Source organism: Sebastes umbrosus, chromosome 17 (genome assembly GCF_015220745.1).
Source record: "Sebastes umbrosus isolate fSebUmb1 chromosome 17, fSebUmb1.pri, whole genome shotgun sequence".
Lineage (NCBI taxonomy): Eukaryota > Metazoa > Chordata > Actinopteri > Perciformes > Sebastidae > Sebastes > Sebastes umbrosus.
In genome coordinates this window covers 8,566,099-8,673,178 of record NC_051285.1, presented here as the reverse complement: position 1 = coordinate 8,673,178, position 107,080 = coordinate 8,566,099, and the positions used below count along the sequence as shown (strand labels likewise).

Sequence of the window (107,080 nt, the reverse complement as noted above, 5' to 3'; positions counted from 1 at the left end):
CTGGAAGCAGAAAGTGAAACCGATTTTGCAGCTGTGAACTCGGCTTTCTTGGCCAATACAGCACGCGCTGAGAAATGTATTGTTTCAATCAACTACAGCACTGATTGTACATCCGCATAAAAGGTGGTGAATTTTCCCTTTAACTTCTCCAGGTAGTTGTGAACAGCAACCCTGAGGCCATTCAAGGATAAGTAAGAAGAAAGTAAGAATTCACTGTGCATGTACGAACATGTTTTTACTTGAATTAAAGAAGCTTTAAATGGTTTTGAAATGACACAACAACTCATTTGGTGTAACAATTTTAAAAGCCTAAATACACAATTTAAAAAAAAAAAATAAATGAACATAGTTCTTCCTCCTGGAAAATTCAACAATGTCAGGCTTGTTTCATGTGACAGTAACTGACGGTCTCTGTTCATACATGTAGAGAGCCGTAAGCACAATCCCTGCAACTGTACATGACATGGAAGCATGATGGATGACTGGAGGGTTCAAAACTGGCTAATCCAGTCCAGTTGTCTCTGTGGACTTTTACAGTGAAAGTGTTACATCAAGTATAATTTATTATAGTTTATATACAGTGCATATGGTCATATGGCAAATGTCCCTGCTGTTGGACTAATAAAGGATTATCTTATCTTATTTTAAAATCACTGTATTCGGAGATGCACACTGGACAAGAAGGGGATAAAAAATGTTTTCCGAGAAGTAACTAACAAATGTAGTGCAGTGAAAAGTACAATATTTACCTCTGAGATGTAGAGGATTGGAAATATAAAGTTGCATACAATGGAAATACTCTAGTAAAGTACAAGTGCTGGGTAGTTTAATCTATAATAATACATCATTTATTGGTTGATTATATTTTGTATTAATAATCTGAATCTGTAAAGTAACTAAAGTTGTAAAATCAATGTAGTGGAGTAAAAAGTACAATATTTCCCTCTGAGATGTAGTGGAGTAGAAGTAGAAAGTATCAGAACATGGAAATACTCAAGTGAAGTACAAGTACCTCAAAATTGTACTTGAGTAAATGTACTTCGTTACTTTCCACCACTAAGTACATGTTATACTCTTGTTTTTTTCTAAGCATTCTTTACTGCTCCTGTTGGAATAAAATAATTGTTGATTATTTAACTGAAAAGAAGTAATATGTTTTTGATACCTTCACCTTTTTTTTGCATTAAATCATACCTGGATGTTTGTTGAAATCGATTGGATGTGGCACAGCCCTACCTAGAAAAATGTCCAGCAGCCGCCACTGACAATGACCTCAAATTTGAGTAAATGTAGCCTACTTTGTGACCACAGTAAAAAAAACACACAAACTGTCAAACAGCATAAGTCTTATTACATAATCAACCACACAGTCTAAATAAGGCCCTTTAATGTTGAGCCACATGTTGGATGTCACTGAACACAAGACACATACACACACAACAGAAATGGACTCAACACAGACACACACTTAAAAACTCCATAGTCTGTTATGATAAAATTATAAAGCTTCAAAAAAAAAAAAAAAAAAAAAGCTGAAAGTCTGAAAGGAAAACTGGACTGAGGAGCGTGAGCGCACACGTGCAGCTCCAGTGTGGACACGTGTGTACGGTGTATAGGAACAGAGAAGATGAGGTTTAGGTGCTTTTTAACTCTTTTATTTAAGGTTTAAGAAACAGAGCAACATTAAATACACCAGTGAGGGACAACCAAAATGTCAACTCATCACCACGACGTGTATAAACATGCAGGAGCAGTAGAAAACCGTGTGTTTGGGACAGATATTTAATGAGGTAACTGAGGTGATTTGTGGACACGTTCAGAGGGCGTCATCAAGGGGCTCCGCGCTGCGTTCAGGTCTATCGGAAAAATGTAATTCATCGCAGAAATACATCCTGGCAACTAGTTGTAGATCAACTCTGTCACGTCTTTAATGTGTGATTTGAGTGGATTACAGCTTTTCTTTTGTCTTTGTTTCAATGGTGATTCTTTTCTATCACTGTAACCCATGACCCATTAGTTACACATTAATTGTTGGTTTTCTAAAACCTGTTTGTTACATTTAAAGTTACATCAGTCCCAGTGGTTTAAGAATTCAGATCCTTTACTTAAATAAAGGTTGTAAAACCACATTGTAAAAGTACCTCATTAAAAGTAAAAGTCCTGAATTAAAAATATACTTTAAGTATCAAATGTTAAGTTACTCAGAGTTGACACTGAGAATAGTTTATTGTTATATAACTTAATCATTGGGTTATTATTGCTGATGCATTGACAAGCAACATTTTAATGTTGAAGCTGGAGGTTGTTTTATTTATTTAACAGTTGTGTAATTTCAGAACAATACATCATATATTTTCTTATTTAAAAAACTATCTTAATCTAAGTTATGTTGTAACTAAAGCTGTTAAATAAATGTAGTATATATATAATAATAATGCAATTTGGCGATATTGTAATCACATTTTAAGACAAATTCGATACCCATCTTGTCAAATATATTATGAGGGAAAAGATAAAAGTGCCACTTTGTGACAGATATGTGCAATAACATATGATGCTCACTCTGTGCAATAATTATATGAGGCTATGCAATAATTATATAATTATCTGATGGACACTTTGTGCAATAATCTGGCAAAACTATCATCTCATTAATATACATATTGTATATTTATATTGTATTATCTTTTATATTTTTTATATTTATATTGCACTATCTTTTTTTATTGTATTATCTTTTCATTAGCACCTATGGGATTGTCACAATCTAATTTCGTTGTACTACACAATGACAATAAAGGGCTTGAATCTTGAACCTTGACTTGGGAGGGAGGTTTTTATTACATTATACATTATATTATATATGTATATATATATATATATATATGTATATATATACATATATATATATATATATGCTTCCTCGTCGTAAAAACCTAATTTCCCAAGTCACAAAGTGGCACTTTTTGTCTTTTCCCCCTCATAATATATTTGACAAGATAGATGGTATCAAATTTGTCTTAAAATGTGATAACAATATCACCAAATTGCATTATATATATATATATATATATATATATATATATATGTGGGAGGAAAAGACAAAAATGCCACTTTGTTTTGTGGACCTGGGGAATGAGGTTTTTACGACGAGAAAGCACAGCACTAGAAAGCAGCATTTCGACGTTGACCGTAAAGCGCGCTCCCGCCGGCGTCTTTTACGTGGCTACTCCTCCTCCTCCCTATACGTGCTCGTACCCCTGCGTCGCGTGGTGTGGATCATCCATATTGCTGCTAGTGGTGGTGGAGATAAGGGTTGTAATCCTTTAACGACACGTTTTCTTTATATTTTTACACATGTTTTAAACCGTCTCGGACTCGCTGAAGATCTTTAGCAGACAGAGGAGCGGCAGAGGAGCGGAATAACTTCACATTTCCTTTGATATATTGAAGGCGAAACCAGGGCCAGGAGGGTAATCCTGAGGGGGGAAGAAAGACGGCGGTGTGGAGAAATGGCCACTCAGGTGGAGGCTCTGCTGCCTGGCAACCCGCTGCAGAAGGCGGAGGAGCAGCACGGTAAAGTGATCCGCGGTGAGCCGGTGGAGGAGGAGGGCGACGGCGGGGCCAAGCAGCGGCAGACGGAGATGGGTGTAGCCGAGGAAGGGAGCAGCAGCTCAGGCAGCAGCCCCACCACCACCGGGCAGGGTGGAGGAGGAGTGACCGAGGAGCAGACCTCCAAAGCGGCTACAGAAGCAGCAGCAGCCGAGGAGGAGAGCAAAGAAGGAGGTTGTCATGACAGCGAGGACGGTGTTAAAGGCAGAAAGGAGTTTACTGAAGCTCCACCGCCCAAGGTGAACCCGTGGACTAGGAAGATGAATAATGCGGTGGTGACCGTGGTCAGCGTGAATGGACAAGCATCACACCACGGTGCGTAAAGCCTCTCCCTATATACATGTTGGTTATTATGCTGGCTGTCAGTGTCTGTGCGTGCACACAAGAAGTTGTGACAGATAGTGTTTTATTGAAACTACTAAAAAAAAAAAGAGCAAAAGAGAGTTGCATAAACAAGTCTGTGGTTGCTTCCCCTGCAAAAGCTTTGGATATATTTGGAGTTTAAAGCCCCCTCCTCCTCCTCCCTAGTGGAAAGGCTATTCCTGGACCTATTGGTGGCTTTTAAGGGATCACACCCTTTAAAAAAAACTTAAAATGCACCATTTATAACATGCAAACTCACTTGCAAACTTTTATTTAAAATTAAATTATGTTGTTTAAGCTTCTCTTTAATCATATTAAGGCTATTCCTGGCTTTTAAGGGATCACACCCTTTAAAAAAAACTTAAAATGCACCATTTATAATATGCAAACTCACTTGCAAACTTTTATTTAAAATTAAATTATGTTGTTTAAGCTTCTCTTCAATCATATTATGGCTATTCCTGGCTTTTAAGGGATCACACCCTTTAAAAAAAACTTAAAATGCACCATTTATAATATGCAAACTCACTTGCAAACTTTTATTTAAAATTAAATTATGTTGTTTAAGCTTCTCTTCAGTCATATTAAGGCTATTCCTGGCTTTTAAGGGATCACACCCTTTAAAAAAAACTTAAAATGCACCATTTATAATATGCAAACTCACTTGCAAACTTTTATTTAAAATTAAATGATGTTGTTTAAGCTTCTCTTTAATCATATTATGGCTATTCCTGGCTTTTAAGGGATCACACCCTTTAAAAAAAACTTAAAATGCACCATTTATAATATGCAAACTCACTTGCAAACTTTTATTTAAAATTAAATGATGTTGTTTAAGCTTCTCTTTAATCATATTATGGCTATTCCTGGCTTTTAAGGGATCACACCCTTTAAAAAAAACTTAAAATGCACCATTTCTAATATGCAAACTCACTTGCAAACTTTTATTTAAAATTAAATTATGTTGTTTAAGCTTCTCTTCAATCATATTATGGCTATTCCTGGCTTTTAAGGGATCACACCCTTTTAAAAAAAAACTTAAAATGCACCATTTATAACATGCAAACTCACTTGCAAACTTTTATTTAAAATTAAATTATGTTGTTTAAGCTTCTCTTCAAGCATATTAAGGCTATTCCTGGCTTTTAAGGGATCACACCCTTTAAAAAAAACTTAAAATGCACCATTTATAATATGCAAACTCACTTGCAAACTTTTATTTAAAATTAAATTATGTTGTTTAAGCTTCTCTTCAATCATATTAAGGCTATTCCTGGCTTTTAAGGGATCACACCCTTTAAAAAAAACTTAAAATGCACCATTTATAATATGCAAACTCACTTGCAAACTTTTATTTTAAATTAAATTATGTTGTTTAAGCTTCTCTTCAATCATATTATGGCTATTCCTGGCTTTTAAGGGATCACACCCTTTAAAAAAAAGTTTTCATTTATAATATTTACTTGCAACATGCCAGGATAATGTTGCACCCCTTTTAAGTAAGCTTTTAATATTTAAGTAAGCTTTTAATATTTACTTGCCACATGCCAGGATAATGTTGCACCCCTTTAATCACATGTAAACTTTTATTTAAAATGAAATTATGTTGTCTTCCCCTCCTCTTAGTGGAAGGCTATTCCTGGACCCATGGGTGGCTTTTAAGGGATCACATCCTCTAAAATAAAAAAAAAGTTAAAATGCACCATTTATAATATGCAAACTCACTTGCACACATCACATGCAAACTTTTATTTAAAATTAAATTAATCAGATGAAGGCTATTCCTGGACCCATGGGTGGCTTTTAAGGGACCTTAAAAAAAAGTTAAAATGCACCATTTATAATATGCTAACTCACTTGCTACATGCCATGATAATGTTGCACCTCTTTAATCAAGTCAAGTCAAATTTATTTCTATAGCACATTTAAAACAACATGAGCTGACCAACGTGCTTTACAGACATAGGCAGAATAAAAACAGGTCAACAGAGCAGACAACAAAATCTCACACATCCACAGACAGAGACCAAGGTAAAGTCCATGAGTAAAAGACTGTTATAATGAGCATTATAAAAGGCCAATTAGTAATCACAATTCAGGTACATTCAAAAGCCACTTTTATTTCAAATGAAATGATGTTGTTTAAGCTTCCCTTTAATCATATCAATGTTATTCCTGGACCCATGGGTGGCTTTTTAAGGGATCAAACCCTTTTAAAAAAAAAAAGTTTTCATTTATAATATTTACTTGCCACATGCCAGGATAATGTTGCACCCCTTTAATCACATGCAAACTTTTATTTAAAATGACATTATGTTGTCTTCCCCTCCTCCTAGTGGAAGGCTATTCCTGGACCCATGGGTGGCTTTTAAGGGATCACACCCTTTTAAAGGAAAAAAAAGTTAAAATGCACCATTTATAATGTGCAAATTCACTTAACACATGCCAGGATAATGTGGCACCCCTTTAATCACATGCAAACTTGTATTTAAAATGACATTATTGTGTCTGTGCTTCTCTTTTAATCATATTTTGAGAAGTTTAAGGTGTAATTCTACATGTTGTGTCATCACATCAGACAAAACTGTATGCAAGTATTGGTGCATTTTGTGTTTTTGGGAGGGAGATCATGTTAAATTTCAGCTTGACTTTCAACTACTTTCAGCTCAGATGTGCTCATGTTTAGCCACCAGCTTCACCTCTGTGTGTGTCTCATCTGCTGCAACCCTTTAGCTGACACACTCCCTCCTCTGTGTCTGCCAAATATTTAAACTTCACTACTTGTCTACGCGTTTGTTTAGAGGCAGGATGTCGACACACATTAATAATAAGGCATCCGCCCTTCCATGTCTCGCATTGCATCAATTAGAAAGAAAAGCCTTTAGCTTAGCAAGCTAACAATAGCAACACACTTCGGCCTAGTGCGACAGTCAAAGCCCTTCCTCTCTCTGGATGTTTCCTTATCCTTAGCTACTGTGCATTTCCCAGACATCTTGTGTAAAACATGCCAGCTATTTAAGCTCTTCTAAAGCACGATTTTCGTTAGCGACATGTAACATCTGCTCGTTTAATCGCTTAAAAGAAGGAGCAGGCTTGTTGTGAGACGTCACGTGTTCACTCCACGTGTTCACCAGGAGAAAGGCATGGCTGCTAGCTAGCTAGCTGTGCTACTTGTAAGGAGCTGTAGCCGTGCTAAACGTGGAGACAACACGTCGTGTGTGAGGCAGTCTGGCTGTTTTGTGGTGTTTAACCCGGTTGTCATGTCGTGTATTTAGTTGTCAGTGCAAAACCTGGCTCCTGCCTGCTTGTCTTGTCCTCCCATGCTAGCTATTAGCTGTTAGCATGGGAGCTATCTTGCAGGCTTGGTGTGTGAACATGGCTTCTGCAGAGATAGGTAGATAGATACTGTATGGGAAACTGGATAGATACTGTATAGATAGATACTGTATAGATAGATAGATACTGTATAGATAGATACTGGATTGATAGATAGATACTGTATAGATGGATACTGGATTGATAGATAGATACTGTATAGATAGATACTGGATTGATAGATAGATACTGTATAGATAGATACTGTATAGATGGATACTGGATTGATAGATAGATACTGTATAGATAGATACTGTATAGATGGATACTGGATTGATAGATAGATACTGTATAGATAGATACTGGATAGATGGATAGATACTGTATGTATAGATAGATAGATAGATACAGTGTATGTGATACAAGACTATTAAAAAGTGCAGAAGAGACTGTTAAAAAATGAGTATAGTGCAGATATATTATACAGAGAAATACATATATAATATATTATACAAAGAAAGACAAATACCAATGTACAAAACGAAACAAAAACAACACAAGGGGATAAAAGCCGGTTGAATAATTTGTGTGTGTGATAGATAGATAGATAGATAGATAGATTGATTGATAGATAGTAACTTTATCGATCCCGAGGGAAATTCAAGTTTCCAGCATCACAGTTCCATAGTGCAAAACATGTTAGTAAAGAAGTTAGTAGTGCAAAGTACAAAAAAATATACCAGATATAATATACAAGGAGATGAAGAAAACTGTTAAAGCTGAATGTAGTGCAGGGTAACGGCTGTGATACACGACTATTAAAAAAGTGAATATGGTGCAGAAGAGACTGTTAAAAATGAGTATAGTGCATTATTATCCGTCCTGCAGACCGTCCTCCTTTGTCCCTCACTAGTCCGAGCTAAAAAAAATATATATATATGTTTTTTGACATATCAAATGTGCATTTACTCACATTAAAGGCTGATTGACAAAATGAAATCCACACTAAGTGTTTTTCGCTGATTCATACTTCCTCCCTCTGCTCTGTAGCAAAGCAACGTGGTTTTCTTGCCTCTCTCAGCCATGTGTGTGTGCTCTTTTTCCTGGACAGTGTCCGCATTTGCAGGTGTGCACAGTCATGATGCTGTAGCCTGTCAGCAATTTGTGTTGTCTTTTTTTTTTTGTGTGCCAGCTGGTTTGTTTTTGTATGCCTGTTGTGTGCAGCTAATGTAGACTTTAAGGGATGATATAGCCATGCAGTTAGTTCCCCCCCCTCTTTATGTTGCATTGAAAGACCCAAGCATGCTTGCACAACCTTGAGACCTCAAAAATAGGGAGGATTTTGAAATGGAAGTGCGTTTCAGAGACTTTGTGTCCTGCATTCTGATGAGGGCAATGAGGGTTGACAAGTATGGACCAAAGGTTGGTTAGATGGTAATTGAAAGTTGGATTGTTGATTTTTAGAGCAGCAGTTTGACCCCGTTATACAAAGTCATGTCTATTTAGGAGTTGTTGTCACAGGTTGTGTGTTTATGATTTGTTAGCGGTTGAATCAAAGAGTGAATTTCCCCTCTGACATGAGGTAAAACTACATTATATCACATGGGAAAAAACATGTGTCTGTATCGTGAGTTTGATCTTTTGGTGTTGGTGTAGCCTGAAATATAACAAAAGTTAAGTTATTTTCTAGAAATGGTGTCAAGTTTGTCCTAGAACCAATCATTGTTGGTTGAAATAATGGTTCACTAACCAAAAAAGTAAGAAGTTGAGTCTTTTCAACAGGTAGACGGCCCTCTAATCAGCCATGTGTACTCAGTGTGTCCTTGAACAAGACCCTGAACTCCTGTCCTGGATAAGAACACCAGCTGAAAGGCTGGAAACGTATTTCCACGGCCCAGGCAGCTCGTTTTAGGATCACAGTGGGAGTGATCCTAAATGGATTTGGACTCCGAATAAGCAGCACAGTTTCACAATCGCATCAGACATGCTACTACTGACTGGGTTTACTGTTAATTGTTAGTGAAATGATCATTGTAGCCAAAAGGTTACAGTGGCAAGAATGTCACCAGCTTGCTTTTTATTGTCACTTCAGAGTTGGCTTTATATTCTGGAATTTGATAACTGAACTTTCACCTTTTTCAACTTTCCCCAGAGAGAAATTGGTCTTTTGAAACCTGGACAAACAATAAATAAAATACATAAAACATACAGTATTATACGTAAGACACAGTCTAGAACCCACATAAATTCACACGAGTAAATTAAGCGACAGAAATATCATAAAAAATGTAGTACATCAAGCCATCACCTTCTGACCCAGTTATCAATGGTTAAAACATCAATAGCATCACCAACCACAACTTGTTATATGGAAAACTGATCACTCTTTGATGGCATGAGGGATAAATATAATTTTTCACCCTGTTAGAGCTGGCCTTTGATACACAAATTCTCCATACAGAGGTCAGAGAGGACATTATTATGAGAAATTATTTCAGCCTTAGATGAATGATCCTATAGGCCACTAAAACTATGTGATGCAGCCTGATCTTGTAAGAGGTCAAAGTTGTTTTGTTTTAAGCTTCGGAGGGCAGACTCACCAATGTTTGGGTGCTTGAGATATTAGTAGTAAACATCACTGTGACTGTCTCGTCTCCAGGGTGTGTGGCTGCATTCATACTGGCATCAGAAACCACAACAAATTTCCCCAGGACGGACTGAAAAAGTACTGACCACAAGCTTAAAGGTTCCCTGATGAGTTTAGGTTGTATTCAGGGTCACTCACCAAAATGCAAGGAGTGTCTCCTTGAGGCCTATTTGAATGCATTTCCCTCCTTCATAAAACTAGGGCTGCTTCTAACGATTACTTTCATTGTTGATTAATGTGTTGATTATTTTCCCGATTAATCGATTAGTTGTTTGGTCTATAAAATGTCAGACGGTGAAAAATATTTCCCAAAGCCCAAGATGACGTCCTCAAATGTCTTGTTTTGTCCACAACTCAAAGATATTCAGTTTACTGTCATAGAGTCGTAAAGAAACCACAAAATATACACATTTAAGAAGCAGGTATCAGAGAAATTCAACTTTTTTTTTTCTTAAAAAATGACTCAATCCGATTTAATCGATTTTAAAAATAGTTGACGATTAATTTAATAGTTGACAACGAATTGATTAACTGTGCAGCTCTACATAGAACATTTGCAAAGCGGATTTAAGAAGGGAATGTGTTGTTTACATCGAGGGGCGGCACAGTGGTGCAGTGATTAGCATTGTTGCTTCACAGCAAGAGGATCGTGGGTTTAAACCCGGCTTGGGGCCCTTTCTGTGTGGAGTTTGCATGTTCTCCCTGTGTTGATCTTTTCTCCGGGTTCTCCGGCTTCCTCCCACAGCCCAAAGACATGCAGGTTAGGTTAATTGATGACTCTGAATTGCCCGTAGGTGTGAATGTGAGCGTAAATGGTTGTCTGTCTCTATGTGTCAGCCCTGCTATAGTCAGGCGACCTGTCCAGGGTGTACCCCGCCTCGCCCAATGTAAGCTGGGATCGGCTCCAGCCTGCTGCAACCCTGAATAGGATAAGCTGTTACAGATAATGGATAGATGGATGGATGGGTTGTTTACATTCAAGTCTGCTTGGTAGCGGTCTTCTTCCTCTCTGCCTATGTTGGTGCATTACTTAGTTTTGTTGTGCATTACCACTATCAAATGTTGAACAGAGGAATAGAGTGAAACGGGCAGCAGAAATGTGCATTAAGTCATTTCTTCTATGAGGAATGAGGTGAGGTTTTAGCTTCCGGTTGTGAGTTTAGTCCAGCCAGTTTGTGAAAGTGGGTAAGCCAGTCCTCTCATTCTGGAAATATTAATTGTTTATATCCTTTTTTTATATAATGCAAGAGGAGGGATACTGGTTGGCTGCAGTGACGTAGGTTAATGGTTGTGTGATTGAAAAGCTGTAGAATTTAAAGCTTGGTTGGATTGCTGTTGTTAGCCCTGCTTACATCTCTAGCTGCCACAATTTACCCTTACAACACTGTCCACACTACTTCCTGTCCCGCCTGCCTTTCGCGAGATCACATGACTAAATTTCAGCAGGTCTGACTGCAGTGTTACTGGAGCAGCTCGGACTGTAGCGTTGAAGCCGGTCTGACATTTACATTTCTGGCATTTAGCTGAATGACTTCTCACTTTGTGATTTGTCATGTGACGCTGTTTGTGCTGCAGTGAAGATAATCTACAGTATGTTGCTTTGTGTGTTTTCCTAAACATTGGAATTAGTTACAGAGATGTGGAGCAGTTCGAACAAAAACCGACACAGGAAGGCAGACGGGCAAACGTTAATGAATTCATCACGCTGACCTGATGCAGTCAGGGGCCGTTATTCTTCTGACTGTCTCTCTTGTGCGTTTAAGTGAAACTAAACGGGGTTCAGCACAACTTTTCAGTGTATTTTAAAGATGTTTGGTTCAGAATTTGAATTAATCTCCAAGAAAAGTAGGCCCAGTTTCTCCGAACAGTTAAATTCATCAGTGTACTTTGGCACCCAGAGGGAGTTACTGGTGATTAGTGATAAATGCTAGCAGTGCTGCTGTCGCCCGCCTTGTTCTGATCAGTCACCACGGAACAAGAGTACCAGTGTCTTTTTATAAGCAGGCCCTATTAAACATTATGTTTCATTCATTCAGTTAGTCGACATGGTGAAATGTCCAGGCTGCAGAGAAAAACGATGCAAACATTGGTTTCAGATGATTTTCGCAGCAGTTTTGGTGGTAACATAATCCAATTTGCAAATGAGGACATGGTGGGCAAAACATGGTCCAATCAATCAAACCGCCCAGTGCACAAAATGAACTGCAACCACTTTGGTTAAAGGAATACTTTACCCACAAAATGATCATTTGTATATCAATTAGTCACCCTGTGTTACCTTGAATTCTTGAAGAAAACGTCTTGAATGCCTCCACGGTGTACGGAGAATCAAAAAACGGAGAAAAGTCTTGATGAATTGAAGTCAATGGCGGCCTTGTTTAACAACCATAAAACTATATCAAACGTATCCAGTAGTAAATCCATTTACTAAAACCTTACTATTTAAAATACTTCCCCATAAACAGCCTCACAATTGTTCAGGCGCGTTACTTGTCTGAAGTGTTTTAAATAGTAAGGTTTTAGCGAAGATGCATGTGTTTGGGAAGCACTGAACTTGGGACTGGATAAATGAGACTTGGACTAACTGCACAAGTTGTGTGAAAGTTTCTAAACCGATATTTTGACATAGATTCACTGCTGTTAAACGTGGCCCCCATTGACTTCAATTCATCAAGACTTTTCTCAGTTTTTTGCTTATTCGTTCGCCGTGGAGGTATGTGAGAAAAAACAAGTTTTCTTCAAGAATTCAAGGTAACACGGTGTGAGTAATTGATAAACAAATGGTAATTTTGTTGGTGAAGTACTCCTTTTAAGCAAGTTAGCTTCCCATCCTTGTGGTATCTCTTTGCTGCTAACTGACCGTTGAGCTGCATTCAGTCAGAAAATAGCCCCACAACCCCCCAAAAAGCGAGTTGTGTTGCTACAGGTGCTGGTGAGAAGATTTGAACCAGGAAGGCAAGTTTGAAGGCTTCACAGATGCCAAGACATTGTACAGTTTTACACTCCAGGAACTGGAGAGTTATACTTGTCCATCCGTCTCAACGCCTGCAATGTAAACAGTAGTATGAGCTCGAGGATTTTTTAGAGGCAGGATCAACTTGTTTTGCCAGGTGACCGTGCATTTTGTTTTCCTTTAGAGTCATCAGACATGGCGTCCCGCTGCATCAAATTAGTGTTTTTAATGTTCTATTTGTGAGACGTACAGTGAATTCTGTACTGCTTTTATAAATGTGTCATTTGAAAAAGGGCTGCATGATAAATAGATCATCATAATGTTATCGGGCAGTGATTGCAAAATGTGCTATCGTTGTGGGGACTGAAATTTGTTAATCTAAAACTGGCCTAACCCACATCTAGAACACCCAACCCAAGATCCAGAGCTACACTGTATTTCTGCTTTATTTCATTCATTACTGAGCATTGGCTTTCCCTCTTACCTCTACTAACTATATGTCGACACGCATGGATTCAGACTATTGGCACAGCCAGAGAGAGAAACAGAGAGAAATGTCTTGTTAAATTACAGTTTTTAAAAAAAGACCATATGGGAGCCCATGTGCAAATGTTCTGCCAAAGTAAATGCATGTTTTCTTCATTTGAGTTATTGCTCTTGGATGCCATCACCTGCTCCAAGCCCCACGGTGACAGTGTGAGTACTCGGGCACCGTATTATTACTGTAAAGGGATTGCTGAATGAAATATTTATTTTGCAGATGTATCCTTCCTTCAGCACACAGGCTTCCAGCTTGTTGATGTTTGTATGTCTTTTACTGTTTGGTGAATGAGTGCATGAGGTGTTTCCTTTATGCAGCACTCGAGGGGCTCTACATCCGCCGCAGTGTGTAATATAGCTCATGTAAGCAGTGCGGATGACACATGAACACACCAAGCACAGATCTTCATCGTCTTGAGAACCTAACCATCCTTAAAAGGTTCTTGCATTTACATTAAAATGACAGCCCTGCCTGTTATGGATGCTTGTGGCCGATATTAGTACAATTTATTGTCTTTTTTAAATAAACTCATGACTTAAACCTTATAAATTGGGATTCTTTAAATTTGCCGCCGGACAGCTTTTCCTTTCCGTCCATTTAACAGGGAAACAAGGTAAAATAATACTTTAACACATGCTCTTTGGTGGATTATGTGTTAGCCGAATTACAGGAGATGCTTGGACAGATTCAGAAAAGATGGTTAATCTAAATTTAATGGAACATTTGATCGGTAATTAGAGCCGCGCTGTTGTTTTCCTTGTTTTTTTAAAGGAGTTCTGCTGATGCAGACACCAGCTCAGAGCGAGACTGTACAGCCGACGAGCGGTTCATGACCTGCTTACATCTTCTTTTCAACTTCACTTGTTGACTCCGTCCTTCTGGTTATAACTACAGTTTATTTTTTGACCACTTGCTCCCGCGGGATCACAATCCTAATGTCGTCCTCTAAAGCAGAGCGCTGCAAACATACTCGGCCCCGCGGTCGCACATCAACGCAACTCACGACTTGTATTAAGACCTTATTTAAAGTCTATCTTCTTTTCACTGTTGTGAAGAATGCTGGCCGACAGGTAACGCTGTCCTGTAGCTGAGGTGTGATCCCCGCTGATCAGTGAGACAGGACTGACTGGCAGGTCTGGTAAATGAATAAATGTAAATGTAGGTGAGGCTCGGTGCATTAGCATACCCTTTAGCATAATGCAGGAACCGTTATTAACACATGCAAATGTGCAGCCCTCTCTGTTGGAAACTGTGGGTTGAAAGAGGCTGTTGAATGAAACCCTCCACACGTTGTATAACATGACTTTTGGCTAGTTTACAAATAAAAACAGCTTTTGTCTAAACTAAAAAAGAACAGCATCAGGCAGGGAGTTGTGATTTTTTTTTTTTTTATTATATATGATTTAAGCAACACTTTGCTTTAACCTCATTTATTCAGCATATATAAGCATGATATTAACATTTAATAATTGGTTTATAACACACTGTAATGTAGCACTGCTCAGATATACAGTAGGGTTATTTTAAAGTGTTATTAATGTCAATAATTACAACTTCTGTGAAGACATTTATATTATTAACTTTAGCTTTTACTATATTGTCATAAATTATCTGTCTATCCTCCCCTCATGGGTGTCCACAGAAGGAGTTACAGTTGTTGAAACTACATTATAGTGTGTTATAAATCATATTAAATGTTTATATGCTGCTTATAAATGTTAAATGGGGGGGCGGTTGAAGTAAAGTGTTACCATGATTTCCTCCACTCTGTGGTTATGGCTTTCCCGCGAGCTCTAAATTAAGTTGTGAATTTGAAGGACTCTGAAGTGTGTGTCACGTTTCGAAGCTGCTTTTCATTCCTGCAGCAGTCACTTCTACTCTGGGGGGGTTGCTGTTTTAAAATTAGCATGGACGCCTCACTTGTCTTACACGTCTGTCCCCTGCTCTGTGAATCCTGTCCCTCTTTGTTGTGGCCGTAAAGAAGGTGACCCCCACCTTCGGTCATCGGACACCTCTGGGCTGTTTGTAGCCACATTTTACGACCCGTCAAAGGTCATGAACCTCGGAGGAGTGCTGACGCGTGTAAAGTGTAAAGTGGGACTACTGTTGCAGGAGAGACTGATTCTGAATGTGTGTTCACTGTGTTGATGTGAGCTCATCTGATTGGACAGGATGTTGTGTCTTCATTACTTGACCAATACTGCATGTGATTATCATAAAGTGCGCATGTCTGTAAAGGGGAGACTCGTGGGTACCCATAGAACCCATTTTCATTCATATATCTTGAGGACAGAGGTCAAGGGACCCCTTTGAAAGGCATATGATGCCAGTATTTTCACTCTAGCTTTAAAACCGAGCCAGCCACAACCTAAAACTCACAAGTTGCGTTAATGTGTTAAAGAAATTAGTGATGTTAAAATTAATTTGCGTTATTATCGCATTAACTTTAACAGCCTGAAAATCCACACATTACAGATTTACTTTGAAAATGTACTTAAATCATGAAGGAGATATGAAGCTGTAGACTGTCAGAGCCTCAGAGTGGAAATGCTAAGAGAGGTATCAGCCTGGTGTCTGCTCCACTCGCTCTACTCCACCTCTCCCTCTTCACCTCACACACCCACTCAGCTGTCGGCTGCTTCAGATGAGCTCTTGTCTTAATTTGTCCAAGTCGTGCTGCTTTATCTGTCTCAGGGTTGTGTCTGGACGCGATGATAGTGGCACATCCCTCTGGGCTCGGGCTCAGGGTGGGGACTGTTTGCATCGAGGATGTGTGCAGTTAGTGGTGTGACTGAAAGCTCCTGCTGCCAAACGCCTCAAGTCATGAGTCCGGTGGGAGTGAAGTTTAAAACATTCATGAAAATGTGTATTACTGAGCAGGTGGGCCATGAAGAGAGACGTGTGTCTAGAACTCCAAACTAAACTATTTGGGGTGTTTGCCCACTGTGACTCGGGGTCGGTTGGTTTAACCCTTTAAAGACAGCCCACGGGAAATTGTTGTTTGCTTGATCCTGTTTAAATCGATCTAAAATAAAAACAATAATAGCTTGAGCATTCATTCTTTTTGCAGCAGGACGAGACTGGCAACATAAAATACATCACGGTCTGTGGTGGGAGTTTATGCGTTCACTCCAAACCAGTTGTTTCTGCCTTGATGTTTGTTAATCAGTGTGAACAGACAAAAAGCTGCAGTGTCACCTTTTGACCTTTGTTCTTAAGGACGGGGTAAAGCTGGCTGTCATTGCGCTGTGCTGCTTGAAGCGTGAACACATGTGTCTCTCCACTGGAGCATCACTGCAGTCGAAGTCTGCGTCAACCTGCACTGTTGTGGTCCAGCCTGGTGGCCGAAGCCAACGCGTGACGGTCTTCTGTCCCAAGTCAAGCGGCATCTTGTGCAAAGCTGCAGGGCTGCGACTACAGAGAAAACTGTTGTTGTTTTTAACTGAATCTCTCTTGTTTGGACTTCAGTTTCACTCCTGTACTCTCAGATATCAGATTTATTTTACTTTCTACCGGCAGAAGTCTTTTATTGTGAAGAAGCTACTAGGAATGTAGTGTATTTTTGGCACATGGGAGACGTTTGCCTTCAGGGCTTTCTGCCAGAAAGGTTTTATTTCAACCCAAACCCATGATCTTTTCCTAAATCTAACCTAGTAGCTTTGTTGCCTAAACCTCAGGAGACTTCTGACAGAAAGCCCTGAAGGCAAACTTCTCCCAAGTGTGTATTTTTGACAGTTAGCAGAACTTTGTTAGCGGTGCTCCTCTTCAATAACAGTTGGTCTGCACAACAAGATATAGACATTCAGCGCTATTCTGTCAGTGTTGGATGAGAAGCTGAAGTTGACGGATTGATGGTATGGTTTGTGAGAGCGATTTTGGCTTCCAACAATTATGAAAACAAGATAATTGACATAAAACTATTATTGTGCCGCATTCTGTTTCGCAATGACGCTCTTTTTTTGTCTTGTGTTATAAATCCAGCGCAACTCTTTCCTCTACAGCAGTGGGCTTTCAGGAACGGCCGCTCGGTGTGGGACGATCCCCTTGTGGGGTCTCTCCTGGCGCTGGCTGGCCCTCGTCGGCGTATTTGATCCTTATGTTACATGTCCTCAGAGGTGTTTTTTATCGTGAGGGATCGCCTCGTTTCCCAGCGTTGGATGCTTGATGGGCTGCCACTAGACGCAAGGTACCTGATTGGACGAACGCTGGAAAGCATTCGTCCAATCAGGAAAGCTCCCAGCTTTCAAACTAGAACCAACATGACGGCTCGTTTGGAAACTTTCTTCTGTTATGTCACGAAATTAGTTCACCAAAATTTGTTTCTGAATACGCGAGAAATAAGCCATGCCATTGCTAAGTCGCGCATGTGATGGTCCATTTCCCGAATCGCGCCGCCATGCTACCAGAATGCATTACATGGCTGCTTACAGAGACAATGAATGGGAAGCGTGGAAAGGACAGATCATTATGGACTTGTACCATTAGTGCTGCACCACGACCAGCTCTATGTCAGTTTGGAAAGGCGTGACTGTCAACTGAGGCGGTCTGTCCTAAATGCAGCGATGTCGCCAACCCACCTGACCCATCTTGAAACACGGACCCCGTCTTGTTTATCATGCTTTCTGGGTGTGACTTTTTTTTTTTTTGCTGTGTCATCATCATTCATATCTATACAACCATTGGGTTTGATTGTTTACTAAGGCACAAGTAGAGTTCTTCATAGCCTCTTAATTTTGCTCTCAAGGTGCACCAGATTGAAGCACAAAATGTTCTTTCTAAATACGTGATGTTACTTAATCGCGATCTCAGTATTTACCCAAATAATCGTGATTAGGATTTTTGCCATAATCGAGCAGCCCTACCCTCCAACTTTGTCATCGAGGCTAACAACGTTTTTGTTACCTCCGCTGTGCTGTCCTTGTAAATTGTAATCTCAACTATTAAGACATGTTTTACAAATTTACATATTGAGGAAAACAGCTCTTTTTTTCAAGCTGGTATGTCAGTTTTGGTCAGTAGTTAAGATCTCAAGTTGTCATAATGTTTTAGCTCCCATCAAGACAAGAAGTCAAAACTCACAGCAACACACTGCAGCTAAAATGTGTTTGAAACATCCCAGAATAGATTTTAGGATTCATCCAGGAATTCGGATGCAAAGCTTAACAGTCTGAGTTCAGCATCAAGGTCTGTGCCGTGATAAGGTTTGATGTCGTCGCTCTCTTGTTTCATGACCTGGGTTGTGTGGGATGTTACTGCGACTCCCGGCACTCTGCTGTCTGAGCTTTCTACTCTGCAAGCGATGATGTCACCACACTTATCATGTGACGCCGCAGAGAGTCTTTGACGTGTGTGTGAGGCACGCAGGCGGTCCACCGGCGTCCGCTCTGACTGTCGTTTCCTCCATATTTGGTTCTTGCAGAGAGGCTTCCCTCCTGTCGTCACTCTGCTCTGCTGTGAGACCACAAGACTAGTAGATAGTAGATGATGCTGATTAAGTTTCACTCTGATTAAACTTTAGATGTTGAGTGTGAGAAATTACCATTGTAAGGGGATTATCACACCTCCAGTTCCTGTTTCCCTGTAATCAGCACTTACAAAATAAGACGTCTGTGTGCATCTTGAATCGAGCGTTTGCACAAGCCCTGCCTTTGTTTCTCATTTCCTTCATTCAGAGAGAAATGTGTTCTAAAATAAGTGTTTTCTCTGTTAGACTGTGGCTTCTGTGAATGTTTTGTTGAGTATCGTCCTGTGGGGAAGATGTCAGAGTGCTGCTTTTCCCCCTTTAACTCGCCCCAACAACTGGGGAATCCCAAAAACTCACCTCAAATAAGTAAATCTTAAAAATACAATATGACCTCAGAATGACGATACAATACATGTGGGAGTTGAACAAACCCACTCGCCATAGCAAATAAAAAGTCCCAGCATCTGGCTGGGGACTATTTCCCCACACTACCACTGTGTTTATCTAAGACTGCAGAGCCGACGTGGCACAAGGTTTATTTATAGGCTTCACCAGCGATACCCTGTGGGCTTTGGAGCAGGTATCGTCACTGTCGTGTGCTGCAGCGACCCATGGGAATTTGTCTTTGGACTCCACCTGAGGTGTGTGTGCTCCATAGTGCTGTTTTCTGAGAAAAACAGAGCGGTACTGTGTCTGTTTTGGAGAGGTGAAATTGGAGATAACGGTAAATGGAAAGGATATTTGACGGAGAGTACGTTTTTGTATGACCCCTGCAGTGACTTTTTTTAATCTAAATTAAAAGGAAGGTTTTTAATGAGCAGAATGATCTCATATATAGAGCCTACAAAATCAGTATTTTGGAGACAGAGGGAGAGGTAATGGTTAATGTGAACTGGCGGGGGTCGGTGGCGGCTAATGTTAATGTTCGCCTCTGGCAGTCATGCTGCAATATTGGCTCTCTGAGTTCTGTGAAGAAAGACGTAGGGATTAAACACAGGAGAGAGAGAGAGAGAGAGAGAGAGAGAAGACTGAGGCTACATCCACACTAATAAGTTTTCGTTTTAAAACTAAAACCATTCATGTACACTGGGCATGCGTGTGGTCAGCAACGCTTGTAACCCGTTATCCATCTTGTGGTCGAGGCTGATGTCCTTTGTTTTCTTCTGGAAAAGGTTCAGGTGATGGGATGTGACCAATCAGGGAAGGACACGTCATGAGTTATAAGAACCAATAAAGAAGCGAACGTGAATGTCTGCGTCATCATTTTCAAAGGTCTCCGTTTCTGTCCGTCCAGACTAAAACACAACCCCGGAGTTTTAAAACTAAGCAGCCTTTTCAAACGTCTCCCTTGTAAGAGCTTGAAAACGCCAGAGTAGTGTAGACGCTAGGCATAAACGTAACAAAAGTTCTGCGTTTCAGGTGGATGTCGCCTGAGTTGTAAGACGAAAGGATGATCTGACAGGAGTGAGGGTGACTATGGAGTTGAGAATAAGAGGAGTCACTACCTACTGTGTGTTGGGTAAACTGACGATTAGAGAAAAGCAGGTAAAGGATGACTGCATTGTTTACTCTGTCAGCATTCTTGTCACTACATCAATGTGATGGTGATTTTACATTTTTAACTCCCATCTTATCTCATCATTGCTTGTTTGGTGAAGCAAATACAACAAAACTTACCGTTACATATAAATTACTTCAACATATTGTACCCATCATAAACAGAATCACGCTCCGGACATGTTGAAAGTGAGTTTACTACATCCCAAATACATTGACTATCGTCCCGAGACGATGTCACGCCGTCTACAGTGCTGTGGAAAAAAACAGTACCATCACGTTTTCAGAATTTTGGCATTGACTTCGTACCGAAGTATCGGTACTCGTGACATCCCTAGTTTTGTTTTTAGCTGCACTGATGTGGCTGTGTTGTTGGTGTGTTTGTACTCTGCTGTTGTGTCTGTGTGTCAGGTCATATTTCAGGTACAGCTGATCCACCTTAGTCCTGCCATTATTTTAGAATTTCAAAGGAGTGATACAGTTACAGGTCAAACAAGGTAGTCACAGTTATTAGTGTGTGAGGGGGGAGAGTTTAGTTTAGCGCTGTATTATACTGGATAAAAGAGAATCATGCTTTGTCTCTGACTCTGATTATTATGTTTTAGGGATACGGTTTATAATAACAAATATTTTGTCTTTGTTTTCTACTTGTCCTACTGAGGGTTTCTCAATGCTTTTGTTATGGATGACATAGCAGGGACTTTCTGGTACGTTTGTTTAGCCTTAACAGCTTCACCATATAGTTTTAACATTTCAGGTGGTTGTATGCAGTCATGGCGTTACCGTGCAGAGTTGCAAATATGGAAATACTTTATTTGTTTCCATATAAGCACAGTGTTTTGTCGGAAGGATTAATGTATTTCCTCCTCCATTCTGACTCATTTTGTTCTGCTTAGCATTTGGTCTCCCTGCTAATGCAAATACAGCAAAATCATCAGCACTCCCGTTGTTCCCTCCTCCTCTCCATATGACCTCGCAACTTTTTTTTAATCCTTCGGATGCTATTTAGCCATATGTCTCTGTAGCACACACACTTGACCTGTCCTTGAGTTTGAGAGAATATAACACTTATCAGCGCTCTTGTACAGTTGAGCATACAACGCTTCGATAACACCCAGTCCTCACTCCTCAGACTGAACAGTCAGACTGTTCTCAAGGTGGGTTCACGCCTGTAGTGCGGTTTGGGGAAAATAATTCCACAAACTAAAGATCAGCAGCAAAAATTTGGGGACTAAAAGTTTCATTTGGTGCATTTATTGTGGTGTGAGAGCTGAAGAATTCTGAAGATCAAACTGATAACTGATTAAAAAGAAGGTTTGGTTTGAAAAAGTCATTGGCGCGCTGAGGACAGTACGTCCCGGTTGACAGTCGTGCCGGGAGCAGGAGGCTTTGTTCCTCCCCACACGGAGCGAGGGCACAGCGAGCACTAATCTGCAAGGTCCTGGCGAGGGGTGCCGTGAAGTGTCACCTTCACCCCGGGCCTTTCCAAGCGGACCTAGAGCCGGTAGTGGCACACCACTAATACGTCCTGCGAGGGCCAGCCAGCCCCGAGGAGAGTTCCCACAAGGGGATCCTCCCAAACCGAGCAGCTGTCCCTAACCCACCAAGCGGGGCAAAAGTGCACTGCTGGAAAGGAAAGGGGTGTGTTGGATTTATTATTAATGACACAGAAAGAAAAGGCACACCCACAAAGCATAGTAAATGAGACGGGGTCTGTGTTTCAAGATGTCCAAGTGGGTTGCTGACATCACCGCACTGAGGACAGACCGCCTCACAGCAAGCACTAAGTGACGAGGTCCGGGCGTGGGGGTGCTGTAAAGCGCCACCTGCACCATGGGCCTTTCCAAGCTGACCTACAGCCGACCGCGGTGCACCACCGCGGAGAAAATGCACCCCGCCCAGTGGGGCAAAAGTGCACCCCTGTAAAGGAAAGGGGTGCGCTGGATTTATAACACAAGACAAAACGAGAGCATCTTTGCAAAACGGAATATGGCACAGTAATCGTTTTATGTTGATTATCTGGTTTTCATAATCTTTGGAAGCCAAAACATTTTTAATTGAAATTTGATTAATTTCACAGCCTAGCAGGAACTACTGTGTCCCAGGAACCAAATCTGGAACTAGATTCCTGTGTTTAAAATGAAGGCAAGTTCCTTTTGCTTATACAATTGTATTTATTAACATCTATAATAGCCTGTTATACCAGCACTCTGAAGCAGGACATCCTGTGAACTACTGAAAATGTGTGAAGTGTAGAAAATCTCCAACCAAAAAAGGCAAAGTGAAGTAAATCATTGCCTGAGGGAGGCTCTCCTCTGACCTTACACTATCATCTGATCTCATCTGATATGCCCTGAACACTGAGCAGCCCTGTGAGTGATGCGTGCGCGCCCTCGGTGGGGGAATCGCAGTGCACGGCTCAGCTGATCAGCAGAATGTGACGAAGCTCGACAAAACCTGCTGTTTATTATTGAACAACCACCATTTGTCCACTTGTTGCAGCGGTTGACGGGCTACCAAATTCAATTAAGAATCCCCCTGAGTCACTAACGATGCATGGCTAGTGGCTGGCGGTGTTCTGTGTTAGCTTCCCAGAAGTGCTTTCAAAGGATCTGCAGCCAATTTGATTCAATGAACCTACCAAAGACTTTACTTTACTGAGAATAACAATAGTAGAAATACAAAAAGTGAAGGGAACTCTTTTGAAGTTAGTATATAGAAATTATTTAGAAACAGTATTTGCTTCCTGACCGTTGCTCTGTAGCTGTTTGAGATCCTGCCAAAGTCCTCTGTCAGGATGACGAGGCAGAAAGACTGGATAAAACCTGAGTGTTTCATCAGTTGTCCCACTTCCTGTGATAGACTTTCCAAAAAAACAGGCTCCAGATCAGAGGAAATCAGTACAGTGAGACGCTTTGCTGCAAAGATCTGATTGGCCCACACCGTAAATTTGCCACCCAATATGTGTTTGTGTTAAACATGCACTGTCATGCTCTGTAAGCTGCAGCAGTGTGACATCTGAAACTTTCAGACTACTGTTGTTCACACTTTCTGCTCAAACTAAGCAGATAAATACTTGAGGAATTTGTGCTGATTCCTCGACTTAATTTAGCAACAGTGTTGTCGCACAGGTCAAAGTTTCTACGTTAGGCTGCTGAGAGGACTAGCAGTTTGTGTTGTTTTGTGAAATGTGTGTCTACATGACCCAGATATGGCTGAATACTTACACTGATGTTGTAAACTCCCTGTAAAGAGGGTAATAAGATGCTGAACAGATGCCTGATCAGCTTTTGCCTGTAATGCTCGGTTAGTGGAAGTTGAAGAATATTTGAGACGTTATTGGACATTTACCTCGGCCAAGGAGGATTGTTTTCCTGTTTGTTTTCGCCAAGAATAATTTTATTCTGGTGTGACAGAGTGTTTTAGGTCAGCTAAGGAACAAATGAGGTATTTCTTAACTTTCCTAGACAGGTGATTATTAAATATAAATGTGATTTTCTCATAAGCTACGACATTTATTTGGATAAAGAAAGCTGGCATGTGTATCCCATGATTCTCCATTATTGTGTGTATTTTGATCATAGACTGTATATAAGAATTGGACGTAGTCGCCATGACGTCACCCATTGGTTTGTGGACTGCCGTTTTGAAGCCTCGAGTTTGGAATTTTGGCCCTCGCCATCTTGGTTTTCGGCCTACCTTGAGGTCAATCTCAAGGTAGCCACGCCCTAAAGCATCCCCTGCTTTATAGTCTATTTGACTCTAAATGGGACCATAATTTACTAAATGAACATCATGCTGTATTGAAGAAGACTTGAAACTAGCGATTGAGACCATAAACTCATGTTTACAATGTTTACTGAGGTAATAAATCAAGTGAGAAGTAGGCTCATTTTCTCATAGACTTCTTTATCCGACTTCTTTCTGCAACCAGAGTTGTCGCCCCCTGCTGGCTCTTAGAAAGAAGTTTAAGGCACTTCTGCATTGGCTTCACTTTTCAGACCCCGGAGGTTGCCCACTGATTTCGATGCACATGCAGGAATGAAAATTAAAATAACACATTTAGCTGATAAATTGAATTAGTAACTGATAAATGTAGCTGTCATCTACCCAGGTGGGTTTCTGACTGATGAAATAATCACATGAACAGGTGATAAGGTAGAGAAACGTCTAAATTTGATTGAGGTTGGAAGGTCAGCTAATGCATGAGGGTTACTGCTTGTAAAACTCCAGGAAGACATTAATGCTCGAGACTTGATCCACCATTAGAAAACTTTAAATAGGATCCTGATTCTGGGTTGACGTAGCCTGAGAAAGTCTTGCATTTAATGATTTTAGGCTGAATGGTAGGTTTACGTGACGTCATCAGCCCTGATTAGAATAAGCAGCAGACTATTGAAGCAACATTCTGCTGCTGAGTTAACCACAGCTCCAGCTCATAAGAAGCTTTTATTTAACTAGAAAATGTCGGCAGGTTAAGAAGCTAAGCTGCCAGCTTCACAAAGCAAACATTTCAGTGTTGAACTAGTTCACACAGCCTCTTTTATAAATATATTTTACAGATCAAATAAAAAGGGCACAGTACCAGGAACCAAGACAGCTGCTTCTGCAAAAGATAACGGGACAAGACGTGCAAAACTGCGTCATTACACTAAAACCCTTAAGCATTTTTATTTTTGCTCCTGTCACACTTTGCTCACTGTGGCCTCGTTTTCCACTGCAATATATAAGTCCTGCAATTCTATGGAACCAGCACAATCATGGCTGTCTTTTGTGTAGTATAACACAGTTACAATGCCATAAATCATAAAAAAAATAAAGAAATAAAGCAAGTTGAATTTCTTTGATAATTTATTTTGCAGAAATTGGAAAAAAATGAATCTAAATATACATTTTTCGAAGTGCCCACACATGTTACCAATATTGGGAAAGAAATGGGGGCTCCACATGCTATACATATTAAGCTATTTACATCTTTACAACCTCTCCTCTTTGTTCTGTGTAAACAGCGTGCAGTTTAGTAGAAGTTTTGTATCACATGACTGTGGGTCTCAGCAGAGTCATTCATGGCTTCACAGTTGCGTCGAGAAGCGCAGAATTTAATGTTCTTTACAGTTTCTGGTGAGTGCAAACGGTTTATTTTTTGTGAAATTTTAAATACAACTTGCTTGATGAAATATTCACTTCATATTTTAAGATTAGGTTTGGTTGTTTTTCCTTATGGAAGCATTCATCACACATAATTCGTTCAAGGGCTGCCGGGAATTTGAAAATCCGATGATAATTTCAGTTTTTACAGTTTCTTGATATAACAAGTAGTATAATGATCGCGATTTTATTTTATTTATTCATTTATTTTTAAAGAAAACATGCCTTTCAAACACTGTTTTGGGGCTCAAATGGTTCATTGTTGAAATTAAAAACCCTTTCCAGGAATCCACAGACTTGAACTTCTGATCTTTCGTCACCGGACAGAGAGCTGCGTCATAAATTTGAAGGCTGACTTTGTGGACATTGTGAAGCCTAAATCTGCACCCACTGCTTGTTAATGATCATGTATGTACTTATTTAAATACAGGCTACGTTGTAAATATTTATCTGTTGCTATCCGCCTTTGAATCTTAGCTGTGATTTAGTTTTTCACACAATAGTCTTGTTTCCTTTCTCATACTCAGAATCTGTTTGAGCAGCATCTGGGGGGAAAAAATAGACTTTACATCAAGTTCAATTTTACAGTGTGTTTAGTAGTTGTTCTTTGCTACCTAATTATAGTCACAGATAGCAAAATAAGCTGTGGAAAGCACTTGCAGTTGTGTTAAATGATCATCACACTGTATTATTTAAATAGGTCAAAAATATTTTTGTAATAATAAGGGACACCTCGGTCTATTGTGGGCTCACGTTGCATGATTGGTGTTGGATTTGATCTCCTCTCTTTGATTTTTTCCTGGCACTTTATACTGTGTGATGTGTGATTTCTAGCTTCCTAGAAATCGTGTTTCAGAAAAATCTTTCTGCCGTCAAAGCTGCCGTTGAAAATCCGCGTAGGACACATGACTGCGGCACAGTTAAACGAAAGGAAGCAAAGGTCAGAACTGTAGTGTCGGGAAGCTTCTAGTTAAAACAACTCTGACTCAAAACTAAATAAACAGTTCTAGTTTAAAGTTCAGAAGTTATGTAAGGGGATGTCAATAAAAGACACACTCACATTTCTCAGATGCCAAAGGACAATTAGAAACACAACATTCAGTGAAAGGTTTGGTATCAAGAACTGTCTCTGAGCTAATCTAAATTTAAAGGGGAAGCTTTTTGTGTCTCCAGAGGAAGCTGTGTGAATGGGATAAACTGCCTCACATGATGTCACTTAAGTCAGCGTTGGTTGTGGCTGAGGACTGCAAAGTCTGATACTGAAAATAATCAGGGGGTGTGGCGTTAGAAAGAAGTGAGTTTATCAGACCTCTCCTCATCTCTGCTGCAGATTAGCGGCTCGAGGCTACATTAGATGCTACCAGCATGACACATCTGAATCTCAGACCTGAACTGTCAGTGGCAGAGCTGCATTTTGGGTAATGTAGGCGCCAATGTTTGTCAAGGAAGAAGAAGGTGTGGAACGCTTAGGCCCTGATCAGACAGAGCGCGTTTTGCTGTTTGCTTTGTCTTTTTATTTTATGTGTTGCGAGGCAACCACCAAATAGAGTGGGTAAATGCGAGGTGCTCGGCAACGCAAAAGCAGCGCCCAAAACGCTTCGCTCTCATTGAAAACAATTACAAAAAGACGTCCCAGGCTACTAAACCGCTCTCTGTCTGATCAAAGCCTTCATCTTCTTCGTCTGTGTTGCTGGTTACTTGTGTGCATAGTCTTTACAATATGGTGGATCAGAGTCGGTGCTGAAAAGTGTGGCTAAACCTTACAAGAGACCGGAGATGTAAATACTTTCATGCAGGGAGGTTACATTATGTAATAATTCAGTGTTCCTGTTGTACTCAAAATGCCCCAGAATCGGCTTACGTCAATCTGTCCAGCTTGAGTGAAAACAAATGTACAACAGCCAACATTCAGACGGGAGAATATAAGATATTTAACATATCATTTTTGTTGCTTTTCATACTCAAATAATGTGACAACAATCCAAGCTGAGATTCAAGAAGAACCAGAGTTGATGAGCAGATTTAATACAATCTAAACCCTGTTGTTGGGTGCAGCTCTCTCTCTCTCTTTTGTTGCAGTTCAGGACACAGCTTTGTGTCTTGTTAAGTTTAGATTGATTACTCTGTGCATGGAGAACATTTCTATGTAGTGACTGTACCCGCTACCTTTTAGAGCCTTGTTTTCTTGTGCTTCTGTACAGTGTTTCTCTCGGCCTAACAGACCTCTCTCAGTGTGGTTGTGCAGTCATGCTCTCTGCAAACGTGACCGACTGGAAGGATTGTATGACTTTAAGTGAGGCCAACATACAGTATAGGTGCTGTGCTTGCACTAATCTCCTTCACTGGCCCCCAAACTCTTTTCAAAACATTTCTGACTTCACTTATGTGTTGAGCTAATATTATGCTGGTTTGGCTTCCTTCAGAGATTCAGAGTAATTGTCAAAGCCAGTCGAGACTTTCAGGTTCTCCAGTCAGTTTCTACTGTCCAGCGATCACAGCGGCGTCTTTTAGCCCGACCTTTTGTTATTCATGATCCTCATCTCTCTGTGTTTAGTCTCAGGAATGTGAAGGAATTGTTGAACCCCAACATAAGCTGATGAGGAAACTCTCACATGTGAACACACTGCAGTCAAAGTCCGCTCCAGATATAAATAAAGTTCTCTGTGTGTTGTGCAAACACAAAAGCACACAATAGAGACACAGTTATAATATGGACTCTGCATTTCATTGCAACTCATGCAAATAGAATAATCGTTTCTCCAGTTGGTTGAATTTTTAGTTAGTGGTTGTAGCTTTTCTCATTTTAATTCTTCGTGAGTCAGGATGTTTTTGTGTTAAAAATGTAATATTGAGTAGATTTAAGTTTGTAAGAGATTGTTATTTATCGTTCCATAGGTTTGGTTTATTTTCTAGCCTTAGATGTTCCTGTTTTGCTGCATAAACTTCAAATCTCTAATCTTATGTGGCTCTCATGAATACATAAACTCATGTCTGTAATGAACCCTGGTACGCTGCTGCTCTTGGTGTTGTTGGTGATAGTTAGTAACTCGCCAAAGGATTTTATTCCCGTCTCTCTCTCACTTGCTTTCTGGCGTTGTCCCTCGACATGATCGTCCTTAAGGAGCTTACTGAGATTTTCTCTGTGGCGTAAACGGCTCGGCCTGTGAGGCGCTTTCACTCCCTCGTTTGTCAGAGTGTGGTGAAACTGCAGCCAAACGCAGCAAGAGGCAAGATCTCAGACTTGAGAAGACGGATCAGCACAATGAAGTGAGCTTAGCTGGTCTGTTGGTATGTTTTTATGAAGATTCATGACCAGGTACGACCAGGGCGGGTCAATTATTGATTCTTTTCATGATGAAAGCTATATTTTTAGGAATCTTTATTTGATCCCACTCGGGTTTAGGGATAACTAATTGTCGCTTACCCACATACCAAGATTAATCTTGTAAAAATGTAATGTTATGTGGAACTGATTGAGTTACCAAACAGTATTCAACAAGTGTGTATGCTTGTGAAACAAATGCAGGTGTACCTAAAGCAGTAAATGTCCTCCTATTTGATGCGGTCTTAAGTTTTCATGAGTTTCATGGATGGTTGTCTTGTATTTAAACGTTGCTGTATTGTTGTTTGTGTGTGTTTGGTGCCCTGATTTTGTTAATTCTACATATGGGCACAATGATATTATTGATAGTTACGTGTTGTCATTGATTTGGATTTTGTTTTATTGGGATCAGCTGCTTTTTATTTTCAAGTTTTATTTGGCCGGAGAAGATTAGAAAATGCTACGTTGAAAGCTAACAGGGATCCAATTAAATAAACAATAAGATAAACGACAAACTAGATACAAAAGTTAAGTACCAGGCCAAATTGTACACGAACATATCAATGCAAACTGGAAAAACAATTTCAGCTTATTGGATCATTTTAGTGCTGAACTGATCAGTTGATTAATGAACAAATTCTTTAATCGTTTGTCATGTTTAAAGGATAACATTTGCTGTTTCCAGCTTCTGAAATGTTTTTCTCTCGTAGTTTCATATCATTGTAAATTGAATATCTTTGTGGTTTGGATTGTTGGTCAGACATACCAATTAATTTATAGATGTCACATTGGGCTCTGGGAACATTGGCTTGCACTGGGCTTTTTACACTATTTTGTGACATTTATAGACTAAATAATTAGTCGATAAATCGCTCTAAATCATTCTTTAATGGAATTGCATTATAAAGTACTTCCATGAATGCATTTCTTTCATCCACCAGACTGATTTCTTTCTCTTGATGACTGTCGGTTTCTTCTGTTTGGCGCCACTGATGTGTCTCTGCACATTTCCTTCATGAGTTTCCCAGTTTTCCCAGTCTGTGATGCTGCTGGTTGACATGCTCTTATGTAGTATCACAGTGGTTTTGCACATTCTGTGTTTTGTTTAGTTGAAATGAGCTTCTGTTGTTGTTGATCTACCTGGTTATAATAAAGATGGTACTGGTGTCTGTTGGTTGCTGCTGTTTTAGTTCAGTTGATCTGAAAATGATGCCACAGCTGCATGTTGAGCAAAGGAGATCAGGGGAAACAGCCAAAGAAAGGCAGATGATTTATTGAGTGTATCCGCCACAGATAGATAAGAGAAGTAGTGGAAAAGTTAATAAAAGACGAATTAAACTGAGACAAGCAAGTCAGTACATATGGGATAGACCGGAAAACATACTCTTTGTGTTTGATCTTCCTTTTTTAAGACAAAATTCCAACTAAGTGTTCCTGCTTTCCTCTCCGTTCGTTGCTGTTGCCAGCTACTTTTTAGACGATCTTTGTTCATGAACGCAGAGCCGGTTGTAATGTCGACCATCTTGATGTGTTTCCACAGAGTCTACCGGCCCCGCCAAGGTGGTGAGAGCAGGGAACCCGCCCAAACCCAGACGTGGAGGAAAGGTAAAGTTCTGTGTGTGTCTGTCTGTACGCCTGTGTGAGAAAATATTGGTGGATATAAAAAATAATGACATTATACTGTATCTATATTCAATAATGCTCCATTGAAGTAGGTCTGTCAAAGTTAACATGATAATAACGCATTAACGCAACTTGCGATTTTTCGGTTTTAGCGGGCTCACTTTAATGCTAGAGTGACTGATGCTGTGATACTGGCATCATATGAAACTAGAAAACCTAAGGAATCCATTGGTGCCAACCATGTTATACTAGCTTGTCGGGAAGGAGGTTAAATAACGCTCCAAACTTGCACTAAATTTTGCCGAGGAAAAACTGTCATGGCCTTTTTCAAATTATTTTTTGGAGAATATTAATTAGAAATGAAAATGCAGAATACGGTTTTTTTTTTCTTCTGAAAAACGTGCAGAGGAGGTTAGAGTAGCTTCCTTTGCTCTGGTTGGTGCCTGCAGGGTTTCCTCCAAGGCAGCGTAATGCCGCATTCATATCAGGTGGGATGGATGTTCAAGAGGGGAAAGACTCACATGTCTGACTCATGTCATCAAGGCGGTTGCATGATTACAGAGTTGGTTTAAAACACTGTGTAATGACAATATAAGACCATACCCTTTAGATGTATTTATTTATGTAATTCAGTTCTGGGCCAATTCAAACAGAGTGTCTTTAGTTCAGAGCTTCTTCAGCACTCAGTGGAGGTATGTGCAGTCAGTCACAGTGCTGGTATTTGTCTGTCATGCCTCAAGCTGTGTGTAAACCTTCCTTCACACTTCCTGGAATGCAAATGTGAGTTCCTGGTGAGCCAATGATGAACTCTCCCCAAAGCATTTCATTCATAACTTCCTACCTGTTGATTGCAGTCACTCTGCTGTTGTACTCCAGGGTTGTTAACCACACCCGCATCACAAACCTTTATGACACCAAGCGTTGAGTGCAGTGATGCAGCAACAAAAGACAGAAATTGACAAATTAAAGGCAACATATGGCTAAAGATTAAAGAAAGATTTCTGCACATGATTTTACACCTGAGACATGAGTAAACCTGCTCCGTTGTTTGTGTACATATGTAAAGAAAATTGAGTCGTGTTTTTTCCTTCTATGTCATGGAGAGGTTTTCACCAGGTGTCATGCAGATATTTGAGTTTGTTGATATACTCAACTCAACTTTATTTATATAACACAACAAACATGCAGCCCAAAGTGCTTCACAGTGCAAGATTAAAACAAAAACAAACATAAAATAATCATAAATAGAATTTTGCAGAACTAAAAATAACAATAAAATGTTAAAATACATAAAGGTCAGTTGAATAGGCAGAAGAGATAAAAATAATATGAAAACCAATGATCAAGACTTGACTTAATAAATAAGGCACCTTAAGTAAAAGCCAGGCTGAAAAGATATGTTCAAAGATTTCTTTAAAAATGTCCACAGAGGTGGGTCTAATGGGATGTTTGTTTTGGTGAAAATGTGCAAAACCAATGACAATGTGAACGTGCAGCCGTGTAACAGACTTTCCTCAGAAGATAATCTTTTGTTTGCACTCATGTAAATGTCTTTACTTCTGTCTGTTGTAGTAGTCGAGTGCAGTAAAGCTGTAAAATCCTCATTTGACCCTGTAATATCCACACTGAAGGTGTGATCTTAGAGTCATCGATTGCCTGCTCTAACATCTCAGTTCACCAGATACCTGTGACACTAACTCGGCTTTGTTTTGTTTTTTTAATGTGTTGCTCAGGTTGGAGATTTCGCCGACGCCAACAGCTGGCCGACTCCTGGAGAGATCGCGACTAAAGACATGCAGGTGGGTGTTGTTGTTTGTTTGAGGAGTGTTGAATCACAGGTGGGTAGATGTACAGTGTAGAGGACACACTGATGAGATGAGGGGTGATGTCTGTTAGGGACTCGGACCACTGAACCATTTAATACTTGCTGTATCTTTTGTTAGATGGCGGAGAAGACGGCTGCCGTGTCTCGAGCTCCTTTTTATATTCTCATTTTTACTTGCGCATTTTTCTGGTATACATATTTGTTTGAGCAGTGTTAAAGGAGCCTGAGATCGAAGAAGTTTGTTGGTATTTTATTTTGTGTGCATGTGATAATAAGCGTTGGGCGTTGGCATTTGAAAAAAACCCCAGAAAAGAACGCAAAGGGACCTGCTTTTTTTATAATGACAGCAAACAGGAAGGGCAGAAAGGAATTTGTCTCCGTTACCTGGTTGTTAAGAGATACAGGTGAACAGAAAGCTTTAAAAAACTAATTCAACATGAGTGATAATGTGTTTATAAAAAGAGAATCTCAGTAGTTTCAAGTCCCAAATTATAATATTCACCAACCAATCAGAAGGAGCAGCTCAGCTTGTCCTGTCACACTTTGCTGTAGTGGATGTGTGTAGTTTTCTACAATAGGTATTTTAGTGGTTGTGGCTGTAATTACACAGCAGCTAAACAGCACGTCCAGACAGAGCAGTCTGCTTCGGCTGGCCCGACTCTGTGTCCTCAGGACTGCATGCTTATTTTTTTTTAAGTTAGTCTAAGCTCACCACCATGGCAAGACCTCTTGGACACTTGGGAGGCAAAACAAAGACGGCTGACCTCAAAGCAGGGATCAGGCAAAATGGTCCAACTCTGAAATCTTTTTATGGAAATTGTAAAAAAGATGATCAGAAATTTTGAGGAAGAATTCAGAAATTTAGAAAAATCCAGTAGGGTTGCACAATTAATCAACATTTTATTGATGTCACATTATGGCCTACTGCAATTTTCAAAAAAGCAGTATTTGTTAAATCGCAATATTTGTTTAAAGTGAAATGTGTGTCAAAATACCATTTTTAAATTACATGCAGAGATGTCTTGGCCTACACATCGTATTCTATAGACTTAAGAAAACATCTTTGTTTGGTACAGATCCCTGCAAAAATCACACCATCATAACTTTTATGTTTTTCAATGAAAATGAGAATTTATGTAAAAATTCCCTCTAATATCACAAATCATATCGCAATCGCAATATCAGTCAAAATAATCACAATTAGATGTTGATTAGACAGCCCTAGACCAGAGGGATTATAACATAAAATATCTGTTATATGGAAAAAATTGAAAAATCTTCGTCTGCTGTCTCTCTTGCTTTAGGTATATTTATTATTTACGACATTTCAGGTATATTGAGGTATACCATCAGGTATATTCCATATATACATAGATGCTGGGTATTTCATCCAATCAGAAGACCAGAAAATGTTGAATGAAACGCCTTGAGCAAATGCACGCACACACACTGGCACTGGGAATTAGGTATACATTTGTTTTGCCAAACATTCCTTGTCTCGGCTTCTCATTTGTGAGGATTTGTGGCTTTTCTGTCTCTCCTTTGATAATTAATTGAACATCTTTAGGTTTTTTTGTTGGTTGAACAATCAAGACATTTGAAGATGTCATCTTGGGCTTGTAATGTGGCATTTTTTCACTTTTATTTTGGACATTTTTCTAGACCAAACGAGTAGTCGATTAATAACAGATTAATCCATAAAGAAAACAATTAATTGCAGACTGTTGGTTCCTCGTTGTACATGGCCTTTCCAACTTCCAGACCCAGGAAAAAAGTGAGAAATCAAAAGAAATGGTTTCAGCCGATACCTGTCGCTACATACAGAGATCTAGACCTGCTCAGCTGAAGTGTCCATAGCCCCCTTCACCACACATCCAGCATACCGACCCCCTTCACCTTTATACTTATTCTCTCGTCACCTACAGCTGTTGGTCCGACAGGGGATGCGTCTAATTTGTGTCGCCTTACAGTAGCAGCAGCAGTCGCTCACCCCGCCGAGCCCTTTTCTATTTCGGATCTCTGGGCGATAGTGTGTCAGCGGGAGATCGACCCCGCTAACCTCCCCTATTTTAGGCAGCCAGGTCTGAGTGAACATGAGGGCGAGCTGCACGTCCCCGAGCAGTAAAATGTGGGTCACATCATCAGAGCCAGGAATAACCGGCGTCTCCGGTGGCAGGAATCGTAGGTGGGGATGGGGGGATGGAGCTTTTAGACGGTGAAGGCCTGGGAAGGGATGTCCTTTTAGGGATCCCCCTTCAATAAACCACCCCTGGATGAGTGCTGCTATTCTTAGGGGCGCCGCAGTTCACTGTCCACCACGCAACATTTAAAGCTGTAAATCAGTCGCTGAATGCCTCTGATTGTCGAAGCTGGGAAATAGACACTGAAATTAGATAAAGGAGTGGTTCTTGATTGCAGGGTTGTGCTTTAGAGTTTAGAGGTACTGTGGTAAAACTTCTACATTGATTTTGTAACTGTTAAATCACTACCACCCATAAGTAAGAGCCCCTCTTCCCTGCAATCCTCAGGGAAGAACGTCACTTAAGAACACATGGCTGTGTTCAGCCCACAGTCTGTGGCTTCAGCTTTTGTGTGTTGTCATCATCTCATTTTGTCTGTTTTGTGTCCAGAGTGAAAAGACCGTCAGTGAAGTGTTGGTTTCTAGTGTTGGTTGGTGGTTTATACTGCAGTACTGTTCAGGAGTCTTTTTATTTCTGGTGGTGAAAGTGTCGTGTGGTGAAAGAAGAATGAATCTGCATCCCTCTGATCGCAGCATTACTTTCGACATCTCCTCAGCCGTTACACCACATGTCTCTACTGAATCAGAAAACACACTCACACCTGAGCTTTAAACACTGTCGTCTAATCTAATGGCTCATTGCCGTCATTTCACACCTCTCTGTCCTCACTAAAAATAACCGGCTCTTATTCCCATCTGTGCAGAACCCAAAGCAAACAAAAAAAAAAAAAAAAAAGTCTGTCTTCATGTAATGACACAACATTAGCCATTTAGCCACTGAGATGATGATATGGGATGTACTTTATAAAACCCAGAGGGAGCTTAGTGGACTGTAGACGCAGCAGATGCTTCTCATTATCCACAGCTTGTGCAGCATCCATTTGGCATTTTCATTGTGTTTGATGGCAACAGGAAGAAGCGTATTGCCCTTATGTTGTTGGAGCAGAGCGCCACAACACAGAAGAGCTTTTAAAGAGGCAATTATTACGTTGCTTTTTTTATTCCCCCCATAACGTCAGGGGCTTGGAAGGACTGTTAGTTCACTTTAGGGCCTGAAAAAGTCCCCAAACATTGAAGGTTTAAGACTCTCCAATTAGCAGTGGAGCTTTGTCCTACAAGCAAGCTTAGTGTTTTTACATACAGTATGAGTGTGAGTGTTTGTGTGTGTGTGTGTCTGTACATCATGGTCCACCTCATTGTCTTCTCTAAACTCCTCTTCCCTCCCTCTGTTCAGATCGAGGCAGTGACACGGACCGTGTCCTGCCCCCCGACTGTCAGGCAGGTCAGAGACTCGTGGAGATGCACTGTAAGTTCAACCTGCAGCCTGTGAAACCTGCAGCCTGCCTACCTACCAAACAAACTAAAAATTCAACACCACACAAAGAAAGAAACAATCAAACAATGTCATAAAGCCTGCTTAAAGTCAAACTGAAATTTGGATTTCATCAGACTGTCACTTTACAACAGTCAATGGGTTTACAACCCTTCATGGGTTTAGATGATGATGAAGATGGGACGAAGCAACAGGTAACACTGTTGACCCCCTAGCTGGTTAATTGTCTGTTGGCTTGTTGGAATTGAAGTGATATAAAGAGATATTTTAGTTCCCACTCACACAGATATTACACCAATCAAATAACTGATATAGTACTGATATTGTCAGTTGGTACCAAGACTTCACCACCAGAGAATATCAATATATAGGGGGTGATGTCACTGCAGGAAAAATAAGTACAATTTAAATTTCTTATTTTTAGTTATTACATTTTTGGCCAAATAAGTGCACATAGGTCAAAACTTTTTTTTTCAAAACTAAAATATTAATTTCAGTTTGACTTTAAGTTACTGCAGGTTTTGATATGCTGGTTCGGTGTCTGTCAGCATTTCCATAATCCCCTCTTGGCTGATGGTTAATCTAGATTTGGGATCATTTCACCATTTGATACAATGCTTAAAGCTCCAACTATGTCTAAACCTCAGTCTAAACCTTCATCTACATTTAACATTTTTTGGGCTTTGTGCCTTTTTAAAGAACAATAGCATTCTCCTGCTACTCTAAAGCCCCTCTCAGACTCGCACCGTATCACGTAAATGTGATGGCAATATTACACCAGTTTGATAAAGGAGGAAATGCTTCGAATGCACCCATTTTTAAATTGTAGAAGAAATTCTTCTCATGTCAAATCAGTGTGTAAAAATGATCCTTTGCTCTCACAGCGTGGGACAGAAAATGTTCAAACAAACCAAGACATCCTTGTACAACAACAACAATAAAACCAGCACTTCCTCCATTTATTTTTGTTTTGAACGTCCAGCACTTAAAATACAGCATGGGATCAATTAGGAATTAGATTAGTCATTAGTCAGACATTATAAATAGGCTGCAAGATTCACTACCTAGCAAATGATGAAACGGGTGTGTCGAAGTATGTATCACGCAAGCGCTGAGGCTCTTTCTGTATCTGTCATATCATGCTTGAATAACGCCATAACAAACATTTACATATACTTATGTTTTAATGACAGAAAGGCATCACTTTAACAGAAAAAAGAAAAGTCTGAAAAGGTCTTAACACAATACACACATTTTAAATAAACAGTTTTGGGAATAATACAAATAAAGTGCCTGCATTAAACAACATAAAATGTGATTGTCGGTTCCGCAGACAGTTTTAAAAGTAGCTTGGGTGGATCCTCTTTCGCATCTTAAGTGGAAAGTATTAAAGAGCATTAAAGTAAAAGCCCTAACATGTCATTACACACACAATTAACCCTGGAAGCAACCCAAAGTAAAGAGGGCAAGGATCAGAGGCCTGTGTTAAGTACAATTCCTTCGCGTTCCTTTCGACTTTCTAAATGAATTTCTCCACCAGTCGAATCGCAATCATTTTAACACTGGTTCATTTCATAAAGGTGATCATTTCCACAACAGACTTGCTCATGCCTCCGTTGCTGTTTGCTGTTTGGTGAAACTCACTGTTAACAATGTTAAGAACTACTCTGCATGCTTGCAGTGGGTCTTTGAGTTCAGTGTGATTAGATTAGTTTGCGATATGATACCTTGAAGGCTAAGCATGTCACGGTGTGTATGTGGACTGAATGGTTTGGGGCTTTAAATGTGTCGAAACCTCTCGTTAGTTACTTACTCGACTTGAGACAAACGCTTTGCATGGCTCCTATGCCAACCCCTCAGGAGTGTCAAACTTTGCAGATATGTGTGTGTGTGTGTGTGTGTGTGCTGCTGATAGCTGAGCTGCCGTAGCTGTTTGATTTGAATAAACTCCGATACTGGCTCTGTGAGAAAAAGATAACCAGCAAAAGGCAATTCATGTATGGTGAACTACCCTGTGTCCGTTACTGTGTTACTGGTGGACAGTGGTTGAACTCGTGTTGCTCTGCTGCAGTCGACCATTACGATGAGACCGAACTAAAGACGAGATACAGAAACCTCTAAACCACAATGCAAAGTCTGCTTTGTCCCGGTCACTTTTATTGTGGCCCGAATGGATAAAATGCTTCTGTCAAACTGTTTGATTTGAATATAAAACTTTCCATTCTGAATGAAAAACGTATTTATGTACTAATGCCACTTTATTCCACAAGCTAGATTGTTGGGTATGGTGTACTAAATTGTTATTTTTTTTCCAAATCTAACCTTTGGATTTATGTATTCATGTTACATTTGGTGTTATGAGTGTCTCTCGTGTATTAGTAGAATATATAAATGAATGTGGTTATATTTTCCAGTGTTATATATGCTCTGATTATGATATTTCCAAAGAAACATCCGGGCATTTTCAGCAGTCGACTGTTCACTAAGCCATCCCCCTCCCTCCCCTAGTTACTGTTGCTATGCAGATTTACCACTCAAAATTACTGGTAATTTTTTAAACAATCTGCCTTTGATTTTCACAGACGTAGACACGACAGCTTCTCATCTCTAGTTGGCTGAAATCAGCCCCGACTCCTAAAAATGACGTTCCCATACAACTTACTGCATTCATAATTACGTTTGGAAGGAAACGCATTTTGTCGCGAATTACAGCGGAAAGGGTTGGCGGGTGGGTCCAACAAACACTGAAATTACTGAAATACCAATCAGCAACGGTCATCCTTGCAAACTCCACCCCAAAAGTTCCTGTACCTTCAGAAAGTGATACCCCCCCCCCCACCAGAACTTAATGTAGACCCTGGTCACTGTGGTCGGAACCATGGATGTATAAAGAGAACGGGATACAGCGTTGGAGGCGGGGCCCCGTCCATTCCTATGATAGTTGCTCAGTGGCGCTTGAAGCCTAAATGGCTCGACTTCCGACTGGAAAAGTACCCGGATCTTGGGCGCATGGAGCATGCGCAGTAGCGTCCGCTCGGTCACATGATTCGGTCACGGGGTCCCAACATCACGCCGTCGTCACGGCATGAACGGAGGAAGGGAAATAACTCTAGATTCGGCTATTAGTGCGTTTTACAACTTTAAAACCTAATGATTTAAATAAGGGCTATTAGAGATTTCATACTGGGAAGTTGCTGAGTTACAGACGTCTCTTTCCAAATGTAAGTCTATGGGAAAAAGTATTTTTGGGCCCAATGGCATCATGTGACGGACACGGAAGCTGCAGTACCACCGTTTGGCCAATGCGAAAGTTGGGATCAACGACCGGCTCTCTTCCTGGGGGCTTGGTCGAAACGCAACAAGTTCCTCAAAATGTGTGGAGGGTAGGGGAGAGTTCCTGCGGTTGAAAAGGGGCTATATAGTGCCTGCTAGTTACGTTGCTAAGATAGGATTGGGCAGTCACTGTTCGGGGGAGGGGCTAAGCGAGCAGTCTATTGTCTTGACTGTAATCTTGTGCATGTTTAACCAACAAAATATTTGGTTTTGAGCTCAGATTACATTTTGCCAAATCAGAAAATAACAATGTGAATATGTGGGCATGTGACATTGTATTTGTGGCTCCAATTTCAGCCAATTTCATGTCCTGTAAAAATGTGATACCACAAAATCCTCTATAACTCTTATCTTGTTTGAATAGGTCTTCAGTCTCCTTTGATGGACCAAACAGTTTCTGCAGCTCTTTTCTAAATGTCTGAACCTGTTTTCCTCTCTAGGCTCCCAAGAAGACGACGATCGTCAAGAAGGAGTCGAAGGAGTCGAAGGAGAAGAGGGAGAGCAACGAGGAGAGCAAGGAGAACCTGAAGGCCAAGTCGGACGACTCCGGAGAGGAGAAGAACGGCGACGACGACTCCCAGAAGAACGGACCTAAGAAAAAAGGTGAATATGTTGGCACGCTTACAAAGCAAATCGATGAATACTAAACAGTAGCACGTGCTAATGTTAGCATCCAAACAGGCTTGCGTGTCTCACATTAAACTTCAACATGTTAACATCGATCGATAGCTACCATGTTAACTCACATTCAACTTAAAATACAGCAACATGGGACTGTAATGGGAGTGCAAAATATGCCGAGTTAAGATGTTTTCATGACAGTTAAACGTTTCCTTATTGTGATAATCCAAATATGTCCGTTTTAAAATGCAAGGAGTTTGCACTTGAAGTTGAATACAGCTTCCTTTTTTTAAATGTGAGCCTACAGCAGATGTCTGAGTGGAAGTTTGTGATGACTGGTTGCAGTTTTGGCAACAATAAACGGTTTAAACTCCACCAGGCAGCCAGACAGCGAGTGTTTTCTGACTCTCGCACAACATGATTACCCTCAATGTACCCAGAAAGTGTTTTGTTGTAGCGGGACTTCCTGTCTCTCTCTGGTTGCCATCAGCCTTTCTTATTTTCTGAAACAATACTAACATACAAAAGGTGATTATGTGTTTTCTGAAAGGGTCTATAAGCGCATACCCACTATATATTTTAATATCAAGTTTAAGTTCCATTTAAAACAATGAAACCAAATCTTGCATCGCGTGGAGACGCATCAGTCAGACTTTAAGTGCAGACATGCTGTAGAGGTGATGAGAAATTCATGTCTCTTCTCTGACTAAACATCAATGAAGAGAATTTTCACAACTCTGATCTCAGCATCGAAGCAAATAAACACAACAAAAATCCCTTAAACAAGGCAGATTAAGCCACATTTAAACTCTGAATTGGTTGCCGCAGACAAATTTTAGTATTGGCGGTGTTGGGCTGTCCTTTAATGTTCACTTTGAGAGAGTCAGAGCTCGATTAAACGCACAAACAATCAATAAATGTGGCTGTTGGTCCAATATTTTGGTCGGTCATCTTTCTGTTTCACAAACTGGTTTCCCACATTGCTGCTGTCAAGAGATCTGTTGCTGTATAAAGTGTAGTGAGCTCGTTCTGATAATATTCTAACTGTATTTCTCATGATGTGGCCACAGTGTAATCTGCAGGTCCATACTCTTCTTCTTTTCTCCTTTATTCTCTCCCTCCTACCCTACCTCCTTCTCCTTCCCTTACCTCCTCAGTCAGCAGATAGACACAGGGCCACGTCACTTAAAACTGGCCGTCATTTCCTCTCTCCCGTTGCTTTATCTGTCACACACTCACCCACACATCCACACAAACCCCCCTAGAGCCAGATGTTGCTTTAAACAGCAGACCACTGATGCGCCCTGCTGGCCAGTGGAGGTACTGCAGCAGCCTTTATGCTGTTTCACCAGTAAAGGAATCAGCAGTAATGATCAGTTTGTCATCATGAAAGTTATGAGAAGCAGCTAATGACGTATAAAGTATACAGAGGTGCTGTTGTATCCCAAACATCCTGTTAAACTGGTGGAACTGGAATCTACTAGTTGCTGTATCCTGAAGGCAAACTGTGTTTCTTTCCATTTTCAAAAGTAGTGATGATTATAAAGGTTTGACATATTTATTTTCACGATTTAATCCAACAGTTGGCATTTGATTTCTACTTGTGAGATTGTCCTATTGACTGTTTCAAAGGGGTCCCTTGACCTCTGACCTCAAGATATGTGAATGAAAATGGGTTCTATGGGTACCCACGAGTCTCCCCTTTACAGACATTCCCACTTTATGATAATCACATGCAGTTTGGGGCAAGTCATAGTCAAGTCAGCACACTGACACACTGACAGCTGTTGTTGCCTGTTGGGCTGCAGTTTACCATGTTATGATTTGAGCATATTTTTTATGTTAAATGCAGTACCTGTGAGGGTTTCTGGACGATATTTTTCATTGTTTTGAGTTGTTAAATGATTTCTAGTAATAGATATATACATTCATTTGCATAAAGCAAGCATATTTGTCCACTCCCAAGCTGATAAGAGTATTAAATACTTGACAAATCTCTCTTTAAGATACATTTTGAACAGATAAAAAAATGTGATTCATTTGCAATTAATCGTGATTAACTACGGACAATCATGCAATTAATTACTATTAAATATTTTAATCGATTGACAGCCCTATAAAAAACATTTAATGAAAATATTATGGTGATTCTTGCAGACACCTCTCAGAATTAAAAGAGGAATTAAGGCCAAAATGTTTTCTAACTGCGTCGCCTCTTCCTGTCGTTACAAACAGGAAACAAGCAGAAATGGGTTCCCCTGATGATCGAGGTGAAGTCCGAGGGTCCCAGGGAGCGCTCGGCCTCCAGGAACAACAGCAGACAGAACGAAAACCCGCGTCTGCCTCCCAACGCCAGGAACGACCTCAGAGGTCAGTCTGCTTAGGTTACTCGCTGCAGGTGACAGGCAGTGAATGTTGGTGCAAACAAGAGTTACAGAAAAGTATCTGAAAATGAATTTGAAGTGACACGAAGAAATCTCACCCAGCTGGTTTAACATGAAGCTTTAAATGCCAGGAGTTATCAGTTTCAGTTTGACATGTAACAGCAGATTTTACTTTGTACTGGATTTGCATGTATCTGTAGCTGCGGATCTATCAGCCGACATTACTGCTTTTAGCTGGTTGAGACGGTGTGCATGACTCAGCAGCAGGATGTGGAGAGATCTGTGTGTGCTCCTGCTAATCTGCTACTTCTGCTTTGATAGCTCAGCTATTTAAATGTACAGTATAAATAACTTGGTTTCTTATATTCACCGAGGAAATGAAATGTGTTAGCGGCAGCTAAGAGGACATTTGATCTGTTGGTATGCATAAGATTTCAAGTTAAACGTATCTTTCATCTGATTAAAAACGGTAATAATCCTGCAGCCAATTCTGCAAACTCCATTTGATATTAGTTTTGTTCTACTAGTCCAGTATGTTTGTGCGCTGACGGGAAGGTTGTTGGTTTCCCCGCAGACTGGCACAGTCAAAAGTACGAGCGGGAGTGGCGTGACGACCACGACGAGGTGTCCAGCGTGAAGAGTGAAGGAGCGCCGTTCCGCGGAGGGTTCAGAGGTCGCGGACGTGGGAGAGGAAGAGGCCGGGGACGAGGCAGAGGTGGCAGAGGTATGTGTTTTTTTTTTAAATGAATGTAAATCACTAAAAATTCTCTTTTGTTGTTTAGAAGATTTATCAGTCAGTCTTAACCTGCAGACATGCTGTAGAAGTGATGAGCACTTCATGTCTCTTCTCTGACTAAACATCAATGAAGAGAAATTTCACAACTCTGATCTCAGCATCGAAGCAAACCAATCACATCGCAGTTAAACACTGACATTCCACTTCCTTAAATAGCCACAGCGGGGTCGGTTTAGTAGTTGAACACACCACACGTTATTGTTTTGGTTTCAAAGTCGGATAGTTGGGCAGTAACAGTTTCCTGTGTTTACAGACAGGCTGTTTCCTTTTTAATGATAGAAGAGGTGTAGAAACAACAGCTTGTGGTTTTAGGAGAGTTATGTTGTGTAACTACTGTACAGCACTAGATTAACCCTCTGAACTCTGCAATAGAAAATGGTCCGCCAGATCCTACAGTGGTATTTTTGCTTATTGTGATGTCATTTCTTGGAGTATCTTCATATGCTTCATATCCCTCAAATCTGTACAACCTAAACTAAGATGTTATCTAAGTCAACAAATTATAATAATTGATAAAAGTATTGAAATTGTGGCAGAAATGAAAAAAATAACCAAATCGGACATGTGTTTTCATCAAATTTTTAATAAATAGACACAAATATAATTTTCCTAAACAACTCTGAATTTAGAAACATAAACAAAATATTTCTCAACACAACTAACATTATTTGAACTTTGTATATTTTTTAGTTTTTGACATATTTTCATTTTTATGAGCAGACTGCAAAGGTGTTGACAGTTTCATCATGTTAATCCTTAGCTTTCCGCTGCAAAAAGAATGAATGCTGTAGCATATTTTACATAGATTTAAACAGGATCATGCAAACATGGATCTCCTGCGACCATTACGGGGTCAATACTTGGGCGCCACCGTGCCTTTCACCACGTTTTGTACTGCACAAAACTTAACGTAACGTATTGATGTCATCACAAGCGTACAACGTAATAACGCGAAAGACCGAAGCCTTAGCTTTCCATTGCAAAAAGAGTGAATGCTCGGGGTTTATTTCACAACAATGACCGGCTCGCTGCACATTATCCCTCACATATTTGGAAGAGTCAGGCTTGCTGTTTCCTCCCTGCTTTCAGTCTTAATGATCACCTAAGCTCATCAAATGTTGACTTTGGCTTTATATTTAGCGTACCGACATGAGTGGTGTCAATTTTCTCATCTCCCAAAATTTGAAACCACTCCTTTTACATATTCTCCGTCCTCTTCTTGCTATAAGGCAGAAAAGCCCAACAAAATCGAGCATGTTAGGACAAAATAGTGTCCTGCCCATCTTAACAGAGTTTTGGCTGTGTTTGGGCTGACTCTGCTCTCTAACTGGGTGGGTGTGGTGACCCTACACCGGCCCCACTGAGGCTACAGTGAAAAGTGCAATAACAAGCAGCGAGTGTTGGAATGAGGAAAAGGCCTGTTAGATCCAGCAGGAGAAGCAGGTTTCCCCGAAGGCCTGTTGTTTTTGGCAGGATTCTCCTCGTCTCTCCTCCGTTGTTCACTCTCTTTTCATACACATTGTCTTTACTGTCCCTCCTCCTCTCCCTCTCTCTGTTTGCCTCCTCCTTCCTCACTCCCGTCCCCAGGCTGAAGTAGAGAAAGCGCTGCTACCTTTTTAAATTTTATAAGAGGGAAGAAAAGAGAGAGAAAACAAAGATTGAAACCTCAGGGGAAGTCCAGATTTACATCCCTGCTGTCTCCTTGAGGACACGTTGTTGACTTTCAGCAGCACTAAAGAAACGGTCAGATTCAATGCTGAGAAGATGAACTTTGTCTTTGTGTATTTACTCGACTCTCGCATGTGTGTGTGATCCCACGAACTCGAGTACACTCACACATTTGTCAGTGACTACATTCACATTCAACTTTTTCTTCATGACATTTTTCAGATATTTTTAATGTTTTTCTATTAATGTCTAAAATAGACTGGAACCACAAACTTCATACAGGAGCCCAATTTCATGTGCTGTCTTTTGTGCTTTTTCAAATACAACTTGAATCTATATTTTATGATACTTTATATATATATTCTGCTCCATACTAAAAGAGCAATTTGATTGCAGTTTCGGTTTGATTCGGTCTCTCGCTCCTGAAGTCTGACGCTTAGGCCTGTCATGATAGCAAATTTTGTTAGATGATATATTGTACTGGAAATAATTGCGATAAACAATATGTCTACAGTCATTTTATACTGTTTTATATACTATATACTATAGTCATTTTAAGTCCATTTTATGTCACTGATATAATGATAATAAAATAGCATAATAGTGCAAGTACACCTTTTCAAAGAGCAATGAACATTTTCATTTGTAAGAATATTCCGACATTGGAATTTTTTTTTTTTTTTTTAAATATCTTAAATAAATAAAACATAAAATAAAACCACGCAACCAATACAATAAATAAATTCTCGGCTCCGTTTAAAAAAAAAAAATGCACTATGTCCAAGACTTTATTCTGGCATCATGTTGGCCAAAGTGTCGATGACATTCTTATGTAAACAAACGAGCATTTAAACACAACGGGCAATATCGGGGTCAGCGATTTATTTTCATTGTTATGAAAGGTGAATATTGCAGGTTTGAATTCGAGGACTTGATCTAAATCTCTGACCGTTTCCTTCCTGTCAAGGTCACTATGACTACCACTACGGCTACAAGTCCTACGATGCGAAAGACGGACCCGGCGCCCAGAAGTTTGGCAACACGGTGACCTACTACTACGACAACATGAGCAGCAACGACCTTTACTCCGTCGACCAGGACCTGCTGAAGGACTACATCAAGAGGCAGATGTAAGTTTAGCTTCTTCTCTCACAGGAACGAGACAAAGACGGCGCTAAAACCCAGAACACGCTCACAAATACAAGTTGCTGTTTTTCCAAGTCTTTGGCTTCAGTGCAGGTTTGTAGTCAGACTCAACCTGCAGACGTGCTGTAGAGGTGATGAGATCTTCATGTCTCTTCTCTGACTAAACATCAATGAAGACGACTTTCATAACTCTGATCTCAGCATTGAAACAAAAAAAGCAGAGCAATTCCTCTGTCACACACTCCGATGCCTAACCCGAACAGTCAAAGTCTGGCAGATGAAGACACTTCACTGTGTGTTGAGACGGTAGTTTTCTTGGCCCCTAACTGAAGGAGTATAACAGTTTCCTTGTGTGCACTCAGTGCCCCCTTCAGTTTAAATCTGCATTAAGTTACTCAGAGACTTTGAAATCCTGTCTGATATTCTGGTTTGGATTAGTGGTTCCTTGGAAGGTATTTGGTTCCATGTGGCATAAATACAATGCCTGCATCCAGTGTTTTTTACACTTGTTTCCCTTACTTGTCTTACTTTTCTTTGCGTCTTAGTCCCTCCCATGTTAGACGCAGGAAAAAGACAAAAGTAAAAGATGTGAGGAAACGGCAACAAACAGCTGATTTGTTTCCCTGTTTCTCCGCCCTCTTTAGTGAGTACTACTTCAGCCTGGACAACCTGGAGCGAGACTTCTTCCTGCGGAGGAAGATGGACCAGGAGGGCTTCCTGCCCATCGGACTCATCGCAAGTTTCCACAGGGTGCAGGCCCTCACCACCGACGTCAACCTCATCCTGGAAGTAAGTTTATCATCTCAAGTTATCTTTCTCCAACTTCACTGGTTACTTTTAATGTGGGCACCAGAGTCAAAACTGGGTTTAAACAGCGTCAGAAAAACTGTTTTCTACGCAAAGTTAATTGAATTAAAGGTTTGGTGGAAAATGATGAGACACTAAAAATAAAAAAAAGTAAAACACTAAAAATTCTCTTTCGTTGTTTAGAAGATTTATCAGTCAGTCTTAACCTGCAGACGTGCTGTAGAAGTGATGAGCACTTCATGTCTCTTCTCTGACTAAACATCAATGAAGAGAAATTTCACAACTCTGATCTCAGCATTGAAGCAAACCAATCACATCGCAGTTAGAAACAGAAATTCCACTTCCTTAAATAGCCACAGCGTGGTTGGTTTAGTAGTTGAACACACCACACGTTATTGTTTTGGTGAGAATTTTGACTTTAATTTGTTAAAAAAAAAAATTTGATTATCAAAATAGTTGGCGATTAATGTAATAGTTGTTAACTAATGGATTAATCATTGCAGCTCTAGTGAAGACTTGTACTACATAAATATATCACTTCATGTCCTTCATGCAGAGAAGGTACTTTATTTCTGTTATGGCACAGACTAACTGACCCATCGTCTCTCCTGTCAGGCTTTGAAGGACAGTAAGGAAGTGGAAATTATCGACATGAAGATCCGTCGGAAGGTGGATCCGGAGCAGTGGCCTCTGCCGGGTCTGGCCATGCTCAACCAACCACACACCGATTTCTCCCAGCTCATCAACTGCCCCGAGTTTGTCCCGAGGCAGATGCCAGAGGAGCCCCGAGGTGAACAGTCTAATCTGCTGTTAATGAAACTATGAAAATGAATCAAGTGTACTTTTTCTTGATTCTACTGTAGCGATCTGCCTTTTTTTGTTTAAGATTACTGTTAAAATCAAGTCAAAATTATATTTTTTTGCAGCCTGACATTTGCAAAATAAGTCTCTGCTTCAAGTGATCATATAAAACGTTCTGTGTCTGCTGCAGGCTCTCCCAAGGCCTCCACGCCGGTGAAGCAACACAGCAAGACTGAACTAGACATCTCCAACCTCAAGACGATGCCCAAGGGCCTCTCGGCCAGCCTCCCCGACCTGGACTCCGAGTGCTGGATCGAGGTCAAGAAGAGGCCCAGGCCCTCTCCGGCCCGACCCAAGGTCAGCGCAGAGAAGGTGAAATTCAGAGCCACTCACTCACCCATATATATATCAGATTACATTTTCCATTCAGTGGTTTTACATGGAACATGTGGTCACTTGCCAGAAGAAACATGTTACTGTAAAGTCAGATAAAAGTGCCTATAAACCCCTTAAATAAAATCTTAATTAAGTTAACGTTGAATTCTAAAAAATAATTTATTTCTGCGGAAACAAAATAGTTTTTTTTTTTAATTCCCCTTCCGCAACTTTTTTCATGATAAAACATGTCAAGAAGTTGTTGACAGTTAGTGCTGAAACAGCTATTAATAATAAAAAGTTCATTTTAATTTTTAATAAAATTAAAAACTGAATAGACTCACATAATTTTGGACAAAATAAGCAATTGGAATACTTCACTTTTGGCTCCGGAAAAAATGTGATGGATGTTTTTCACCATTTTCTGACATGACTAGACAATAAATTGAAAAAAAACATTTATTAATTGATAATGAAAATAATCTTCCAACAATACACATTTATGCTGGCAAGTAGCCTTCAGTCATTGTTAATGTAGAGCCAATTAATTTAATCTCGCAGCCACATGCACCACTCTGTTTTTTAAATGTCATTCAACACATCGGTGCTTTTTTGTTTTTTTGTTTTTTTTTAGTTCGTAATTATTTTTTTTAAAAGAAAACTACTGTCCTCATCTTATACTTAACTTGTCATGTCTGTATCATTCCTCCATCCATTTTCACTTCTTTTCCTACCCGCTATCTCCTTCTCCTCCTCCTCCTCCTCCTCCTCCTCCTCCTCCTGTGTGGTCGGTGTTGGTTGACTGATGCAGGCCCCCTCGTTGCAGCAGCAGAAGGAAAAGGACGACCCGGTTCGCTCCCCGGTGCCTCAGCCTGGCTCCTCGCCCTCTCCTGCTACCACAGGAACTAAGGTGAGGAAGAAAATATGTTTAAAATACGTCTTAATTATTATTCATGTAAGGGATAATGTACAGCGAGACGGTCATTGTTATGAAATAAACCCCAACAGGGTGATGCAACAATCACCCGCTAGCTGTACATTATCCCGCTTATTACATGGCTACTTACTTAAGAAATCAATCATTTCACACAAAAACGGTCCGACATCATAACTGCGCCCATAGCAACGGTCTGCTATAAAGAAATAACAGACCTTAGATAGCAACAATTGACCAATCACAATCGAGTATTCAACTAAGCCATGTAATAACTAAGAATAACTTTCTTTTTAGAGCTGCAAAAAGTGAACACATAATCAGCCAACACCTTCTAATAATGTCTGTTTCTATCTCTGATCAGGAGGGAGTGGAGCAGGACGAGCCGGAGGAGCTCGACTTCATGTTCGACGAGGAGATGGAGCAGATAGACGGACGGCGCAACACCTTCACCGACTGGTCGGACGAGGAGACGGATGGCGAGATCGACGACCACGACGTCAACAAGATCTTGATCGTGACGCAGACGCCGCCATACCTGAGGAAGCACCCGGGAGGCGACCGCACGGGACACCACACGTCGCGCTCCAAGCTGACCAGCGAGCTGGTCAAGGTGATCAACGACGGGCTCTTCTACTACGAGGCGGACCTGTGGGACGACACGTACGAGCCCGAATACGCCACCATCAAGGTGAGGTTGTTTTTCATGGTTGATCCATGAATTATTCTTTACAGTCAAGGTGAGGGTGTTCGATTCTACCGTTACTGCTGAGTGTGCAGACTCAACCAGAATATCTGCGAGTGTCCGTGGAGAGTTTTGGGGATCACATGATCCACCTGGAAACATATCAGCACAGTGAAACAACACAACCTGTAGTGATACATAACTCAAGTCAGGCTCTTCTGACAGCTTCCACATTACCTTATTGTCAGATTGGAGGTGTTTCTGCCCAAGACCAGACGATGAGTAGATTCAGAGCGGTTTCTGGATTTAGAAACCCGACACAGAACAGAAAGTTTTTTTGTTTTGTTTTTGTTGTCATCGCGGCCCATTGTAGCATTGTTAAAGTCATTGTGGGACCTTCACGTGCTCGCCAGCACGCGTCCAGCTGCGTGTGGAACAGAGGACGCTTGTTTATAAATAAACCCCACACACGAGGCCTCGGCCTGAGGGGTCGAACCGACGGGCTGCAGGGGGTGAGACAAAGATGGAGCCTCAAAGATCGGAGGATACTTGGTGGAATGAAGAGGCGAGTGTGAGAAAAAGCGAACGTTCGGGAACTGGTACATGAGACTAGTTGTGTCTTTATAGCGAGATTTTAAACTGAGCTGCTGTCGTAGGAGGAGCAGTAACAGTTTGTTGTTAGGAGCTCGTGGAAAATTCAGGGTTTTGCGTGTTGATGTAACTCAGCTGGTTGGTTTTACTCGTGTCAGAACAGTAAGAGACGTCGACATGAAGGTGAAAAGATTGTTTTTGGCAGCAATGTTTTGCTGCTGCATCTCATTCTCCAGATTACTACAGATGAGGTCTGTTGATGATCCACGTCTTAACATTTTCCTCAGTGTTTCAGGCTATTTTTAAATGTACTTTTAATGTATATATTTTGGTTAAGATCTTGAGTTTCTGTACGGTGTGTGAGTTTTATTGAGAGATTTGCTTGGTCAATGAATTTCTGTTAAATGAGTCTTTACGTTGTGTGTACTGGGCTTTCGTTTTTGGCACATTTAATTGTGTATCGGTAGCTAAACCCTTCTCATCCCTCCTTGCGAAAGTATTTTTCATCATTTAGCCAAAATAAACTGGCAATCCACACATGTTGTAGGAAGAAGAGGAAGAGGTTGTCGTCATATTAACGCCTGTTTTTTCTTTCCAATTTACAGCAAGAAGTGGAGAACTTCAAGAAGGTCCACCTGATCAGCCGCGAAGAGTTTGACTGCCTGACCCCTGAACCCCCCGTCGACCCCAACCAGGCAGTCCCTCCAGGCCCCCCCAAACCCCAGCAGAGTAAGGACACATAAAACTCTAAAAATTATTGAAATGACAAGTTTTCTGAGAGAAATCATAATCGTTTAATGACTTTCAAGAGTTTTATTCCAGGATTGCTGTGATTAAAAGTGAAGCACACTGAGTTACTCTCATGTAAAGTGTGAAGAGCTCTGTTGTTTGTGCCGCTCCTCAACAAACCTTTTCCCTCGCGCCTTCAGTCCCCACAGACGCTTTGGCGAACAAACTCTTCGGTGCCCCCGAGCCTTCCTCAATAGCTCGCTCGCTCCCGACTACCGTGCCTGACTCGCCTAACTACCGCAGTGCCCGGACGCCCCGCACGCCTCGCACACCTCACCGGAAGGACCAGACCATGACGCCGCGCTTCTACCCCGTGGTGAAGGAAAGTCGACCTGTAGATGCCAAGGTAAGATGGCCGGCCGCCGTATGAAGGTTTTTATTTTATTTTAGTGGTACCAATACCTGGTTTTATGTTTTAGGGGATAAAAAAAAACACACAGGTGAAATATTTGTAGTCTAAACATGTTAATTATCTTCGTCCTTTCAGACGCCCAGGAAGAGGAAGACCCGACACAGCTCCAACCCCCCCATGGAGTGTCACGTCGGCTGGGTGATGGACTCCAGAGAGCATCGCTCTCGTACCGCCTCCGTCAGGTGAGACTCGCTGCTCTGTAATCTTCCTGTCTTATATTCGGGCCAAGACGGAAATTAGTTTCTCGGTATACTGTTTTTCTTTTGACAACTCCTCCGACAATTGCTCTCATTTTAATCAGTGATGAAAGGGTTTTTATTCATTCTAACTGCCATTAAATGGATCTTGAAAAGTCATAAATATGATAATTAATTTAAGTTAATTGAATAAACCCTTTAATCATTAATGTGTAGGAGCAGATTGAGGAGCAAATGCAACATTTAGGGCTTAACTTTGGTCTTTAACTGATGAAATGTGATCCTTTAAAGTGGTGCTTTTGTGTGATTCTTTGCGGAGAAACTCAGTTTTACTGATCTGTCAATTAAATCATCGATTAGTCAACAAAATCATGAGTCTTAGTCGACTAAGAATGTCTTTGGGTGAGAACAGCCCTATTTAAAGTTACCTTCATCATGCAAGAGCTTCTTTTCTTTTCTAAATGTGAAGTAAAACAGCAGAAGATGACCTCAGATTCAGGACTAACTTCACTGAAGTAGTTTTTAATATTTGATGTGGGTTGTGCTCCCTCTCTGTTCTCCATCTCCTCCTCCTCCACTTTCCTCCCTCTTAGCTCTAACGCCAGCCCATCGGAGGGCACCCCCGCCCTGGGTAACATCGGCTGCACGCCTCAGTCCCTCCCCAAGTTCCAGCACCCATCACACGAGCTGCTCAAGGAGAACGGCTTCACGCAACACGTTTACCACAAGTACCGCCGGCGCTGCCTAAATGGTACACACACACGTTTTCTTCTTCTACTTTATCATTTATTCTTCCTTCAAATATCAGTAATATATATCCTGTTGATGGCGATGTCATACTGGATGTCTTGATTTTTGTTCTTCTCTAAACCTGTCCACTTTTATCTCTCTCTCCTCTCGACCAATCACAGAGCGAAAGCGGCTGGGAATCGGCCAATCACAGGAGATGAACACACTCTTCCGCTTCTGGTCGTTTTTCCTGCGGGATCATTTCAACAGGAAGATGTACGAGGAGTTCAGACAGCTGGTGGTCGAGGACGGGAAAGAAGGATACAGGTAAGAGCCTCGACCACTGATGGATGGAGAAGGAGGATTTTGTATTTAGTTGTGTGGTTGTGGAGGAGTTAACAAAACAAGATATGACCTTCTGTCTTAAAATCAGTATTTACAGAGAGCTTTAGATGGACCAGACGGACTAAATTCAACTTGTGTGTATGTTGCAGGTACGGTTTGGAGTGCCTGTTCAGGTACTACAGCTACGGTCTAGAGAGGAAGTTCAGGCCAGACATCTTTAAGGACTTCCAGGAGGAGACTATGAAAGACTACGAAGCTGGTGAGAAATCGTTGACAAAGAAAAGCACCCAGTGTGCACAGATCAGAGGAGACTAAATGATTCAAACACATATACCTATGCAAGTTTTCCTCTTTTTATAGAAAAAGGTTCACTTTCAGACTTTGTCTCTCCTTGTCCTCAGGCCAGCTTTATGGACTGGAGAAGTTCTGGGCCTTCCTTAAATACTCCAAAGCCAAGACCTTGGAGATCGACCCCAAGCTGCAGGAGTATCTGAGCAAGTTTAAACGTCTGGAAGATTTCAGAATTGACGTGAGTAGAGTTTTTCTTTGTGGTTTGTAAAGACTGGTTGGCAAGAATCTGCAACCCTGAAAAGATGACTTCACCTTCCAACTTCACAAAATACGAACTAACCCTTGCGGTTATTTCCAAACTTAGCACATCTAACTTTGACTCAGCTAGTGCTAGCGTTCACATCGTCATAACCTTATTGATTAGTTTACTTTGGTAACCTACCACACTGCTTTTTGCTAACGGCTGAGTCGGCGTTTCTATTTGAAAAACCTGGGAAAAAAACACAGATGGCGTTGACTTATTTAGTGCATGCAATCACACCGATAGTGTTTTTGTTTTCAAAAAGTTGTTATCCATCTAATCTCCACCCTGGTTATTTCCGGTTCCAGCCGCCTATGGAGGAAGGGGGCCGCAGAAGACACTCATCCAGCGGAGACGGTCGCCGCCGGCACCCCTCTCTGCCCTCCAGCCGGCCCCACAGCCAGGCCAGCTCCGGCCCCAGCCCCGCCCCCACCGCCCAGGGCCCCGCAGCCAAGGATGATGCCAAACCCAGCAGCCTGAAAGCCCCCGTCGCCGACCCCGCACCAGATGCCAAGACACTGAAGTAACTCCACAAACTCGCCGGCCCACATGGATCAACTCGACCACGTCTGCAAGTCGCTGGTTCTCTCTGCGCCACAGGAGGGGGGGGAGGGGGCGTCCAGTTCTTCATTCAAGCATGAGAATATTTTTTTCCCCCCTACAACGACTTTTGATTGAGAAATACGGAAGACATATAATTAATACGGCTACGGTTTATTAATTACGTTTTTGAGAAAAAAATACTTTTTTTGTCTTGAGGCAAGGAATGGATAATGTGTCAAACACTTTTTTTTCTTTTTACAAATCATTGCCAATCCACACGGTGGATGGTTCAGTGGTGATTTACAACCCTGGAAATTTTCCTTTTATTTTTATTTAATTTTTTTTACATTTTCATGTTGACCCCCCTCTCCGTCGCTGGGACCCCTCTTTGATCGTCACTGTCCTGCTTGGCTGAGAGATATTTGATTCCTCCCCCCCAGATCTCAGATTTATGATTATTATTTCTTCGGCATGTGGTGAGATTGGAGACTTGGAAATAGTTTTGAACAAGGCTGAGCATCTGAAAGCCCCGCTAGCGGCCACGCCGGAGGTCGTGCTGCTCCTGACATCCAACCGGACCAAAGCGGTTTGAACCGAGCGACTGACATTTTCCATCCGCAGAGCCCAACAGTGGCTGAAAAAAAAATTAATATTTGATTTACTTTATGGCTGAACATTGAGGGGGGAAAATATTAACGAACCAAATGATGAAAAGAGAGGAAAAAAAAGACTTGTATCAATCCCTCAGTATGGACACGATCATTGAAAGTTGCCTTATTTTAATGGTTTTACTGCTTCTAACTTGTGCCCGCCACCTTATTGTCGATTGTACAGCATTGGAATCACCCATATACCCGATCACCGTGTCCAGCAGAAGCCACTGCTGTGTCTGCCAAACTGTTTCACCATCCCGCCCCCCCACCCCTCACTCCGCCACCCTTTCTGAGCTGTCTTCCAAGTGTCATTCGGTCTGTTACAAGTCCTGTAATTCTTCCCTGTGTTTGCAAGTTGTGGCTTTTTGTGCTGAAACAAACCTGGTGGAAGTTTGTCGCCTTTCCCCTCCCCCATAAAAAAAAAAACAAAAACACTTCAGTGGGGTGGAGCGTTGGGATGATCTTCCTGACTTTCTCTCGCCCCCCTGCGCCTCCCCGTCAGACGAGCTGCATCCATCCGTTCATCCATCCGTTTGACATCCATCCATCAGTCGACCATCAGTGACGATACAGGACTGGAATCATCAATCTGGATTACTTGAAGAAGCGATGGTTATGAGGAGGGCCGTCGTGCTCTGTCGCAGGTGCTCTGGGTGGAGACGCTCATGAGGCTCAAGACAATTTGGCCTCCGACTTCACTGTTAAAGCTGAAGCTCGCTCAGCCCGATTGGGCCTCGGGCGCTCGCCACCTCTTCCTGTTCCACACTCGGATACACACACACACACACACATCAGTTACAGGCATGAACACTGACAGGTGTAGTCGCACACAGGTACAGATGTAGCAGTGTGAGCAAGTTGAATACAAAACACAAACACACCCACACACACACACACAAACACACAGCTTGATGTCTTGCCTCGCTGTGGACAAAAATTCAAGACTGGACTCTGTTCTGTCGTCACGCTTCCTACAGTCAACCGCGTGGATAATTAAATCTTTATCCGACTCGAGTACTGATGATATCAAATGGGAGAGTGATTCTTTTCTTCCTCCACTAATGTAAATGTGAATTTGACAGATGAAGAGAAATGATTACAGCTCCCTGCTACTTGTTTTATTGTTTATAGAACAGATTATATATTTGCCTTACATGTGTACGTACTCTTTAACTTTTTTTTTTTTTTTCTTTTTTTTTTTTTTTTTTTTAAATGGTCTCATGATTATCATTTAATGCTTTTTAATTTCAATTTGCAGTGTTTCTAGCGTTGTTGTTGTTGTTATGATGGAGGTGGGCTTCGTGTCAGGCTGTTTAAAAACATCTGTGGATTTCAGAAACGGGAACATAGTTAACAACACAAAAGGGAAAGTTGACATCAGGGCGTCAATTGGTATTCAGTGCAACAATGAAATCTGTAAGCGTATAGTGTTTCACGTTGAAATCAGTTAATTTGCTCCTTTTTTTCTTCTAGTAAAGATGTTTTTGCCAAGATGACAGAGCAGAATTTCCAACAACAAACCGTTAATATGACTCAGACGAATTATTAAATCTTCAGCCCCCTTGGTTTTCTACAAACATTACGTCTGCTAAGTCTACAAACGCATAGAAATGATTTGATTTGGGGGTTCAAATTGAAGGCGTTCACAGAATTCTGGAAAAAAAAGTCTTAATACACATATGGATATCCAGATGCGTAGTGAAATTACCCACTTTCTGTTGACACACTGCAATATTTGTTGCAAAACTTTTGCTCCCGAGCGATTTACTGTCAAACAGCCCTGTCACATGAGTAAAAAAAGTTCAAATGCATTTGAGGAATTAAGAGTTTGGAAAAAGCCTGACAATGTTTTAGATCAAACTGTATTGGACATCTGTCTCTTTTTTTTCTTTTCTTTTTTTTTAAAAGTCTTTTTGCGTAATTATCATTCAGCCTTGTTGGTTGATGTTTCGGCAGAGTGGAGGTTCCTGTCAGTGTTTCAGTTTCTTCCTCTAAATCCACAATTGTTGGAAACATGAAAATGCAAAGCTGTACTTGCTTTTCTTTTTTTTTTCTTTTTTTTTAATGTTTCGTTGCGTTACCTTATCAGGGAGATTTGGATCCATTTCAGAGGCTTACAGTTGATGCATCAAAGTGTTTACTGGAGGTTTAAAAAGACAGAAAAAATAAGAGCTACAAAATATTCAGAAAAGAAGAAACTCGTTTCCCAAAACCAGCGAAGCCTTTGAATGGGTGAGCTGGTGTGTGGCTGCAGACACGACAGTCAGCCACTAGAGGGGGGACCTTCTTCCTGGGACAGTTACATGATCCCTCCCTCTAATGTGATCAGCACCTGTCACCGGACATTTGGGGGTTTCAGGTGTTTTGGGAGTTTTCAGCCTTCTCTATCAGCATAGAACTGCTGCTAGCTGTCCAGACTAACTCTAGGGAGCGCTGCACCCTCTGCTCGTCAGTTTTACACGGACATGGGCCAGCGGGCCGGACACTGGAGAGATGAGTGTTGGACGTGGGAAGGGAGGAGAAAGGAAAGAGAGAAAGAGCCCAACTGGGGTTTGTGATGTCGCTCAGAGGAATATGGCTGGTTATGATGTCTGGAGACTGAAAAAAAAAAAAGGACAAAATTCCATAAAGCCATATGAATAAGAAATAACTGTATATGAACCATTAAAATAGTTCATTACATTACTATATCCTAGGCTTGTCATGAGGAAAAAAAGATGAAAAGGAAAAAAGGAACAAAAAAATATATAAAATGGAAAAATGTAAAATACTTGAATGAGATCTTGTATTATAACATTTAATATTCATAATATCTGCTTTGTAGGCTGATGTGATTCGCTATTAGTGTTATTTGTAATTTGTAGTAATTATGCTTTTCCTTAATAAAGAAAAAAAACACAAAACGGACAAAAAAACCTCAAACACTGGCTTCCGAGAGATTATTTCTGTCGTGTGTGAGAGAGTGAGTGAATGAACTTTACAAAGAGCCAGATCTCTAGTTTCTTTAGCTTCATGTCAACATGTATGTAGCAGTTTCAATAGATTGAGTTTTTGTTTTGAAGGGGTTGATTTTTGTTTTTGTTTTGTGTCCTGTCACCATAGCAACGTGGAGGGAAAAAAAATTAATTATGTATGTCTGTTCTTTAAAATGTTTTAATATCAAACAGTTCAGTAAAACATTGTAGTCATAGAATATTATGCAATAAGAATATAAATGTCTCAAAAAATGTCATAAAAAGTAATAGTATTATATATCCAAAAAATGCCACAATTATATTATTATATTTTTAATGACATTTTTACGGGACACTATACTATGACTTTTTATGTTTTTGTTTTTTTTCTCGACATACTATACTATGACATTTTTTCTACTATTACTACTTTCTCCTTCTTGGGTGTGTCGGGGATCTTGTCGTTCACAGGGGGTGAGACTGGTGAGCAGCTTGTGGCGTTCATACTGCTTGGTGTGCCTGAATGTGGTGTTGGAGCCGTGGAGCCGATCCAGCACGCCGAAGACCCCGAAATACTGGTTGTACCTTGACCCAGGAATGACGTGTGAGTAAAACTGATACAACTATCTAAGAACAAGAATCTATTTCTTCTGTCTTTTTTAATGTTATCATTTTATTGATTTCCTTGTGAGATACAATAGAATGATTATAGCTTTTTTAAAAAAAACATACTATACTATGACTTTTGTTTTACTTTCCTTCGACATAGTATACTAACTCTTACTTCGACGTACTATACTGTGGCTTTTTTACTTTTTTTCGACATGCTATACTAAGTCTTTCTTCAAGATACTAAATTATGACTTATTTTACTTTTTTTCAACATGCTATATTATGACTTTTTAAAAAAAATATTTGACATACTATAATATGACTTTTTCGACATACTATACTGTAACTTTCTTTCAATACAATATAATATGACATTTTTTTACATGCTATATTATCGGTTTTTTTCGACATACTATGACTTTTTTACTTTTTTTTTTTTTTTTACATATATACTTACTCTTTCTTAGACATACTATATACTATGACTTTTTTTTTTTTACTTTTTTTGACATACTATGTATAGTGTAAAAAAAAGTTTTTGTATAGTATGTTGAAAATAAGGCTATTATAGTATGTCGAAAAAAAAGTCATAGTATGTTGAAAAAAAGTCATAGTATAGTATGTCAAAATATTTGAAAAAAAAATTCATAGTATAGTACGTTGAAAAAAGTCATAGTATAGTATGTTGAAAAAAAGTCATAGTCGAGAAAAGTCATAGTCGAGAAAAGTCATAGTATAGTATGTCTGAAAAAAAGACATGGTATAGTATGTCGAAAAAAAAGTTATAGTTTAGTAAGTTGAAAAAAAGTCATAGAATAGTATGTTGAAAAAAAATAAAAAATAGTCATAGTATAGTACGTCAAAAAAGTCATAATATAGTATGTCAAAACAAATCATACGGGGACGCATTCTAATGCCAGCCATGGATAAAGAACACCTGATTTAGCGATGTTAAGTAGGTAAAAGAAGGCGATCTTGAATGTGCTGATCAAAAGAAAGAGTTGAATCGAATGTAACACCAAGATTTTAACTGTCGAACTTCGAGATATCACAGTTATCTAAAGATACTGTTACTTGCTCAAACTGATGTCTATGTCGAGCAGGGCCAATGACGTGCATCTCAGTTTTATCTGAATTTAGGAGCAAGAAATTACTTGACATTCATTTTGTGATGCCGCTAAGAATAATATGGCTGGTTATGATGTCTGGAGACTGAAAAAAAAGAAAATTCCATAAAGCCTTAATAAGAAATAACTATATATGAACCATTAAAATAGTTCATTACATTACTATATCCTAGACTTGCCATGAGGAAAAGACCAAGAAGAAAAAAAAGAAGTTACGCACGTGTCTTCTTTAAAATGTTTTAATATTAAACAGTCCAGTAATATTAACATTGTATCAATCATGGTAGGAGATCTTTTTCAACATTCACGTCTTATTATACAACAATTACTGAGGCCTCATGTAAAACATAAAGACATTTTACATTCAAGGTTTTGACACCGCGGAATTGAAAAGTGCAAATGTATCTTCTGTCTGAGCATCAAGTGAACGCAACAGAAGAGTCGGGACTGCTGAGCTGGAAGTGCTGTTGCTAAACATTAATACAAAATGTGTTTATAAGAATTAATACATGACTTAAGAGTAATGTGCATGTGTTTATAATAGACTCTACTGACGTTAAAGCGAAGATTCAAGAAGAAAAGTAAGAATATGTCATTAGTTTAACCAGGTAAGGATGATAAGAGCGAAATTGAATCGCTGTCAGCAAACAACCCTAAAACACAAGGTTTTATGGGTAGTGACAGCTGGTCGCTCATATTTGAAAAGCTGAGAAAATCAACATTGACTGAAGGTAACCTGGCCGAGGGCTGAACATGGCTCCTTCCCCTGAGAAGGGAGGTTATGGCAGAGTGCAGCAAAGTGAAAAGATTTGTTTTCACGCTTATCAACCACCAAATTCTTACACCTACCTTATCAAGGATCTGCATATCTAATAAAGTGCAACATTTCTGCTTGGAAAAATTAAATATGAGGTTTGTGGCCGCAGACTTTCACTGTCTGAAACTGATCAACAGGTTTTCAGGATTAAAATAATTCAAATCTAATAGTCATTTATGATTGGGAGCCTTATGTCCCCATATCACGATCCCAAACTTGTAGCAAGGCCTGAGGTTAAAGGTCAGATGGGTCACAGGCCATCAATGACCCTTCTTGGGTGTGTCGGGGATGCTCTCATTCATAGGGGTGAGACCGGTGAGCAGAGTGTGGCGTTCATATTGCTTGGTCTGCCTAAATTTGGTGTCGGTGCCGTGGAGCCGATCCAGCACGCCGAAGACCCCGAAACACTGGGTGAACCTGGAACCACATAAGACGTGTGAGGACAACTGATACGATTATATAAGAGCAAGAATCTAACTCACAAGGAAAAAGATAAAATTATAACATTTTAAAAAATATATATATCAGAAAAAGGTCATAGTATAGTATGTCATAAAAAATATTACAAAACGTCATAGCATAGTATGTCATTAAAATATCGTAAAAAAAAAACAGTCAGTGTAGTATGTCATAAAAATGTCACAAAAAATGTCATCGTTTAGTATGTCATAACAAATATCCTAAAAAAAGTCATAGTATAGTATGTAAAAAAAAAAAAATGTCATAAAAAATATCATAAAAAGTCATAGTATATGTCAAATAATATCATAAAAAAGTCATACTACATAGTATGTCATACAAATATAAAAACAAATCATAGTATAGTAGGACAAAAAAGATAGTATAGTATGTCATAAAAAAGTCATAGTATAGTATGTCATAAGAAATATTATTTAAAAAAATGTCATAAAAAATCGAATTAGTTCATCCTGGAATCCAAATCTAAGTTTGTGCTGAATAGGAAGAACTTCCTTCCAGGCGTTCCTGAGATATCACGTTCACGAGAATGAACCGGACGTATGGACAACCCGAAAAAAATCATTAAATCCTATTAAAAAGTACTGTACTGGGAAGAGTGGACCAGTGGAATCACCTGAGGTGGTGGAAGTCGTGGAACTCGGGTGAGGGCAGGAAGGGGAGGTGGTATCCACAGTGGGAGATGGTGGTGCTGATCAGAGCCAGGCAGTACCACATGCAGGTGGTGGCCAGGTGGGAGCCCAGGATCACCGGCCCGAGCGCCACCGGCAGCATGTTGGAGATCTAACGGCAATGAGGAAGAAACAAACTGGCTTTAATGGCCGAGGAAAATCAGCAGCAAAAGATCTATTGTACTCAAATCTTAAAAATGTGAAGAGCGTGACTGAGAAAGACATAGAAAAATAAAATGAAACGCAGGGAGGGGATCATTCACCATATGCTCCAGAGGATGAGCGTAGATGCAGACGACGCCAATGGGAGCGGTCCACTCATGGTGCTGTTTGTGGAAACGCTTGTAGAGGCTGGGCTGGTGGAACAGCCTGAGAGAAAAGAAGATGGGGATAAAAATCCAGTTATCTCCTGATACATTTTTAACAACAAGACTAAAAGTATAGCAGTGGTGGGAGAAGTACTCAGATATTTTATTAAAATAAAAGTAGCAATACTACAGTGTAGAAATACTCCGTTACAAGTAAAAGTCATGCATTCAAAAGTAAAAATACAAAAGGATTAACATAATATACTTAATCATTATGTAGAAAGACCCATTTCAGAATAATATTTTATATTATTGGATTATAATTATGGATTTATTCATGTTTACACCACTTTAACTTTGCTGCTGGTAAAGGTGGAGCTAATCTGAATTTGTTTATATACTGCTGGGTAGCTTGGGAACAAATCAAGTCTTATCTTAACGTATAATAAATAATACATCATAATTTATTTGTTGATTAGAGTTTGTGTTATTAATCAGAATCGGCAAAGTAACTAAAGGTACAAAATAAATGTGGAGTAAAAGGTACAATATTTCCCTCTGAAATGTAGTGGAGCAGAAGTGTACTAAGGGTAACTACTGTTTGTTAATAAGCCAAATTATTGGGAAAATAGAAACTATGCAACTAGGTGAAAGGTCATTACTTTCATTATTTATTATTTTCTGGCCCTGGTAAAAAAAAAAAAAAAAAAGTTTTAGCAATACAGTAAAATATGGGCTTTTGTTTTCTTTATATTCTCATCCTTCACTCTTACCACTAGGTGGCAGTAAAGTGTAAACGTCAGTGTACCAATGACAACTGTCTTTGTATAGGCCTTTTTTAAGACATTTTGACATGTGACAGTATAAAAAGCAGAGGTGTAAAATATTACAATTAATGATCCAAACCTGTGTGAATAGTAAAAAATAACTTCCTCCATGATGGAGAAGGCAGCCAGCTCCATCAGGGCCCACTGGAAAGTGGGCAGCTCAGGGCCACAGGGGTCCCCTCTCGAGGTCATCAGGTAGTAAGCCACCACCACCATGGGCCCCGAGATGAACATATGGTTGAACATGATAGTCTTCAGCACGTGGCGAAGCTTAACTGGATCCACCTGGAGGACGAGGAGGGAGTCAGAGAGCGGAAACTGGATATAATGCTGCAGCTGTCATTGTGAATTGTCAGCTAAAATGGCCATCTGACGTTCAAATAACTGAATGTAAGATACATAGATAGATTGCTTGATAAAAGCAGCACATCCTGGTTTTGTTTATGACTAACAGGGCTCGAGTTCAGACGGTTATTATCAGTCATAGAGCTTCAATATCTTGGCTCAGAGTAATGGACATTATAAAGTAAACAGGACACACATGACGACTCAGCAGATTGTCACAGATTAGCTCATCGTAGGTGATGTAAGGTTTTATGGCATCATCAGTTTATTACTATTGATTATGACAAAATCTTATGAACGTTTGTCCCCCCATTAAGGTGGTAAATCCTGTATTCATGAATTATGGGGGTATAATCAACCGGAAATTGACTGATAGATATGTTTATTCCATCAAGCTTCCTGTGCACTGTGTCCCTCGTTATAATCTTTGAAAGGTAATCAATAATCTGATTACACTTTGAGAGTAACCTTCCAGCCCTGGTTATCAGTAATGTTAGTCTTTATCTCCCCAGTGTCAATCCACATCTGTTAATCAAACACAGTGAGAGGACTTTGGTCAAACAGACAGGTGGACACATCACATCAGCAACACTGAGGGCAGTGCATTTACATACATGTAAGACAATATCAGCATTTTCATTCAATAAAATAGTTTTCATTTCAAAATCTATCACATGATAATCTGTCACACATAAATATATATATATATATATATATATATATATACATATACTGTATATACACTGTATATTACATATTTGGGCCCAGAAGTAACACAGGAAATAAATTAATAAATATATGAATCAATAAACATAAATGAAGAAATGTATAAATTAATAAATCAATGTGGAAATAAATGTAGGAATAAAATATAACAATATCAATACAACTGAAAATAAATAAGGAAATACACATATAAATAAATCAATAAATACAGAAAAATATAATATTCTTTATTTATTTATTGCACATTCATTCATGTATTTTTTTTCCAATTGGGGCAAAATTTAGATCTATTCATTTATTTTAAATTTATTCCATGTCACTTTTATATATCGGGATAATTATTGTGATGTCAGCGATGAGACTATTGCTGTATTTTGCAATAATGTCTACACGCTTGTTCTCTATTAAATTACCATTAAACAAAAAGATTTATCCACAAAAAATGTTTAACGACTGATAAAGCTTCTCTCAATGTTGGTATCTCAGTGATATCAAATATAAAATTCCTAGTAGTAATAACAATAGTAAAGGTACTACTGGTGGTATTGATAGTGAAACTGGAGGAGATACTGTAACAGATTCAATAAGGAACATACCGGGTTATTCTTGTCCACCTGGATGCGGTAGCGAGTGATGAAGGAGGGTTTACCAGTGGTGTCCACCAACAGCAGCAGACCATTCGTCACCCCGAATGCCAGAGTGGGAACCAACATCGTACCTGTTGAGAAGAACAAAGCTGCTGTCAGAGAGGGACGACATGGCAACCACTGACCTGGGCCTGAATAATTCAGCGAAATGAAAAAAAAAAAAAAGAGTTAACAATTTGATGATAAATGTTGATATTTTTTCAGCATTCAGCATTTTATGGAAACCGTTTCAAATATTCTGTATCAATATGTATTGATACTTCCATATTTTTGACAACACTTTAAGATCAGGGATTTTGTTTTTCAGCAATCTAAGGTAATTAACGTTATCACAGATATGAAGCTGGACTGCACCTTGTGATGTGACTTTTATTGCACTGTATGAATGCACTTTATTGATTTATATTAATACATATTACATAATCCCTTCAGAACAACACCCTACCTGTTACACTGGAAACACTATCTGCCCTATCTTGTAATGCAAATTGTTTTGGGCTGAGAGTACATGACGTTCTAACACAGATAATATCTGATATCCCGATGTGCAAAACAGCTGGACAGTTAATGACACAACATGATGGCTGCACCATAAGTGTGACTAAGTCGAGCCCAGAGGTCATGACTTGATATGCTTAACTGAACAACTGCCCTCAATGCTATGCAAACGTGGTATTTCCTCTGTGGCTGACACCAAATAAGGTTCTCTTTTGTGCAGCCTCATAATTCTGAGAACAAAGCCCTGTTTGTGTCTCAGGGGAGATGAAGTCAAGTGTGAAATCCAATTTAAAGCTACATTAGTACATATTTCAAAGTACTGTACTGTGAAAAATCTAAAATGAAAGGAGTGGTTAGAGAGTTATATAGATCCATTTATATGTCCAAGTGTTGTGTGTAGTAATGTCCAGTACAAAGTATGTACTGATACAAAGCAGGTCATTCATTCTGTTATCATGTAGTAAACAGATAGTGTTTGATTTGGCCTCACAAAGACCTGTCTGTCTGCTGGTTGCAACATGTACCTCTACGGAACACAAACAAAACTAACCCGTTGTTATTTCTTACCTAAGTAGAACAAAGTAGTATGATGACCCTCAAATGACACGTGCAGATAGGTCCACAAGTTCTGCCAGAAATCTCCTGAAGCTCCCCAGAATCTCTGAAGATGCCTGGAGGAGGAAACAACAACAACAAAAAAGATCATTTTCTAACACGGTTAAAACTGTTTTTTATTCTTCCGTACACTTTTTTTTCCTGGAGAACACATCTCACACTTTTTGCCACCAACATTTACATATACACTGGTGCACCAGCCTCCAAATTGCAGGACTCTCAGGCTTTGAGACCTGATTTCCAATAAGTTTGTGATGGCTCAGAACCACCTAGCAACCCATAATCTCAGAGCCCATTGGCTATCGGTCTAATGATGGATAAGCCTCCGGGGGAAAGGGACTACAGTATATTTCTGGGGTTCCGGTGTAGCCAGCGAATATCTGGGCCAAGACTTCCTCTTCCGTGCGCCGCTCATTGTTTACAGTCCTATTAGCCACTTGAGATGCGAGACTGGAGTTGGAGTTGAGAAACTGTTTCACAAGTAGACAGTTTAGAAGCTAATTTTAACCCAATAACAAGCGAAATCATCGCCAGACGACAGCCAGTGGGTTCCCAGATGGCATTTCGGCCAATGCATTCCACCTCTTTTGCTCTCCACATAGACTGTTTCCCTGCATTCAATCAAAGCCTGCTCAAACATGATTGGTCAATACTGCTCGGTCTACAAATGGAAATCAGAACGCTTCTGATGCCAAAATCTTGTCCCTGTTACATAGGCAACTCATTTCCTAAAATATTTATATGATCAACACCATACCTGACCTGATTAGACTGAGTATAATTTGAACCCTGTCCAGTCCTGCTCTGCACTGTTCAGATGCCGCCCATCCAGTTCTCTTCTCTTCTGTTTCTGTTCCCTTATTTTATTGTGCATTGATGTAATGACCCGTGTGTGACCTTGCCTCTCCTCAGGTTCATTCCAGGACAAGCTTTTGGGTTGTTGCAACCTGTAAAGAAATCCTACCATGTCAGTGAGTTGCCGAAAGCAGCCAAGAATAAGATTCCAGATCCGATGACAACCGCAGCTTTCTTCACAGAGTCCCACAGTCCTCCAGGGCTGTCCTGGGCAGAGAAAAAAAGGCAACAACAGTGTATGTATGAACATCTCTGTTACTCTGATGATACTGTGCAATCTCATGATGTTGACCTAAATCAGCGTTTCCCACAGAAACATCTTATGGTGCAGAAATGTCTCTAAAACAACAGTGAGGATCAGCAGCACTGTGGCTTTTTAGGTCTATTCAGATGTAGGTGAAAAGCTGATCTACACAGACAAACAAGACTTAATGAACCTCTGAGACCCGTGATCCCGACTGACTTTACTGTCTTTCAGAGGCTGTAGGAGGTTCAGTTTTGGGACTAGAGTAAAGCTACAGATATCATAAGAAACTAGAAAACCTAAGGAATCCATTGCTGCATGTCATGCTACGAGGAAAAACAGGCATGGTCATTTTCAAAGGGGTTCCTTGACCTCTGACCTCAAGATATGTGAATGAAAATGGGTTCTATGGGTACCCACGAGTCTCCCCTTTACAGACATGCCCACTTTATAATAATCACATGCAGTTTGGGGCAAGTCATAGTCAAGTCAGCCGACTGACACACTGACAGCTGTTGTTGCCTGTTGGGCTGCAGTTTGCCATGTTATGATTTGAGCATATTTTGTCTGCTAAGTGCAGTACCTGTGAGGGTTTCTGGACAATATTTGCACAAAGCAAGCATATTTGTCCACTCCCATGTTGATGAGAGTATTAAATACTTGACAAATCTCCCTTCAATTTACGTTTTGAACAAATAATGTTCGATTCATTTTCGATTAATCTCGATTAATTATTTTAATCAATTGACCGCCCTAATTTAAACTGATTTATTTTTTTTCCCGCAATTTTGACAATCGTTGAATTTAAGTTTAATCTTCTGCTGCAGAAGCTCCAGATACAAGTATTTATTTTATCTTGACTACTAAATGTCAAATGTGTCCAACAAATGCACAGTGCATTTAGTAAAAGCTCAATCTGAGCCAGCCACACTGAGAGAAAACTGGATCAGGTCACTCAGCAGGAATTAAGTCTGGGGGATTGATGTCACATTTACCAGACCTTCTGAAATGCCAGCTTTTACCCCGACTGCCCTTTGCCCAGCCATGGCAACAGAGGGAACAATGTTACACAACTCTGATGCATCCTTGTGTATCTATCCTTATGAGGACATTTAATGTGCTACATGTATTACCTCCAAATCTCTACGAAATGAAGTTTGCAAAAACTCCCAAAAGGACACACAAACATATCGTAAATATTTCCCAGTATACTGCACTCTCTCATTCTACAGTCACTGGTCGAAGCACTCCTTAACATTTCACATGGTCCATTATTAGCCATCCTCTCTTTGTTCTCTCCATAAATTAGCAGGGGAAGGGAAAAAAGCAGCTTGTCAGGTCAAACCTGTCCCAAAGAATAACAAGGCAAACGTCACGGAGTCACGGAGTCACGGTTGAGACAAAAGCAGGCGGGTGGAAAAAAGCGTTTTAGATGCAAAGCACGTGTTGCAAAGTGTGTTACAGAAAGGCAACAGAGAAAGAAATGATACAGGTAAATATACAGAGAAATCAGACTTTATCAAAAGAGAAAAAGGTTTTATTTAAAGGCACAATTTCTAATTGGGATTCAGATTGTAGGACAGATAAGAAATTTTTAAGAATGTGTAAACAAACATTACTTCAGATTTATACCTCTATCTAACAAGAGTGAAGGACTGAAATATCAGTGCAGGTAATAGGTCCACTTTTATGAGTCCTATCAGAGAATTAGACTAAATCGATTAAAATATTTAATTGCGATTAATCGCAAATTAATTTTGCATTTCTCAAGTATTTAATACTCATCAACTTATCAACATGGGAGTGAGCAAATATGATTGCTTTATGCAAATATATGTATATATCTATTATTGGAAATCAATTAACTACACAAAACAATGACAAATGACAAGCCCAACAGGCAACAACAGCTGTCAGCGTGTCAGTGTGCTGACTTGACTATGACTTGCCCCAAACGGCATGTGATTATCATAAAGTGGGCATGTCTGTAAAGGGGAGACTCGTAAGTACCCATAAAACCCATTTTCATTCACATATCTTGAGGTCAGAGGTCAGTGAACCCCTTTGAAAATGGCCATGCCAGTTTTTCCTCTATAAAATTTAGCGTAAGTTTGGATCGTTATCTAACCTCCTTCCCAAGAAGCTAGTATGACATAGTTGGTAACAATGGATTCATTGGGGTTCATATGATGACAGTATCTTCACTCTATAACACCCTGTCACCCTCTAAGAGAGGTGTGCCCGTGTTGACTGTGACTCATCGCATTGTGTTGCTGCTGATCTACCTGCTTTTGATCATCTATCTCAGTGGTTCTCAACCTTTTCCGTGTCAAGGACCTCTAAATTAGTACACATTACGTCACGGACCCCCATCCGATAAGATTTAGTTTCAGAGAGCTCCATCTGAAAAGATTTCGGTTGTTAGACATGATGAAGACCATAATTCTGTAGTTGTCAACTACAGTTGAGGAGATAACTGTGGAGGAAGTCAAACCATCTATGATCACAACAGTCTATCTTATGACTCACATTGGGCTCACTTATAGTGAATTAAATAGTGAAAATAAACTAATTCGCCATATTTCTATGGACCCCCTGGAACTCCCTAAAGGACCCCTGGAGGTACCTGGACCCTTCATTGAGAACCACTGATCTGATCTGTACCAGTCAATTATGGTAATAGCAGATTAGAGGTTGTAAAGGTGTTGTGTTCTTACCTGTCTGCATGTTGTGGCAGCTCCCCTCATGTCTGTAAACACAATAATAAATACACTGTTTATCTTTATTTTCCAGGTATTATAACAGATTAGAGCATATATTAAAGGGAGTAACCACATCATCTATTGTTACTAATAAAAAATAGAATTGAATCTCAGCAAAACATATTTAAATTACACTAAAATGGATGATTTTGGAGGCAAATGGGATTTGTGTGCTGTCCCAAAATGACTGATGTCCAAAGATTACAGATTAAATGTTCTGCTGTTTATTTGGAAAGGAAGGTGGCCTAATCCCGGCGGGTCTACAAAAATAATAGTGAGTTTAAATGAAACTGTTTTTTTTATTTTCCTTTTTTGATGAAGATCAAGTTTTTGTTTTTTAGTTTTAGAAAATAACTTTTTCTTTCTAACCTTCTACAGTGTGACAAAACTCACAGTGTTTGTTTTTCATTAAGAAGGAATTCATATTTAATAAATTACATAACTCTCACACATGGCTTCATATACTGAACCTCCACTGATTAAGGCTATTCTAACACAAAAATGTGAATTAATTAAACAGTTTAAACATCTCGGACTGTTTTTTTTATTTTTCCACAGTACAATAATCATCAGAGTGCTGTGAAGCCCGGTGCAAAATTTACAGCTAGAGGATTATAAATAATCCTATTATAATCCGTCCCTCTCACAGTGAGCACTTTTTCCAGTCAAATTCTTGGGGATAACGACCTGCCCTACATCCACTCTGTCTCTCTGATGGTAGTTGAGCAAGAAATAGAAAGTTTAGGGAACGAAAAGAAAAAACATCCTCAGGATGTTTCAGAAGAAAAGCTCCCCTCCACTGAAAAACATGTTTTGTATGTTATGTTATGTCACTGAGCTTCACTGTGTAGAATGATGTATGTGCAGAGTTTGACGGTAGAAGACGAAGAAGATGATTTTGTGACATGACAACTAGTTTTGAAGCCATATAATAGAATAGTTATTTTTTGAAGCAGGAAACATTTGCATATTCATACATTTTCCATATTCTAAAATAAAATTTACTTGTTAATTTAACTTTTTTTTGGAGAAAAAACACATTTGGCACAAATTATTCAAAGCAGAGTATTTGCATGTCTAAAAATATAGGGGATCTTTAAGTGAAACATCTATAGGAACATTACAGTTGGTGCTTAAACATTATTGGCTAGTTAATTAACAGAAATTATATTGATTTTGATTATAATTATTTTTCATTTTTTTAATTACCAAGCTGCAGCTTCAGAAATGCAAAGAATATGCGGATTGTTTACTGTAGAAATAAATACACTGCTTTTTACTATATTTATTATTGGCTGCTAATTAGACTAAATAAGAGAAAACTAAGATCGCAGTTTGGGCTTGAACTGAACATCAAGTTTTTTTGTTGTTTTTTTATACTTTATTTTTTCCCTTTTTTCCGAGGTTGTTTTCATATATGCAATTTACAATTCTCAATTGCAATAGTTTATAAACCAATTTAATTTAAGTAGTTGAGCTTAGAGACAAACTCACTAAAGTACACTAGAGAAAACAACTTCAACATTCAAAATTGAAATAAAATTAAGAAAAGAAAAAATAATAATAATAATACAAATAAAAAGAAAGAATAGAAAAAAGAACATTAAGTATTTTGTATTAACTAAATTTATATTAAAAAAAAATAATAAAAAAACAGACATAGTCTTGGCAAAATAATCCATCAGAACAATGATTGCATGAAGCCAAATTTATGCCACACATCAGAGTATTATAGTAAAACTAATAGAGAACTTATACTTCATTGAAAGAAGCACTTTACATGCATATTATGAACCGTGCTGTCTTAACACTGCTTTGTTTTGACCATACAGACAGCTGTAAATATAGCTTTATAGATATTTTTAATCAATATCCTCCTCACAAACACTAACCATACACTTCCACGCAACACACACACTCTCACACACACACACGTGTCTTTTTTTATATATTTACTGTATTGTTATTGTTGTTATTATATATATCTTGTCCTAATTGTTTGTTATCACTATTATGTAGTCATATTATTTCTTTATATTAATCTTGTCTCTATAGGTGGAGGCTTCAGATAAGCCCAGTGTTTTTTTTTGCAACTTCCTGCACTTTATATCATTCATTTATTTTTTGGTTATGTTGTATAGTCTTAAATTGTGCTAAATAAATACATAAATAAAGCAACTACAGCTTTAAACGTGACAAAAACCGACTGCACAGACTTGTTACTGGTCAAATAAATAAAGAAAGCACCGACTCACCGCTGACTCTTGTCTCCACCGTCATGTCTCTTCTCTCTCTTTCTCTTTCTCCCTCTCTGTCGGTGCTGCACGCTGTCAAAACAACCGTGTATTTACTACAGCGCACTACTTCTGATTGGCTGGTTCTTGGTCAGCTGACTGGAGCTCTACCAGGAAGTAGCTGCTGTAGTTGTTTGGTTCCTAATGTGAGGGATGTGAAGCCATTAGTCCACATGTAACCAGGTGAAGGTTGAAACTCAGCAGGGAGGCTGTTATATAGCCAAGTATGCTCAGGGGGAAAAAAACACATTTGAGTAATAAGTGAGAGTAGAAAACAGAAGAACACACTCCGTTGCAGTTATTATTAGATTAATAACATGATATCAAGCGTTTATTCTTAGAAAAGAAATCTTTAAAGAATTAGCCTCACACACTTGAATAGGCTACTCTATCAAAAAGTAAGCACAACTACAAGCCAAGTATACCTTTCTGTAGGCCTATAAGGCTTAAGTATACTTTTCTGAAGTATATCTCGATCAAAAGATTAAGTACAAGTAAGCCTACAAGTCGAGTATACTTAGACTTTTCTGTATACTTGTCAGTATAAGCCAAGTATACTTCTTTTCTGTATACTTGTCAGTATAAGCCAAGTATACTTCTTTTCTGTATACTTGTCAGTATAAGCCAGGTATAGTTAGACTTTTCTATATACTTGTCAGTATAAGCCAAGTATACTTCTTTTCTGTATACTTGTCAGTATAAGCCAGGTATACTTAGACTTTTCTGTACACTTGTCAGTATACATAGACTTTTCTGTATACTTGTCAGTATAAGCCAAGTATACTTTCTTTCTGTATACTTGTCAGTATAAGCCAAGTATACTTAGACTTTTCTGTATACTTGTCAGTATAAGCCAAGTATACTTTCTTTCTGTATACTTGTCAGTATAAGCCAAGTATACTTAGACTTTTCTATATACTTGTCAGTATAAGCCAAGTATACTTTCTTTCTGTATACTTGTCAGTATAAGCCAAGTATACTTAGACTTTTCTGTATACTTGTCAGTATTAGCCAAGTATACTTTTCTGTATACTTATTTGTATAAACCAGGATTAATACACATTTGGCTCTCTAATGAGTATTTACAGCAGCAGATTGATACATGTGGGATTGACTCAAAATAATGTAGAGTGCCGATGTTCATGGTGATGAAGGAACATGTCACCCAGTGTGGCTCATTGAGGTGTTTTTAATAGTTTTTGGACAACAATGGAGCTTTATGGTACAGAAGCATTAGATATATCATTTAGTAGTTGTTAACAGAATCAATTCATTGTTGGCTTTTGGTGTTTTCATGGGAATCGTTGACAATAAAGAGAATATCTTCAGCCGCTTATCTTTTAAAGCTACTTCAGGAGAAATTAATGGGACTAAATAACCACTAGGTAAGTAACAAAAGAGCGCATGTTATCTGGAAGCAATGCTTCATGTGTTGAGCTTCCTCATGCTCTTTGTAAATGAAGTCAACTCAACCAATGAGATCTCTGTCTCCCCAGAGCAGCTCTTCCTGCAAGACATGTTTGAGCATATCTCCAACGTGCTGTTTGATAATGTTTACAGTACGCTCTACTGTACGACCTCTGCAGCTTTACACAATGAGAATATCGATGACTACAGACTGCACACATGCACACACACACTCTGTCCTTGGCCTTCCCCTCATCAATATCTTCTGCAGCTATCACTTAACCCTCTCTGACCCAGATAACCTCCAGGCCTGTCTGATGCTGCAACATGTGGCTCCGCTATCGCCCATTATTACTGTACAGGGGGCCAGTCCATCATAAACATTGTGTAAAATGAGTACGACTTTGAACACTGGTGTGTGGATCGGACCTGGAGATTATTATTGTGTTATTTAATATTTTTTATTCTGTATGATACTTCTTTTAATGTATTTGTTTTGATGTCCTTTGTGTCGCTGCTGTCTTGTTTTAACTCTTGAATGCCAAATCTCCCGTCTGCACAACAAATTTACCCTTACTAATTCAGAAACCTTTAATAAATGCAGAGAGAGAATTGAAGTATTTCTTTCTTCTCTCAGGACCTTTTCTTATCCACATAAAGACTTGATGGAGAATTTATATGCTAAAGTCCTTCTTTATTGACTGAAACTCATGGTGTCAAAACAGTCTCATGAGTATTCACAAACAAATGTGAAGTTATGTAACTTGTGAAACACAATGCACAAATAAATGCAGAGTAATTTGTTTCTGTAAATCTATTTTTGCATCTGTAAACCTGTATCTGTGCCGGTGCCTCTAATTTAAAACTCATATCATCATTTATTTTAAAATATATTTCTTTTGAAAAATCTAAGTTGATGTAAAAATGATGATATGTGAGTTGTAAATTAGAGGCATAGATTTACAGATACAATCACCCTGCATTTATTTGTGCATTGTGTTTTGCAAGTTACATAACATGACATTTGTTTGTGAATACTTATGATTCATGCTGCACAAACGAAATGGAGTCTGCTTGAGCAAATTTGCATCAAGGTACCTTTGGGTAGTTGTTTTATATTGTGAAAGACAGGATGTGTTAAGTCATACCAGCTAAATATCACATTCATGTTGTACCTTTTAGTTTATCTTTATTGAGACATAACTCTGTGATAGTTTTTGCAGTCGAAACAGATTTTTTTTTACTGCATGTTATCAGGGTCATTCACTTTTAAATCTATTCCAGTATCATCCAGGAGGGCATGCCAGAATTTCTAACTCTGATAACTCACTCTGTGTGAGCAAGAGTTGTGAAATATAGGCTATACCACAGTCATACCACAGGCTATACCACCAAACTGAATGCAAGTCATAAGACTTGCCTGCTGACCATTCTGCATGATTGTTGTTTATCATGTGCTGTAATGACATGAACTGAATTTTATTTATTTTAAATAAGTTTACTGCACAGTTTTATATCCATATATCCTTTTTTTGTACTAGTTTTATTTATTAAATTATGTTTGTTCTTTATAAATATGTTTTTTTCTGTTAAATTGTTTATGAGTATGAGAGATGACAGCAAACTAGGGATTTATGTTGTATAATGCAACTCTTTTTTCTGTGTTGGTATGTATTGTAAAAAACAAATTCAGTATATATCTCAAATGGAGGTCAAATAGTGTCACTTTGCTTTTACATATTCAGTAAAGCTGATGAAATAGCAGGTGTATAATTAGTTTAACATTTATTTTCTCTAAAGCTTTATAGAAAAACTACTTTAGTTTGAATTCTCTTTTATTCTGCACTAAATGATACAAAATTCATAAATTGCAGCCAATCATTGGTGTCATCAATAACTCACTTGCACCATCCGCAGCCAGGTTACTGCTGCATGATAGAAATAGATGTCCTTTATTGTCATTGCACAAAGTATGGAATTAAGAAGCAATCCTGATGATGTATACACTTATATCAAACTGTACTAAAAATAAAACAAGAGTACAAATATATACTATAATATGTATTTGTTGTGACCTATAAAACAGTAAGATATTGCCTGTCTGGATATTGTACATTTGCAGAGTTGTTGACTCTACAAGTAATAAATAAATATGGGAATAAATATGTAAAAAGGAATAAACGAAGGAGCAGTTGGAATGTAAACATCTGTGCAGTTTACAATATGATACAAAGGTGTTAATGCACTGCTCAGGTCTGACCTCTGGTGTGCAGCTGTTGTTACTGCATCAGTGTGCTGCAGGGTTTTGGCACACATCTGTCACTCGCCCTTCACAGACACACTGAGTGCTGTAAAGCCTGGACTGTGTTTGGATTTAGATATATCAAGACCCATTTTGTAATATGGATGCTTGTTTGTGGAGTTTCAGGACTGAAGTGCATTCACATTTGTGTTCAGTTGTGTTTTTTTTTTTTTTTTTATGTACTTCACATTCAAATAAAAGTAGGCTATGTAGGTAATCTATTTGTTTGTTGTTGATAACTTTTTCACTGACGACATTTTAACATGTCACATGTGTAAATAATAAAACGACGGCTGACTAGCTGCACTAGCTGCTGGTTCTTGTATTGTGCATGTTGGCTCACTGTCACGGCTTTACTGGGACCCTTGAATAGAACAGAGACATTGCTAATATTATAAGTAACACCTGTGCTTTTCCAAGCATCCCTCTTGTGACTCCTGGCAAACAGAGGAGTCAGCAGAGCATGTAATACGTCAGCGCCAAAAATACTAAAAGGGGCAACTCAGAATGTACTGATTTAAAGAAATGAGTTTGAGAATGTATTTAATCTTGGGTTAATGTATTTTATTACATGAGATAAACTGAGAATCTACTTTTTTAATTACTAAACTTATTATACTCTGATTTTCTCCACAGTGACTAAACTATCCTGCAACACTGTGCTAAACCCTGCTCTATGCATCACATGTATCATGGGCGTGTGTGCTGGTCACCTGAGCACCATTTGGTGACGCAAGTGACAAGAGTTTATTTACTTAACAGGCAAGATCATAAACAGCCCATGTATGTCGACAAGTGTACCCTCTCAATGCTGATCGGACTTGTTTTGGCTTCTATAACAATCAATAAAGTAGGATTCAAAGGTTACCTGTTTCATGATAGGAGCTGCACAGATTTTCCTGGAGCCGTCATGTTTTGTAACACACTTTTTTATTTATCTCATTGTTTTTCTTGGCTTTTTATTTTCTCTCCCACATAGCCCATTACGTTTCTATTATAAACTACAGCTGTGTTGTGTGTTGTGACGGGCAAATTGTAGCAGGTATCGAAAGGACCGTCCTCTACTTAAGCCTCAGACCTTTGACCACTGCTGCACATGTCTCATTTATCTCCTGTTCATATAATTTATTTGTTATATTAAGGCTAAAGTCCACAATGGTTTTATGAATGCATCATTCTTGTATCAAACTGAGGAGAAAACAAACGTCAAATTTGTTTTAACACCACTAATTTCTGTAACGCATTAATGCAACTTGCGATTTTTAGGTTGTAGCGGGCTCAGTTTTAAAGCTAGAGTGAAGATACTGGTATCACATGAAAGCTAAGGAATCCATTGGTACCAACCATTTCATACTAGCTTGTCGGGAAGGAGGATAAATAACGCTCCGAACTAACACTAAATTATGGCGAGGAAAAACTGGCATGGCCATATTCAAAAGGGTCCCTTGACCTCTGACCTCAAGATATGTGAATGAAAATGGGTTATATGGGTACCCACAAGTCTCCCCTTTACAGACTGGACAATATTTGTCATTGTTTTGTGTTGTTAATTGATTTCCAATAATAAATATATACATACATTTGAATAAAGCAGGCATATTTGCCCACTTCCATGTTGATAAGAGTATTAAATACTTGACAAATCTCCCTTTAAGGTACATTTTCAAGAGGTAAAAAAAAATATGCGGTTAATTTGTGATTAACTTTGGACAATCATGCGCTTAAAAACAATTACATATTTTAATCAAGCTAATTTTAATATATTGAACTATTGAAGGGGAAGGTTATTTTGTAGTCAAGATGTGTTTATAGGCATGTACAGAAAAATGTGTGTTATAGATTGAGGAATTCATCATGTGTAGACCTACATAAGAAAGTATTATGTCCACCATGACTTAGTAGTCACATTATATCATTTATTTCTGTTTTAATCATTTAGGTTTACACCACATTTCCTCCTTCTTCCCTCCCCTTCTCTTCCCCTTTTTTCACCTGTCTACTGATGATGTAATTTCCTTGTTTTGGACCAATGGGCTTGCACATTGATGGAGAACCACCTTCCCACTCTACTGATTAGTGTAACACAACACAGGTGTGTAAGCTACTGCTGAATGCTGGCTGACACTGATGAACACCTTTGCAACACGGTCATTTTAAACAATTATTGCCATGTAAAATAAAGGCAATTTAAGTTTGTACAAACCCTATGGTGTGCCTTGGATTAATTGTAAAGGAGACTTTGCATTTTGTAAATTTTTGAGATCATATTCCACCTATCCAATGAGCCCTTCACAAGAATGAATAAGCTCCTGAAGGATCCAAAGAGCACCTGTATGTGATTACCACAAAGACCCACCAGCACCAGCAACTATTGGATGTATTTTCATCAAATTTGGTGGCCTACAGACATTCATGACCCCCATCTGGATAAACTGACTTTGGCACCATCATCAGGTAAAATTTTAATTTGTGCAATAATTAGATTTTTGCCAAAATACCTGCAAAACTAATGATATTCCCATCAGTGTGCTTAGTGCTAATTAACAAATGTTGACATGCTGAGCTAAGATGATGAACATAGGTAACATTAGGCCTATAGCATTAGCATTGTGAACATAAATTAGCATGCTGATGTTAGCATTTAGCTCTACTAAGCACCACTGTGCTGCATGTCTGAAGACTCTGATCCTAATCTGACCTTTGTGTTTATTCACCCCCAAACAACCAATGTTAGTAAATATGCTGTTATTAAGTTAGCTGTAAGTCAACTGGCAAGTTGCTAGTTAGCTTACAGCTAAAGTTGCTAGTTGGCTTAGAGCTACAGTTGCTAACTAGCAAGTTGCTAACTAGCAAGTTGCTAGTTGGCTTAGAGCTACAGTTGCTAACTAGCAAGTTGCTAACTAGCAAGTTGCTAGTTGGCTTAGAGCTACAGTTGCTAACTAGCAAGTTGCTAACTAGCAAGTTGCTAGTTGGCTTAGAGCTACAGTTGCTAACTAGCAAGTTGCTAGTTGGCTTAGAGCTACAGTTGCTAACTAGCAAGTTGCTAACTAGCAAGTTGCTAGTTGGCTTACAGCTACAGTTGCTAACTAGCAAGTTGCTAGTTGGCTTAGAGCTACAGTTGCTAACTAGCAAGTTGCTAGTTGGCTTACAGCTACAGTTGCTAACTAGCAAGTTGCTAGTTGGCTTAGAGCTACAGTTGCTAACTAGCAAGTTGCTAACTAGCAAGTTGCTAGTTGGCTTAGAGCTACAGTTGCTAACTAGCAAGTTGCTAACTAGCAAGTTGCTAGTTGGCTTAGAGCTACAGTTGCTAACTAGCAAGTTGCTAACTAGCAAGTTGCTAGTTGGCTTAGAGCTACAGTTGCTAACTAGCAAGTTGCTAGTTGGCTTAGAGCTACAGTTGCTAACTAGCAAGTTGCTAACTAGCAAGTTGCTAGTTGGCTTACAGCTACAGTTGCTAACTAGCAAGTTGCTAGTTGGCTTAGAGCTACAGTTGCTAACTAGCAAGTTGCTAGTTGGCTTACAGCTACAGTTGCTAACTAGCAAGTTGCTAGTTGGCTTAGAGCTACAGTTGCTAACTAGCAAGTTGCTAACTAGCAAGTTGCTAGTTGGCTTACAGCTACAGTTGCTAACTAGCAAGTTGCTAGTTGGCTTAGAGCTACAGTTGCAACTGTACTAACTAGTTATTCTTATTTGGCACATTGTTGCCCTGATATTGTTTTATTGACTTCTTTTATTTACATTATAAGAAAAAAACATTCTTGTAAATGTAGTTGAGGGTTAATAAAGGTTAATCAAACATGGGGGTCTGTGCATGGTGGTGGCTGTTGGGGGGGTGTATTTGTTCAAGGTGCCCAGATTTAGCGCCACACCTGGTCTAAAGAGTTTGACGTTGCCCGGCAGTAAAAATACGCTTTTTATATAATACGACTGTCTGTAAGCTTAAATGTGAGTGTTAGCATCGATCTGCTCGGGAAACGGTCATCATTTTCAGATTAAACCACGTGTTTTCCTGTATCAGTAAAGGTGTAAAGGGTTAAAGATCATCTCGGCAGCAGATTCAGCAGGTTTTAGCTCTCCAGCTCTCTCTCCAGTAGTGGCAGCTAGGCAGCGCTGTGGATTGTGGGAGTCGAGGAGGAGGACACTGCCCAGGCTTGTTACCCGGAGAGACATTTTTTTTTCTTCTTCTCCTCCCCGCTCCGCTGTGTGTTTTGTAAGTAAATCCACCGTCGTGTACGCTTGTTGTCGGTCTCTGTTAACGTTAACGTTGCCTATTATGTGTTTTTGTACTGGCATGGAGGCCGAGAGAGAGCTGGAGCTGACAGGCAGGCAGGGAGGGGAGAGGAGGAGCCGGGCAGCTGCAGCCGCTCTCCTCGGTGGTTATTTCCACTCCAAAGCTCGCTGACCTGAACAGGAAAATGTCCTCTGACAGCTCAGATTTTAATGTTTAATGTAGTGGCTCACTCTGTGCATAAAATAAGACATCCGTCGGGCTTGTTGACATGCGGAAATCGTCTGTCAGTTGCCAGCAAACAATCAGTTGTGACACGGTTAAACCACCTCCACCTCCACCTCCACCTGTCCGGACTAGTGCTGCAGATGTTTATGATCTGCTATCTCTGCTTGTTCAATAACGTTATTGGATGGTTAATTATTAGAGTTGTGTTTAATGATATGATGTGTGATGTGTTGAAAACCTTGCATTACAAGCAGGTTTAGCCTGGCCTTTTTTTTTAGTGGAGCTAATTAATTATCAGTATCAGCTAATTGGTGTCTGCATCTGGTACAATAAGAAATATTTCCACCACAATCAACAATTTTTTTTTTTTTTTACATAAAATTATCCACCAGATTTACTTGAAATAGTTTTTATTGGACTTAAAATATGCATATTTGCATGTATTAACTGGCCATTCCCCAAGATGTCAGGGTGCTAATGGCATGTTATTAATACAATATCCACAGGCAGCAGCATAGCTCTTATGAGATAATCCATGTCTACATGTTATTTGCAAACTGACAATAAAGTTGTATCGTATATAGAGCTAATTCATTATCAGTATCAGCTAATTGGTGTCTGCATCTGCTACAATAAGACATATTTCCACCACAATTGTTTGTTTTTTTTACATGAAATTGGGATTTACTTGAAATAGTTTTTTATTGGACTTAAAATCATATGCATATTTGCATTTATTAACTGGCCATTCCCCAAGATGTCAGGGTGCTAATGACATGTTATGAATACAATATCCACTGGCAGCAGCATAGGTCTTAAGCATAATGTTTATTATTGTAGTAGTAGCTGATGTTTTGGGATGTAAAACCTATTCAGGATTGTATTGATTTGTTTATTTATCAAAGGTGGTGTCAAACCTTCATAAACTAAAGGTTAAAGAAAACAGCGTATTGGTAACTTATTCAGGAATTGCATTTAGCCTGGCCTTTTTAGTGGAGCCAATTAATCATCTGTATCAGCTAATTGGTGTCTGCATCTGGTACAATAAGACATATTTCAATGTCTTAATGCAATATTAATACAATCCATTTTGTTGTTAAATAATAATTAATGTGCTGCTAAGGAGATGTAAACTCAAACTGAGCTGTCTATGGATGCAAAATGAATTTCAATGCAAACTGACAATAAAGTTGTATCGTATGATATATAGAGCTAATTAATTATCAGTATCAGACAGCTAATTGGTGTCTGCATCTGGTACAATAAGAAATATTTCCACCACAATCTGTTTTTTTTTTGTTTTTTTTACATGAAATTATCCACAGGATTTACTTTAAATAGTTTTTATTCAAGTTAAAATCATATTTGCATTTATTAACTTGCCATTCCCAAGATGTCAGGGTGCTAATGGCATGTTATTAATACAATATCCTCTGGCAGCAGCATAGCTCTTATGAGATAATCCATGTCTACAGCTGGTGTGACATTTAAGCTGCTTTTTTAGCCTGAGGGGGGATCTAAACAAAACACACAAAAATCCTTTCTTGGCTAATCAATATAAAATACTAAAATCTGATGAAATACATTTTGAAACTGACATGCTTAGAGGGTGATTAATGGACTTGTGATGAAGGGTTTAGCCCTGAAAGCATAATGTTTATTATTGTAGTTGAAGTCTTGGTTTTGGGATGTAAAACCTGTTCAGAATTGTATTGATTTGTTTATTTATCAAAGGTGGTGTCAAACATTCATAAACTAAAGGTTAAAGAAAACAGCGTATTGGTAACTTACTCAGGAATTGCATTTAGTTTGTTGCAAAAGTATAAAGAAAACAATCCATTAATGTCTGAAAACTCCCATGCCATATCACATGAGCGTATGCTCTTAGTTTAAGTTAGTCTTTGACATTGAATTATGAATGAGTCTTCTTGGTATTTGCATAACCGATGGGTGTTTATGGGATGCATTGTCAAATTTGCTAAAATATGTCTAATTTTTTTTACTATGTGTAAAAAAATATTTATTGATAGATACGTGCTAATCATGTATATTACATTACTGTAATTATTTCATGTAATATGCTGACACTTTTCAAGCATCTGGAGGGTTTTTAGGCAAAAACTCCTGTGTAAATAAATAAATAAATAAACAAACAAAACAAAAAAGTCATACTGACAAGTCTTGTGCAAGTCTTCAGCTTTCCAGTAAGGGGAGTATTTCCTGTGTTGCAGCGTGAGTTTGCGATTTTTAACCAGTAAGATGAGTGTATTTTTTCACATTTGGCAGTGACATATTTAAGATAGAAGTCACACTACTCAGTACTATATTATTGCTTATTTATTTACTTACCATAAAGTTGAATCAGTCGTATGTAGATTTGTTAATGGATCTTGGTTGTTGTGTCCCTGCAGAGCCCAACACCGGTAGCGGTCTCAGCACCATGTCCAGCCGAGGAGCAAAGAAGAAGTCGACCAAGACGTCCCGGTCCACCAAGGCCGGGGTGATCTTCCCCGTAGGTCGCATGCTGCGCTACATCAAGAGGGGCCTGCCCAAATACCGCATCGGGGTGGGAGCGCCCGTCTACCTGGCTGCTGTCCTCGAGTATCTTACTGGTGAGATTTATTCTTTGGTGAAGGAATAAGATATAAAAAAAATGCATATTTCAATACAGACAACAACTTATGTACTTATTACAGATGATTTTTAGGCAGTAAACTCCAACAACTGATGTGCAGTCTTGTACTGTTGGCTGCTTAGCAACTTTTTCCTTAGCAAGGCTCTATGACAGTGGATGTTAATGGATCTAAATCATTAGTTACTTTATATCTGTAGGCGTTAAAAGAAATCCAAATTTAAAATAATAAAAACTGTAAAAATATATATTTTTTTTAACATGTAAGGGCAGTTTAAGTTTTGACACATATAATATTTTCAAAATCTTTATATTCAGTGACATCTACTCAGAAATCAGAAAGTAATGCAACAAAGACAACTGCTATAAATTAGAAACTTTCAGCTTCAACTTAGAGATACGATGGTTTGTGATGAAGAAGCACTTAAAAGCTGTACATATATCCAGAGGCCACTTGTGCTCTACAATGTTTATTAATGATATTTTTTTTTCACCCATGTAGCTGAGATCTTGGAGTTGGCAGGTAATGCAGCCAGAGACAACAAGAAGGGTCGCGTCACACCACGACACATCCTGCTGGCCATCGCCAACGATGAGGAGTTGAACCAGGTCAGCTGCTGCACGCATCTGAAAAAAACATTTTAGACACATTTATGTAAACATGATAGTATGTTTATTTAAAAGTTTCTAATCTGACACTTGAAGGACAACACCACTGATGTTTTCATTCTGTAAAAAAACTTTTTTCAATGCAAGTTTTTAGATTGACTTCTTACCTTCCGGGCAGTGTGGGACTATGTGAACTTTTTTTTTTTTAACTTTGCCCTCCTATCTCAGTTGCTAAAAGGTGTGACCATCGCAGCAGGTGGAGTCTTGCCCAACATCCATCCAGAGCTGTTAGCTAAGAAGAGAGGAATAAGGGGAAAACTGGAGACACCCGTCTCACCCGCCCCCGAGAAGAAACCCAAGCCGGTCAAGAAAACGACGGGCAAGAAAATGCGTGGTAAAAAGGGCGGCGCAAAGGCTAAGGTATTCCTTCATGTGAATAGGCTGGTGATTGTGGTCGAATGTGTGATAAGTGTTTGTTTGTCTGCTTGAGAGCACCAGAAATATTTTATTGAACCTATTTAACCATGTAGGGCCTGTGTCCACATATTGTTTTTTTCTGAGCACCAGCGTCTTTTTCCATTGCATCCAATGAGGAGAAAGTGTTTGCAGCTACATGCGGTTGCGTCGAGTAAAGGTGCTGCACCCAGTGTCTTTTTTCTGAGCCCTCCGCCTTTTTTGTGCAGCCACTCCGAGTGCTTCTAGTTGAAAACCTCTGAACCTTTCAGAAAAACGCCGGTGACGTCACTGTAGAAACTCGAGGTGAAGCTTGTTTTGGCCGCGTCTGTCTATCCTGAGCTTTATATGTCAGACAGACACGATCATAACAAAGACCGAAAAGCCCATTGGTGGGTGCAGATCGGCCGGGCGTACACTGAATTTTGCTGGTGAGTGTTGTGCTTTTATTGCCGTACGTGTCGTCTCCGTCAGATCGTCCTCCTTCCTTGCTGTACGGCTATCAGATTGAGCGGTGACAAGCTCATCCATACAAAGTATGTCAAACAAATAGATAGTAGCCCAAAAAGATTATAAAAAGCAAAGGGGCGATGCTAGTCTATCATACAACGGTGGTTAGAGTGGTGATATGTTGTCAAGATATTGTTGTCATAGAAACATTGAAAAAGCACTTTGAGCACTTCTTTGATGAAACGGTGGGATGAAGTGCTCCTTTTCTTTTTTTAATATTCTGCCAGAAAAAGACGCTATATGGACACAGGCTCATAACATGCAGATTTTGTAAAACAAACATTTGTTAACTACTTTACCCAATGTCCTGAGCAGGAACTCCAAAAGGGCTGCTTTATTTTAATTTACCTACACCGATCAGCCATAACATTAGGACAGCATGGGCACCCTGACCGGTCTGCGGCTACGCAGCCCCATACGCAACAAACTGCGATGCACTGTGTGTTCTGACACCTTTCTATCGGAACCAGCATCAACTTTTTCAGCAATTTGAGCTACAGTAGCTCTTCTATTGGATCTGACAACACGGGCCAGCCTTCGCTTCCCACGTGCATCAATGAGTCTTGGGTCTGACCCTGTCGCCGGTTCACCGGTTTTCCTTCCTTGGACCACTTTTGGTAGGTCCTGACCACTGCAGACCAGGAACATCCCACAAGAGCTGCAGTTTTGGAGATGCTCTGACCCAGTCGTCTAGCCATCACAATTTGTTGCGCACGCTTGCCCATTTTTTCTGCTTCCAACACAAATTCTAAGTTCAAAATGTTCACTTGCTGTCTAATATATCCCACCCACTGCCAGGTGCCATTGTAACGAGATAATCCATGTTATTCACTTCACCTGACAGTGTTCTTGATTTTATGGCTGATCGATGTATACAGTAGTTGGAAGTAGGAAAATGCCAACAAAGCGCAGTTCCATAGACATGTCATTCTACAACCGAAATCTGTTACACCTGTTACGTCTGGAGCAGCCTGTTTCAACTTTTGAGCATTCAGTCCTGGGGCCAGTTGCATAAAAATAGACCTAATCTTTGACTTAAATATAAGTCAGATTTGCTGTAGACACTTAAATTGACTTGTTTTATAAAGCTTCTCTATGAGTGACTAATGTAAGACTGACTTAGATAGCCTGGAGAAAACAATATTCCTATAGTGTTTCATAGTGTCAACATTTACTGTGTCCTCAACAGAAGCAGAGTGAGGTGAGCAAGGCGGCGTCGGCAGACAGCACCACAGAGGGATCTCCAGTTGACAGCTTCACCGTGCTCTCCACCAAGAGCCTCTTCCTGGGTCAAAAGGTCAGTTTTCTGTCTGTAGAACTAGACAGACAAGTCTAAGCTAAATGCATAATGAACTACAGGTGAGTGTCTATTGGATGACGGCGTATTAGGGCCATTGTAGGTAAAAACAATTTGAGATGTGGGAGGGGGTTAATATTCCAAGAAAAAAATTGTACATTTACAAGAAAAAAACTTGGCTATTCTCTGAGGTTAAAGTGGCTAATTTACAAGAAAAAAAACAGATTTTCCTAGATTAAAGTCATAAATTCACAAGAAAAAAACTTGAACATTCTCTCGGATTATAAAGTCATAAATTTGGAAGAATAAACTGAATTTTTTTTAAGATTAAAGTCGCAAATTTAGAGTCTGTCCGATTTTTGTTTCGCATAAAGTAGTGATCTTATGGTAAGGACGTTTTTTTCTGTGTGATTTTATGAGCATAATGCTGACATCGGTATGCATTGGACGTTTTCCTCATGTTGACCTATTGTATGTTTTATTTTGCCAATGGGTTATTGGATAAATTCTAAAAATCGCTGTTGCGGATGTCTTCTCTGATGGGCGGCCTCTGAGCGAGGTGAAGGTCCTGAAAGATACATACTGTATATGTTTTCTTTCATATTCTGTCAGTGTTCTTTTATGAACATAAATAAAAACTAATATAAATTGATTTATGTTACACTCTGCGGATCACATTACAGTAGTGTTTAAGGGTGGCGTCTGTAGTTTGATGAGGTTGATCCAACATTGCAAAGTGAAGTGATGTGATTCCTTGACAAAAAAACAAAACATTTTCTTAGTTTTTTCTTGCAAATTTATGACTTCAGAGAATATCCAAGTTTTTTCTCGGAATATTATATTATGTATATATATATATTTTATTTTTTTAGTTACAATGTCCCTTAAACGCCGTTGTACTATTGAAAGACTTAAGTTTGGGATGAACAGATACCTAAGTCATGCCAGGCTAAAATGAGGCTTACAAAGAAATAGTTCTAGACTAATCTTTGATAACTTAGAAAGACATGAAGTAAGCCGTACATAGATGCATACTATATACACCTGTTAGATATTAGGACTAAAATTGGTTGTCAAAGGACTTATTCTAAAATACAGTGCCACACATATTAAAAGAGTTTAATATTTCATAAGTCAAAGGAATAAGACACAATCTTATGCCTTGTTCAGTCATGGAGGATCTTATCTGATAAAACCGAAGATATGTTTTATATATTTCTCAGCCACAGGGTTTTAAATTTAAATTACTTCTGCTGACTTTAGACCACAAACTGTTAGATATGCCTCCTTAAAATATTCATCTGGTTTTATTCAGTCTTTTATCTATACGTGTCTGTCACAACTGAACCAGATTTAAGAGGTGAAATCAGTCAAAGACGATGTGATAATGTTGTAATTAGTTATCTGTTCTGTCTCATAGAAAGAAAGCTGTTTGTGATATTTTGTTCTATCAATGTAAGTTTCCATCACGCTGTACTTCCTAACAGGTCTGCTATAATTCACCAGACTTCATATAAGGGCTCATAGTGCTACACAACAGAGCAGTGCTGTGCTGTAATAGTAGCAACCATGAATGCTGTGTTGTCTACTGTATCTCAGATCTGCCAGATCTGTAAGCTCCCCTCGCTTTGGTCCTGCTGAGCATAATAACTTCTTTTTAACCTTTTTTTTATTTGAACTGAAACATGGAAGTAAATTTGCCTGAAAGTCAGACCTTTCAAGTCTTTTTTTAATGTTCAAGATCACAAGATCAGAAGCTTATAAAAATAGATTTGAGATTGAAAAACACAAAAGGCAGAGGGGGAACAACAGTATGTGTAAGAGAATGAGTGACTCAAGAATGATGCAAGAAGTGCAAGTGTCACTTGTTCCCTAATTTCAGTGACAACGGTAATGATAAATGTTAGTCATTTCTGATTTATTATGATTTTGGCTTCTTGTAGCGTAGTACAACAGATTAAACACAAACAGATAGAATAGGATTGACTGCTGGTGTCTACAGGAATGCAGTTTGTAGTTGTTTTACAATCTGGTGAGTCATGAAAACTCTCTATTACACTGTTAAAATATAATGCAAACCATTAAATGCTCTTCATAGAAGTACAAATGTGGTAAATTTACTTCCAGAGCTCAATGTTTCAGCTCAGTTGTGACTTTAATTGCTGCTAATGGCGCTGCATGCTTTGGTCTGCTGTGCATATGCTAATAATATATTATTCAACACTGACCTGATGTAATAGCAGATCTAGTTTTTAAAGCATATGACAGACTTCTTGCTTGTGGTTTTGTCAGAAATCTTAGGCAATCTTGCTTCTTCACCATGAATTAATCATATTTTAGGAACCTTGGAAAACATCAGTCTGTAGTGTCAGAAAATATGTTAAATATATAAAAAATTACATATTTTTTGCCTATTTCTAAAGGCTGAAATATTAGGGTTTAAACTCATGCTGTCTTGGCTCATGGTGATTTAGATGTTTTGCATTCATTTTGCAATCATACTTAGTACACTCAGTAGCAGGAAGTATTTGTCTGCTGTCATTCTTTCTTCATTAGTAAAATGTCTCTGCTCGATTGTGTATCTGACCACAGATTCCAGCAGCTTTTTGAAACCAGTGGATGATAATCAAATGAATGCAGTTAACCTCCCACTGATTAAGATAATGAACCCATGAGGAGAAAAGCTAGTCTGTTTTCTGTTTTATGGACTTAATTATCGTAACGGCACTTTTCCTGCCCAAGTGTTCAGCCTCAGTCGCACACTCCAAATTAACTGTTGTGTTTTCACTGCTTTCACTCTCACTGCTTTGTTTGGGAAGGCCTTTTATTACCACGTTTTTAATCATTGGAGGTGAAATGTGGTGTTTGTGTAACAGATGACGAATGAATCTAAAATACTAACAGGATGTGGCATATTCACTGATAATTCTTAATATTTAGAAGGATACCTTGACATTTTGACTTTGTTGTTTTAGAATATTCCTTCAGTCTTGGTGAAATTGCTGGCTTTAAAACTTTAACAAACAAAATATAAAATATTAATGTACTGGAATTATCTTTGCAAATTAATCTACAGTAGATACTAGGGCTGCAGATAAGGATTATTTTCATTGTCAATTAATCTGTCAATTATTTTCTTGATTAAATGTTTAATTGTTTGGTCTATAAAATGGTGGAAAATGTCGATCAATGTTTCCCAAATGACGTCCTCAAATGTCTTGTTTTGACCACAACTTAAAGATATTCAGTTTACTGTCATAGAGGAGTATAGAAACCAGAAAATATTCACATTTAAGAAGCTGGAATCAGTTTGACTTTTTTTCTTTAAGAAATTACTCAAACGATAAATTGATTATCAAAATAGTTGCTGATTGATTTAATAGTTGACAACTAATTGATTAATCGTTGCTGCTCTAGTAAATGGTAAGAATATAAACTGACATTAGGAACAACAGGACTATAGGGACATTGCTAGACATATAAATGTAGACGTAATGACCTAAACACTCTGAAATAACCAGAAATACAGCTACAAAGGTGGGTACAATTTCGATTGTATGCCATAGAACTTTTTTGACATGTCACAGTAGTAAAAGCACCGGTGTAAATAATCACACTATTGATGGCTGAATTGCATTTAGCTGCTTCAGTTTCAGGGTCCTGGTATTGTGCATGCTGGCTGACTGTCATGGCTTACTGGGACACTTAAACAGAGCCATTGTTAATGTTATTTGTAACGCTTGTGCTTTTCTTACTATGACGAGTCAAAATGTCTGCTGTGAAAAAGAACTATTTAACATATTGTATCCATCATGTCCCTGTTCGTTAGTTTCAGCTGGTGACCAATGTCCCTCTTGGTTGAGGTCATTTGTCTGTGTGGTCCTAATTATCTAGGCTCTTTCCAGTGACATTTTAAATAATTTAGCATTTCCTAATCAATGCACCTGCAGGCCCGTTGTCCTATTTTGCCCTCTTTTAGTGGTCGCAATTTGCTATAAAAACTTGTGTATTAAAGAGCTTATCAAGAGGTCTGATTTCATGCTGACTAATGCTGATATAGCAGTTAGCAGTAAAACCTTTGTTGTGGTGTTTTTGTCCGTGAGATGACACATTATTTAGTTTCTTGTGTACAAAGCGTGTAGGCTGTCGGACGCATTTAGACATTAATTCGTACATGTCACTGCACAGAAAATACATTTAGCATTTGCCCACTTTGGGCTTTCAGCTGTAGTGCAGATATGTTGAATGTTCAGTTCTATAAATCGTCAAAAAGTCAAGGTATCCCTTTTAAGCAGTGGTGTGAATCTGGTTTTAATTGCTTTGCTTCCTCCCCTCTTCCTTCTTGCTCTCCCTCCTCCTCTGCATGCCTCGCCTCCCCTCCCTGCTTCCCCCCTCCGCAGCTCAACCTTATCCACAGCGAGGTCAGTAACTTGGCTGGCTTTGACGTGGAGGGGGTCATCAACCCCACCAATGCTGAACTTGAACTTAAAGATGATCTAGGTGAGCTCCCTTACCCCCCCATACTCTCTGGTCCCAGTGGGGTTTGAGATTAAAAATCCTTGAATGTTCAACAGCTTGACAACTTCTCCTAAATTAAATTGTCAGTGAATTAAGAAGGACCTTCCCGCACCAGGTCTGTTCATTTACACTGTGGGCAACTTAGTTGATGAAAACGGAAAATGTTCCTTAAAGGAATTCAAGTATTTAATACTCTTATCAACATGGGAGTGGGCAAATATGCTTGTTTTATGCAAATGTACGTATATATTTATTATTGGAAATTAATTAACACAAAACAATGACAAATATTGTCCAGAAACCCTCACAGGTACTGCATTTAGCACAAAAAATATGCTCAAATCATTACATGGCATCTCAAGCCCAACAGGCAACAACAGCTGTCAGTGTGTCAGTGTGCTGACTTGACTATGACTTGCCCCAAACTGCATGTGATTATCATAAAGTAGGCATGTCTGTAAAGGGGAGACTCGTGGGTATTCCTTAGAACCCATTTTCATTCGCATATCTTGAGGTCAGAGGTCAAGAGACCCCTTTGAAAGTGGCCATGCCAGTTTTTTCCTCACCAAAATGTAGTGTAAGTTTGGAGCGTTATTTAGCCTCCTTCCCAACAAACTAGTATGACACAGTTGGTACCAATGGATTCCTTAAGTCTTCTAGCTTTAAAACTGAGCCCGCTACAGCCTAAAAATCTGCGTTAATGCGTTAAAGAAATTAGTGGTGTTAAAACAAACGCGTTATCATCCCGTGAACTTTGACAGCCCTTTTTAAAACCAATTGAAGATCTGATGGAAAAAAAAACAATAATGCAAAAATCCATCCAGTAATCCAATACTTTCGTTTTTTGTGCTGAGCTCTTTGCGAGCTCAGAAAAAAAAGTTTAACTTAATCTTAATAATCTAAGGAGATCAGCGTCTTCTTGTATCCAGAAATAAAATTTTTGGATACTTGGAAACATGAAATGAAATAGGCGGAAATCAGTTTAAACCAACTTTTAAAAAAACAGATATTTTTGGTGAAAACAAGCTTTATGTTTAATGCAACTACACACATTTTAATAAGCAAATCATTTATTTGATGCTTTGATATTGGCCTTCTAAATATCTCAGTAATACATATTTACTGTAAATAAAAGCTCCGTCAAATGGCAGCCTCAGTTTTGCGTTATATGGTACTTTCTGTTTTATTTGTTCAGATTTCAGCTCTACCTTTCTGGTTATATTGTCCTTGGTTTGAGCTGTATGGCTGTTTCTGTGTAAGTACATTAGAGCAACGGGAAACCGGAGTCAATTTCCTTGTATGTGTACACACACTTGGCCAATAGAGCGGATTCTGATTGTGAAATGACTTAAAGATTACAGTAAACCTAATAGGCGATATGAAGGGGGATACCATTCCCCTTGCTAGCAAAATGACCAAAATGCATCTGCCTTGTTAACCTGCCATCCCCCCTCTCCAACCCCTGGTAGCAGAGAGAGTGCAGGGGCAGAGGGGCTGTTTAGTTGATTATGATAGTCTATTCTGCGTGACTCACTGACCCTTCATCTGAGGTTTGTTCAAGTTAGAATCTATGGCCCTGACCATGACTCTGAAATATCAGCAGTCTAGTGCTTGATTTATACTCCTGCGTCTATGTGTTCTGTGCGTGCAGCTGTCGCGCGCCTGGCATACATAGTACTGCAGCAGATTGCACATAGTATGTAATTTCTTGTTGATTTTGACCCGCGGTTTTCAAATTCTTTGATTTATTTGATTCAATAGTTCCATATAGGTTTGGCCCAACACAACTCCATGGCTGGAAAAAGAAATGATGGAAGAGTTGGATGATGAAGAGGAGCTCTTGTGCCAAGAATTAATAAGGTTGTTGTTGTAACGGATGGGAGGTACTTGTCTGGACATACCACTTCCTGGCTCAGGTCCAATCAAACTTCTGCGGTGCCTGGCGTGTAGTCAGTTTCTGCAGCTCTGCGGGAGTTCTGTGCAAGCTTTTTCAGCAGAAGTATAAATTATGCATACCGTAAGTGTTTTGTATATTTATAAATCCATGGCGCTGTCCATGGTGCTCAAGTAGCTGACGGATTGTGACTTCCCGCACTTCTGTCAGTATCGTCTAATATTCTTTTAACTATATAGCTATAGGGGGTGGTACATATCGTTCATGGGGCGGTTGAGTAAACCCTGATGAAAGATGCAGCCATTCGAAATGAATGAAAAAACACTGGTTGCAAAAGGATGCGTGCTATATGATCAGCTTTTGACGTCTGCTGACCTGGAAAACCTCAGCTACAGCCAACTTTCCTCAGCAGAAGTGCTAGTTGATGACTTTTGGGAAATAAAATAACTTATTAATGGTGTTGCTCGCAGTGTGAATACCTGGTGAGGATCTTAACTTTGATCTTTGACTTCAAGTAACTCACCCCTGCTCTCTGACTGACAATGAAGGGAGAGACTGATTTTCTCTTTCAGATCAATAGAAAATAATAACATACAATTCCCAGTAGCAAGACATGGATTTCTGTGGAGACATTCAAGGATTTTTATCAAAGCTCCTCAGAGCAGTGATCCTGCTTTCTCTTCCCATCATGTAGATGTGTTGTGGTTCATTCCAGGTTGTCCTCCTTTCAGATGGCTGTCAGACCTTTTTAATAATGCTTAATAATCACTGTAATTTCCGGACAATTATTGTAATGAAATAGAGCACCAGTTCATAGAAGAAAAACATGACATGAGCCTCTGTTAGTTGCTCTCTGCAGCCTGACTGTAAGGTCGGTGGCCTGGAGTGTGATTACAAAATTCTTTGCTCATTTACATGAGCCAAGAAAACAGGACGACACAGTTAGTCAGAAAATAGATTCAAAGAATTGTTGTTTTAATGTCCCCAATTTAAAAACTAAAAAAATTATACAAAATAAAAATTGAAGGTAATTTACTGTATTTCTTTGTAAGTTAATCTGGCTGACTGTGCAGTCCTGCTTCCTAATTACATAATGTGACCCACCATGTCCTCAGTTGCCTCCTTGTTTCCTGTGATGTCCTCAGTCAATAAGGAGCGCGCTGACGTCTCTTTTCTTCCTGTTCTTCTCTTTCATCCTTTTTTGTTCTTTTTTTTTGTCCCATCTTGTTGCTCCTGATCTCACACACACACACACACACACACACACACACACACTGTTTTTACCACCATGTTGTTTGCCTGTTGTTTGTCGTTGTTGTCGTCTGTAGTTGCAAGTTGTCCAAGCCGACATTTCCATCGTGGAGTGCGACGCTGTCGTTCACCCGACCAACTCCTCCCTCTATTCAGGTGGTGAAGTAGGTAAAGGAACCATTGACACCACAGAGACCACGAGTGCCTGTCTGCTCTCTCTCTCTCTCTGCATATTCCAGATAGTCTGCACTGCAATCTGTGGAAAAACATCACAGCAGCAGCACAGTTTTTTATTCTGCATTGTAGTTATTTAGTAAGAAAACCTTTTTAACCACTCCCTGCTGTTCTTACTGTAAATGCTTCACTGAAATATTTGAGTAATTTGGTGAAACATTGACTGAAAGAACCATTACTCTATCATGAATGAACATTTACTTGCAGAGGCTTGAAATGTGCAAGCAGGGACTATTTTATGTATGCAAGGAAGTGCTTATGGGAAACTCCAGTTTCCCAGATTTGAAAATCAGCTGCCAGACAGCGTCGCAGTCACACGCTATGTTTTCAATAAACCTAGCCCAGAAGACAAACTCAATGTGGACATTGTTGAAAAGGATAATTTGAATTTGGCAGCTTACTGCAATAAAAAAAAAAGCTGTTGGTTGGCAGACGACTCTGTTTTCCCAGTTGTCAGAAATTCCTGCATTTTTATGCACCAAAAAGTTTTCAAAACAGTTCCTGCTTGCAACGAGAGTCTCTGAAAGCAGGACTAATGAGTTGGCTGGATTTTTACGCCAATGCAGCCCCTTGCATTGTTTTAACACGGGGCTGTTTTCAGTCTGAACGCCCGATCGCTTGGTAATTCTGCTATGTGAGAAAAGCCCCTGCATTGTCTACTACCCGATCCTTATCTGACCTTCCCAAAAATATTAAGCAACTACAGTAAAAATTCAGTCTCAAGCAACTTTACAGTCTTTGCAAGTTTATTGTCACATCATACAGGCACGAGCTACAGCCAGCCTGCAGAATGTGTAAATTTAATTTAGCATGGGTGGCCCATGTGTCGCTGCCATGACTGATGATTCACCTTTACAGCTAATCCCACGGAAGAAAACGCATACAGTACTTCAATATGGCCCTGTTCAGACCTGGCATTAACATGCGTTTTGGGTGATCCGATTACACGTGGACAGCTCTAAGTACGTCTGTTCACACCTGGCATTAGAATGTGTCTCCACATGCGTCTTGAGTGACCACTTATGATCGGATTTCACTTCCCCGCTCTATATGCAAATAAACACATAGTAATGTTATACACAAGGCTAATATTACTGGAATGTCGGTAGTAATATCCTACATATTTGTGAATCCGGGTACATTTTATTAACATCAAAATAAAAGGTTATTGTACCACCTCCGAATGTGGTCTGAGAGATCAGATCTCAATGTGTCTAGAGTGCGTTCACACCTAGTAAGAGCTGTCCACTTTTGATCGGATCACCCAGGATGCATGTTAATGCCAGGTCAGAACAGGGCCACAGTTACCCTCAATAATCATCATATATCTAAGTGCAGAACAATTGAGTGCATCATGTAATGCATACTCACAACTGTATATTTCTGTCCGTGTAATCCTGAAACCATGCTGCTGCTGCTGCTTGTTGTTGCTGCTTTGTGCCACTTTACTGAAATGTGGGCGATCTGGGACTCGCTTCATTTCCTGTTCCCCTCGACTGTGCTGTCAGTTCAGCTGGTTAGAAAGAGAATCCACCAAGTTTTTGATTGAGAAGTTAATTTCCTGATGATTCAAAATAAAACTGAGTGATGATCACAGGTCATCTGAATTAACGAGTGAGTGAATGTTTAACTATTTAACCATTAATGACTAAACTACAAAGATTATAATTTGTATCTGCTTGCTCGTATTGGCTGTTTAATAATTTGAAGAGCTTTTATCACTAACTTTTCTTTAAAGGGATGATATTAACCTTATTGTACTTTTCTCTCCTGCCTGTTTTTTTTTTAATAATATTGCAGCCAGAACATAAATTTTTCTGGCTCTGGTAGACTTTAATCACCTCTCTGGTTTCCTTTGTGGCTTCTCTCTTTAGCTCTGAGTAAATCTGAAATAGTGTGATCGATGTGGAAATGGCTCAGTTGTCTCAAAACTTCTAAATGCATCTTCATCCTCCTCAGAGTTGAACTTAGATTGCTTCTTGGGCTGTTTTACTATTAAACATGTATTCAGACAAGTTAACAGAGCTTTTACATTTTCATTTATAACACGCTGCTAGCCTTTTTCTCTTTTAAACAAACTCTTCACACTCTAATTTAGGAGTGAAAGGAAATGCCCTCAGTCCACTGCAAATCAGCCAGTATGTGAGGACAGAGGGAAGTAATTAGGGGCCGCGGCTTTAATACATTAGTTTAACTGACTCAGAGTGAGTCATTTAGAAAATAGCAGCCCTGAATATTTGCACTTCATTTGTGAGACTTTTCCGGAGTCTCACAAATGAAGTAACGGAGAATCGGTGTGCAGCATGACCTCAGAGATTCAGAGAGAAACCAGGTGAAATGATTAACAGCATCGTTGTCTATCTGTCTCCATGTCTGTCTGTCTGCTTGCCTGTCATGCCTAGTTCTGCATGTCATCACCTCTCCTCTGTCCTAGTGTCTGTCTATCGGTCCACCAGCAGTATGTGAGGATGTAATCACTCCAATCCTCTCCTCCACTTACAGGCTCTGCTCTGGAAAAGAAGGGAGGGAAGGAGTTCTTGGAAGCGGTGTCGGAGCTGAAGAAGAAAAACGGCCCTCTGGAGGTGGCTGGCGGTAAGTGCACAGATCAGTACCTGCTGCTTATTGTGTGGATGGTAAAGAGATTTTTATCTTTTTATTAGGGCTTTCAATCAATTCAAATATTTAATCGTGATTAATTGCATAATCGTCCATGACGAGCATGCAGGTTTTGGTTGCGTAGTAACGGCATGTGTGACAGGAGTGCAACCTCCCAAGCAACTTGGATGAAAGCGGCACATTTTCCACGCGTTTTTAAACGCGGCATGTGTACAGCTGAAACTAGTAAACATCCATATCAACTTGAGAGAAAACAAGTGTGAATGTAAACTCCAGTTTACACCACAAAGAGCAACGATACAATGCAATTGTCTCTTATGTTTTCATTCTGCTCTGGGCAACACTGACGTTTCATGACTTTCTTCCAATGTCACCATTGAAGGGGTTGGAAAGTGCATATTAATCTTCTCAAGCACCACCCAGCTCCTATGACAGTGATGTCAGTGTGTCCCGTAAATATAAATCTCTCAACACACACACACCAAACTAAATAGGGCTGGGTCCTTTTGGCCTCTGCCTTCACATTCAGTAAATGATGTCAGGACACTGCAGCAGGGATTACCCCTTTGGACAAGAACACAGATTTCACACACTTTGACTAGTTCATTCTTCTCCTAAAGGCTACATTTTTGCCAGAATTTCATTGAACTTTTTAGAGAACTGGTGGTTTATTTTTGTCATGAAAATGATCAAAGACTTATTGGCCTGTTATATGTGTCCTTGGCGACGTTAGTCTAAAACTACAGGCACCAGTCTTCAGAGAGCCATATTGTTTGAGCCGTCATATTATTTTATCATTCAGTCCATTTGTCTCCACTTTCTCTTTCTGTCCCTCTCTTATTCTTTCTCCATCTGTCTCTCTCATTATTCATCACTCACACTCACTTTTTCAAACACTCCCCACCTTCACCGCTGCTCTCTCTCTTACGTTCAGCCAAGTTAGCTCAGCATCATAATCCCGGTCTCTGTGTGGAGCTCATGAATAGATTACCAGGTGACTGAACACCGAGCCAGCAGAGCCTGTCAGGGATTCTGGGGATCTGGATCGGCCAAACGGTCATCCTGACCAGACCTGGTTGAGAACAGCTGTCAGACAAGTTCTTCAGGATGTTTAAAATACTTGTAAAAAGTGTTTGCTCATCTGGATTTTGCGAGCAAACTTCCCAATTTCAAGGCGAGGCAGATACCAGTTATTCACCAAGTTATTCAAGTTAAAGACATTTTGTTTAATATTCCAAAAACAGGAGGAACTTGACTTATTTTGTAATGCATAGTTCATTCATATAAGTGAGCTGCTGCACAGATAGTTGAATAAAAATGATAATAATATGATTTTAATCACGTGTAATCAGTGGTATTTGCCTGGCAGACAAAATGAAAAGCTTCCCCCAGTGATTCAAGCATGGCAATTTAAATAAAGTTCATTTTAAGAAAGGTGAACGAAAGCTTGTTTACTGTATTACTTGGAAGTGATTCATTTGTTTAAGTGCCTGGTTACACCAGGAAGTGCCGCAGAAAAATGTATTCCTTGTGAAATCTAGAGCTGCAACGATTAATTGAGATGATCAACAGAAAAATAAACTATTTTGCTAATCAATTAATCATTAATGTAATTTTTAAAGTGACAAACATTCCCCAAAGGATGAGGATTATCCCCTGTTCTGTGAGAGTAAATTCAGTATCTTTGGATTTTGGACTATAGAATGCTGCAGGGATGACGCATTTGGTTCCTTCAACAAAAAGCCAATGGGATTTTTCCATTGGGTTTTGGATTATTGCAAAAAATAAGCTCTGTGGCAAACAAATGTTATAATTACACATTTTGTTCAGCAAGTTTGTCTCCACAACTGAACTGAACACTGCTTCTATGATTTTTTAGGCATGAATACAATAGTAAAAAGCTAACGTTAAACGAACTACACCACGGTCGCATAACTTCACCTCACCACCACTAAGCTAAAGGCGGACTAGTGTTTGGCGTGATGACGTTTAGTAGCCACTTGTTAGCAACTCCTTTTCTGAAGACATGTAAAGAGTCAGAAAGTATTGAGAGACTTTGGTCTTTTGTCTTATTAATTTACTGACAATTAAAAAAAATATAGAAGGACACCTGAAGGGTCTTTTGTAGAAACAGTAATACGATTCCTATTTCTGGCAGCAACATAATCTTTTTATTTTTTTTGCTTTTTGGATTGAATAAAATAAGTTGGTCGGCTAAATTGACAGAAAAAAGGACGGCACTCATAGAAGCTCAAACTACATCAGCAGAAATGTTGCATTACTGACCGCATAGTTTGATTGACGGGCGATGTGTGTGTGCAGTTCACAAACACCACCACACACTGTTCCTCCGTCCCAAACCATTAAAACAAGTTGAACTTTGCATGCAGTCATGAAGACCGTAATCATCATCATCATCCACACACTTTACCTCACGACCAGATCACACATGCAGTGTGTGACTGGCTCTCGCTCCGCCGTGTGAAGTCTCTCCATCCTCTCTGTGTGCCATCTGGAAATGAGCTCGTCCTCAGCTTTGACTCCAGTCCAGTCACACGTTCGCTGTGGGCTAATAAAATCTGACTAGAGGCTTTCTCACTTCAGAGAGTCGGGGGCTTTGGCTGAGTTACACCGTCTACGGCTGCTGGCTTGACTTCTTCTTCTCTCGTGTCTTCTTTTCTCTTCACCTTTTCTTTGCTCCTCTTCAGCTGTCTGGAGAAGTGATTTCTCCGGCCCTCCTCACTGTAATACCCTGGCCAAACCATTTTAAGCCCTTGGAGATTTGCTGCATACATTTTCCACAAAGCAAAGTGTTCTTTTAGCATCTCGAGCCTACAGGGCTTTGACTTCTGACAAAACTAGTTAATGAAGCTGATTTTGACTGTAGACAATGGACGTGACATGAGAAAATCCAGCAGCATGTCAGAGGTGAATAAGTTCACTCACTGTCTGACTAAACAAGACTTGCACAAATTTAGCAAAATATGAGGTGGTGTCTTAGAAAAAGTATGCTTACAGTGCTGATTTCACTAATTAATGCAGGTGGCAGCTGTGCGTGGCTGCAGACATTGTTCTTTTATTTAGTTTCATTATGTTTTCAATGTTGTGCAAACCATAGTGTAAACATTTATCTTTTAAGTTGTTGGCCTCACAGATGAATGTCATCCAGTTCTTTTCTTTTTTATAGTGATGTTGTAGAATATTTAAAATGTTATAGCTTGGTGACAGTGGCATTTTGATGTCTGTTGTAAATTAAAGTTGCTCCATACAATAACCAGAGCATTAATATAGCAGCAATCAACTATTTGCTATGTAAAGATATGGAGGAGTAATGTCTACCTGAGCAGAGAATTAAGTCGCTCTCTGTGTGTGTGCTTTTAGTGTGACCGCTCTGCTCTCATACGGCGGTAAGAGCTGAAAACGCTTTTCAGACCTACGGTGCCGGTGTGGAAGCGTAGCACCCACCCTCTGGATCCCCCCCTCCATGTTAACACTGTTAGTTCTGTCAGCAGTGTTGCCGTTGTTTTCGCTGTTAGCACCGTTAGCCGCTCAGCCATTGCCATGTTGAGAGCCTTGCGAAGGCAATAGAAATGCTCCCGATCTCGCATTTAGCACCTTTAATTTAGGGCGGAAGCAATTAGTTGATCTACATAAAAAATCTGTTTGTTTTAAGCCAAAGCATTAACTAGCTCTGGCTTTTTAACCCTGATGATTTGGTGCTTTACTCTGCTTTATGTCATTGTAAAGTAAATATTTTTTTTAATATTTTGGGCTGTTGGCCAAACAAAACAAGCAATTTGAAGATATCATGTTGAACTATGGGAAATTATTAAATATTTCACAATTTTCTGACATTTTATAGACAAATAATTGGTAATTCAAAAAAAGAAAATTCAAGAAATTAGAGCCGCACAATTAATCAAATATTGATCTCAATCACGATTTTGGATTCCCACAATTAAATGAACATGATCGGCCGCAATATTTACCTTTTTAAAATGTGTGCTCCGCTCATAGAAAACTCTGCTGCATATCAAATCAAGTGCTTCCTAAACTACCAGCTGGCCACCAGGGGGCGATCAAGATGTTTTGGCTTCACTTTTGGGGAGCTGTCATGCCACTGTGCACGCACCCTACAGCTGCAGCCTTTGAAAAGCTTTCCTGAATGTTGCGGCTGCAGTCCAGAGTAGAAGAGTAATATTTTAGTAAAAAGCTTTGGTACAATTTTATTTATATTTTGCTTCTAGGAGATTTACTTTTGTTATGCAAAGATTTGTACATTAGCAGGAACGTAGCACAACATGGAAGGGAAAGCAGTGCTCTGTTTATTCAAATTTGAAAGTGCAAATCAATGAATAATCACGCTAAAGAATGCTCTGTCCCATCTATATTTCCTCTCCTCACCTTACTAACCACTCTTCATCCTCTGTTCTCTCCTTCCTGCAGCTGTGTTGACCGCCGGCTTCGGTCTGCCTGCTAAGTACGTCATCCACTGTAACAGTCCAGGCTGGGGCTCCGACAAGTGTGAGGAGATGCTGGACAAGACGGTGAAGAACTGCCTGGCTCTGGCGGACGAGAAGAAACTCAAGTCTGTGGCTTTCCCCTCCATTGGTAGCGGGAGGTAAGAAAACACACCTGACAGACGATGCATCATGCAATCCCTTATTCTGAAGTATTTTTGTCTTCATCTAGCACTGAAGACTACATCTTAAAATGTGCTATTGATAACATTCAGCCACTAGATGTCACATTCTTCTTCCCCCGTTCCATTGCATTTACTTCACAACAAGTCGTTGCCAGGAACTTATTGTCAATCTCAGCCATTTATCCGTTTTTAATTTCATTTTGGACCTGCCAAATTTGTTTAAATAATTGATTCACAAACATAATTTTTACAGGAAAAGCCATTTTTATATTTGGCACCTTTTTAAAGGCTTTGTAAATGTATTTTTTTTTATATTCATCTACATAATAATGTTATCAATAAGACCTTTAAGCTGACTGACAGCATGAGGTGTGGTTTCATTAACATCCACTTGAGGGCTTTTTCACTCTGGCTTTATTTTAGTCTAAAATTAGAGGTGGTTTTGCCATAAAGTGTGGTTACATAACACTTTAACACTGTACCTGAGTTCACCCCAACAAGGTGATCATTACTCCACCTGGAAGAAAAGCCTTCTCACATGTCTTCATAACATCATGAGTGGCATACTTGCTTCATCAGCAGTGAAATCTTAGTGCTCATGTGTCTCTGCCCGCTTGTACATTTTTCTCCAATTTCTTTGTGTAAGTCAAAACGAGAGTTGACATGGTTACCTGGCAACGGGGGTCAACACCTCCACTTTGATCGGGAAAGATTAACACAAACATGCCATGTGTTGGAACAACAGTAAGAAAGTGTGAGAGCAGCACATGGAGGTTAGAGCAGTTGTTCCCAACCTTTTTGGCTCAAAGAAACATGTACTTGTGAACCCTCGTCACAGGTTTAAAGGGGAACTTCTGTATTTTTTAACCTGGACCCTATTTTCCCATGTTTTTATGTCTATCTGACTAATGGGGACAACAGTTTTTCTCACTCACTCACTCTCTCTCACTCGCACAAACTCACTCTCTCATTCTTTCACTCTTTCACACTCACTCAATCTCTCACTCTCTAAATCACGCCCTCACTCTCACTCTATCTCTTACTCACTCTCACACTCTTACACACACTTACTCACTCACATTCGCTCTCTCTCACTCCCTGCCTCCCTCACACTAACTCACTCTTTCACACTCTCATTCTCACTCTCTCTCTCTGACTCACTCTTTCACTCACTCTCTGACTCACTTTCTCACTCACTCTCTCTACCCCTTTCACACTTGCTCTTTCTCACTGTCTCTCACTCTCACATTCTCTCATTCTCACTCACTCACTCTCTCTCTCTTTCACTCACACTCACTCATTTTCACTTTCTCACTCTTTCACTCACTCTCACACTCAATCTCTTACCCTCTTTCTCTTCTACTCACTCATTCTTTCACACACTCACTCTTTCTTTCAATCTCTTACCCTCTTTCTCTTCTACTCACTCATTCTTTCACACACTCACTCTTTCTCTCTTTCACACACTCACTCTCTGACTAACTTTCTCACTCTTTCTCACACTCTCTCTTTCACTCTTACTTCCACTAACTCACACTCTCTCACTCTTTCTTCTCTCACTCTTACTCACTCTTCCACTCACCTTCTCTCTCACTCTTTCACTCTCTCATTCCCTCACTCACTCTTTCACTTGTTCTCTCTCTTTCACACTCACATCTCTCATTCACTCACTCACTCTTTCACGCCCACTTGCACTCTCACTCGCTCTCTTTCACTCACACCCGCTCTCTTACACACTCTTATTTACTCACTCAATCTCTCTCACTCTCACACTTTCACTTTCTCACACCCGCTCACTCACTCTCACTCTTTACTCCCACTCTCTCTCTTATACTCAGTCTCACTCGCTATCTCACTCTTTCACACACTCTCACTCTCATACACTCTCTCTCACTCTCTCTCACTCACTCTTTCACTCTCTCATACACACACTCGCTCTCTCTTTTACTCACTTTCTCTTACTCACTCTCTCTATATCTCTCAATCCCGTTCTCTCACACTCTAACAATAACTATCCTCTAACATAACGAATACCACAGTTATGATCGAATGACTCTCCAGCGTTTGACCACATTCACAAAGTGTGTGTTCTTTCCTGTCAGGAATGGTTTCCCGAAGCAGACGGCGGCCCAGCTGATCCTTAAGGCCATCTCCACCTACTTTGTGGCCACCATGTCTTCCACCATCAAGACCGTCTACTTTGTGCTGTTTGACAGCGAGAGCATCGGGATCTACGTGCAGGAAATGGCCAAACTGGAGACGAGCTAAAGGAGTATCCTTGTCCCTTTTTACCCCCGCCCTGTTATTTTTCCTTCAAGGAAATAGGAAGGTGTTTACTAGTGATTTGTTTTATTATCAAGAGAAGAAGAAAAAGAAGAATATTTCTAAAGGCCGGGAACTTGTTTTTGCATTATGTTTGTATTTTTCCTATATTGTTTTTAATTTCTTATTTACTTGTCACTTCTGGCGTTTAAATGTAAAAGTGCACTGTTCATTCTGCGGTCTTTTAATACAAACAGTGCCCTACAAAACAGATTCAACAAGTGAGAAGACTCACTTTAAGATTTACTTTTCATGGTACATACGGTAAAAGATATTATGAGCGATAGCTACACCTCAAGTACCAGGCTTCCAGAGAGGTCTGATGAATACGGGTTAATGCATGTAATGGCAGTTAAGATACTAAAAACAGCTATTCTCTTTCTTTTCAACTCAAAAACACAACACTTAATTGAGTGTTTTTTTTGGTATAAATTCTCTGTTCATCGTCTCTATTGTTAACAGTACTGTATAATGAAAAGGTAAAGTTCAGTTGGTTCTACTTTGGTCTTCAGGAGACTTATATTACAGAACTATGGAATGAGTTTTTGTGTTGTGTGTTCCTGTGTTTGCCTTTCTTTACACAGGCAAAAATGTTTCCTTGTGTGCTGCAGAGACCTTGAATTTCTAAGTGTTTCCAAAAAACAATCATGAAAAAGTCAATAGACGCCTGTATATTATAACAATCATCATGGTAACATCAGTTTATACAGTAAACAGAACGCCTGTTGGTTATTTACAGTAAAAAATAAATTAATTTATGACATAAAATGGTAGAATTGGAGGTTTTTGCAGGGCACGGATGGTTTATATTGTGTGTTCCTATCAATGTTTATATAGATGGAGTATTTGTGAAATGTTAGAGAAAAATATTGGACTGTAACATAGATTTTTATTTTCTATTTTAACTGAATCTAAAAGGCACAGGTGGTTTGGGAGAGAGAAAAAAAAGTTGTTTTTTGTGTATTTTGTCTTCGTTAAGCCATAAAGCAAATTACTATATTATTATTTTTTTTGCTGGAAATAGTAGCGCTCTGCTGTTGCTTTTGGTTTGCTCTTTCATTCAGCCGCCACTAGATGGCTCCCTGTAATCAAGAATTGGATTTTTCATCTCAGCCATTTTCTGTGCAGCAGCAGGCCTCTTCATGCAGACGCTGTTCGATTTGAGTTGGATTTGAATTGGGATTGACGGACGTATATATTTATGAGGAACCCGACTGCTCTGCTGCATTTGGACTTTTCAAAAGCCTAACTTTCTTATGAAAAAAAAAATGCTTTCTAAAGAATTGCTATAATTGATGATTATACAAAAGGTCTGTACACACTCCGGTAATAAAATACCTTTAAAAACATCCTCTTGAAGTGATGTTTTGCGTTTTCGCCGCTGTCCTTGAGGATTCTGCCAGGAACTGTGGGGCATTAAAAAAAAAAAAAGTGTGTAAAGTTTAATTGTAAGAGAAAACTGCATTGTCCCCCATGAAAACAAGTGTGTGTGTGCTTGAATGTAATAATAAATCCATCTTCACAAGTGTTGCAGAACAAACGGCTGAAGGATGACATGCTACATTTATTTGATTTGACTGAGAGCCACATTCAAAAGCCTCAAGATCCCCAGCTCAACTTCCAGCTCTACAAGCATGTGTGTTTCTGTATTGTACTCATGAGGACCAAATGGTCTCACAGTGAGAGAAGAGGAAGATCATCAGCGTGGGGAAATTCTGATCATAACTTTAGGATTGGTTAAAGTTGAGCATTGAGGCTTAAAGGAGCTTGACCAGCCCGGCCTCACCAAATGGCGTATGACTAGCACGGCAGTTTGTAAGTCATTTTGCATGCAATACCGCCTTTGTTGCTTTTGGCATGTTATGTGTACGCCATGTAGTCTGTACTGACGGCAATGTAAATGTATCTGCGCTAAATATGCTATGCTCAGAGCTCGCAATGTAGAATAGACTGCCTTTCAACCAGGAGACCGGTGTTAGTGTCCCAAATTGAGTTATTTCGACACGTTCTCATCCCAACTTGTAACACCAGTCGCCAGAAAAAATGTGGCATTGGACGTATATTAATTTTCCTAAACCACTAAGTGGTTTTGTTGCCTAAACATAACTGCGACTCTTTCATGCTAAAGACGTGGCGTTAAATACAGTGGTGGAAGAAGTAAACTTAAAAACTATAAACTATACGTAAATAGCTTAAATACTACAAAAATACTCTGTTACAAGTAAAAGTCCTGCATTCAAAATCTTACTATAAGTAAAAGTACAAAAGTATTAGCATCAAAATATACTCTTAAGTACCAAAAGCAAAAGTACTAATTATGCAGAATGGCTTATTTCAGAATGATGTGTATTATATCATTGAATTATAATTATTGATGCATTAATGTGTGCATCACTTTTATGGTTCAGCTGGTAAAGGTGGAGCTAATTGTAATTTATTTTATATACTGATGGGTAGCTTAATCCATAATAATATATCATAATTTATTAGTTGATTTATATTTTGTATTGATAATCAAAATCTACAAAGTAACTACAGCTGTCAAATAAATGTAGTGGTGTAAAAAGTACAATATCCGTCTCAGATGTATTGGAGTAGAAGTATAAAGTAGCACAAAATGGCAATACTCAAATAAAGCACAAGTACGCAAAAAGCCGTTTCACATCGTTAAGCCTGTCGCGTATGTAAATGACGTGAAAAGCCTAAAATGATGATCATGACACGCAGACATGTCGTGCTATTTATCCGCCTTACAGATCGGGTTGGCTTAACGTATGTTTTACACAGTTGTTGGGGATGAGTATGCCGTTGCTGCTCAACTTTAAAACTTCCACATTGATGACATTTCTGATACCATTTTCTGGCCTGTAATCAGTTATCAGTTAAACACAACTTTCAACTAATTGTCTCCAGACGTAAACCAACCTAAGCAGCATGACAATTTTGAAACGACGCTTGAGTTAGATCGTGTTTGAAATAGGAAGTCAGTTGCACGAGCACAACACAACATGAAAATATTACTGTACCTTGCTGTAAGATTCCATTTTGTCTTTACGAAAATGGCGAAGAATTCAGGGTTTCCTGTGCAGAAGAAGAAGAAGAAGAAGAAGAAGAAAAAGCTTGTGTTAAAGGAACATTGTGTAACATTTAGGAGGATCTATCTGCAGAAATGGAATATATTATCTATGTTCTCTTTAGTGTATAACCACTTATAATCACTGCCGCTCTCCCTCTCTCTTGCTTCATCACTCACTTCCTACGTACACCCACTCTACACATTGCTTGTATGAAACACACCAAGAGATTAACTGCGAAGTATACCCATCCACGGCAACAGTTTTTTTGCACACTGGGTGGAACAAGAATCTCGCAAAAAAACTCAACTTCAAACTAGTTGTCTCCATACGTAAACCAACCTAAGCAGCATGACAATTTTGAAATAGGAAGTCAGTTGTACGATCACAACACAACATGCATGAAAATATTACTGTACCTTGCTGTAAGATTCCCTTTTGTCTTTAGGGAAATGGCGAAAAATTCATGGTTTCCTGTGCAGAAGAAGAAGAAAAAGCTTGTGTTAAAGGAACAATGTGTAACATTTAGGAGGATCTATCTATCTTTCCATCTATCTATATCATAATTTTGGTCATTATTTTTCTCAGTTATGATAACATTGAACTCATCAAAGTTGTTGCGTAGTTCTGGGGATTTGGCGACATCACTACAACAAAAGTTAGACGATCAATGGGCGAGCCAATAATGTATCCTGATTATAAACCACTTTATTTGGTGGTAAAACCAAAAGTGAGCGCACCTGAAATTTTGGTAATCATCCCAATGGTAAGTCACTTTCTCTTAAAATAAGTTTGTCTAACCCAGAACATGTCTGATCGTCTGACTGCTCGTGTTTCTTGCCCTGTTGGGCTTCTTTTAGAGATGTTGCCACGGTCCCAGTTCTCCAAGGAATTATCTTGGTGGTTACAGCATCATTAATATTGATGACCACAACTGCAAAAATCTGACCCAAGTTGTACTACACTGGAGTTATCCTTTAGAGATCAAATATAGGGTTTAATGTATGTATAAAGTACAAATGTGACGGTTTCAGTCCGCCATGCAGTGGGCGGTGAGCCGGCTTTGTTGTGGGACAGAGCTCAGGCCGCGGTCCTGTCCTGAGGCTACATGCTGGCAGGGCACGAAGAAGCCCACGGAGTCAGATGGGGGTCAGTTTCCCAGCCATCCAGGGAGGCCGGGACCTGAGACCTCCTCTGAGGGCGCCCATCTGACGCCTAATCCCCAGGAAATACAGGCAGGTTTCACCCCCCTTCAACCTCCTTCCATCTCTTCCCCTCCATCCATCCCTCCATCCCTCCATCCCTCCATCCCTCCCTGCTTCTCCTCGCAAGCAGAAAAGCCCTGTAAATTCAAAGCATCTGTACGGGCAAGGGCCAATCCGAGGGCCGCCTTTCCCAGAGCCCGCGCAGATGAAATTTTATTCTTTGCACGAAAAAATTACAGGGGGAGGGGGGAGAAAAAACAGAAAATAAAGTAAAGCAAACAGTGGGGGAAGATCAAGGAGGAGAGGAGATGAGGGGCAAGAAGCTGGTCATCAGCTTTCCAATGTGTTCATAAGAAGAAAGTAATATTATGTTCTTCATGACTCTGAGTCCTGACTGGAGCCTGATAACAACAACAGTCTGCTTGCAACGGCTACCGATTTCGGACATTTACTCTTCCAGCGTAGTTGTTGCCATTAGCTCATTGTTGAACACGAGACATGGTCAGTTTTAATAGATTATGGGTTGAAGAAAA

The 107,080-nt window shown here is 39.5% G+C and overlaps 3 protein-coding genes across 14 annotated transcripts; 2 read left to right on the top strand and 1 right to left on the bottom strand.

Moving 5' to 3' along the window:
• The first annotated feature begins 3,254 nt into the window (after positions 1–3,254).
• On the top strand, positions 3,255–57,265 carry larp1 (La ribonucleoprotein 1, translational regulator). Of its 3 annotated transcripts, none has more exons than XM_037747930.1 (21): positions 3,255–3,927; positions 30,463–30,527; positions 32,279–32,344; positions 35,844–35,915; positions 39,716–39,878; positions 42,132–42,266; positions 42,855–43,004; positions 45,712–45,874; positions 46,535–46,679; positions 47,313–47,487; positions 47,689–47,855; positions 48,685–48,783; positions 49,172–49,498; positions 50,689–50,812; positions 51,013–51,218; positions 51,360–51,466; positions 52,075–52,232; positions 52,393–52,537; positions 52,705–52,814; positions 52,957–53,084; positions 53,456–57,265. In XM_037747930.1, the coding sequence occupies exons 1-21, from the start codon at positions 3,513–3,515 to the stop codon at positions 53,672–53,674; spliced, it is 3,339 nt and encodes a 1,112-aa protein (XP_037603858.1). In that variant the 5' UTR covers positions 3,255–3,512; the 3' UTR covers positions 53,675–57,265. The 3 variants fall into 3 exon arrangements, with proteins under 3 accessions (XP_037603858.1, XP_037603857.1, XP_037603859.1); XM_037747929.1 differs by having other exon boundaries at positions 47,689–47,870; XM_037747931.1 differs by lacking the exon at positions 35,844–35,915 and having other exon boundaries at positions 47,689–47,870.
• Positions 57,266–59,897: 2,632 nt separating this feature from the next.
• faxdc2 (fatty acid hydroxylase domain containing 2) lies at positions 59,898–71,194 on the bottom strand. Its single transcript, XM_037747932.1, has 9 exons — positions 71,084–71,194; positions 68,784–68,815; positions 65,932–66,029; positions 64,920–65,023; positions 63,804–63,925; positions 62,216–62,421; positions 61,265–61,370; positions 60,947–61,113; positions 59,898–60,270 (listed from the first exon to the last, which is right to left on the bottom strand). The coding sequence occupies exons 1-9, from the start codon at positions 71,106–71,108 to the stop codon at positions 60,114–60,116; spliced, it is 1,017 nt and encodes a 338-aa protein (XP_037603860.1). The 5' UTR covers positions 71,109–71,194; the 3' UTR covers positions 59,898–60,113.
• Positions 71,195–76,918: 5,724 nt separating this feature from the next.
• LOC119475720 (core histone macro-H2A.1) lies at positions 76,919–103,751 on the top strand. Of its 10 annotated transcripts, none has more exons than XR_005203854.1 (9): positions 76,921–77,285; positions 81,699–81,899; positions 82,422–82,528; positions 82,757–82,948; positions 84,681–84,788; positions 89,189–89,288; positions 92,529–92,619; positions 95,188–95,277; positions 99,748–99,800. XR_005203854.1 is itself a non-coding variant. In XM_037748677.1 (9 exons), exons 1-9 carry the CDS (start codon positions 77,207–77,209, stop codon positions 102,212–102,214), a joined length of 1,218 nt encoding a protein of 405 aa, XP_037604605.1. In that variant the 5' UTR covers positions 76,926–77,206; the 3' UTR covers positions 102,215–103,751. The 10 variants fall into 10 exon arrangements, 7 of the variants coding, with proteins under 7 accessions (XP_037604608.1, XP_037604609.1, XP_037604611.1 ...); XR_005203856.1 differs by having other exon boundaries at positions 92,529–92,615; positions 99,748–99,783; XR_005203855.1 differs by lacking the exon at positions 99,748–99,800 and adding an exon at positions 96,236–96,254.
• Positions 103,752–107,080: the final 3,329 nt, after the last annotated feature.

Excerpts from the sequence above, each read along its gene's own strand:
- larp1 (XM_037747929.1), top strand. The coding sequence starts at position 3,513 with ATGGCCACTCAGGTGGAGGCTCTGCTGCCTGGCAACCCGCTGCAGAAG. Across the intron at positions 51,219-51,359 it reads GTCGACCTGTAGATGCCAAG|ACGCCCAGGAAGAGGAAGAC; the intron begins GTAAGATGGCCG and ends TCGTCCTTTCAG. Across the intron at positions 52,538-52,704 it reads GACGGGAAAGAAGGATACAG|GTACGGTTTGGAGTGCCTGT; the intron begins GTAAGAGCCTCG and ends TGTATGTTGCAG.
- faxdc2 (XM_037747932.1), bottom strand. The coding sequence starts at position 71,108 with ATGACGGTGGAGACAAGAGTCAGCG. Across the intron at positions 66,030-68,783 it reads CTGCCACAACATGCAGACAG|GACAGCCCTGGAGGACTGTG; the intron begins GTAAGAACACAA and ends TTCTCTGCCCAG. Across the intron at positions 61,371-62,215 it reads ATTTTTTACTATTCACACAG|GCTGTTCCACCAGCCCAGCC; the intron begins GTTTGGATCATT and ends CTTTTCTCTCAG.
- LOC119475720 (XM_037748677.1), top strand. The coding sequence starts at position 77,207 with ATGTATTTTCATCAAATTTGGTGGCCTACAGACATTCATGACCCCCAT. Across the intron at positions 82,529-82,756 it reads ACGATGAGGAGTTGAACCAG|TTGCTAAAAGGTGTGACCAT; the intron begins GTCAGCTGCTGC and ends CTCCTATCTCAG. Across the intron at positions 95,278-99,747 it reads CCCTCTGGAGGTGGCTGGCG|CTGTGTTGACCGCCGGCTTC; the intron begins GTAAGTGCACAG and ends TCCTTCCTGCAG.